Below are 144179 nucleotides of genomic sequence, written 5' to 3'. Positions count from 1 at the left end.
TTGATGCTAAGAACATCCTTGTTTATTAGCTATTGTGAGCCTATGAGGTTTTTGAATGTGATATATATGTCAATAAGGATTTGGTTTTGAATATCATGTGAATCTTGTTTATGGGTATTATATGGATTTGATATTAGTAAGGATTTGGTGGTATTATACACATTCTTGAATTGAATCTTTTTAAGAACTGTACAAAGAGTCTTTCTGAAGGATCAAGCAATCAACAAAAGAAACTCATAGATGCATGTATGCGAGAAGCTACTTTGGCAGTGCCAAAGAATTTCAAACATCAAGGACGGTGGCCTTTGGTCATGCCAAGTCAACATCATAACATGTTTACGGTTGAGGAGCACCAAAACTTCTTAATGTGGTGTTTATGCCGTGCCTTAAATATCATGACAAACATCAAGAAGGTGCTAATGGACCTTGGAATGCTGCATAGATATTTCTCATATCTTTTATAACTACACAAGGTCCCATGGATGGTCATAAGAGGAGTTGGAAGTAACGCAAAAGTCACTATTATCTTGGCAGATCTTATCAAAGGAGATTTATGGACCTAACTCCTCTCCTGTGTTTGTATTTTTTTTTTCACAAACTATGAAGATCAATGCTAGTAGCTCATTCATCTTTTATGTGGTCATATTTCAGGAAATGTTGAGATCCTCAATGCTGCCACAACTTTCATGAGAAAATTTTAGTCCTTATTTTGCATAATCCATTACCTCGTTGGCTCTGCAAAAGGTTATCACATTCTCTTCAACCTTGTACTTCAACCTCAGTAAAAGTAACCAGCTTGTTGGTTAACTTACCACATCTCCAAAAAGATTGAAGATATAGCTTCTCAGAAACAATCATCAACCTGAATTCTCTCTTTTGTGGATCCACCAGCACTCCCTTTGTATCCAAAATCTCTTTGCATGGACGAGGATCTAGAAGGTCATATCCTCGGAAAAGATCTAGAGGCAACAATCACACCTTTTTTGTGCCACTCTTGACACAAAAAACCAAGATCTTTATCGAATAGAATACCCTTGGGCCTCTGCAAATATGCATGCATTAGACAATAGAAGTCGTTCTGATGATTGCAAGCCATCTTCTTCCATCTTCATAGCTGGTCTCATTTTTGTAAATAAGACCATGCTATGATACTGAGCATGTCATTTTGTTTGCTTTGGTGTTGCTGGATATCGCAACATATCTGCTCACATTTCTCCTATTTTTGTAGCACCACATACCATGAAATTGGGAATGATACATTAGGTGACAATAGATGAGTGGGAGCTTAGTCAATGTTGAAGAGGCCAGTGGTACAATTTGCAACGGGATATGATTAAGACATGGGGACATCTAAATGTGGCAAGTATCTTCTCCCATTTTTATGTTGTCTCTATCAACCCTTGATGCTTGCAAATGTATGTTGACTTCCGCCTTTTTCTTCATAATATATTTCACTTGATGTAGTGCTCTTATGTGGGCACTCCTGCACAGGAAGATTTAGAAATTTTCTCATGTAGGAAAACGGAGTCTTTCTCATTCTTTTTCATACAATGCATAACATCATGAGCTTCTGCTTGAGAGGCACCGCATATCTAGCTAGGTACGATTGGGGGTAGGGGACCGCCGGCCCCCCCACCGGGCCGGCAATCCCCTACCCCCAATCGTACCTAGCTAGGTATGCGGCGCCTCTCACAGAAGCTCATGATGTTGACGTAAGTCACAATGTGGGAAATATCGTGAGAATTTGTCCAAAACTTCTTGTGCTGGTACCCATCAGTAGAGGCATGTAGAGATCAGCTTTGTAGTGTGCCATGACTTGAGGGCATGATCCTCAAGTCACCCTGAATATAAATTTGCATTGCTTGTTTGAATAAGATAATTTTAATGTTTGCGAGGAAAGGATAGTCCACATAGAGCTTACAATTCTCGTATGTGTGGTTGTGATTCCTTGGACAATTAACTTAGTAAACAATACGTCTCCAAGATCAGTCTTTAAACTTGGCAATGATCAGCTAATGATGGGAGGCCTTCGCTCTGATACAATGTCTGAGGTGCAACACAAGAGGAGACACACATGTGCATAGAGAGAGAGAGAGAGAGAGAAAAACATATGAATACAAACTTTCACAAGTGGGTGGCCAACTCGTATAAATAGATACAAAAAAACCCTTGGACCTAGTGAAAAATGCTAAAACCCTTCAAATAGCCCATGAGATAACCTATTGTTTCCGAATAGTAGAAAGGCGTTGTGGGAGTAACCTAGCATGTTGAGGACCCATACCTTCCCATAGTGCATACCTTTAGTATCAAGGGAAATTAAAAGAAAGAGCAAACTTGTTTGGGTGGGTGAAAAGGGAGATTGGTAAGTTGTTGCAACGCATAATTCTTACAGAGTCTCTCGACGTTATTTTTAATTTAGAGTTTTCATAGATATACAAAAAAGAAGTGACTTTATAGCTATACAAAATCAAGCAAATGAAACTTTTGAAATAAAAATAATGTTGGAAAATTTGACTTTGTTCTTTTGCAGATATGATCTTTTTTTTCATGCACTTTCCATTTTGAGGTATACTTACATCATCACAATCTTTTGCACAATGATCTTCATCCTCGCAACATTATGTTGCATTTTGCTGGCAAGGGTGTTTATTGCGACATTATAGATTGGGGCACTTCTAACTTATTCCTGACTACAATGACATTTTCAAAGCTAACAAATCTATATTTGGAATGTCAAAACAATCACATTCAAGACTACCCTTGGGCTGCCCCCAAGTGCATCTCCACCAACCCTCTTTCCTTTTCTAAAGCCATGTTACCATATACATGTGGTAGTGATGTGTGTGAACACACTAGGACTGTCAGGGCATTTTTCTCCTCTTTATGAGGTTTTTTCTCTCGTGCATTGTACGCCCATCACTCTAGGGCTATCTATCTTTCCATTGCACACTAAGTAATACACTCTTTGTTGTGTGCCTTGAGCTTCCTTCGTCTTCTCCAAGCTGTGTGTTTTTTTGAAACCCTAATTCCAACAATTGGTATCAGAGCAGGTTATATCCTCCCGGGTTTAGTCGCTAGCAGCTCCAGCACACACCTGCTCACTTTCTTTGATTTCTGTGAGATTTGGCGAGCGTTCGCGATCGACAAAAATTTCGGGGAAGCTCAAAGAGCGTAGTCTGCTCATATTTTTTATTTGGGCTCATTTCGATCTCCGTTTCCTCTACAACCAGGTCTGCACATGCAATTTTGTCATTTTGTGCAAAATTTTTGTCAGTGTCAATTACTGCATAACATGTCTCATACAGTCTATTGTGTGTTGTGCTATATAGCATGTGTTGGTCTCACTCAGTTTCTCCTCATTTCGGGCAGTTTTCACATCAGGTGCATGTATTTTCCATGGCTAACAACAACACAGATGTGTTCAAAATTTTTGTTGTTGAGGACAGATTTGTGGGGACAATTACCCTATGTGGGCTTACAATATGCAACATGTACTTGTGTCAAAGGGAGTTTGAAACATTGTGGAAGGCATTGATGTACGTCCATGTACTGTGGATGTAGGCAATGTTGAGGATGCTGAGTGCAGGGCAGTCTTCACAGCTACAGTTGGGTGTGTATGGCTCAGCCTTATGGCTGATTTGGGTGTTGGACAAGACATTGCCAACATCATCTACACTGACAGTCAGAGCGCATTGGCATTGTGAGGAACCCAGTTTTTCATGCTCGCACAAAGCACATTGAAGTGCATTACCACTATGTCATGGAGAGGCTCTCAGCTTGAGAGATCAACTTGGCTTATGTGCCAACACAAGACAACCTTGCAGACCTTTTCACAAATGTATTGTCTCGTGAGAAGCTCGAAGCTTTCCACAAAGCTTTGGGCTTGCTCCCCTTTGTGGAGTGATCATGTCCTCAAGGCATGGCACTTCCCTTTACTCTTCGTGCAAGCCCTCATTCCCCGCATCACTCCCAAGGGATATTTGTTACCATATACATGTGGTGGTGATGTGTGTGAACACACTAGGACCGCCGGGGCATTTTTTTCCCTCTTTAGGAGGTTTTTTTCCCCGTGCGTTGTATATACGCCCATCACTTTAGGGCTATCTATCTTTTCATTGCACACTAAGTAATACACTCTCTGTTGTGTGCCTTGAGCTTCCTTCGTCTTCTCCAAGTTGTGTGTTTTTTCCCGAAACCCTAATTACAACAAGCCACAGATGTATATTCTCTATGTTGGGTTCTGAAATGCATACTTAATTGCATGCATGAGCCAACTGACATGGAGCAGAGAGCCTCTATATAAAAAAAGTACATAGCACATTAGATTCAGGCAATGATAAAAATCCTCAAAATCGACCTTTTGCCTTTGATTTATCCCTATGTTTTTAGATAGAGCCCAAATAGTTGGCATAGATGTTGTATCCTCTTCTGGTCTACGATCAAAAAATGAATGAATACAAGTCTTCTTTTTTGGGTTAAAATTTTCATCATGTTGTTAATTTAAAGCTAATTTAAGTATCACATCATGGTTTAAGTGACAATTTAGGGTATTGTCTTGAAGATCAAGTTCTCATTATATTAATGAAGTTGGTTTAAGTGACCGCTCCATCATTGTCTTTATATTGATTTGACAATTTCAACTTGCTCAAACTTTACAATTGTTTTTACTTATGCTAAATTTTGGTGTATGGTTTGCAGATATGGCCTAAGACCTTGATTACAATGAGGCACAATGGATTGTTAGTGAGGAGTAAGTTTGATTTGGTGGAACAGACTTATCAATCATTGCCAACATCCAAGAAGATGAATCAATGCTAGAGGGTGAACCCTTGAGTCGCCAAAAGTGCAAATAATTGTGTTCGAACTATTTTGTTTAAAATACTCTCTTTATGACAAGTGGCCACGCAAAGTGAAATCCACCAAAGAAGCTATCCGATTTGCAACATGTTGGCTTGGCGAGAGTTCTTTAACAATCTATCTGCCAACAACGAGCTGTCCCCAATGATAACCAGATTGTTGTCTGCTTCATTTAACAATGATATCTACATTACATATTGGGTAAAAGAGTTAATTGGGATGATAAGCCTCCTAACATGGGCGTTGGACTTGGCCACATTGGTGACAAGATTTCAGCACAGAATGAGCAAAGGCCAACACCATCACAAAAGTGTCCAGTTGTTCTTTTGCCAGAAGAACATAATGTCATGGTGGAGATGGAAAGCCAAGGAGTTGACCTAGGAAAGCAATTCATTGAACCGAGCAAGGTGTGTAGAGGCTTGAGACAATAGGCCAATCGAGCATTTTAGCAGCACTAAAATTGAGGGGGAATTGCAAGACCATACAGAGTGTATGCAAAGCTTGTGAGCACACTCAGTGGAGCAACATGAAATTGACCATAGCAGGGAATCTGAAAAACAACTGAAAATCGAGAAGGCTTGGAGGGCGTTGCAATCCCACAACAAGCAGAATAGACTGGCTACAGTGTTCGACAATGAACAAACAATATAGGGAATTGAATTTATTTTTTCCTCTTCTTTCTCTTACAATGTGTGTAAGTGGACACACACACACACACACACACACACACACACACACACACACACACACACACACACACACACACACACACACACACACACACACACACACACACACACACACACTCTCTCTGTAGCATAGCTCGCCTCCCCAATGAGCGAGAGATAGAGAAAGAGGGAGAGAGAGCCAATGCTCCCAACTGTGTGTACACATGATAGAGAAAGGCAACAAGTCAAGCCGTGCTGGGTGTTTGGGATATCTTGGACATCAAAGCATCAACCAAATCAGCAGCAAGTAGAAGCTCCCAAAGCAAGCAATTGAAGCCCTTGTTTGGTGAGCTTGAAAAAGAGCAAGCCCTAGGGTCAAGCAGTAGAAACTGAGCTTGAGATGAGGCATTTGCTCGTCGATTGAGTGAAAGGGGGAAAGTATGCTGAAGGCCTTTAATGCTTGTGTACTAAAGAAACCAAAGCAAGCAAAAATCAAATGCTGGGGGGAATCAAGAGCATAGACAAAGCTTAACTGCTGCAAATTGAAGCTTAGATCAGAGAGCAGTGTGAGTCGAACTCGGGGGGAAATAGAATTCAGTGTTGTGTACACACACACACACACACACACACACACACACACACACACACACACACACACACACACACACACACACACACTTGCCTACCACTAGGGCCGATACGATTGCATGTAGATCGATTGAGCGAGCAAATGAGAGTAGGTCGAGAGAGTCAGTCATCTAGTTTCTTGTACATAATGGTAGTTTAGCTAGTAGGTCTCACTTATCGGCGCATCGCCTTTAATTGGGAGTTTGTTGGGGTAAAGGCACTGTGTCTTTGCCTGGGGATGAACGTCCGGTGTTTGGCCATCCGCCCACCGTGTGTGCGCACCCTTGTTATTTCATATACAAAGAATAAGGAGCTCCTTACATAAACACTTCCTGAGGTTGCTCCACCCACACTCTTGTGCTTCTCCCCTTCCCCGCATGCACCGCATTGCACCACGTATGCACGCATCTGCACACATGCACACTCACAGCCAAGGTGAAACTCCTGCAAGCTTGCAATTGAAAGTGTTAGAGCTTGAGACATAGATCAATACCGCCAAGCTCAAAGCAAGCTCACAAAGTAAAACAAAAAGTTTGGTCCTCTTCTAGAAGCAGACGTTGCAACAGCCACAACTAACCTCAACGCCTTTTTGACTGCATCTTCCAACTCTACATCCCTTGGCTATAATGAGTTTTGTTTGAATGAGATTTTGACAGATCTCACTCAACATGCTAAGTTGTAAAAGCATTTACTTCTATTGTTGTAATCATTCTATGTAATCAACTCAATTATTTGTCGCTTTGTGTCTTTTTCAACCATATACAAGATGTGTAACAAAAAAGTGATAGACAACACGACAAAGAGTGACATAGTAAAAAGAGAGAGATCATCATGAAAATTTCTACATCATAACTCTAGGCTAACAAAACAGAGTGGATTACAAGTATATTGTACCTAAACAAAGCGGATTGCAAGTACATTATACCAAAAAAACAATTTCGTCACAATCAAACACTAGAACCATGTCATCAACTTCTTCCATGTCTGAAAATTTTGAAGCCACCTCCCACTCTGACTCGTCTTCACTTTGCGCTTCAATAGCAACTGTCTCATGCATCTGCTTTATACAAATAAAGGTTTTGTCTCTCTCATCGCAATGTCATTTGGAGCATATAACAATCTCATATTACAGAACACTTATATCAGAGCCTCAGCTCGTTTTGGTTGCAACTCTTTTTAGTGTATAGGAAGTTAAATGAAAATCAATTTCTTTCGCAGCTACCACTTGAAGCAACAGCAAATAATACTTTGACAACTGCGTGTTACAATTCTATCTTCTCTCCACCATATTATCTCCACCACATAAGCATGCTGACTTTTTTGATTGCGTCAATGTGCCAAGGATCACCAAACATACCAACCCTATTTGCATAGTCAACATGCTGGCGAAATGCATATTTCCCACCTTCAAGCCCTAAGAGTTGCATGCACACAATTTTGAAACCACGCATCACTTGAGGATTGTTTATGAAGCTAAACTTTTGGATCCAAAGCAAATGCTGCACTATGTAACAGTGTGTGCATTTGTGCCCATCGCAATTCTGCACATGAAACCAAAAATGTTTTGTCTTTGCGAGTGTATCCTTGAATTTCCTTAAGCTTTTCAATGGCTTCTAACATATAATAATATACCTCCCAAAGACAAAATAATCTTTATCCACCAAGCGCAACAAGTCAACAAAGGGTTTAGTAACATTGAAACCCTTTTCCAATTTTTTCCAAAGCACTGGAGAATTGACGAGTTGTTGAACGCTTAATGATGTAGCTTGATAACTAGGATATTTTATAAGCCATGCATCCCACTGTCTGTTGGCAACTGTCTCCACCAATGCATGTCGAACTTCTTTCAACATTGACAACCCATAATATGCAGTAGTAAACCTAGTCACACAAGAGATTTGTAATGCCTTATTAGGTGAATTTGTTCTAAATAAGAATATGAAAATTGATTTTCTCTAATGAATTGTACTATTGTGTTTGCTTCCAGCAAAGTGGTCTTTATTTTCTCAACTTTGCCAATGTATATTAAAAGCAAATCGATAGTATGTGCACCACATGGTGCCCATGTTAATTCCGGGTACTTTGCTTGAATTACAAGACTTGCGTCTTTATAATTTATAGCATTATTGGTGATGATGGCTGTTACATTCCTTGGCCCTCCAGCTTTTGATATGGCACACTCATAGATATTTGAAAGAAAAAAATTTGTTTTTCCTTTCAAAGACGTGTCAATGGCTTCTAAGAATACTGAACCTCAGGGACAAATCAACATCACATTGATTAAAGGCTTATTTTGACAATTGGTCCATCCATCCAAGGCTATAGTACCCTCAAAGGTAGGAACATATTCCAACACTGCACGTTTGAGCATACTTTCTACCTCATCTTTGACTTTGTCAGCATACTCTGTAGACTGTGCACATTTTGTTATAGTCCAACATCACAAATCCTTTTTTGGTGGTGCACATCAATGCATCTTTGAAGGTAGGATTGCGCACTACATTGGATGGAACACCACATGTGCAAGAAATAATTATGTCCACTTGAAATGCAACATGTATAACCATTGTTTATCAAAAGCTTGATGGAGTGTCTTAGTAGATATCTCTCTTCCAATACCATCGGTACATTTTCTCTTCAAATTAGATGCTTGTTTAGGTGAATCTGCTTCAAAGGATGGTGCACCATGCACTTCACTCTGGGAACAAAGATTAGGAAAAACATGCTCTCTATTCTCAATGCACATCAGATCCCTCTCCTCATTTGCAATAGATCCTTCTTCATCCATTGGATTTGTTCTTCCCAAAGTGCGATCGCTTTTGCAAGACCCTTTATTTTTACTCTCAAGGATAGCCTTAACCTTTTGTGCATAATCAAGAAATATTTCATAGATGTCTCGTGGAGATAAACTACAAGGCCCCACATTGCCTGACACTTGGAACAAATTCTCTTTGATTCTATTAGGGTTACCACTAAATACATGGTGACAAGACTTGCACTTCAAGTGAGACGTAGTTCGGCTTGGAACTATTTCATGCACGTATGTCCACTCATGACCACAAACCATGTGAAATAGGCCTCAAGATTCCTAGATTCCTAGAAGAAAATAATGGCAACCCATGAGCCATGAAAGGAAACGGGGACTAAGAAGACCTAAGTCTCTCTCTCTCTCTCTCTCTCTCTCTCTCTCTCTCTCCCCCCCCCCCCCCCAAGAATTCTCTCTCTAGATAGAAATCTGACTTTTTTCTTTGAATGGGGGTTTTCCCTGCTCAATATGGATAGATTTATCTTGGATGGTGCATCTTCTAGGATCCGTAGTATCACGTGTGATCAAAGACTAAGTAAAAAAACCCCTCTACATAGTTTATAAATTGGAATAAAACTACCCCTATTTCTTATGAAACTTATATATTTTTTTGAAAGTTGGTAACAAAAACTCTCCTTGTAAGTGTAAATTTACAACTCTTAAGAAGTAGAAATACCCTTCTAGATCAAGTTTACGTAATACACCTACAATTTCAGAAGGTGCATCCCTTGGGATATTTGTGCTCTCTCTCTCTCTCTCTCTCTCTCTCTCTCTCTCTCTCTCTCTGCGCTCCATCTTTCCCTCCTGGTCTCACACCTGAGTTGCGTTATATGTTAAACCATAATGTATTATACGTGTTTAATGGTCGTATAATACGTTTGGCAAAATAAAATGATCGTGTTATACGAGGACACATCATTGAAATCAACCCTCTTCATTATTTCTTTGCACTTCAATTGAGGAAAATTTTGATCGAAATTTTCTTCGATAAAAAAAACCTTCGATACTATTAGTATATATGACACGACCGGTGCTCTCCTAGCACATTTGACACAAACAAAAATCAAATTGTTTTGAAAAAGTAATTCTCTTTCCTTACAGTTAGAAATTTGAAAATCTAAAAGAATACAAACAATAAAGACTTAGGCTTTATGAAATTCAACAGTTAATGATATAATTAAATTTTTCTTATTTTAATTTGTAATAGATTTTTTTTTGTTTTTAATTTTTAAATTGAATGTTTTTTAATATAAGTACTACGTTTGTGTTCGAGTTTTCTCACACTTAAAGAGGAGAAGACTAGGATTTTAAGCTGTCTATCATTGTATTGGAGTATATACTCACACTTGAAGATGGATGCATATAATAAATATTAATTATTTGCCTTTGTGCTAGAGTAAAAGTGTTTACTTGCACTGGAGATAATCATTTGTTTCACTTAGATTAAGATTTCACTCTCATCAAACAAAAGCAAAGCTAATGCTTTTAATGTAAAAACTACAGGCTTAGAGTTTTTGCTTGAGAGACTAGAAAATTTACTCAAGTATGCACCTGCACGGGATATAAATTAATATTTATAATCTTTATTTACTCAGATTTAGATTATAGTATTATCTTGTGTCTAAGCTTTTGTGTTGTATATTCCATACATTTATATAAGCTTGAATCATTCATTTTTGTTGTGTTCAAGTTTATCTCGCACTTCAAATTGAATGTAGAATTAGAAATTTCTCTGAGTCCTTGTGTTAAGAGTGATGTACTCACACACGTGAGAAGCTTGACCAAGATTTTTAATTGAAGTTTTTTTTCTGTACTTGATGTTTATATTGTACGGTAACACGATTAAAAGTGCTTCAATTACAATAATGTTATCACCTTGTTATGTTATAGTAGTTGCTCACACTTCCAGGAAGATTTTCAATTGAAGTTTCTTGGCCATACTTGATGTTTATCTTATACACCTAGAAGTGCTTGAATTACAATAATATTATCACCTTGTTGTGTTAGAGTATTTCTCACACTTCCAAGAAGATATGCAACGATCAATACAAATTGTTTTTACAAATGTGATTTGTAAAAAATCATGATAATGTAGCTACAATCTAAAATTGATCATTAGTAGCCATCACGTTGAACTAGAGTATTATGATGACAAACCATCTTGAAGTGTAGAGAAATAATAAAGAGGGTCGATTTCAAAGACTTGTCCCCGTATAATATGGTCATTTTATTTTTCCAAACATATTATACGACCATTGAACGTGTATAATATGTTATGGTTTAACGTATAACACAACTTAGGTGCGAGATTATGGAGGGAATGATGGAGGGCCGCGGGAGATGTCCCAAGGGATGCACCTTCTTGAATTGTAGGTGTATTACGTGAATTTGATAGTAGGGTATTTCTAGTTCTTAAGAGTTATAGATTAACACTTACAAGGAGTGTTTTTAAATCCAAATTTCAAAAAATTTGTAAGTTTAATAAGAAGTAGGGATAGTTTGATTCCATTATACAAACTATGTAGAGGGGTTTGGGTGTATATGGTGAGATTTGGGTATAAGGTTTTGAGTTCTCACCGACAAGACTATACATAGGTAAAGAGGGAGGTATGGGGGTTGGTCACAACATTGAAGTGTGATAAGGAGTACCCGAGAGGGGCATCAATGGTTGTGAAAATTGATTATCTCTTCTAGGAAAAATTACAAAATTTTCAACTCTCCGTATTGCTATGCTATGATGCATTGCCTACATTAAGTCCTTGAATTTGAGCTCAAGCATATTGCAGGGAAGGATGCTCCAATGGAAGATATGCTATCTAGGGTAAGGAATGAAGATGAAAAGGACATGATTTTTTCATAACACAACTTAGGTGCGAGATTATGGAGGGAATGATGGAGGGCCGCGGGAGATGTCCCAAGGGATGCACCTTCTTGAATTGTAGGTGTATTACGTGAATTTGATAGTAGGGTATTTCTAGTTCTTAAGAGTTATAGATTAACACTTACAAGGAGTGTTTTTAAATCCAAATTTCAAAAAATTTGTAAGTTTAATAAGAAGTAGGGATAGTTTGATTCCATTATACAAACTATGTAGAGGGGTTTGGGTGTATATGGTGAGATTTGGGTATAAGGTTTTGAGTTCTCACCGACAAGACTATACATAGGTAAAGAGGGAGGTATGGGGGTTGGTCACAACATTGAAGTGTGATAAGGAGTACCCGAGAGGGGCATCAATGGTTGTGAAAATTGATTATCTCTTCTAGGGAAAATTACAAAATTTTCAACTCTCCGTATTGCTATGCTATGATGCATTGCCTACATTAAGTCCTTGAATTTGAGCTCAAGCATATTGCAGGGAAGGATGCTCCAATGGAAGATATGCTATCTAGGGTAAGGAATGAAGATGAAAAGGACATGATTTTTTCAGGCAAATGGCATAGACACAAAATTTTACGCTATTGCTCATAAAAAAGGTGAATGTGTATGTTTTGTAGCTTTGCTTGAGTCCTATTTAGAGGAGTTATATGAGGGTGAATGGCTAATCCTAGGTCACCCCTTAAATACCTTGTAGAAGTAGGATGATTGGATTAAAAAAGAATTTAAAATGATTAGAAAGAAGGCATATGGGTACTTTTTAAAGAATGGATTTCTGTGGAATCATCTGAAACAAAGGGGTGGGATTCCACAATGGGAAGCATGTGATAAGAAAACTCAAATGAAGCTTATCAAGGAGTTTCATTAGAGTGTTTGCGCTAGTCATCAAGGTGTATCAAAAACCTTTGCCAAACTAAAAGAAAGGTATGGTTGGAAAGGAGTGTACAAAGATGCATCTCAACATGTGGAATCTTGTGAAATGTGTCATTCAAATGTTCGACATCTTGATGGAATTCACCCCACCTATCCTTTAGCCATGAATTACAAATGCATAGTAGATTTGGTAACTATGCCTTTGGGATTATGGCAGATGAGCTACATAGTGCTTGCAAGAGAAGATTTACCAAACCAAGTGCTTGTGTTGGAAAAATAATAGCAGATAGGAGTGAGTTGGATGTTGAGGAAGCCAAGGAGTTCTTTTGTAGGTTGGGTGTTAAACTTCCTCTCACTACTGCTTACAATCCTATAGGAAATGGTAATATAAGCATGGACATTCTCTTATCATCAATATTTGGCTAAGGCTTGCAAATTTAAACTTTGAGAGTGGCCAAGGTTATTGCCATAAGATTTATGGGCTGATTGTACAACTCATAGCTTAGTCACTAGCTATATACTTGTTTAGTTGATGTATGGTCAAAAACCTATAATGCCAATTGAGGATGTGGTCCTACATGGAAAGTATTTCCTTGGGAGGATAAAATGAGTAGGGAAAACCTTCTTGTATTGGGGCTGAGGCAATTAGAAAGAATGTGTGAAGACATTAAGCTTGCAAAAGATTGATTGAAGGATGCAAGGATAAAAAATAAAGATAGATTTGATAAGAGGCATAGACTCAGACAAAAATCTATCGAGGAAGGTGATTGGGTGATAGTAGTCTTGATAACCAACACTCTACAATATAGAAGCTTGAAAAGAGATGTTTTGTTCCTTATGTGTCATGTCCTTTAGCATGTGCATGGGAATGCAACTCATACTTTGTGTGAGTTAGAACTTATATAGAACAAAAATGAAGATTATAATTGCACAAAATTGTTTAATTGTTCAAAAGAAGAGGAAGTACTAAGCTATATGATGCACAAGAAAGTCAAAAAGGAAATGGATCCAAGCGTTTGCAAAGTGAGGATGAAAATGAAGATGGAATGTGTGACATTAAGTATTCATACTTTACAAAGTTAATGGTGGCCACATACCGGAGGATGTGCAGGTTTAGAGGGGGACTTTGTTGTGCTGTGACATGTACATAATATGAAATGAACAAGTATACCTCATTTTGTATGCTTTTTGATGAATGGAAGGAAATAGTACAATGTACATAGTGTGATATGAATGAAGGTGATTACTGGGTTGCTATCGCGTACATACCTCACTAGATAGTTGTGGTCCTAGACATGTAGCTATTATGTGTTTTCTCACTTAAGAACATGCCTAATTTGTTTTAAGAGCATGCACACATCAAAGCACATCATGGTGGCACACTAATCTCACCTACAAAGTTCAATGCAGGTAAAAATTGCCAAAAATAATAATTAGTATGTGAGATCATCACATGTGTTGAGAGATCATGACAAGTGATAAATGAATGTTTGATATGAAATTTGAACTCAAAGGATTTTTTTCACAAATTTAGTGGGTTTTCCCATGTACTTTGGCCTTTTATGCTAAAAAAGGAGTCCATTTGGGCAAAAATGGTAAAAAATTGCCTATTTTTAGCAAATATTCATAAAAATTGATGCATCATCAAAAGTACCATGCATGGAAGCAAGGAGGTTGCTTGGTTGGAAAACTTGAAAATCTTCCCCTACTTCATGGCTTCTCTGTGAAAGAATAGTGCAATTCCTCCTCTCTTCCTTCTTGTTTCTGAGTTTGTGAGAGCGCGAATTAGGATTTCCCCTCAAATTTGTATGTGGTTTTATTGAAGGAGGAACGTCGAGTTTTCCATTCAACAATTTGCATGGTTATAACTTCAACAAATTGAAAGTATAACCATGAAATTATAGGCAAGGCCGCAAGATTTCATGAATCCCGCGGGGGTTTTGAATGGGTTTTGTGCTTATCGTTGAGTAGAGCTTTCATGGATGACCTTACAGTGTTTTTCATTGTAGTTTCAAGTAAAGTTTTTATTATATTCTCATCACGAACTCGCTCACTATTACATGCAAATTCAAAAAGGGGGTTTGTGATCTTGTATCACAAATGCTCTTAAAATTTGAAGCATTTTTAAGAAGAAGGTTTGTGAAAAACTGTTCAAAACCACTCTTAGAATTTGGATGGGATTACTTAGAGAGTATTTGTGATTCATCACGATTTGTGACAGTCATCACGAACTCTCACAGATCGAGGTTTTGCACCTTCCCTGATAGATCACAATTTTTCCAACAATATACAGGCTATAGCCAAGCATCTTAAGGTGCTTGATGTGGGCATTAGGGTCGTCCTTCATGCCTCCTTTGAAAACTAGAAATGAAATTCTCATATTATTGGATTCTTTAGTGTGACTGGTTCTGGTATTGTGAGCTGGTTTCTTGAATTTGGATCTTCTTTTACTGTAATGGTATGTGTCCGCTTCCTAGTCATTGTCCTTTTCAATCTTAGTCCTTGTGTCCTCTTCCCTCTTCTTTGCTAAATTTTTTCCTGATCTATGACTTCTCTTACTACTCTAACTTTTGTCAGTATGTTTCTGGCTATGCTGAGATCCATGAGACCGGTTTCATCATTTAGCTCGCTCTGCTTTTCTGCACTTGGAATGAGTTGAGTGCTGAGAATCTTACAATTCTTCAGCTATTCCTGGCCCTAGGGGAACATTCGTCTCATTCCCAAGTTCCCTCTTAGTCTCAGAGCCTTGCTCTAATTCTTTCTGGGTTGGACTGACACGGTCTGAATCATCCATGAATCTAATAGCTGGCCTTCTACCCTGTGCAACTCTTCTGGGTAGCATGATAGATGTATGATGAATCCACCGATTGGGAGGTAGTTTTTCCATCAAGAGAAATTTAGCTCAAGCCACCATGATTGCCAAAATGGAATGAGTTGAAAAAATTTAGATAGACATTCTAGGTTGGTAGTTAGAGTTAGTTCAGATCAAAATGAGAATTCAGATCAGACAACACTAGAAATGAAATATAAGACTAGAAATGGAAATATATTGAACACTGAACTAGAGATAAGAATGAATAGTGGAACTGGGAATTGAAATATGAATGTAGTATTCAGATCAGTAGACAAGTACAATAGTGAATCAAGTATGCCCTGAGTTTGATTAGTATTACAAGAGTATACGAGCTTTGAGATACAAGATACAAGGGAACTAGGATACTAGGAATTAGTAGTGATCCCAAAATGAAGTAGTGAGCCCTATTCATAGCTTTTCAATTGTCTCCCTGATTGATCATACACTGTACCAATTACTGTGGTAACTACTCTTGGAAGTTACTAGTCTAGCTGCATGCTAAGTTACCAGTCGTTCCCACCATCTACAATAGTTATCAATACACCTATATTGATTCAATTCACCACTCCAACCTATAAATTTTTGTATAGAGTATCTTAAAGAGTTGGCTCTGCAATGGGAAGGATCCTTCGGTATTGCTAAAATACACATTGCTCATGCTTATTATTATATAGGCTAGTACTAAACTTTGTTTATTGTAGTCTATAACTTCTTTAAATTAACTTAGTTATATTGCCAAAATTTACTTATAATTAATACATTGAGGCTCATATTACTATAGAGATGGTTCTTCATATGTATGACTATTCTACTAAATTTAAGAGTGACCGTCAAAGCATGCATTGCCCATTTAGCATACGATGTGTGTTATTTCTAGAAAAACTTGAAAATTTTCTAGACAGTCCACATAGGAAATTATTGGCAAAAATATTAAGTTAGCAATTATGTACAAAAAGTTTGGTGTCCCATTCCACCAAAATAATTGGAGACAAATAATACCTTAACTCAATTATATCTACAACAAATCAATCTATACATATTTTGCATCCCATGCTGCCAAAATGCATAACCTATAGAGTGATTAGCATCATTCTATGGGGACTATACAATGAGCATGTTGCTGCTTGTACATCCATGTAGGTGAAGTGAGCCATATGAAACTTCCCACATGTTTTGGTTTTATTAAAAAAATTCAAACATATGGATTTTATATTAGAAATCCTAGACCACATTAGCCAAATATTAAGCTACAAGATGTCTTGACATGTGAAGCAATATCGCATATAGTTGTATGTACATATACAACTTCATAGATCATCAGCATATATGAAGCTCTATGCAATTGAGTGTCCACATCAAATCATAAGAAGGAGCACATCATATACACTTGTTCAAGAATATATAAAACTATCTCACTTAAGAGATATCTTGGATACCAACATAAAAGACTAAGACTACATGTATGAAATGTGGAATCATGCCATTCAAACAGTGGTACACAACATGCCACTTTTATAGGAGTGGAATATCTTACACCATTTCCAATGAGAGGGTGCTCCCTAATTAGCAAGAAAGAAGAAATGCAAGCTTTTTTGCAATGTAAATCATTCAACCCCTCATTAGAGGTGAGCCATCATATCACATTTCAAAGCATCGAGTTCCTCTTAAGAAGCTCAAATTACCTTTAATCAACTTGGAACAGGCTTGGACACTCCAAGCTAGAAATCAATAGCAACACACAAACAAAAACTTCAAAATCAATGAACTATAATAGAGAGATAGAGAGAGAGAGAGAGAGAGAGAGAGAGAGAGAGAGAGAGAGAGAGAGAGAGAGAGAGAGAGTTGACAAGGCATGCCGCAATTTCGTGCCCAAAAGCACTGGCCCCTTTTTGTGTCAACTATGTGGAGGAGAAGCAATCTCCACAAATCTTTGAATGAACCATCGATAATAAGAGAACAAACCCAAAAAGCTTCAAAATTCATGAACATTCTTCAAATCGGGCCAATCTTTGATGGTCTCAACCTTGGTTGGGTCCATTCTGACACCCTCCACAAAGACGATGTGTCCCAAGAAGTGGGTCTTGGGTAAGGAAAACTCGTTGTTCTTTCCATACACCACCAACTGATGTTGCCTCAGTGCCTATAAAATATGTAGTAGGCGGTGTCAATGTTCTGCTCATTATGGGAGAATACGATGATATCGTAAAAAAGGTGCCCATAAATGACCTATGCTCTCGAAAGATCCTAGCCATCATGCGGTTGAACATAGTAGGAGTGTTTGTGAGACCAAAAGGCATCACCAAATACTCATACAATCCAAAAGAGGTCATGAAAGCTATCTTGTACACATCCCTAAGAGCAATTCAGATCTAATGATAACCACTCTTCAGATCAATTCTGCTAAAGCAAGTAGAACCCTGGAATCTGTCTAGTATATCATTGATCCTCAATGTGCATTCTCCAAGATCCATCTTTCTTTAAGACCAACAACATTGATAAACATTTAGATGATGTAATGGGATGAATGAGACTCGTCTCTAGAATCCTTTGATGACCTTGCATCAACTTCCCTTAGTTCTTCCAAACCCTGAATGCGCTACCATCTAATTCTCGGACTACTCTGGAATCCTGTGATGATTTGTCATTTGGTTTCCCCTGATTCATTCTCTTCATTGAAAGACTCTTGCCCTGATGAGGTGGTTATTGGCTTGTTCATAGGATAAGTCAATGAGCCGGCTCACAAAACCTTGTTTAACATGTCCCATAAGTCTTTGAATAGAGTCAGACTTCCGTTCTAGACAATACTCTCAAATATCTTTTTGGCAAACCTTGGCCAAAGCCACTCAATTTGGTTTGTCAAGGTAATCTTTCAAAACAAAGACACTGGCAAGTAAGTATCCCAAAACCTCTGTTAATAGTCATCCAATGTATCTTTCTTAATCATTCTCAAGTGATTCTAAGTTGTGATGAGATATCTTTCATATTCGTCCGATATCCAAGTTGACATCAAAATTCTCTTGAATTTTACCCACGTCGCAGTTGTTTCTCTATGTAACAACATAGTAGATCACCACATCTGTGCAATGCCGTCCTTCCCACCTTGGAGTGTTCCGTGAACCAACCTCCTGAGAAAGTGACGTCAAATTGCTATACAAACTCAAGGGCTCGGTGGGTGTCCTGGTAGCCTGAAAACATCTCAAATCTGACGGCCCTGACCCCTTCCTTGAACTCCTTGGTCTTCTTGCTCATCTACTCATTGTTAGAAGAAGATGATCTCTCCTCTTTCGAACTGCTAGATGGCCTTCCATGCCTTCTAGACTTTTTCAAAAATTTGCTTTCCTTGCTTTTTCTCTGCTTCTTTTGCCTTTTCTCATCCTCTTTAGAACTAGGGGATGATGAACTGTCAAAAATCTCTGAAGATGAAGATTTTTTTTTTTGGGTCATCCTCGAAACAAACATGCTTCTTGGATCTGCCTACCACCTTGAAAGTTGACTTCTGGCCCAAATAACTAGGAAATCCACCGATTTCCTCTTCTTCAGAGAGTGCTTCAAGCCTTTCATTATCTAGTTCATCTTCTTTTCAAGAGCTTTGTTAATCTCTTTTTGCGAGTACAACTCCCTCTTTTTTGCACTTGTTTGTCCTTTCAACTTTCTTCTCGACTTGGAGAGGAGAATCAATGGCCTCACACCATCTAGAGCGAATCTAATTTTGCACGTGTTTCTCAAATCTCGGGTGTCCGGAGTACTTCATCAATCTTTTCACACACTTGTCAACCTGCAACTGACGTTTTTACTCCACTATGGAAAACTTTCCTGCGAAATTTTCTCCCAAATCTTCATTCTTTTCTTCAATTCTTGCGTCAGAATTCAACTTTTCTTTGCCTCCCCACTGAGAGTTGCTATCTCTGTCAGATTCTATGTGAAAACCCATGTATACTCTTGGGTTCTTTATGACTTATGCCCTTTAAGAGAGAACAATGAAGACGGGAGCATGCTCGATGTGCAATGGATGAAGGGTGGGAGTGGCTAATAAGTCCAGGGTTGGGACACAAATAATCTTGATCAAACAAATCTCTTGACTAATATGTCAGATTCTCCTTAGAATCAATGTGTGCTGCTCAAGGGATCAGATCCTCCATAGAAGAAGAATCTTTTTGAGCTCTGATACCATTGTAACATGCTTGAACACTCCAAGCGAGAAATCAATAGCAACACACAAATAGAAATTTCAAAAAAAAATAAAAAATAAATAAATAAATAAATAAATAAATAAATATATATATATATATATATATATATATATATATATATATATATATATATATATATATATATATAGATAGATAGATAGATAGATAGAGAGTCGACATGGCAAGGACGATTTTCGTGCCCAGAAGCACTAGCCCCAAAGACTGAGCAAAATAAAGCCTTTTTTTCTTATGGTTTTAGAAAGTGGTTCCCACACCACAATCGATAGTCTATGGCCTTTCAAGAAAAAAGAGAAAAAAATATTTTTGTCTTCAAAACCACATGCAAACACATTCAAAAGGGCACAAACACATTGAAAATGTCACACAGACATATACACACACTTAAACAATGGTAGTGAGCACAAAATTAAGGGCTTTATCAAGCATAAATACATGGGAGTTTAATCAACATGCTCTTTCTCAATGCTTGAGCTAGATAGAACATGGGAGTTAGTGTGTCAATAAGCTTATGAAGGAATCTACACACACACATACATTGCAATTCTTAATTAATGCTCTCAAGCAAGCTAATTTGGCTTAAAAAAAAGGGGGGGGGGGGGGGGGGGGGGGGGGGGGGGTGGGGGGGGGGAAGCATATATAGCAATGCACTCTTAACCAAGTAGGTGTTTTTTTTAAAATGCAAACAACCTGATTCTCAATCTAATTATCCCTAAACATTGGTTAGAATAGTGATCGTATAGACTTGCCTAAATCCAATGATATAGACTTGCCTAGTCGTAAAGAAGAGATGAATCGTTTTATTGCTTAGAGAGAGTGAGCACTAAATCTAGCATAGCGATCTAACTAATGGAATTAGGAGATACCAATTTTGTGTAATCTCTGATACCACATGTAATGCCTATGGTGGATAGACCAATGAGGCATTCATTATAATAAGATATGCGTAACAGTTAGGAATAAGTATTAAACAGAATGTATTCAATGCAATGAAAAAGAAACTTGGTTGACTGATTGGAATTTGAAAGTGGGTTTCACAAGCTTTAGATAGTGGATGGGAAAAGTGTAACTATGTACATAAATGATATATGCTTGGCTTAAGTGTTTGTTCTCATTGTGAGTGCGGGCTACAGACTTTCCTCAACAGTCCCTTGGTGTCAAGATAAAAATAAGAGGGTGGGACAAGGTCCTAGGCATGGCCACTAGCATGCTAAATATAGGGGTCCGTGTTGATTCTGTAGTCATGTGCTCATCGAAATTTTCTTGTAGATTTAGAATCCCTAATGATGGCTATCAATTTTATGGTTTATTAACAATTTATGGACTACAATAGTCTTAGTATATCTAAAGATGGAGATCGGATAAGCATGTTCCATATTTGGTGCAAGGAACACCAAATATGTTTTAGTCAAGTAGTATTTTGTAAATTTTACAAGTATTTTTATGAGACGAATACAAGGTTAAGAGCAAGTATGTTGTGTGCTTCTTGAGTTGAGTTGTTACCATCAATTGTTCTATTTTTGAGCCTATCAGTCTCTCCAGAAGTGGTATGGGGTAACTTATGAGTGTGATTCCTTGGTATACATTCAAATCATGATCCATTTTCACTCCATTAAGACACCCAAGTATGTGTCGAAATTTTTGAAAAATGTTTTTAAAGTGGAATCAATATAGACTTTGCTTCAAAAATGAATCTATCAACTACTTGCTCCATTGTGAGAGTGCTTGTTTGCATGGAAGGATCATGCTACTCTCTCTCTCTCTCTCTCTCTCTCTCTCTCTCTCTCTCTCTCTCTCTCATGCGTAAACTGTTATTGAAAAAATGTTTGGTGCAAAAGCCAATAATTCCAAAATCTATCTAAATATGCAAATATAAGGCAAATATATAGCATGAAAATGACCCTAGAGAATACCTAGCGAGTCTCATCAATCTACTAAAAAGTGTGTGCACTCAATTTAGGTACATCAATTCCAAGGTGGACAAGGATGACAAAGTTGCGGTCCTCTTGAAGGCATTACTTGATGATTACCGCCAAATTGTGATAGTCCTCAAAGAGAAGGACCCAATCCCTTCTATTGAAGAAGCGATCAAATCCTTGCAAGAAGAGGAGAGAAAGGTGAAGAAGGATAACAAAGACTCTACATCAACCGAAAAGGCAACATGGCACTAGTTACAACTCCAATAAGGAAAAAAATATGTCTTCATTGTGGCAAGGACAACCATCTTTCAAAAGATTGCTATTATGCAAAGTATTATGCTCATTGTGGTAGAAGTCACTCAATATTGCTTCCTCAAAGACAAACCCAAGGCACATGGTCTAAATCAAGGTCCAAGTTACAACAACCAAACTTCAAGCTACAAAAACAAAGGAAAATGTAAAGTCAACACTGCACAAGCATAAGAAGATAATCAACATAAGTTTTGCTATGATTTTAATATACTCTAAATGATTGCATCAATCGCTGGAACTCACTCTCTCTACCATTGTTTTGATGGAGACACTCTCTTTTGTGCACTCTATTTAAAGGGAGGCTCTCTTTTTGTAGTAGAACTTTAGTGACACATGAGGCTCCCTTCTACCTTGCATCACCACGGTCTCTTTCGTTGGCACCAACACCAAGACCTCTTTCATTGGCATTCTCACTAGGTCTCTTTCCTAGCATTAAACTTTCTCATCGATTTCATGAGCAAAGGCTCAAGGGGAGCATTATTGGTAACCATTTTCTCTATGTGTGATTGATCCCTTAAGCTCAATAATTCATAGTATGATGCACCATGTAATATAAAAGACCTCCATGTTGGCCTATATAAGAGATGACACTATTTGTACAAAATATAAGTTTTGTATTTCTATTGCAAATTTATATCTTCTATTTCTCTCTCATTTGTGTGTAGCACGCTCTTTCAAGCATGAATGGTTCCAACTTTTATCCACCTTAGCCCAAACACTCTTAGCTAAGAGTAGATAGTTCCACGCATGCGTACCAAATTTTGTATTGCAACCAAGTGAGCAAGTAGACTTGATGCCTATTTAGATTTGGAAAACGTTAGTGTTCTTAGGAAGAAACGTTTCATTGATTTTTTCAAGGACGAAAACTCTCCTTCAAAGGGAGAGTAATGTTAGGACAAGAGTAGGAGGGTGGGACAAGGTCCTAGGCAAGGTCACTAGCGTGCTAAGTATAGGGGATCCCTAAAGATAGCTCGAGGAGACTACACAAGGGGATGAGGCATACCGAGTCCCCTTCAATCTGTCCCTTGGATTCAAGATTTTGACACCAAGATCAAGCCTCATAGAGAGACTCCATCTATTTTGCACTTGGAGGACCCTTGATACATGTTGTGCATGCCCCATAGCCCCAAGCATAACCGGCTCAAACTGCGCACAAGGTTGCACAACTTTTGATCGGGGGGTGATTCAACCACCCCCTATACATTTCATAGCACCATTTGAAGGGGCTTGCGATGGTAAACTAAGCATGCAACAACAACATACTCAATGCACAAGCCTCACATCATGTTTAGGGAACAAAAAAGGCCCTTCAATGATGCAAACCCTTTGATGTCGAGGGAAAATTCTTCAAGAGGTGAGTTGGGGTTGTTGGCTGTGTGAAGAAAAGAAACAGAGAGATGAACGGCAATAAGAACCAAAATGAGCACCGAGTTATTGAAACTGAAACAAACTGCACAAGGTAGGAGTCGAATCAACCTCTTACAATCACAAAGATGATCAACAACTTTGTGTAAAGTCTAACATTAGCCCTAGTACTGACAGTCAATCAGAACGCTGCTTGTCTCCCAATCAATCATAAAGTTGGAGTCTTCTTGATCCATATACAAGCCCTCATGGCTACATACAATCGAGCCCCCCAATGAATGTAGATTGGGCTTCACGTCAAACATCGGCAACCACCCATCCGCTGTCGAGCTCACCCTTTCTTTAATTTGGTATACCCTTTTTCTAAGCACATGCTTTTAGAACGGCCAGTAAAGAGAAGCTTGTTGCTTTTGACTCTTTATGATGCTTTTCCTATCTATGCTTCATTTGAGGAAGAACCTCATTATTCTTTGCTTTTGCCTCTTGTGGACGTGGAGCATCATGTGTGTGTGTGTGTGAGAGAGAGAGAGAGAGAGAGAGCAAAATGATTTTGTCGAGTATAGATTGTATCTTTCTATGCTTTTTCTTTACCATGATGGCGAGGAAGGTAGTAGGGAGAACTTTATCGTGGGGGAGGTTGTTCCCACGTGTGGCCCCTTGGGGCGTTGTGTGTATATCAAGTCCAATTGTAAATACACTGATCTCTCTATGCTTTTGTAGAGACTTCGTGAATTTCATTTAATAGGGGTAAATGGATTGGTTTTCTCGTCCGAGAGGTTTCGAACTTCCCGAATTCAATAAAAGGTCCACATGCATACTATTCATAACATTACGTTATATAAAATGGCAGAGCTATGAAAGCGGACACTTGCCACTACCTACCAAAGGGTTGCTAAAGGTATTTATCATACCTGGATTTTGGTGAGCTGCAAGCAAGACGGGTCTGTGCTCTTCGCTGGCTATGGAGCTCGGCTGTACCTTTCTTGAAGTTGCCAAGCTCTGCAGAGCTCGAGAGTCAGCTCGCGTTTATCAATCACTTACTCAATCCCTGATTCAATCGGTGAGTTTTGAACTCAAATGCTCTGTCTGCCAATAATTGTCTGCTCCTTCTGTTTTTGGTTATGGTGGTGACCCCCATCTTCAACCAACAGGAGCATCATTGAGAACTCAGGGAAAGTAAACTGCGTTGTTTTGGGCTCTTCTAGAGCTTCTAGCGAGTAAAGTCTAGTTGACTCAATGGCCCAAGCTGTAGATGATGAAGTGCAGGCAATGCTCATGAGTGAGTCCCCCCATAGCCGTATGGTGGGTGGCACCGAGTATAGCTGGTGCAAGGCGGTCAGCGGCGGGACTGGCACCACCGCGCTTGCGGCAATGTTCAAATCTGATGCAGTAAGCCCCATTTTTCTGCAAACCGCACTCGACAAGCTACAAGTTACACACCCGCGCCTACGCTCGCGCCTTATTTGGATTCATGGGCGCCCAGCTCTCTCTGTCAGCCCAATCCCCATCTCCAAGCTCCAGGTGCTTCCAGCAGATGAGTTTATTTCTTCCTCTGCACAAGAATTGGGCATCCTTGATGAGGAGAATTCTCATGTAGAGTCTGACGAGGACAATGACAATGACAATCGTGGGGCCTGGTTGAAGCTTGTTGAGAGAGAGCTCAACATAAACTCCCAGTGGAAAGAACAGAGTCATAGCTTGGAGCCTCAACCAATGATTGCACTCACTTTGTATGTCGGCGTCTCATCCGCTGGGGATTGTGACAGCAGGCCGTTTTCTTGCTCATTGCTTGTTCTGAGGTTGCATACAGCTATTTGCGACCGTGCTTCTGCGGCCACCATTTTTACAGAGCTCATGCAGATATTGGGCAAGCTGAGAGCCAATGATGACTTCACAGTGAAGGGTGAATTCCAGGATGAAGTCCACACATTAGGGGAGAAGCAGGGGCACAGCGAGGAAGAACCTATCACTAGTCTTGTTGCTATCGAGGATGCAATCCCAAAAGGGCAAGCTGATAAACCTTTTTGGGCACATGGCCTTGACATTCTTGGGTACTCGCTAGGCTCCCGGCGACATGCGACGCTTCCTTTTCAAAATGTTGAGCAATCTGAAAGGCATTCAGAGATCATCTGCAAGAAGCTAGGCCCTGAGGATACACAAAAGCTGCTAAAGGTTTGTGGAGAAACATATTCAGAACTTGTTTGCATGACTCTGCTGAGGTTTTAATCTGGAAATTTGAACTTCCGCAGGAGTGCAAGGCACAGGGGACAAGTCGATTGGGTGCAGTGACGGCAGCAGTGCTGAAGGCAACAGCAATTCTGAAAGAGTTGGGAGCACGAAGCGAGCATCATGCAGTAGTGACACTGCTGGATTGCCGGCACCGTCTTGAGCCCGCCGTGTCCAAATCTGCAGTTGGTTAGTCTGTTTGTTATTAGTAGTGGTAGCACATCAGTCGGCTATGGGTAAAGCCTCTTTTCTCTTGTGGGTTTTTGTGCGTGCAGGCTTCTATCATTCTGCGTTGTTGAATACGCACCTAGTGCAAGGGGAAGAGGTTCAATTTTGGGAGCTGGCAAGGCGGTGTTCTGAGGCAGTCGAGAATGCTGTGAAAAGAAGGAAGCATTTTACAGACATGGGAGATGTTGGACTTCTGATGTGTCAAGCAATTCAAATGCCTCAATTGACACCTTGGGGGTCTCTACGCACATCCACCTTAGTAGTGTTTGAGGAGACCGTTGAGGACGACGATGGTGCCCGAGACATGAGGCAGAGTGTGGGCCTAATAGATTATGTCGGTTGCTCTTCTGTCCATGGAGTAGGGCCTAGTATTGCCGTCTTTGACACCATACGGCAGGGTGCTCTCCATTGCACCTGTGTTTATCCATCTCCATTACACTCTCGGTCTCAAATGAATCGACTCTTGGGCATCATGAAGAGCATACTAGTAAACATGACTTAACATCTTCCTTGTTGCGTGCTTGTATGAGATGAAGTCCTGTGCTGTCGTAGCCCTCCATAGCTTACTACCATCTACATTATGGCAAAGGCAATGCAACAGGTTATTCTGTTTCATTGTCGAGGGCGAGGGGTTGAATTGGTTTACCACCATGACAGTGTTGCCTCATCGATTTCATGCCCAATATTGTGTATTGTGCACTAATGTCTCAGCTTCATTCTGAATAATTTACAGTATGATTAGCAGCGCTTAATTTCTTAATTACGGCCCTATTTTCGTATCTTCCAATGCTTGGGTTCATTGCTACCATACTGATCTGAAATTCATGGGACAACATGAAGTGCAAAAGAGGCGAGCTCTCCTCTCCAATCTCCATTGGGATCTGTTCTAATTAATGCTTCACTTGGAATTGAGTTTTTGATGATTGATGAAGATAAAACTCTATTTGCATGAGTGTTGTGTGGTTCTTCCTGTGTCTTATAAAGCATCATAGCACCTGCAATGTTTGTAACAAGAGGTCTCTTCTAGGAAAATAATGAGGTAACTCTTGTTTAAACAATTCCATCCTTTGAACTAGTAATTGCATTGCTCTAGTAGAGAAATTCCATGTACAGTTCTAAGGACCTCTAGGAGATCCATATTTCATTGGATCTCCGTAGATTGATCCCCTAGGGAGATCCATGGTTCATTGTGCCTTAGATCATTTCAACAGAGGGTATGCCTAGGATGGGGAAAAATCTTGGCTATCAGTATTTAAAAGATCTCAGAAGAACATGATAATGGACCTTTTGTATCAAGGATAAGGAGGCGAGTTGGTTCGGATCGTTGTCAATGTACTTATGGTACTTGGATGATGTCATGGCTCAACACGAGCATGACAAGACATTGTAATTTTTTGGGTTGATTAATATAATTCACTCACAATTGTGAGTTTCGGGAAAAAAAACATTGAAATCCAAGGTTAAACAATTTGTGTGCCAGAATGAGATGATGATTAGCTACTTTAAATGTCAACATTTCTAACTAGATTAAGTCTGATAGTATAAACTCTTATCAGTTTTCAGGGTTTGAAGGACCTATAGCCACTTTGACCTTCATCCATGAAGACCAAAGCTTGCATTGAAATTAAGTACCTTTAGGTTTGAATGAGCTTTGAGAAAGTAAGTTATCCTTGAATTTGATGCCCTTCCAAGTTCTACGACTTGCACTGGAAACGCCATATAAACCAGTGTTTTTGTTAATACCAGTGTTTCTGTTACCATATACATGTGGTAGTGATGTGTGTGAACACACTAGGACCGTCGGGACGTTTTTTCCCTCTTTAGGAGGTTTTTCCCCCCGAGCATTGTATATACACCCATCACTCTAGGGCTATCTATCTTTCCATTGCACACTAAGAAACACACTCTCTATTGTGTGTCTTGAGCTTCCTTCGTCTTCTCCAGGTTGTATGCATTTCTTTGCAATCTTAATTCCAACAATTGGTATTAGAGCAGGTTACGTCCTCCCGGGCTTAGTCGCCAGTTGCTCCAGCATACACCTGCTCACTTTCTTCGATTACTGTGAGGTTTGGTAAGCGTTCATAGGCCGACAAATATTTCGGGTATTGTCGTAGAGCTTTGTCTGCTCAGATTTCTGATTTGGGCTCATTTCGGCCTCCGTTTCCACTACGGGCAGATTTGCACAGGCAATTTCGTCATTTTGTGCAGAATTTTGTCAGTGCCAATTTTTGCATAACAGGTTCCTTACAATCTTTTACCGTTTGTGTTATATAGCATATGTTGTTTTCGCTCCATTTCTCCTATTTTCGGGCAATTTTCACATCCGGTGCAATATTTACCATGGCTGACAACAACACAGATGTCTTCAAGATGTTTGTTGTTGACGACAGGTTGGATGGGGACAATTACTCTATGTGGGCTTATTTGATGCAATATGTTCTTGTGTCAAAGGGCGTTCGGAATATTGTGCAGGACATTGATGTACGTCCTGGTTCTGAGGATGTAGGCGATGTTGAGGATGTTGCAGGTCTTACTGCAAGGATTGTTGCTATTAGAGTTGTTTTGCCTATGGCAGACCAAGCTCGTTGGGATGTAAAGGATGCACAGGCTCATCCATTAATTGCGTTGTCTGTGAAGCGCACCATTGTTCCTCACATCCGTTTAGCAAAATCTGCAAAACAGGCTTGGGATATATTGGTTGGTCTTTATGCAAGTCGCAATGAGGCTAAAATTGCTTTGCTGCATAAAGAGCTGAAGTCGAAGATTATGCATGAGGAAGATGATATGGACACTTTCCTTGCTAGCGTCAAGGATATCAATGAGCAGCTTATTTCTGTAGGTGAAGTCATTTCAGACAGTTCCCTTGTGCAGATTGTTCTTGATGCCTTACCAGACTTTTGCTAGTACTTGGAGACATATGACCCAAGGAAATCCAGAAGTTCTTAAGTTTGATGCATTATGCACATTGTTGTTGCAAGAGTCACTTTCTAAAAAAAATAGGACTAGACAGCGTGCAATTGAACAGGCTTTTATTGCTTCTCAAAGAAAGGGTGGTAACAGCAATGCAGCCACTTCTTATGATTCTGCTACGAGTGGCAAAACTTTCTATTCCTAATGCTTCTGTTGGTAGCACTTTGTATGGCGATTCTGGTGATAAGGGCAAAAAGAAGATGCGTTGCCATTATTGTAAAGCTAATGATCACTTGATCAAGTCGTGTCCTAAGTTGAAGGCCAAAGAGGCTAAGAAGAAAGAGGGTGGTTCCACTGCAAATACTGGTTCCAGTACAAATGCAGCCATTGTTGAGTCTTCTGTGAAAGGAGACTGTGTTGCTGATGTTGATGCAGGATGGGGTTTTAGCGTAGAGTGCACTTACAATCCTGTTGTCCATGATACATGCTTGTCAGTTGCTGCAAATTCACATGTGTCGTATTTCGACAGTGGTGCTACAAAGCGCATTACCTCACATCGTGAATTGTTCATCTCTCTCGAGTATCTTCCTCATGGGAATTCAGTCACTTGTGCCAACAATGCCTCTTATCCGGTTCAGGGAGTTGGAAAGATTGTGCTTACTGCTGTAAATGGCAGTTCCTTCATACTTGTTGATGCACTTTATGTACTTGGGATCAAGAAGAATCTCTTGTCTATATCCGCACTTGCTAGACTTGGACTTGTCAAATTTGCGGATAACAGATGTATAGTTCATGATCTCAGTTTTGGTAATGAAATTGTAGCATTTGGCTTTTCATGCCGTGGGCTGTATAAGCTCACTTTGTATAACAAGTGTGGACAAAATTTTGCAAATGCTGTTGCAGATTCAAGGGCTATTTCAGATGCAAAACTTTGGCATGCATGTTTTGGTCATCTGCATTTTGTCAGTCTACTGCGTTTGCAGAAATTTGATATGGTTGCTTCTTTGCCGCCTCTTGAAGCACCTGTCAAACATGTTTGTGAAGGCTGTATTCTTGGTAAAATGCAGCGTTCTCAGTTTTCAAAGGATGGTTCAGTTAGGGCCACATGAAGGTTGCAGCTTGTGCATAGTGATGTATGTGGGCCAATGCAAACTTTGTCCTTGGGCAATTACCTGTACTTCATGACTTTCATTGATGATTACTCCAGGCATGCATGGGTATTTCCGCTTAAAAGCGAAGTCCGAAGTTTTTATGTGCTTCAAACAATTTCTGGCTATGGCTGAAAATGTATCGAAATGTACTATGGGCACCCTCCGTTCCGATCGAGGGGGGGAGTATATGTCTCATGAATTTAATGCATTCATGGCTAGTCGTGGGATAAAATACCAACGTACAGTGCCTTATACACCTCATCAAAAATGGTGTTGTTGAGAGAAAAAATAGGTCACTTACAAAAATGGCACGATGTATGGTCAAAAGTCAAGCTTTGCCACATTCTTTTTGGCTTGAGGCCATCATGTGTGCCACTTATGTGCTAAACAGGTGTCCTACGAAAGCTTTGTAGTCTATTACTCCATATGAAGCATGGCATGATATAAGCCTTCTATTGAGCACATGCGTGTTTTTGGCTGTTTGGCATATGCTTTGGTGCCACAAACACAACGTAGAAAATTGGATGATAAGACTGTCAAATACATTTTTGTTGGTTATAGTGCTAAAAGCAAAGGTTATAGGTTGTATCATCCGCAAACAAAACGTATTCTGGTTTCACGGAATGTCGTGTTTGTGCAAGATTCTGTTCAGTCCTTGCTATCATGTACTAGAGACAATAATGTAAGCTCACAGGACATTTATGACACTTTGTTGCCTCTTTTTAGTGGTGGAAATACGAATGTAAGTTCCAATGAGGCAAATGTACCGCCTATGGGGGTTTCTAAAAATGTTATAGATCAGCCTATTAGTACTGATGCAGATGTACATGATGTACTTGATGAGGACATGGCTAAAAATGAGCAGGCTAGAGGTATGCCAAAATGGCTGGTGCACACTTTGCGTGACAGTAAATTGGATGCACCTTTGTCTAGTCGTACTCGTTCAGGCTCTCACCATGCATCTTATGCATCAGATTGTTATGCTTTGGCTGTGTCTAGCTTACATGATATTGAGGAGCCTCTATCTTTTGATGAAGCAAAGAATTCAAAAAATTGGATGGCTGCCATGCAATCAGAATATGATGCACTTGTAGAAAATGACACATGGACTTTATGTGATTTGCCTCCTGGCAAAAAGGCCATTGGTACGAAGTGGGTTTACAAGTTGAAACTCAAGCCGGATGGTGAGATCAATCGCCATAAGGCTCGACTTGTTGCAAAGAGTTATGCACAGCAAAAAGGCATAGATTATGAAGAGACTTTTGCTCCCACTTGTCGTATGACTACTGTGTGTTTTCTATGTGCTTTCGCAGCTCATTTTGGTTGGGATGTACATCAATCAGACATTGTTACTGCTTTCTTGAATGGTGACATATTTGAGGAAGTTTATGTAACGCAGCCTCGCGGTTTTGTCATAAAAGGACAAGAGGACAAAGTGTGCAAATGTAACAAGGCTTTGTATGGGTTGAAGCAATCTCCTCGTGCTTGGTGAGAGAAAGTTGACACTCATTTGGTCAAACAAGGCTTCCGTAACAGTCCAACAGAAAGCACATTGTATGTAAAGCGTGAGGGTGATGTACTTCTCATTGTGGTTCTTTATGTCGATGATTTGCTGATCACTGCACCAAATGAGAGACATATTGCTGAATTTAAGGCTGATTTGAATGCTACTTTGAAGATAAAAGATTTGGGGCTGTTGCATCATTACTTAGGTATACAGTTTAAGCAGTGTGATGGTGGTATTGCCTTGTGTCAGAAAAGTTACATAGAGACATTGATATGTAACTTTGGACTTGAGGATTGCAAACCTATTGCCACTCCCATTTAGACAAGTTTGAAGTTGATTCTACATGATACTGTCAATCCTGCTAATGTCACTCTTTATCAAATTGTTGTTGGCTGCCTCATTTATGTATGCAACACGAGGTCGGATATTCAGTTTGTAGTCTCACAGATCAACAGATTTATGCATAGCCCAGGGTCCAAGCATTGCCAGGGTGTCAAGAGGATTTTCGGCTACCTTTGTGGCACTTTATATCTTGATTTGTTTTATCTCAAGGGGGGATCATTGCCGCCATACTTACATGCTTTTTCGGACTCAGATTGGGCTGGTTGTTTTGACACGCGAGTGTCCACAACTGGTTTTTGTTTCATGCTTGGCAATTCGTGTATATCATGGTTGAGCAAGAAGCAGCCTACTGTGGCCACTTCGAGTTGTGAGGCTGAGTATAGGGCAGTCTTCACAGTTACGGTTGAGTGTCTATGGCTCAGACGCCTTATGGCTGATTTGGGTGTTGGATAGGACAATGCCAACACTATCTACACTGACAGCCAGAGCGCATTGGCAGTTGCAAGGAACCTAGTTTTTCATGCTCGCACAAAGCACATTGAGGTGCATTACCACTATGTCAGGGAGAGGCTCTCAGCAGGAGAGATCAGCTTGGCTTATGTGCCAACACAGGACAACCTTGCAGATCTTTTCACAAAGGCATTGTCTCATGAGAAGCTTGAAGCTTTCCGCAAAGCTTTGGACTTACTCCCCTTTGTGGACTGATCATGTCCTCAGGGCATGGCACTTCCCTTTACTCATGTGCCAGCTCTCCTTCACCGCATCACTCCAGGGGGGATTTGTTACCTTATACATGTGGTAGTGATGTGTGTGAGCACACTAGGACTGCCGGGGTATTTTTTCCCTCTTTAGGAGGTTTTTTCCCCGGAGCATTGTATATACGCCCATCACTCTAGGGCTATCTATCTTTCCATTGCACACTAAGAAACACACTCTCTATTGTGTGCCTTGAGCTTCCTTCGTCTTCTCCAAGCTGTATGCGTTTCTCTGCAACCCTAATTCCAACAATTTATTTTGAAGAAAGGGACCCATTTTCCCAAAGCTTCTTGCCGAACTTGCATAATATAAGGAATCAAAATAGGAATTAAAAATTGTTGAGACAAAATGTAAAATTCATTGGGAAAATCATCTATTCTAGGCGACTTATTAATTTTTAAGTGCTATTGGTCGCTCTAATCCCCATTTAAGACAGGCAAACCTAGAAGTTGAGCCATATGTTTTGAAACAGTTTCTTTCTAACTTGGGTTATATGAGCTTTAGCAACTGTGATAATGTCTTCTCTGATGGAGGGATGAGACAAGATCCTAGAAAAATGATCGGGAATGCAATCAATATTCTCTAAAGAACTTGTGACCCTTCTTCATTAAAGGAATGTATATTTATTGTCTTTTTTTCAAGCAATTCAAATATATCTTTGTTGGACCAAAAGTCTCTAGTCTAAGCAAAGGCACCTTTGGCTTGGAGGACTCCTTCTTTTCTTAAATTTTCATTAAAATGAAAGAACTCAGGAGAGGGAGGATCTAAATAAGATGAAGATGCCTTATTTTCTCTCTTATCATCATCCTTCTACAAGCTCTTATCTCTTAAAACTCTTTAAAGCATCCTGAGTGTTTTTGATAGCCAAGTCCTAAGATTTAAAAGAGGAATGCTAGACAAACTCAAATGCATCCTTTAATCTAATTTGTCCTTCATTCTTGATAGACTTGAACTTTAAGAGTGATTGGTCAATGTGAGACCATCCTTCTCTATTGTGCATACATGCAGTGAAAAGTTAGACATTAGATAGGTCTCTAGTTATTTAGATCTTCCCTATAGCCTTTCTTGTATATGAGCTTGATAATGCCAATTTTTATTTTTGAATAAAGAACTCCTTTGACCAAGGCTTATGTCCAGAATTGCATGATTTGAGGACTCAAAAACATCTTGATACAAAATGTAAACCTCATTGGGGGTACCATCAATTCCAAGTGATATGCAAGTTTTTAAGTGCTTAATGGTCTCTCTAATCTCCCCATCAGATAGTGAAAAATCTAAATGTAATTCATGGATTGGCCACATTATCGCCCTGACGCAAGCATTTTTGTAAAGATTTCACATGAAATTCTAGATGCACAAGTGAATGAGATGGAAGCTCCAATTTGTAGGCCATTGTGTTGTACTTTGATGCTCAACATTTCAAAATATGTGGACAAAGCCTAAATAATGTTTTAAAAGCGAATTCAAAATTGAAAGTTGTGGAGATCTTTACATGCTGCAGTTCCATGTGAATTTTTCTTGCAGAGGCCAATAGAAGTAGATTTAGCAAGGCTCATAGTTTGATGGTGTACTTGGAGTTGTATTCTCTTGATAACTAGATAATGCCTGATTTCCCAACAAATCGGTCCTAGTTGCTTGATTATTTTGAGAACCACAATACCTGCGTGACAACTTGGGAGTTGGTTTAGTCTTTAGACTTCATGGATGTTTTGAAATATTGAGAAAAACCTCATCACATTCCCTGAAAGTCACATGTTATTGAAGCTTCTTGTCAGTATACTTCTCGCGTCTAACTTTTGCTTTTAGTGGGCTAACTTAAACATATCCATATGGTCTTGGATGATGTTCTTGATTTGATCAAGTTTCTCACTTGCCAATGCCACTATAATTGGTGACCCGAGCTAGTGACCTAGGTACAAAAACCATAAATTAGCATAAATGGACTAAACTTTTGTAAAAAAAAATCTAGAATCAGGAGAGAATCTTACCAATCTTTTTTCTTCTTGCTCAAGTATGCTCTTAGCATATCCTCAAGCACTTGATTAACCTGTTTGGTTTGACCAACCGACTGTTTTTGGATGACTGGATGTACACACATTGAGTTGCCTGACCAATATCTTCAAAGTGGCCATCCAAAAGTGATAGTTCAACTTTTGGATTGGAATCACTTCCTATTTTAATAGGCAAACCATAAAGCTAGTAAATATGGTCTACAAAGGGCCATTCTAATTCAGAAGTTTTAATTATTAACTTGGTCGGTATGAACGTACACATCTTTTTGAAAACTAGCAACCAAAAAATGTGAAATAAATTGTAGCTCAAAATCCTCATGGATGAAAATAGATAACTTTGAATGATGGAATTGAATAATGGTTCACATCCATGGGGAGGCCTATTGTAGACATTATAAAATTTCATATTGGTAGATAAACTCAAGGATGATGGGATTGGCACTATCCTTCCAACAAAAGTTTAGTGGAGTGCCTAGGTCATAATACTAGTTTAGTCTTTCCATCAAAAGATTGTCATGAACCTGCTAATTGGTCAAAAACTGAGTGTTGAGGAGAAAACATAGTAAAAGTGGGGATGTTAGTCCTCGACAACAACAATTGGCTAAACTTACAGGTTTGACTTGTTTTTAAGATGATTTCCTTATTTTAGGTGTTGACCTAAAATTGTTGAGAGGATTGCCTTTATTGTTACCATATACATGTGGTAGTGATGTGTCTGAACACACTAGGACCATCGGGGCATTTTTTCCCTCTTTAGGAGGTTTTCCCCCCCGTTCATTGTATATACGTCCATCACTAGGGCTATCTATCTTTTCATTGCACACTAAGTAATACACTCTCTGTTGTGTGCCTTGAGCTTCCTTCATCTTCTCCAAGCTGTGTGTGTTTTCCTGCAACCCTAATTCCAACAATTGGTATCAGAGCAGGTTGCGTCGTCTCGGGCTTAGTCGTCAGCAGGTCCAACATACACATGCTCATTCTCTCCAATTTTAGTGAGCTTTGGCGAGCGTTCGCAGGTCGACAAAATTTCGGATGTCTACTCAGATTTTTGATTCGGGCTCATTTCGACCTTCGTTTCCACTACAGCTAGGCCTGCACATGCAATTTTGTCATTTTGTGCAGAATTTTTACCAATGTCAAATACTGCATAATAGGTCCAATACAGCCTACTGCGGGTTGTGCTATATAGCACGTGCTGGTCTCACTTAGTTTCTCCTCATTTCGGGCAGTTGGTGTAGGCATTTTCCATGGCTGACAACAAGATAGATGTGTTCAAGATGTTTGCTGTTGAGGATAGATTGGATGGGGACAATTACCCTATGTGGGCTTACATGATGCAACATGTTCTCGTGTCAAAGGGCATCTGGAATATTGTGTAGGACACTGATGTACATCCTAGTTCTGAGGATGTAGGCGATGTTGAGGATGTGGCAGGTCTTGCTGCAAGGATTGTTGCTGTTAGAGTTGTTTTGCCTACAGTAGAACAAGCTCGGTGGGATGTAAAGGATACGCAGGCTCATGCATTGATTGAGTTGTCTGTAAAGCGCACCAATACTCCTCACATTCGTTCAGCAAAATCTGCAAAACAGGCTTGGGATATTCTGGCTGGTCTTTACGCAAGCCGCAATGAGGCAAAAATTGCATTGCTGCAAATACAGCCATTGTTGAGTCTTGTGTGAAAGGAGAGTGTGATGTTGATGTTGATGCAAAATGGGCTTTTAGTGCAGAGTGCACTTACAAGCATGTTGTTCATGATGCATGCATGTTAGTTGCTGTAGATTCACATTTGTGGTATTTCAACAGTGGTGCTACAAAGCACATTACCTCACATCGTGAATTGTTCACCTCTCTTGAGTATGTTCCTCATGGAAATTCAGTTGCTTGTGCCAACAATGCCTCTTATCCGATTCAGGGAGTTGGAAAGATTGTGCTTACTGCTGCAAATGGCAGTTCTTTCATACTTGTTGATGCACTTTATGTACCTGGGATCAAGAAGAATCTTTTTTCTATATAGCACTTACTAGACTTGGACTTGTAGTCAAATTTGTGGATGACAGATGTACAGTTCATGATCTCAGTTTTGGTGATGAAATGGTTGCATATGGCCTTTTGTGGCGTGGTTTGTATAATCTCACTTTGTATAACAAGTGTGGATAAAATTTTACAAATGCACTGGCAGATTCAAGGAATATTTCAGATGCAAAACTTTGGCATGCATGTTTTGGTCATCTAAATTTTGCCAGTTTGCTGCGTTTGCAAAAATCAAATATGGTTGCTTCTTTGTCGCCTCTTGAGGCACCTATCAAACATGTTTGTGAAGGCTATATTTTGGGTAAGATGCAGCGTTCGAAGCTTCCAAAGGATGGTTCAGTTTAGGGCCACATGCAGGTTGCAACTTGTGCATAGTGATGTTTGTGGGCCCATGCAAACTCCATCCTTGGGCAATTACCTTTCCTTTGTGACTTTCATTGATAACTACTCTAGGCATGCATAGGTATTTCCGCTCAAACCAAAGTCCGAAGTTTTGATGTGCTTCAAACAATTTTTGGCTAGTCGTGGGATTAAACACCAATGTACAGTGCCGTATACACCTTAGCAAAATGGTGTTGCTGAGAGAAAAAACAGGTCACTTACAGAAATGGCACGATGTATGGTCAAAATTCAAGCTTTTCCGCATTCTTTTTGGCTTGAGGCCATCATGTGTGCCACTCATGTACTTAACAGGTGTCCTACAAAATCTTTGCAGTCTATTACTCCATATAAAGCATGGAAAAGCCTTCTATTGAGCACATGCATGTTTTCGGTTGTTTGGCATATGCTTTGGTGCCACAAACACAATGAAGAAAATTGGATGATAAGGCTGTCAAATGTATTTTTGTTGGTTATAGTGCTGAAAGCAAAGGTTACAGGTCGTATAATCCGCAAACAAAGCGTATTCTGGTTTCACGGGATGTAGTGTTTGTGGAAAATTATGATCAGCCCTTGCTGTTATGTACTAGAGACAATAATGTAAGCTCACAGGGCATATATGACACTTTGTTGCCTCTTTTCAGTGGTGGAAGTTCGAACGTAAATTTCAATGAGGCAAATGTACAACCTATGGGGGTTTTCGAAAATGTTAAATATCAGCGTATTACTGATGTAGATGTACATGATGTACTTGATGAGGAAAGGGCTGAAAATGAGCAAACTAGAGGTATACCAAAATGGTTGGTGCATACATTGTGTGACAGTAAATTGGATGCACCTTTGTCTAGTCCTACTCGTTCAGGCTCTCGCCATGCATCTTATGCATCAAATTGTTATGATTTGGCTGTGTCTAGCTTACATGATGTTGAGGAACCTCTGTCTTTTGATGAAGCACAGAATTCAAAAAATTGGATGGCTGTCGCCATGCAATCAGAATATGATGCACTTATAGAAAATGACACATGGACTTTATGTGATTTGCCTCCTGGCAAAAAGGCCATTGGTATGAAGTGGGTTTACAAGTTGAAACACAAGCCGGATGCTGAGATCGATCGCCATAAGGCTCAACTTGTTGCAAAGAGTTATGCACAGCAAAAAGGCATAGATTATGAAGAGACTTTTGCTCCCACTTGTCGTATGACTACTGTGTGTTTTCTATGTGCTTTCGCAGCTAATTTTGGTTGGGATGTACATCAATCAGACATTGTTACTACTTTCTTGAAGGGTGGCATTTTTGAGGAAGTTTATGTAACGTAGCCTCGCGGTTTTGTGAAGAAAGCACAAGAGGACAAAGTGTGCCGATGTAAGAAGACTTTGTATGGGTTGAAGAAATCTCCTCGTGCTTGGTATGAGAAAGCTGACACTCATTTGGTCAAACGAGGCTTTCGTGACAATCCAACAGAAAGCACATTGTATGTAAAGCGTGAGGGTGATGTACTTCTCATTGTGGTTCTTTATGTCGATGATTTGCTGATCACTGGACCAATGAGAGACGTATTGCTGAATTTAAGGCTGATTTGAATGCTACTTTCAAGATGAAAGGTTTGGGGCTGTCACATCATTACTTGGGTATACAGTTTAAGCAGTGTGATGGTTGTATTGCCTTGTGTCCGAAAAGTTACATAGAGACATTGCTATGTAAGTTTGGACTTGAGGATTGCAAACCTATTGCCACTCCCATGGAAACATGTTTGAAATTGAGTCTTCATGATGCTGGTGATCCTGCCGATGTCACTCTTTACCAAACTGGTGTTGGATGCCTCATTTATGTATGCAACACGAGGTCGGATATTCAATTTACAGTCTCACACGTTAGCAGCTTTATGCATAGCCCAGGGTCTAAGCATTGGCAGGCTGTCAAGAGGATTTTTCGCTACCTTAGTGGCACTTTACATCTTGGCTTGTTTTATCCCAAGGAGGGATCATTGTTGCCAGATTTACATGCTTTTTCGGACTCAGATTGGGCTCGTTGTTTTGACACGCAAGTGTCTACAAGTGGTTTTTGTTTCATGCTTGGCAGTTCATGTATATCATGGTTGAGCAAGAAGCAACCTATTGTGGCCACTTCTAGTTGTGAGGATGAGTACATGACAGTCTTCACAGCTACGGTTGAGTGTGTATAGCTCAGACGCCTTATGGCTGATTTGGGTGTTGGATAGGACACTGCCAACACTATCTAACCTGACAGTCAGAGCGCATTGGCAGTTGCGAGGAACCCATTTTTTCATGCTCGCACAAAGAACATTGAGGTGCATCACCACTATGTCCGGGAGAGGCTCTCAGCAGGAGAAATCAGCTTGGCTTATGTGCCAACACAGGACAACCTTGTAGATATTTCACAAAGGCATTGTCTCGTGAGAAGCTCGAAGCTTTCCACAAACTTGAATTGGGCTTACTCCCCTTTGTGGACTGATCATGTCCTCAGGGCCTAGCACTTCCCTTTACTCATGTGCCAACTCTCGTTCACCGCATCACTCTAGGGGGGATTTGTTACCATATACATGTGGTAGTTATGTGTGTGAACACACTAGGACCGCCAGGGCATTTTTTCCCTCTTTAGGAGGTTTTTTCCCCCGTGCATTATATATATGGCCATCACTCTAGGGTTATCTATCTTTTCATTGCACACTAAGTAATACACTCTCTATTGTGTGCCTTGAGCTTCCTTCGTCTTCTCCAAGCTGTGTGTGTTTTCCAGCAACCCTAATTCCAACATTTATATGGCTTTAAAGCTGGGTAATTTGCTTGGGATCCGCCTATAGGATATCATCATTATCATGCATATGCACATTAAAAGGATATTAAAAAAAAATGTCTTTTAATATCATGAACGAGGAACTCTTCTCTTGTATCATGTAGGAAGAAATGTTTTTTGTTTAAGGGTTTTTTTAGAGAAGGAAAGTCATGACGAGTCATGGTTACCTAACAACTGGTCCCTACGGTTAACTTATGATGGTATTGATGAACACAAGTTATACATATTTTACTCAATGGGATCTCTACTTGTTATCTGGGATACATAATGGTGATTCTCAAAGGATTGATCATATTATGGTTCCTAAGATATATCATCACGGAATTTTAAGGACGTTATGTGTCATGAGTTCCTTGGATTTGTCTATCACAAAGAAATCCTCCCCTTAGGGTAGACACAACTCTGGGGGCTCACTCAAAACTATGTAGAATAGCATGTGCGATCAATAGAAGGGGTTAATTTCTCTTATGAATTTACTGAAAATATCCATACATAAGGGTGTTTTAAATGGAAAAAGTGAAAACTTTTATACATAAGGGGTCATTTTATCAAGAGAAGTGGTACATAAGGGGTCTTTATATACCTCAAAAAATATAAAATAGGAGGTTTTATAAATACCTCTTGAATGCACATAGTATACAAGATCTCTCTATAGTGAGAGCCCCCCCCCCCCCAAAGAGACATAACACACATTTGGCCCTCATGTGGTAGACTTATTAGCTATGAACATTCAACACTTTCACAGAAGGGACTACATCTGGTGAGATGCCCTCTATTGCACCCATTGGTGAGAATATAGTCCTTTGATACCAAGTGTTACAGGTGTGCCCGGGACACTCAAGGTGACATCTTCACCAAGAGGCCGAGAGTCCGCAACTTAGAGCACGCGGGCTAGGAGGATCGCGTCTAGCCGACTTGAGTCCCCTTTGGCGGTTCGTTGATGGGTTCGTTCAAAAAACAGTCCGAGATCACGCATAGCGCGATGCGCGTTTGAGCCCGCGTCTCAAGAAAATTATAAAACACTTTCTTTCGTATCAACGTAGCAGCTTTCAAGCTATTAGGTTTGTAGATGCTTGTTGTTCTTGAGAACAAGGCCGTCACTAACTTGACGACGGCGGCACTGCTTGATCAGAGAGAGAGAGAGAGAGAGAGAGAGAGAGAGAGAGAGAGAGAGAGAGAGAGAGAGAAAGAAAGAGAGAATTGCCTGAGACGAGAGCGACCGGGGAGAGTTTGCTGCTGTCGGCTTTTTTAAAGTGCATGCTATTTTTACTGCAACAAGCATGGCTCCAAAGAATAGCATCTTAAATTAAAATAGCTTCAAAAAGCCTAAAATTTGTGTACAACATTTCATAAGCACCACGCCTATATCACTGCAGGCAGTGCCAACAAAATTATAAAAACTCTCTTTCGCATCAACCTATCACATTATAAACCCACCAAACCAGTTACTTGGTAAGTCTAAGATTATTCTGGGCAAATCTGAAAGGAGAGCTACCACAGGAAGACCAATGACCACACTCCACGTGGAAAAGTTAGCTTTGGATACTAAGGGCAGCCCGCAAAAAAGGAATGACTCAACAGTCGAAACTGCCGGCCGGCACGCAGGTAATTTGAGGCAGTGGGCGCGCAAACCGCATACTTTTATGTGAGTCGCGCCGCGCAGTTTCTCAAGCAAATCGCTTCTCTCTCTCTCTCTCTCTCTCTCTCTCTCTGTGCGTGCGCAAGGTCGAGGAATGGACCGATTGAGCTCTACCATCTCTAGCCTGTCAAGAGCTCTGACGTCAAAGAAGAAGCAGGAATCGAGTTTAGCCATGATGAGGTCCATGATGAGCAGCTCCTCCTTCCCTGCGCTTTCTGATGCGCCCGTAACCACTGCCATGCAGCCATCACCCCCCGACGTAGCTTCTGATGCTGCCAACAATCGAGATTTTAATATAGTGGAGGTACTCATTTTGCAGCTGCTCATCCCGCTAGATTAGCATCGTCTGCCAGCAGGTTTTAATCAACTTATTCTTTTTCTATGTACAAGAGCACTGCAGTAAGCACCAAACATCTCTTGGAAACATGAGCAACAATTCGAATATCTGTATAGACGCCAATTACTAAGCTCGTTTAAGTACTTCTTCATTTTGTTGAGGAACTTGGAGTGAGTGTGACACAAGAAGTTTTGGACAAATTCTCAGAATAATTTCCACATTGTGACTTACCTCAACATCATGAGCTTTTGTGAGGGATGCACTGCATACCTAGCTAGGTACGATTGGGGGCAGGGGACCCCCGGCCCGGGGGGGCCGGGGGTCCCCTGCCCCCAATCGTACCTAGCTAGGTATGCAGTGCATCTCGAGCAGAAGCTCATGATGTTATTCATTGTATGAAAAACACTGGAAAAGACTCCGTTTTCCTACATGAGAAAATTTCTAAATCTTCTTGTGTGAGTCTATAGGCACGCACACAAGCATTTTATTGTTAAGTAAGAATTATGAAGGAATTTGTATCTCGATAGTCACTGCTACCAGATTTAGTGTGGGAAAGAGGTCGTTGATATCACATGCTTAATGCTTGCTCACAAGCAATGATCTCAATTTCATTAGACGATGCGATGTGCTTGTTCCATTTGGGTTCTAATTGAGTGTTATTTGGTGTTGAATATATGTTCTACAATTGATCTCAACAAAGTGAAATTGAGCTCTATTGATTTGTATTTTTATCCATTGTAGTGCAATTTGAGCGTAATCTTGCAAAACGGGTGGCCGATTGAATTGAAATTAAGTCTATTGATGTTAATGATGTCTAATGGCTTCATTTGACGACCACTTCCATTAGTGATAAATTGGTTCAATGGAGTATGTCCATTTGGATGCAATATAAGTGCAACTAAGTACAATCTATTTTGATTGAATCCCCCCCCCCCCCCCCCCCCAATCTCGTAGGATGAAGTGGGTGAATTTTTTATGGTTCCCGCTATAAATACATATCTTCATCTTTCTTTTCCCACCTTCAATATAACCTATGATGCTACTCATCTTTAAGGGAACTCTCTCTCTCTCTCTCTCTCTCTCTCTCTCTCTCTCTCTCTCTCTCAACTACATGTGCACCTGTGGAGCTATGTTATCCAAGATTACTTAAAGGAAAATGAAGAGAGTAGTTTTTTGGGTTTTTCCAAGGGTTGAAGGGACTTCTATTTTGCCAAAATAATACTCTTTATAGTGTTTTCAATTGAAGATATAGCTTGAATGATTACAGAGCCCGTGGTTTGAAATCCCATGTATAGACTGCTCCACATATTTGTCGGAGTAGAGCAAACATCTATTATTCAGCCTCGTAAGTTCAATTTCATCTTTCAATAGAGGATCTAGTTGTTGTTATGTACTCTTTACAAACAATAATTTCTTGAGAAGCATAGCAAGATTATTTATCTTCTTGAAATTACTTTTCATAAATGTCCATTTGGGCACTTTTTGGGGACCTCCTTGATGACAACAATTTAAGTGAGGGACTTCAAATAATCAATGCTCTCACTTGGAATCTTTCAAAACATGAGTCTTCTTCAAAAAATATTCTACATATTTTTCATACCATTATTAATAATAATTGTGTAACTACTATTAAGTTACTATTGGCAATGCAAGTACTTTTTATTAGTGATAAAACATTTCAAACCAATGTCTTTGTTCGAATAAATAGTCGTATTTCTATTAAAATCACTACCTTCGCTCTAAAACCACTCTCTTTGTTCTTTATGACAATACTAGCACTATTGGTACTCACTTGAATTTTTCTTTATATACTATGGCCCTTAGTACCATTAGTTCTTCTTACTCCATAGTTATCTTCTCCAAATTACTTTTATCAATAGTATTACGAGTTCTATTAACAATAATATCTCTATAATAATATTATTTAATTTAGTACTACTATTGCTACATTAGTCTATGCATATATATTTGTTAATCCTTGATAATCTTCTCCTAATTATTTGTATCAATATAATCATTAGTTCTTTTAAACCTCATATCTTGAGAGTGATATTAGTTTGTTGGTACTTGTTGGAGTTATGGTTGTACGAATGCACACACAACTTGTAGATGGAGAAGAAGCTCAAGGCACACTACGAAGAATGTATTACTTGGTATGTGAATACAAGACTAGATATCCTTAGAGTGATGGGCGGAGGATGGGCGTATATAAAAGCACAGGGTAAAAAGAGCTCCTAGTGGGGGGAAAAGTGCCCTGGTAGTTCTAAGTGTGTTTACACACATCATTACCATATACATGGAAACAAATCCCCCCTAGGATTGATGTAGTGAAAGGGAACTAGCATAAAGAGTATAGGGAAATGTTATGCTCTATGGACATGATCAGTTCACAAAGGGAATCAAGGACAACGCTTTGCAAAAAGCTTCAAACTTCTCATGAGGAAATGTCTTTGTGAATAGATCCGCAAGGTTGTTCTGTGTTGGCACATAAGCCAAGCTGATATCTCTATTTGAGAGTCTCTCCTTGACATAGTAATAATGCACAACTCAATGTGTTTCGTATGAGCATGAAAGATTGGTTTCCTCACAATTGTCAATGTGCCCTAACTCTCAAGGTAGATGAGAGTGCTAACTCTCAAATCATCCATAAGGTATCTGAGCCACACATAGTCAACTGTAATGGTGAAAGTTGCCTTGTATTCAACCTCACAACTAGAGGTGGCCATAGCAGGTTGCTTCTCACTCAACCAAGATATGCATGAGTTTCCAAGCATGAAACAAAAATCACTTGCGGAGACACTCGTGTGCCATAAAAATGAGTCCAATCCAAGTCAAAAAAGGCATGTAAATTTGACGATAATAATCTCCCCTAGGAATAAAACAACCCAAGATGTATAGTGCCACTCAAGTAGCAAAAGATCCTCTTAACTTCTTGCCAATGCTTAGACCCTAGGCTATACATAATTTCTTCACTTGAGAGACTAAAGATGAGTAAAAAAAAATCATGTAAATTTGATGACAATAATCTCCCCTAGGAATAAAACACCCAAGATGTATAGTGCCACTCAAGTAGCAAAAGATCCTCTTACCTTCTTACCAATGCTTAGACCCTAGGCTATACATAAATTTGCTCACTTGAGAGACTAAAGATGAGTATCTGGCCTTGTACAAGAAAGGAAACCAATTGCAACATCATCCATAGTCATAGAAACATGAAAATCATCTTCCATTTTTGGTGGACATATAGTAGGCAACTCGCATAGAATCTTTTTAACCCTATTAAAAGCTTCTTGTGCATTCTTAGTCCATTGAAAACCATGAACTTGTTGCCCCATTTTTTGAAGTGGATACACATATTGAGAAAGCATTCCGAAATATATTGACACATACTTTAATCTATGTACAAATGAAAACAAACCTTGAGCACTCACTTTTTGGGGGTTCCATCATTACAAGAGCGTTCACCTTCCTTGGATTAGCCTCTATACCATTATGTGATACCACATATCCAAGTAAGTGAGCTCAATCTTGCACCAACTTAACTAGACACCTTCTTCATCCAATCTTTGCAGATAGAGATTCAACTTTGATAGATGATCCACCTTGGAACTATAAAAGCCAATGCCATCCATGCATTTTTTGGGGTTTAGCTGCCACATTCTTCATCCAATCTTTGGAAATGAAGCTTCAACTTTGATAGATGCTCCACCTTGGAACTATAAAATCCAATGCCATCCATACATTTTTAGGGGTTTAACTCGCCACCTTCTACATTCAATCTTTGCAAATAGAGCTTCAACTTTGATAGATGCTCCCCCCTGAAACTATAAAAGGCAATGCCATCCATATGTGACCCTGATGAACTTACCCAATTAAGGACCATATACCATATTCATCCACTAGTTGAAAGTAGCATATCCGTTCACTGATGCAAAAGGCATTCTGTGGTATAAATAGAGCACCCCTAGGGAGTGCTAAATGTTGTCTCTACAAGGTCTTCCAAAGCTATGCCAATCTGAAACTTATCTCGAGAAGCCATCTAGACTAGAATACTTGTGATGACCTACAACCTAATTCAAAATCTCATCTTGAAATACAAAAGGGTGGGTAATCGAGTGGCTTGTAGTCAACACACACCCTCCACTTACCATTCTTCTTAGGAGTCATAAAAATAGGTGAAACCCACTCAGACTCATGTACTGGGTAAGTGAAACCTATTTTAAGTAACTTGTTTACCTCTTATCATAAAGCTTCTTTTTTAATTCATCCCAACTTGTGTAACTTTTGTACCCTCGATGACTTGCAACCTTCCTTGAGTAATATCCTATGCTCCACTCCCTTGGCTCCTTCAAAATTTGTGGACTCTGTTGCTAATAGATTTGGTTAAGATGTGCATAATTGCACATAGCCTTCCTTTTCTTGTTTAGTCAAATCCTCTCCCAACATACCCCAGAATTCTACAACATCTATACCATGAATCTAACTTGAGATTGCATACCTTTACCTATGTTGGATGTGTGTATGGAAACCCCAAATAGATTTGCACTAATCTTCAAAATATCATCATCATTCTCCTCTTCTTTTGTACCTATTAGCCTTTATCATAGAGAGTCTTTGTTTTGTACTCGTAGTAGCTTGCTGTTGAATCCTCATTATCTTCAACTACCATTGAATGAAATGGCTCTTCTTATTCTTCAGATGCCACACTATCTCTCACCCATTCTCTTTATGAGAGAGTCTTTGTTTGTTTCGTACTTTTAGTAGTTGATTGTTGAATCCTCATTATCATCAACTACCCTTGGATGAGAATGGCTCTTCTTCGGCTTCAAATCCAACACTACCTCTCACCCATGCTCTTTATTAGGAAATACAAATATGTCGCTTTTCAAATCTTTCTTGGATTTCCATGTAGCCATGGCCTCCCTAAAATGATACGCTATACATTGTTTCATGTTTTCATCACAAGAAATTTAATAAGGCACTCAATTTCCCTGACCTTTTACCTTCACGTCTTGAGCTATGCTCAAGCATCTAGCCTTTGCATGATTAGCCATTCTCATGTGCACATTTGACCTGCCAACCACTTTGACACCTGTGTCCCACATGGGAGATTCTTTTCCTACCACAAACTTGAGCCCCATCATCGATGTATGCCTACACATACATCTTATACTCTATGAGAGAATCAACAAGAGGAAGCACATCAATGTGATAACCCACCCTCAGTGCCATATTCTATAGTGACATTGGTTGACCACTACTTTCTCAACCTAGGATTCCAACAACTTACCAAAAGTAATGTTTTCCCTATGACTCTTGACTTCACTTCAAGATCATACTCAGGACGACCTCGCCCAAGTTGAAAATATGTTTGCTTGATTCTGCAAAATCTTCTTCTCTTGCTAGGCTTTGCTTTCTCTCTACCTTTGTCTACCTTCTCTTGAGCCTTGAACCTGAACATTTCTCGCTCTGTTTTCTTTCTCTCTACCTTTGTTTCCTTTATCCTTGAGCTATTTTGTTTGATAAAACATCAACATCCTCCTTATCAGCCCCCAATAATGTTAACATAAGGTACATATTCATTACTTGGAGGAGGTGGAGGTGCTTGATTCTTAGTTGAATGTTCTCTTGGAGGACCATTGGGTGGCCCCTACGCTTTTCTTTTTCCAAACAAAGGATACATAGCTCCTCTCTCCCATGGTGGATGCAGACAATCAGGAGCATGGTGCCCCTCTTCTACACAATTGTAACATTGACCTAGCAAAGGAATACCTTTACCTCTTCCCCCTCTTCATTGCGCTCTATCCCTAGCACTTAATTGGACTTCTTACATCTGATCAAACAAATCCTATATAGTGTGTACAAATTTTTGTGGAATGCCTACCATACCTCTATTAGCTTGATTCTTTGCTTGGACTTCGTCATGTAGATTTTGTGGTGGTGTAGAGGCCATCACCTCGAAGCCTCAATCTTCTTCTTTATCTTGTGACTCTTTGCTTGAGCAGTTACCACAACACCGTTGTAATTCTTTGAACTTTTGAAAATACTCCTTCTCTTGAACTTTGGGATGCAAATATGCAATAAACATGTCCAATTTAGAATACTCGCTATTGGCTAATTGCATATCCATTGCCAATTTTACCAAACACTCTTCAAATATATCAAGAAAGGTATTGAAATCTTCACTTACATCTTACTTAAGGGCCTTTAACCTTGCCTTCATGTCTACTAGAGAGACTTCTTTTCAAAAGTCTTGAAGAAATCATGATTGCAAAGCCTACCATGTCTATCCAGATTCTCCTTCCAAAGCATCAAACCAATTTTTTTTTACCTCTCATTACCAAAGGCATAGTTTGCATATTGCTTTTGTCATTTGGCATACATAGAGACAACATGTGGAGCTCAAAATCAGCTATCCACTCATCAAGATTCTCTTCACTATGAAGATGGGCCTTGGGGAGTCCACTTTGTAAAAATTGCATATAGCACGTGTGAACAAGAGGTATTTAAATAATCCCTTACCTGTATATTTTCAAGTATTATATGTACCCCTTATCTTTGCATTCTTGTAAAAAAACTAGCCCTTATGTATGAAAATTTTTACTTTCTCAATTAAAAATCCTTTATGTAAGTATGTTTTTATGTAAATGCACCTAATTATAAATCCCTCATTTTGTTCGCACGTGCTATCTTACATATTTTCTAGTGGATGCCTCGAGAGATGGGCCCGTAACTTCATGCTTCCATCTTTGCAAGTTTCAAACACTACTTCTGCTTTGAAGAAGGAGCAATCCGATAATGCTCCTCAATAGGGGCACATAGATATGGAAAGGAGAAGGGGAAACACCCAAAACACACACAAATACCTTTGTATAGCTTTGAATACACACTACAACCATTAGCAAACACACACACCAATTGGTGCAATTTCTCCCACTTGATGCACAATCACTCTCAGAATAAAACACCCCAACACCATCAAACCATTAAAATCCCACCTTACTTTCTCAAATTCTCTCCCTTGTGCACACACACGATCAACCTAGGGGTATAGATACACCCACATGCTAGGTGATTTGCAAAAATCCAAGAAAATTGGAGCAAAATATAGAGACGACACAAAAGAATGGTGGGACGAATGGTTATGATGAGTCCTTTAGCATTAATTGAATGTGTACAATGGGGAGCATTGTTTCCTACAAGAATCCAATCCTCGTGCTCCAAAAGACCCTCATTTTTCTCCTTGCAAGCTTCATGATGATGAGGAAAAAATCCCCATCTCCATCATCAAAGAAGAAGAGGAACTCGAGCTCATGTGAAGCCTCCCCTCTTCCTCTCTTTCTTGAGTTACCTCCCCTGACTCTTCTTCTTCTTGGTGGTGCATTGACTGGAGCTCTAAAATCAACCCTCTCTTTTTTAACCAACTTGTAAATAAATTCCAGTCTAGTTGCTCTCTGCGCTCAGTCTTCATTTTGATCTCATAGGGTGTCAGGGGCTCCCAAGTCTTTGTATCAACATCAAAAAAAGTGTTTTTGCCTTTGGTTAGCTGAGCCCTTGCTAGTTTGTGGCAAAAGGATGTTGTATGGAGCCATCATGCCGGTAGTGACTGATTGGCCTTGATTCTTGCTTCAACACAACCTCAGCTATTTGAAATGTGGTTCAAAGGCTACCTTGTTTTCTAGTTCCTTTTTAGGAAATTTGGAGGCTTCAACATTTAATTGGATCAGCTCATTAGTGATGTGAATCAATGCTCCAATCTGGCTCCTCCATCGACCCATCTTAAGTTTAAAAAAATTGAGATTTTCTTTCAGTTCATCTTGTATCAGCTTCTCCTTAGCTTTATTCAAAAGAGTCATGCCATGCAACCCACTTAACTTTTCTTATTACATATCATTATCTGAGCTGATTGACAATGTGAATATATATGTGATTTTTCAGCAACTTTTCTTATTACATACCATTGTCTGAGCGTTAACAATGCTGCATAGGCGGAATCTATCGGCCAGTGCCACTAATGGCAATGTAGAGAGGTTGTTGACGTGGCAGCCCACAAGGGGCTTGATCCCACGATCGTAAGAGGCCCAATTTTTTGAAGGTAAGCGGGGACCCCACTAGTGCTAGCGCTAGCACCCAAGGGGGCCGGGGCTTCCTGTGGTGCAAAGGCAATGAGAGAGGGGGAGAAAGTAATCGACACTACCAGTCAAGGGCTAGTTCTCATGCAAACTTTTTAATAGGAGCCATACAACTGTCCGATGCTCATCTACTTGTGCTAAAAATTGACCGAAGGCTTTATAAAACCAAGTTCTGTGTTCATTTTTGGGGCTTTTTTGCACAAGAGAAGTCTGCAAGAGCCAAGTTGAGCCTGAGGGGCTGTGTTTTGTGAAAGCTCACCATTTTGGTGTTGTTTTGGTTGATGAGGAGCATCTGATTGCTCATCAATTTTGATGAAAGAAGTGGTATTTTCACAAAGAAGAGATGGCAGCATGAGGCTAAGAGCCGGTTTTCACTAGAGAAGAAGACCCGAAGGAGTGGACGGCCGACTTTGAGCTGTATATGTTGTCATTACATATGCCAAATGAGGATAACAAGATGCAGGCGATTCTATTATTGATGCAAGGGAAGGCAAAGACGTGGATGTGGTTTTATGCTTTGGAAGGCGAACCAAGTTTCATGTGGCCGGCTTTCTATAGGAATCTGGTAAAGAGGCATCTCCTACTGATTTGGATATGAGGTTGAAGACTTTGAGGTAGGACATGAACGAGGAATTTGAAAATTTTCTCAATCGTTTTGAAGAATGCTGGAGGGATTTTACAGCCGCCATGCAGTTGACTAGCGGTGAATATTTTAAATTGGAAAAATGTATGGCGTGTTTGCATCCCAAAGTCTGAGAGAAGGTGGATTTCAAGAGCCCGGAGAATAACAATGGGGTGGTTGCTATTGCACAGGCAAAGAGCAAGAAAATCAAGAAGAAAATCAAGCAAAGCGTGCTAGGATACGAGTCCTGTTCCAAGTCCAAGAGAAGAAGTTCAAGTGGAGAACGAGGCAAATCGCAGTGTGGAAGTAATTCCTCAACGATGGGTACGTATTGTTCAAGATTTAATTGAGTTGCAAGAGTTTCATTTAAGTGTAATGGACATAGGGCAACATAGGGCTAGAAGAGGTAGTGCTAGGCAATTGCATGGCAGGTGTTATAATTGCAGAGAAGAGGGCCACTATGCTCCAAGTTGCCCTCATCCACCGAGGGAAAGGGGCAGCATGCCCCCACTGTTTGATTGAGGTAGAGGAAAAAAAAAATTTAATGGTCAAAGGGAGCAGCAAGCAGTTGAAAATCAAGCAGCACCTGCTCCACGAGGTAATGATGAAGTGCCTAGAGTTAATATTATTTGGGTTGATAAGTAGAAGATCGATGTTATGGCCAACAAAAGAGCAAGAGGAGAAAGGGAAATTGAGATGGAACGACAAACCAGGGCTAGGAAAGGCAAAGAGAAGGTGAGCAAAGGCAAAAAAGAGTAGCCAAAGTCAAGCAACAGAAGACAGTAGCGATAGATTAAGCAAACTAACTTCCAATTGGAGCATGGTCATCCTGAATACGACCAGGTGAGTGATGTTCAAAATCAAAAGGCTAATATCATTTTTGGGCAATTGCTTGCATTAAACCCCAAATTGAGGAGCCAATGGTCAACTAGTGTTAGCACAAGGCTTCCTCGTGCAAGAGGTGTTGTGCATGCTATACAAAACCTAGCCCAAAGGGTAGGGAGCCCGACTGATATACTTCCAGTGGTGGAGGTTTCGATTGAGAGGAAGAGCAAGTGCATGCATATATTGATGGTGGTGCCTAGGTTTGTGTGCTCACTAAGTCTGCTATGAGGATATTGGTATCAGGACCATAGTCAAGTCTAATGTGCGGATGAGGATGGCCAACCATGTCAAAGCTCAATGTTTGGGAGTGACCCAGGATGTGAAGGTAAAAGTCATGAGAACTGAGTGTCTCATTGATTCCTTTGTCATGAAAGCAGGTGAAAATTCTTACCTAGTCATATTGGGGAGGCATCAAGCATATATCTCTGTTGTCACTTGCCTGCCCAGGTTTTTTGTACCTACCTAAACCCTTTTCCATGCACGTGTATACACACACAACCATGATTGTGCCCTCTACCATGGTCAACACACTTTGGCTGCACTAGTGTGTTATTCTATGTTACACCTTATAGAGTATTTGATGATGCTTTATGTTAGTTTACATTCCTTAAACAAGCTAAAAGAGCATGGTTTACATAGGGATTTTGGATATGCTAATATAGTCATCTCGGTGCAATGGTATGATGGTGGTTGGTTCCAAAACTGTAATTACAAACATTGATACCCTACACCATGCTAACCAATGATCAAACTATGAGCTACAACCCAAACTATAGAGATGCCTTGGATTTCTTATGCTTCACTTGTTGATTCTTTGATATATTTCATGGTGGCTATACATCCAATACTGCCCATGCAATTAGTGTGGTAAATACATTTTTAATCTAGGCAAATGTCATTGGGATGCAGTCAGAGGTATTCTCAAATGCTTGAAAGGGATTTCAAAGCTATCCTTCCGATTTGGTGATTAGGATTTGTCTATGTACAAATATGCCAATGGACTATGCAAGGTCAATTCACACTTATAAGTGGACCGGTCTCTTGCATATCATGTTTATAGCCATGCATTGCTTTGAGCACTACTAAGGTTGAGGATATGGCTGACAAAGAGGCCTTATGGCTCTCACGGCTAGTGGGAGATCTTGGTAAGGATGCATATGCTTCTATATTACATTGTGATAGCTAGAGTGCCATAGCATTGGCATAAAATCTTGTCTTACATGCAAAGAAAAAGCATATTAAGGTGAGGCATCACTTCATTAGAGAGGTGCTAGACGATAAGTGCATCCAGCTTGCCAAGATACATACTAACGATAACCCTACTAACATATTCACCAGTTTGCACACTACAGATACTTGATGGATATGGTTTGAATTTTGATGTATTTTTTGGAATTAGGGTTGCAGAGAAACACACACAGCTTGGAGAAGACGAAGGAAGCTCAAGGCACACAATAGAGAGTGTATTACTTAGTGTGCAATGGAAAGACAGATAGCCCTAGAGTAATGGGCGTATATACAATACTCGGGGGAAAAAACCTCCTAAAGAGGAAAAAAAAGCCCCGGCGGTCCTAGTGTGTTCACACACATCACTACCACATGTATATGGTAACAAATCCCCCCTGGAGTGATGCGGTGAACAAGAGCTGGCACATGAGTAAAGGGGAGTGCCATGCCCTAAGGACATGATCAGTCCAAAAAGGAGAGTAAGCCCAAAGCTTTACGAAAAGCTTCAAGCTTCTCACAAGACAATGCCTTTGTGAAAATATCTGCAAGGTTGTCCTGTGTTGGCACATAAGCCAAGCTGTTCTTTCCTGCTGAGAGCCTCTCCCTGACATAGTGGTAATGCACCTCAATGTGCTTTGTGCAAGCATGAAAAACTGGGTTCCTTGTAACTTCCAATCAGCTCTGACTCTCAGTGTAGATAGTGTTGGCAGTGTCCTGTCCAACACCCAAAATCAGCCATAAGGCGTCTGAGCCATACACACTCAACCGTAGCTGTGAAGACTGCCATGTACTCAGCCTCACAACTCGAAGTGGCCATAGTAGGTTGCTTCTTGCTCAACCATGATATACATGAACTACCAAGCATGAAACAAAAACCACTTGTGGACACTCGCGTGTCAAAACAACCAGCCCAATCTGAGTTCGAAAAAGCATGTAAGTATGGCGGCAATGATCCCCCCTTGGGATAAAACAAGCGAAGATGTAAAGTGCCACTAAGGTAGCGAAAAATCCTCTTGAGAGCCTGCCAATGCTTAGACCCAGAGCTATGCATAAATCTGATGACCTGTGAGACTGCAAATTGAATATCCGGCCTCGTGTTGCATACATAAATTAGGCAGCCAACAACGGTTTGATAAAGAGTGACATCAGCAGGATCGCCAGCATCATGTAGACTCAACTTCAAACCTTTTTCCATGGGAGTGGCAATAGGTTTGCAATCCTCAAGTCCAAACTTACATAGCAATGTCTCTATGTAACTTTTCTGACACAAGGCAATACCATCATCACATTGCTTAAACTGTATACCCAAGTAATGATGCAACAACCCCAAATCTTTCATCTTGAAAGTAGCATTCAAATCAGCCTTAAATTCAGCAATTTGTCTCTCATTTGGTCTAGTGATCAGCAAATCATCAACATAAAGAACCACAATGAGAAGTACATCACCCTCACGCTTTACATACAATGTGCTTTCTGTTGGACTGTTACGAAAGCCTTGTTTGACCAAATGAGTGTCAGCTTTCTCATACCAAGCACGAGGAGATTGCTTCAACCCATACAAAGCCTTGTTACATTTGCACACTTTGTCCTCTTGTCCTTTTATGACAAAACCGTGAGGCTGCGTTACATAAACTTCCTCAAATATGTCACCATTCAAGAAAGCAGTAACAATGTCTGATTGATGTACATCCCAACCAAAATGAGCTGCCAATGCACATAGAAAACGCACAGTAGTCATACGACAAGTGGGAGAAAAAGTCTCTTCATAATCTATGCCTTTTTGCTGTGCATAACCCTTTGCAACAAGTCGAGCCTTATGGCGATCGATCTCACCATCCGGCTTGCGTTTCAACTTGTAAACCCACTTCGTACCAATGGCCTTTTTGCCAGGAGGCAAATCACATAAAGTCCATGTGTCATTTTCTATAAGTGCATCATATTCTGATTGCATGGCAGCCATCCAATTTTCTGAATTCTATGCTTCATCAAAAGACAGAGGCTCCTCAACATCATGTAAACTAGACACAGCCAAAGCATAACAAGATGATGCATAAGATGCATGGCGAGAGCCTGAACGAGTACGACTAGACAAAGGTGCATCCAATTTACTGTCACGCAAAGTGTGCACCAGCCATTTTGGCATACCTCTAGCCTGCTCATTTTCAGCCCTTTCCTAATCAAGTACATCATGTACATCTGCATCAGTAATAGGTTGATCTGTAACATTTTCAAAAACCACCATAGGCTGTACATTTGCCTCATTGGAATTTACATTCGAACTTCCACCACTGAAAAGAGGCAACAAAGTGTCATAAATGACCTGTGAGCTTACATTATTGTCTCTAGTACATGACAGCAAGGGTTGATCAAATTTTCCACAAACACTACATCCCGTGAAACCAGACTACGCGTTGTTTGCGGATTATACAACATGTAACCTTTGCTTTCAGCACTATAACAAACAAACATACATTTGACAGCCTTATCATTCAATTTTCTGCATTGTGTTTGTGGCACCAAAGCATATGCCAAACAACCAAACACATGCATGTGCTCAATAGAAGGATTTTTATCATGCCATGCTTTATATGGAGTAATAGACTGCAAGGCTTTTGTAGGACACCTGTTAAGTACATAAGTGGCACACATGATGGCGTCAAGCCAAAAAGAATGCGGAAAAGCTTGAATTTTGACCATACATCGTGCCATTTCCGTGAGTGACCTGTTTTTCCTCTCAGCAACACCATTTTGTTGAGGTGTATAAGGCACTGTACATTGGTGTTTTATCCCACGACTAGCCAAAAATGCATTAAATTCATGAGACATATACTCCTGTTAACCCTCACGGCTCACGGACACCCTATTACCTACGGCGGACATTGTATTATTTATTTGGTAGAGTCAGGTACCGGGCTTGTCGGTCCAATAGGAAAAGGGTAAGAGTGATCGCCGATGAGAGGATCACTCTAACTGGAACATTCAATGGATTAGTTGGCTAAGCATGGGTGCCCAAGTGTGAATGGGGCGAGCTCATATAAAAGTCAACTAAACCTAAAATTCACTCATTCTCTCATTTGTGCAATAGAAGAGTGCTCTTGCTCCATCTCCATCTCCATCTTCTTCTTCTTCACCTCCTTGTGTGTGTGTGTGTGTGTATGTGAGAGAGAGAGAGAGTGTGTGTGGGCGATCGAGCATTACGAAGGCACAGCGACGGTGAAGTGGTTGAGCGTGGCGAAGCGGCGGCTCCTTCTTTTTCGCGGCGAGGAATCCTCCACGAAGCAAGTGTAGAGCGGTGAGTGATACACCATCGCCTTCTTTGAGCTTACTAGTTTAGGCTTGTTGTGTGCTTGGAGCCATTTGTGGCTCGCACACGGTGTATCGGCAAGTTCCTTGCATTGACACATGCGACATACGTACACATTTTTGGCGCCGTTGCCGGGGAATGCCATACATGAAGCTCGAGTAGCACTCTGTGCTTCTCCGTGGTGCAATTTCTATTGTAGGAAAGGTAAGGAAGGAGTGTGTGTGTGTGTGTTGAGAAGAGAGATTTGGTGTTATACTATGTGTTTTTTTTGTTAATGGAGTTTTCAAAGGTTCTGTGTTTATTCTCTGTGTATTAAGGTAGTTAGTTTTCTTTGTTAATAGAGATTTCAAAGGTTCTGTGTTTATTCTCTGTGTATTAAGGTAGTTAGTTTTCTGTGTACAGTAAGTAGGAAGTAGATTAGTGAGAGTTAATAGAGTGTGTTAGTGTGTAAGAGTAGGTATATTAGTTAGAAGTAGGTAGATAGAGTGTGTGTGTGTGCTCTCGCGCAGGCCGCGGCGACCTTATCCTTTTTTTTAAAAAAAAACTATATATATATATATATATATATATATATATATATAATTTTAAAGGTAGTACCGGGATCGGGAATATCTCCCAGACCCAAACCCAAGCTCACACTCAGGCTTAGGCCTCAATCGCCTTTTAAAAAATGAATTTTAGCTTCACACGTAGCTAAAATTTGATTTTTTGAGGACCAACGGAACGTCAGATGCCCGAAAATTGTGCTGTAAAGCACACAGCGACCCTTTAAGTGATACGCTCGTTTCGAGCTATCACACACTTCAATCAAAAAAATCAAACATTAAAAAACATTCAAAAAACAAGAAAAAATCAAGTAGAAAACGGGGTGCAAAACACCCACAAAACAAAGCAAGTAACCTTTGAGGGTACTTGCCGACACTTGTAGGACACCCAAAGCACATGTATCTACGCTCTGGTCGTGTGCTAGAGTCCGAACAACTAGCTAGTGCTTCGATTTACGGGGGTACTGACTATCCTTCCACGCTAGGGTCTACGCCCTCGGCGGGGAACCAAGGTAGTGCAACCCAAGACCCAAATATAGAGGCTAGCGACTCTTCCTCTGACTACGATATTATGGAAGAGCATCTTACCCAAAGCCCCGGGGGAACAAATGAAACCGTGCCTAGCTGGGCCCAACAACCCGGAACTAGTGTTTTTAGCCGTTTGATGGAAACTTTTAGTAGAGCTACGCGCTCTGAACCTACGGCTAGTGAGGTAAACGAAGGAGGTGGGGAAGTAGAATCACCATTCACATCTCCTGTAGACCCCACACTCCCTCAGAGTGTCCACGTGGACATTCTACCTACCTCACTTAATGAGGGCCCTACCGAGCTACCACCTTCCAAAGTCGCCTCTAAGGTAGCGGTGACTAAAAGTCAAAACACGGGAAGCAACATTGCATCCACCTCACGGAAACCCTCTAGTACACCAAGTTTGGACGGGGTATTTCTCAATGAAAATTGGGAATATGACCTACACACGAAGACTTTGACCGACCTATACATGGGCTACACATACCATGTGGGTTGGTTAGAAGTTGTACAATCCACATCTAGTGCCACTAGTCTAAAGGAACAACAACACATGATCTGCAATGTCATCCATAGGATTATCCAATCCGAGAGGCAAAATTGAGGAATAAACATACCTTCGACGGGTCCTATACGATTTTTAGACACGGGCAAAGGGAAACAACCCACTCTATCACAAATGGAGACTCCCCCAGTGAGTCCCATCGATCCCCCATATGTTGTTTCGCCAGGGGTCTCAATGCAATCTGAGCTCACAAGTGATAGCTTTACTTTTCCAAGTCTAGCTCATCTTTCCCTTGATGACACCATGGCTACCCCAATGATGGGCATGCCAAGAAACACGCCATGGACCTCATTTGTTAGTAAAGCACCACTACATGGTAGCTCAATGCCTGCAACAGTACCTACAAATGTGTACCAATCGTATGCACCTATGGCTCACACTCATGTAGTCCCTACCCCTCCCATTGTTTCAACTATCTATGCTCCACAACCACAATACACAAGTTCTTATTCCCATGGGACTATACCGGCTAGCATTAGCACGTCACATCTGACGTCTGCTATGCCTAGGGCCACTCATATGAACTATGGACCACCACATGGCACAACATCGTACCCAACGTGGAACCCAAGGGCTTCCTATGCACCAAGCCCAATGCCAATACCTACTCCACATGTAGTCTCTGGAGCACCTTCACCCATGGTGCCTGCTCACTTAGGTGACTTGGCAACATTTGCTCAAGCTATTGGTCGATCTATTGCTGAGAATATGCGTAACACGCCTGATAGAGAGCCTAGAAGTAAGGCAGTACAAATAGCCAAGCTCACACAAAAATTTAGCGGAGACGGGGATGTGAGGAAGCATATCGAAGTGTTTGAACAAATATGCGATTCTCTAGGAGAACACAATGACCTACATAAGAGCAATGCTTTAAGCCTAACCTTAAGTGGAAAGGCTGGGGATTGGTATAGAACCCTAAGGGTGGAAGAAAAAACGATTTACCCTACTCTTAGGAGACTGTTCTTAAAAGAATACATACGAGAGGGAGTGCTTTGGGGTGTAGCCTCTCAGCTTCAGAAAGCCCAACGAGAGGAAGGAGAGTTGGTGAGAGACTTTATAAGTCGCTTGAAGCATTTGAATTCTCGTTGTAATCCAAATGAGCGCTTCAACAATAACCAATTGCTTGATAGATTCATTAGGGGATTACGACATGAGGATATCTACAATGGCCTAGTCATTAGACGTATCACCACTTGGGAAGCAGTCACCACCAATGCGATCCAATTGGAGGATAATTTAATGATTCAAGGAGAAAGAGTGTCTGTTGAGCCTAAATCTATTAGCTCACAAGCATTGGGGCATCAGCCAATGACCCTAAAGCCTATTGCTAAGGAGCCAAAGATATCTGAGATGACTTTAGCAGATCTCACCAAGGCTATTCAAGAGAGTCTTAGAGACAATCGTGCTCCGCAAAACAATCATATGTATCCAAGGGTGCTCAGTATGCTATGGACCGCATAGTACCAGTGAATGCCCTACTTTTAGAGTAAAATTCAATGGGAACTGCAATGCATGTGGAAGGTATGGTCATCAAGCTAAGGATTGCATAGTATTTAAGCGTGCGATGGCCAATAGACCAACCTTAGCATGGACAGACACACCTCGAGTGCCTACATTGATGCCGGCCCCACCTCTTGAACAAACATCACAACATATGGTCCCTAGGGCCCAAAATGTTGTTCAAACAACACCCTTACCACCTCCAGTGCTAGGACCGCAACCACCACATCCGAGAATCACTTTTGTGAATCAAGTGGGTTGTGAGTCATCTATTTCTTATTTGGAAGGCTATGAGGAAGATATATATCCTAATATCGCCTATGGGATGGATGTGCTTGAAGAAAGTCCACAATACTACATGGAGGACTATTGGGGACAAGTCAAACCTGTATATCAAGTAGCTGCTCTTGCGGCAAGAGGCCAAAATATCAACTACACAGCTAAGAGACCACCTCTTCAATACTATGAGTGTGGAGGTCCACATCGTGTAGCCGAGTGTCCTATTAGGTTACAAAAGAACGCCACACTAATGCAAACCAATCAAGCGAGCACGCCTACAATGCCGATACTCATGTGTAATCGATGTGGCATAGATCATTTGATTGCCCAATGTCCAAATAATCCAAATTCACCGAAGATCACGCCATTAAACTTGATTGAAGTTACCAAGGAGCCATCACCAAGTACACCCGTGGTACCAGTAAACGTACTCACACGATCGATGCTCCAAAAACAAAATTATATTCTTGAGGAAAGAGACACGGCATCAATTGCCCAATCTCAGAAAAAGAAGAAAACACGAAGAAAGAGATTGCAAAAAGCAGCGAAGTCAGACCCCAGTTCAAAGACCAACATAGGGACTGGTGATGACCCCGTATATATGAACGACGCTGAAGAAGATTTTGATTCAGGTGAAACCATGGAGACCAAAACGACCACTAACATAGAAACCAACAAGGGAGATGTTCATGAGCCACAATGGCCAAGATCCAAAAAGAAGATAGGAACTTACCCAAACCCTACAGAGGAGATTGAGCGAGTCAAGCAATTAAGGAGTTTGATAGAAGATACCTAAAGGGATCTAGAACCAGCACCTAGGAAGATCCAAATTACAGACACCGTGTTCCCTACGCAACAACAACCTCACCAAGTCCATAGACCCTTGGACATACCTAGTGTCATCCAAGAAGAAAGTGACTTAAAGTCATGGGAAAGTGGGCGTACTCACTTCTTGATGGAAAGAATGTTTACAGAGGGATAACATGATCCTATCGAAGAAATGGAGATCCCATCTTCCCTATGTCAAGGGACTCAAGGCCAAAAGGTGCCGTTAAACATTGCCAAATTGATAGATTTCATGTCTTCAGAAGTTAGAACCACCATCATGTCCAAACTATATAAAGACCCCGAGCTAGTCTCAGCTCTTTGAGCCTTCCTCAATGGAGAACTGAAGTTTGGGCTACCACAATTTTCACAGATGGATGGAGCTAGGGAGATGCCAATAGAGGAGAAACACTTAGATCCACAACCCAACCTAGATGAGAACCTTGTTAGAGAAATACCTGTTAACAAGTTGGGACAATACTTTGAGGGTGATGAATTTAATGCGACTATACCAATCACTACTAAGGGATTAACTGTGAAGGGAATCCTTGATGGTGGCGCTGGGGTTAGCATTGTGACTAAAAATTGCTGGGAAACTATGGGAAGACCTCACCTTGCGACCACAACCATAGTAGTGAAGATGGCCAATATTGTTAAACCTATTGGGATGCTAGATCAAGGTCTTTGGACATAAAATAAGGATTACCTTTATTGTTATGGATTTCTCCAAACACACTATGGCATCGGAGATGATCTTAGGACGTCCTTTCATGAGGGAAACAAAAATGGTGCATGACTGGTTTAAAAACCATGTCTACTTGCAGTTCCAACATTCTGTCATTCGAGTGGATCTTGTGACGGGTCGAGCACATCCTCTAGGAAATAGGTTTATAATTGATCATAGATCTGACACCACAGTTCACTCGGCCCCATTGTAGTATTGTTACACGTGTAAAGCGGACACTGATGTTGGGGAAAATTCTCCTTATATGGATGTACTACCTGGGATGACTGAGTTGGACAATGTGGATTGGGTCCACCTAGCAGCAACCATAGACACTTGGGGAAATAGGGGGACGACCTGGGTAACACCTGAGGGGGATGAAATACCACCACTTGTACCCTTAAACATGCTAGAAGCAATGCATATAGCTTCTGATGATCTACAAGATGAAAGTTTGACTGGCATTGAAACCAGTAGCGCCTCACAAGACTATAGCCCACACGATTTGGGGTCAGAATCATCAATTGACTTTGACTCTGAGGACAAAGAATCTGAGTTAAATCTTAGTGCAAATGTGGAGACAAACCATTCAAGGCCCAGTGGTAACCTAGATGATAATCTATCCAAGGGAGCAGAAGACACAAGTAGTGATTCATCTAGTGAGTCTTCACTAGAAATCGACCGTAATCGAGAATTAAACAAGAAGAGTAAGAGATATAAGAGGCGACGATATCGAGCAAATGTGCGTGCTAGAATAAATGAAAAGAAATCTACCGCAGAATGGCTTAATTATATAGGGGCATGTGATGCTCATCGAAAGTTGGTAAATAACTGGGGTGAATACCTTCAAAGAGTTATGTGGTGTAGTCCACAACCCATTGACATCGCACAACTAGAGGCTACAGATAAGCCAAAGTTGAGCCGTACCATAAGGAGACGACAAAATCGAGAGTTAGCTCAACAACAAAAGGAATCAGAAGTTAAATCACAGTCCACAAAACAATAGGACCCCACAGACTTACACCCTGTACCTGAACATTTCAAATCCTATACCACAGAGGAACGTAAGGTTGTGTATAAAAAGGCTCAAAGAAAACCTATCGATGGGAGCAATGGAGTCTATGATGGTCCAGCGATAGTTAAGGAAATAGAGTTAGCAGACCCAGGAGAAGAGTCTAAACCTGTCTTCATTGCCCAAGATCTGACAGCGACTGAGGAGTGTGTACTTAAAGAACTTCTCAAGGAATTCAGGGATATATTTGCTTGGACATATCATGATATGAAAGGTGTTCCACCTTCCGTGGTGTAGCACACAATCCCCATGAATAGCATGGTTAAACCAGTTCAGCAACGACCCTACCCAATGAATCCTAAATATGCAAAAATTGTTCAAGAAGAGATTGAAAAGCTTGTGGAATGCGGATTCATATACCCTATTGAGCACTCAGAATGGGTGTCACCAATAGTGATTGTGCCAAAAAAGAATGGGAAACTCAGAGTGTGCGTGGATCTCAAGAAGGTCAATGCCACCACTAGGAGGGACCATTACCCCTTGCCATATTCAGAACATGTGCTTGAAAGAGTTGCAGGGAAGGAAGCTTATAGCTTTTTAGATGGGTACTCTGGCTACAATCAAATCACAATTGCGCTAGAGGACCAAGCTAAAACAGCCTTTATAACCGAATTTGGAGTGTTCGCATTTCGTGTTATGGCTTTTGGCTTAACCAATGCCCTGGCTACCTTTCAAAGATTAATAAACACTGCTTTTAGAGAATATTTGAGGGAGTTTTGTGAAGCTTTCTTAGATGACCTTTGTGTTTATTCCTCTTGGAAAGAACATCTATCATGCTTACGAAAAGTGTTTGAGAAGTGTAGATTGTATCGTATCTCCTTAAACCCTTTCAAATGCCAATTTTGGGTTAAACATGGAGTCATTTTAGGGCATATAGTGTCCAAAAATGGGATTTCCACAGATGAGAGCAAAATTAAAGTGATTGTTGAATTGCCACCACCTACAAACTATAAAGGAGTTCAAAGGTTCATGGGCCATGTTGGTTATTACTGACGATTTATTTTAAACTTTGCCGAGATAGCTCGTCCTTTGTACAAGCTTCTTATTGAGTTCCAATGGACTGCGGAGTGTGACCATGCTTATGAGTCATTGAAAAAGACCTTGACTAGCGCTCCTATTCTACGAGTGCCCGATTGGAATGTAATTTTTCATGTGCATATTGATGCATCGAACTTTGTTATTGGGTGTGTTCTAGCTCAACCAGGAGAACATAAACCGGACTACCCCATTAGCTTTGCAAGTCATCTGTTGAATGATGCCGAAAGAAACTACACCACTACAGAGCGAGAAGGTTTAGGTATGATTTATGCAGTGAAGAAATTTCGCTACTACCTTCTGGCCAACAAGTTTGTGTTCTATGTTGATCATCAAGCCTTGTTGTATCTAGTAAATAAACCTTGTTCCACGGGAAGAATTACACGATGGTTGTTAATTCTCCTTGAGTTTGATTTTACCATTGTGGTGAGACCTGGTAAAAGACATGTCATGGTTGATCGTTTGTCTCGCATACCCAATGGTGAAGCCCCTACTGGAGTCGATGATGAATTGCCTGATACTTCTCTATTCCTAGTCGAAACCATACCTGAATGGAGTGAGAAGATTGTGAACTTTCTAGTTAATGGTTTTCCACCCAAAGAGCTTCGTAAAGACATAGCTCGAAAACTGTTAAAAGAATGTGAACCTTACTCTCTCATTGCGGGAACTCTCTACAGGCTAGGGAAGGATGATATTCTTAGATGTTGTGCCCGTGAGGATGAGTATTTATACATACTGCAAGAAGCCCACATGGGTATAGCCGGAGGACATTTCTCGGGGGAACTAACAGCTAGAAAGGTGTTGGAATCAGGCTATTGGTGGCCAACCTTATTTAAGGATGCATCACTTTTTGCAAAAGGATGTGATGAATGCCAACGTTACAAGATCACACAACAAAAGGATAGGGTGCCCTTACATCCTGTTAAAGTGACTCAACCATTTGAAAAATGGGGTTTGGACTTTGTAGGCCCAATTAGTCCGGCAGCTCGTAGCACTCAATCTCGATATATTATCGTTGCCACTGACTATGTGACAAAGTGGGTGGAAGCCAGGGCGACACATAAGGCCGATGCAAGGTCAACTGCCAAGTTTCTCTTTGAGAACATTATTACAAGATTTGGTTGTCCCTTTGAGATTGTGAGTGACAATGGTACTCATTTTATAAATGGAGTAATCAAAGAACTCACTACTACTAACTTCATGATAGCTCACCATAAGTCCACACCTTATTATCCACAAGCAAATGGCCAAGCTGAGAGCACCAATAAGACCTTAATCTCTATCTTAACCAAAACGGTGGAAGCTCATCGCACAGATTGGGATTTAAAGCTTACATCAGCTCTATGGGCTTATCATACTGCGTATAAAGTTGCCATTAATTGCACACCATTCAAGATGGTGTATGGCCAAGAAGCGGTTATGCCATGGAAGTTTGTCGTTCCTAGTCTTCGAGTAGCTTCTCAAGAAGGTTGGGGTGGTAACCCCTTAGTTGAGCGATTATATATCCTTGAAAGGCTAGATGAAGAGAGGCAATTAGCTATGCAAAATGCACTTGTGGAGAAAGATAGGAGGAAGAAATGGTTTGACCGTCATTTAAAGAACAAAGATATCAATGTTGGTGATAAAGTCCTTATGTATGGAGTGCGTAACGAAAAGAAAAAGTTGAAATATGCGAGAAAAGGACCATATAGAGTATGTGAGATCACCCCACAAGGAACCATTCGTGTGGAGACTCTTGATGGAGTTGAAACCATTGGATTCCTCAATGGGAGCAATTTTAAAAGATACTATGATCCTTTAAGCCAAGAGGAGTTGCGTGCCATCCATACAAAAAAGGCAGCCAAGGCACAAATAGAATTGAAGAAGATACAAGCTCAAGCTGAGGCTAAGGAGCGACAACAACATATAAGACGAAAACGAGAGGCTAACCTTGGAGTCACACATGCATTCCACGTTGAAATCGATGAGGATTGGTTGGACTCTGACACACCTCTACGATACCCTATTGAGTTAAATAGTGGCTATGGAAAAGTGCTATATAACGCCTTATTGGACACGGGTGCTAAATATAATCTGCTATCATATGGGGCGTGGTGTCTATTAGGGAAGCCACCTCTATCTGAGAGTATTATCCAAGTCAAGGGTGTCAACAAGAAAAAAACTACGGTTTTTGGAATCTGGCACACTTTTGTCAGTTATGACAATGGGGTTGTAGCTCAAGACTTTTTGGTCATGCCTACTGGAACTATGGAGGGTAATATAAACCTAGGACGCACGTGGATGATAGCCACCAAATGCACTATTGCTTGGGGGACTGGGGGTGTCACAACGCAAAAACCAACTCTTATCCCTACCACTCAAGCCATAGTCCCTGAGATATTGCCTAAGGAAATAAAACCCAAGACATTGCATGTCCAGGAGGTTGAACCATATGTCCCCATAGCCCAACTCTCTAGAGCTTCAACTGATGTAGTTGAAAGAAAACTTGAGACACACAAGAACCATCCTAATATAACAAAGAAAACATACAAGTGGGTCCCTAAAGCTTTTTTAGTGACCATGGCTGATGCTAAAAAACGGAAGCCTCGTAAGAAACGTCCCCCTCACTCCAAGAAATGTAAAGAACCATTGCGTTGGATTCCTAAATGACTATTGGAAGCCCAGGGATACTATGAAGGAAACGATCAAATCTAGGTACCCAAACGTAAATTGTACTCTTACCTATCACTTGGCCCATGTAAACCCAATTCTGTGGCTTCAAAACAAATTAAAAATCGTGGAAAGGAAAAAATCACGGAATGCGACACACCTGCTCCAGAGCTAGTTTGGGTACCAAAGAAAGAACGATTTGTTCCACCTAGCTCAGGAACAGGGAAAGCAAATGAAGCTTCTTGCTCTTCATGTAGTTCCTATACGGAAATAGAAGCTTCGACACAACTTCCACCTACCATTGTACATATCCATACAACCAAGAAAGAGTTTGCACCTCCTGTTGTAGGTTCACCACCTACAACAATGTTGCAAATAAAATCATGGGAGAGTACCTTACCACCCTTGCAACTAGATGAAACACATAGGGCGATCGAAAACTATTGGTTAAAGCCTTCACCCATAACAACTTGGAACAATTGGTTGCAAAAGGTGACGACATCATTCCAAAAGGTATGATCTACCCAAGGAAGGGGGGAGTGTTTGCTGACATCCATCATTCACTTGCTTCCCTCTCAACCTTCCTCCCTGACCTCTCAATCTCCAATCCTAGGGAATGTATATATAAAGCCTTATAGTAGTTCTAGCAAACAAACAAAAAAAGATTTTTTTTTAAAAAAAGAAAAAGGTAAAAGAGCAAGAGGACTAGCAACGAGAGAGCACCCTATCAGATCCTACACATAAGTCTAAATTCACCATGTCACATCAAGTAACACACAAAAACAACTCATGTTTTAAGACCTAACCAAATATATCTGTATTCTCAGACATGGCTAGTTCACCAGAGGCATGCGCTTCTATTTTTTATGAAAGGTACCCTTTTTCCTTTTCTCAAGTGTTTCACATCTGCTACCCTGTACTTTCTTGCGCATGGGATTTGGTAGAGAGACTTGCGCGTAAGCGAAATTTTGAGGAGTTAGAATGGTTGATACGTCTATGGATAACTAGTGATCCCTACCCAGTAGCGAATGTTTCTCCGGTGGCACATGCTTATTCTTTTGCACAGGATGAGTATCCACGCATCGCGAGGTTCTTGATTAACACGCTTGCGCAAGAGGATGATGAAGAAGAAATAATAGAGACCGAGGAAGACTATGGCCTCACGGAAAATGATTTTTTTTATCTAGATGATGAGGATAGAGGCCTAGCCTTAGGGTGGCCACCCGGTTTATATAATATCCTCTTTCCTTGATTCTAAAAGGGATGACAGATAGGTAGGTTAGGGGTCTGGATTGTGTTTTGAGTTTGTTTTCTAGGAGTTTTAATTTTTTCACACTGACATGCCTCCTAGAGGTATAGTGCTTGTTTTTTGGATGTGTTAGGTAGGACTTATATGGATCTCCATCCACATGCTGAGGACATCTGCTTCGACGAAATGAACAACTCCATACCTCCAGGTGTACTACTTTCCATGATTCATGTTGGTGGATATGTATAATTTCTAATAATGATTTTTCATGGTTTTTTTGAGTGCAGTAGTTATGTTTGTTATCTGCCATTATTGATGTATAAATTTGTCTTTGCTTAAGTTGATGGAACTAGAGTTTAATCTTATGGATGAGCCTTGAGATTAGGAGACCGTGACTTTAGGTAAACTCATTTACTTGACCACTAGGCCTAGCTGATAAAATAATATGAGTATTTGAGACCTTAGGAATGTTTAAGGCATAGAGAAGCTTGCTCACTTAAACAACAAAAACACTAGTGAGAATACAAAGGAAATGGAAGAAAAAAACATAAGTGCCACAAACGAAAAATCTAATGCTGGAAGAGAAATCCTAGCTTGATTTGGTACTTCACTCACATGTATTGTCTATGGTACTAGAGCCCTAGAGGTTCCCAGTGTGGGCGCTTTTCTTTGAGAAGCAAAAAGCCCCGGACATACAAAATAAGCACACACGTCAAATGATTGTGAACCAAAGTAAAAAAGAGAAAAAGAAAAAAATGAATGACATTTAAAAGACTTCCATCGAGCTTACAGTTAACATTTCAAGCTTTTGTTTGCAGTTGTGAGAGGTAGTTGGCTAATCGAAGCTAAAAAGCACAATTAGGGAATCTTGCATTTAGATAATCTTCTTAGCTTAGCTAGTACTAGAGTAGTTGTTTTAACCTTAGTCATAGCTAACTAATTGATAGACTCACCCATAAGCCCAAAACTCTTGATTAATTAATTTACTCAAAGTGAGATTTATTTGTCCTTAATGCCAGTCTAACATTTCATAAATATTGCATTTACTCATTTCCACATGTACTTTACATTCCCCTCATGATTTATGGCCATATAATTCCGATTGCTGAAACAGTGACTTTGCCTTGCAGATTCAAATCCAGATTCTCTACAACATGGACATAACAAGCTTCAACTCAATAGCTTCCGAGGACAGAATCTACATCAGGAAGGGGGGCATGTTAACCCTCACGGCTCACGGACACCCTATTACCTACGGCGGACATTGTATTATTTATTTGGTAGAGTCAGGTACCGGGCTTGTCGGTCCAATAGGAAAAGGGTAAGAGTGATCACCGATGAGAGGCGCACTCTAACTGGAACATTCAAGGGATTAGTTGGCTAAGCATGGGCACCCAAGTGTGAATGGGGCGAGCTCATATAAAAGTCAACTAAACCTAAAATTCACTCATTCTCTTATTTGTGCAATAGAAGAGTGCTCTTGCTCCATCTCCATCTCCATCTTCTTCTTCTTCACCTCCTTGTGTGTGTGTGTGTATGAGAGAGAGAGAGAGAGAGAGAGTGTGGGCGATCGAGCATTACGAAGGCACAGCGGCGGCGAAGTGGCGAAGTGGTGGCTCCTTCTTCTTCGTGGCGAGGAATCCTCCACGAAGCAAGCGTAGAGCGGTGAGTGACACACCATCGCCTTCTTTGAGCTTACTAGTTTAGGCTTGTTGTGTGCTTGGAGCCATTTGTGTCTCGCACACAGTGTATCGGCAAGTTCCTTGCATTGACACGTGAGACATACGCGCACAACTCCCCCCCTCGATTGGAACGGAGGGTGCCCATAGTACATTTCGAGACATTTTCAGCCATAGCCAGAAATTGTTTGAAGCACATAAAAACTTCGGACTTCGCTTTAAGCGGAAATACCCATGCATGCCTGAAGTAATCATCAATGAAAGTCATGAAGTACATGTAATTGCCCAAGGACGGAGTTTGCATGGGCCCACAAACATCACTATGCACAAGCTGCAACCTGCATGTGGCCCGAACTGAACCATCCTTTGGAAACTTAGAACGCTGCATCTTACCCAAAATACAGCCTTCACAAACATGTTTGACAGGTGCTTCAAGAGGCGGCAAAGAAGCAACCATATCAGATTTCTGCAAATGCAGCAAACTGACAAAATTCATATGACCAAAACGTGCATGCCAAAGTTTTGCATCTGAAATAGCCCTTGAATCTGCAACAGCATTTGCAAAATTTTGTCCACACTTGTAATACAAAGTGAGCTTGTACAACCCACAACACAAAAGGCCAGATGCAACAATTTCATCACCAAAACTGAGATCATGAACTGTACTTCTGTCATCCACAAATTTGACTACAAGTCCAAGTCTAGCAAGTGCGGATACAAACAAGAGTGATCCCAGGTACATAAAGTGCATCAACAAGTGTGAAAGAACTGCCATTAGCAACAGTAAGCACAATCTTTCCAACTCCCTAAACTGGATAAGAGGCATTGTTGGCACAAGTGACTGAATTCCCATGAGGGACAGACTCGAGAGAGGTAAACAATTCACGATGTGAGGTAATGTGCTTTGTAGCACCACTGTCGAAATACCACACATGTGAATCTGCAGCAACTGACAAGCATGCATCATGGACAACAGGATTCTAAGTGCACTCTACGCTAAAAGCCTATTCTGCATCAACATCAGCATCACAGTCTCCTTTCACAGAAGACTCAACAATGGCTGCATTTGTAGTGGAACCACCCTCTTTCTTCTTAGCCTCTTTGGCCTTCAACTTAGGACACGACTTGATCAAGTGATCATTAGCTTTACAGTAATGGCAACGCATCTTCTTTTTGCCCTTATCACTAGAATTTCCAGATGAATTGCTGCCAGCAAAAGCATTAGGAACAGAATTTTTGCCACTCGCAGCAGAACCATAAGAAGTGGCTGCATTACTGTTACCACCCTTTCTTTGAGAAGCAATAAAAGCCTATTCAACTGCACGTTGCCTAGTCCTGTTTTTTCTAGAAAGTGACTCTTGCAACAACAATGTGCATAATGCATCAAACTTGACAACTTCAGGATTTCCTTGGGTCATCAGTCTCCAAGTACTAGCAAAATTCTGGTAGGAATCTGGTAAGGCATCAAGAACAGTCTGCACAAGGGAACTGTCTGAAATGACTTCACTTGCAGAAATAAGTTGCTCATTGATATCCTTGACACTAGCAAGGAAAGTGTCCATATCATCTTCCTCATGCATAATCTTCGACTCCCGCTCTTTACGCAGCAAAGCAATTTTAGCCTCATTGCGACTTGCATAAAGACCAGCCAAAATATCCCAAGCCTGTTTTGCAGATTTTGCTGAACGGATGTGAGGAACAATGGTGTGCTTCACAGACAACGCAATCAATGCATGAGCCTGCGCATCCTTAACATCTCAACGAGCTTGTTGTGCCGTAGGCAAAACAACTCTAACAGCAGCAATCCTTGCAGCAAGACCTGCAACATCCTCAACATCGCCTACATCCTAAGAACCAGGATGTACATCAATGCCCTGCACAATATTCCAGACGCCTTTTGACACAAGAACGTGTTGCATCATATAAGCCCACATAGGGTAATTGTCCCCATCCAACCTGCCCTTAGCAACAAACATCTTGAACACATTTGTGTTGTTGTTGTCAGCCATGGTGAATGCTGCACCTGATGTGAAAACTGCCGGAACATAGGAGAAACGGAGCGAGAACAACACGTGCTATATAGCACAAACCGTAGAAGACTATAAGGCACCTGTTATGCAGAAAATGGCACTGACAGAAATTCTGCACAAAATGACGAAATTGCCTATGCAGACCTGCCTGTAGTGGAAACGGAGGCCGAAATGAGCCCAAATCAAAAATCTGAGTAGCCCAAGCGAACGCTCGCCAAAGCTCATTGAAATCGAAGAAAGTGAATAGGCATGTACTGGAGCAACTGGCGACTAAGCCCGGGAGGACGCAACCTGCTATGATACCAATTGTTGGAATTAGGGTTGCAGAGAAACACACACAGCTTGGAGAAGACGAAGCAAGCTCAAGGCACACAATAGAGAGTGTATTACTTAGGGTGCAATGGAAAGGTAGATAGCCCTAGAGTGATGGGCGTATATACAATGCTCGGGGGAAAAAAACCTCCTAAAGAGGAAAAAAATGCCCTGGCGGTCCTAGTGTGTTCACACACATCACTACCACATGTATATGGTAACAGTATTTTGGCCACTTTAAAGGCACACTGCCCTTTAAGTGAGAGATTGTTGGATTAAAGGCTAGTGTGACCAGCCACCCATGTGTATAGCCAATCCATATGAATAATTATACTCATGCACTAGTGCATTGATTGTGTATTAGTACCATCCCACGTGATCTATGTGTCCTCTCTTTCCTTGTGCTCTTTGTGTGTGCCTATCTACTTGCCATTGCTTCCATTGTTTCCTTTCACTTTTTGGTACGGTTACTTACTTGTTGAAGCCAAGGATTAGGTTACATCAAGTTTTTCTTTTGTAAATTTTTGTAGCACACTTATCATGCATAAAGAGGTGCATACTAACTGCCACACGATCTTGTCGTGTAGTTATTGTGCCCTTCTTTTTGTTTTCTAGTGGGCTCATGACCATGGTGGTGGGCTAAGTTCAACTAGAACCGTCAATACATGATCAAAGCCTAGGTAGTTGGCTTACATGAATTGATGTGCAAGCTTCCTTTTTGCTAGTGTGTGAGCTCACAACGCGTTCGTGTCTGTCTTAGTAAAGGTGCATTTGCATGCCAAGGGTGCAAGCCCAACATACACGGGGTTGATAATTTCAACATAATCAACTAGTTCTCACTATTAATTGGTGGGTATGAGCACCAAGCATGGGGTTTGTGTGTTGTGAGAGCATTAGCACCGCCTTTGAGGACTTAAAGGCTTGGCCAAAAACCTTGTAGGACAATCAATGGTTGCAATATTTTGGTTAATGGTGTTGCTTTCGCTTCATAAAATTTTAACTCTCTTAAACGATATAGTACTATCTTTGAAGAGTACTCGGGGGGTGCACCTTTAAGAAACTATTCATATAATGTGCGTTCAAAGGGTATTTTAAAAAAATCACACATGCAAAGAACTCCATAGCCAAGACATAGAATAAGAGAGGAGACAAGCTCTCACACAATCTTACCAAAATCACACATGCAAAGAACTCCATAGCCAAGACACAGAGACTTGATAGAACATTGGCCTCAATCTAGCCCCCCCACGATGCCAACACACTTTGTATCTTGGGATAGTTAGAACTTCATTCCAAAGGTGAGTTGCCAATTTATACCGAGAATCGACAAAAGGTTAGGCCTCAATCTCGGCCCCCCAAGATGCAGTCACACTTTGTATCTTGGGACAATTAATACTTTATTCCAAAGGTGAGTTGTGCCAATTTGAGGCCCCTCACTTTTACAACAATTTTTTTCATGCGTTTGCACAACTAGACACTACAAGAGGTGGTTCACACTTTTATCCTTCTAAGCTTAACCTAATTTCCAAAAACTAAGGGATTCACAAATAAATTATTACATGGCTGCTAAGACAAAAATAAATTAAGTAGAGCGATATTGCAAGCCCCCATCATGTCTCCATGCATCAATCCACAAATATTGCAAGCTTCCATCATGTGTCCAACGTCAATTCACAAATACAATCCACAAATATGACACAGAGTTAGTTAAATTTTAATCTCAAACAATAATCAAGTAGGATTATACAAGTCTAGCTATTCCCTAATTGCTTACAAGCAATACCACATGTTGACCATTACCCAGACGGTGACCATCAAACATTGGCAAGATCGTGGAAGATGGATGGCCAATTTCTTAACAACCGGGCCGCCCTTGGCCACAAGTGACATGAGAGAGAGAGAGAGAGAGAGAGAGAGAGAGAGAGAGAGAGAGAGAGAGAGAGAGAGAGAGAGAGATCCGGTCTTCATGGAGACATCTTTGGGTTATGGACAAGGAAATCTTGATATGCTTCCACCCACTAAGCAACAATTTTATCTACATCTGTGGTATACAACTTTTACCGTGTGTTTTGCATTAAAATGTGGATTATGTGGAAGGCTTGTCGAGCACACATCTTGGGCTCACAACCTTCCCGAACATCTATCACCTTGACAACTATTTGTTTAGAGTTGTTGCTGACTCATCATAGCTAGTAAGATATATTAACAAGCTCCTCCAGGGCGGCACAATAGTATATATACTCTTTTCTTTGGTTATGGGTGCAAACTTTAGTATAATTCAATCTGGATTAGGGGCACATCATATGCTATTGTGCATCTTCTTGGTGGTTCATATTGCACTCTTCCATTATAACCATGATGCATGGTTAGCACACATCCCGTACTCCTCGAATTCGTACTTTTTCTGGGGAAAAGACCCATTGAGCATCCCTAGAGGTCTCGTGTACAATATATAGCTCCCATTTTGAGAGAGAGAGAGAGAGAGGAGAATGATCATAAAAACATACCTTGGGAATATCCTCCGACTTGATACTTACGAGGGAACTCGGATGGTGAATCTACCGGATAGAAAATAATTTTCCTCTGCATATAGGCACTTCCTTTCTACCGAAATAAACAGCAGTGTGGCAAATGGAGGATACTGTTCAGAAGCACGGTCAGGATGCGACAATTTGTTGTCATGCCGGGGCATTGGCCACCCACTGCAGCAATAGAGGCGGTGGCTATTCCGGCAAGAAGGCCATTTGGCAAGCCTCTGTCTATGATTTTGAAAGCCTGGAAGATTTTGAGGACGCTTCCTTTGTCTACAGAAGATATGGATGTCCTAATGCAGAAGAGCTTGGTGCTGCGGTTGCTTCTTTGGAAGGAGCAGAAGCAGGTATGAAATTGCGTGATTAAGATGAGCACTATGATGCTTTAGGGTGGGATATTTTACCAGTACTTTTACAAGTTGTAAACAGGTAAGGTGAGTGATGGAGAGCTTTAGGTACGATTCTCATCACATGAACTTGATGATTGCTTGTCATTACTACCACTTAGACCATGCTTCCTAGGTTTACTCATATGACCACTAAAACCCAGAGGTCATTTATAAGACCATACACGAATATGGCTGAAAATTGGCACAGTTCTCCTCAAAAATACAATGATTATAACCAGAGCTCATTTATAAGACCATACACGAATATGGCTGAAAATTGGCACAGTTCTCCTCAAACATACAATGATTATAAACGCGGCCTTTCTTTATCTCCGATAGACATCTCTATTGGTGAAGGTGGCCAATCGCTAAATCCAATTAAGTAATCAAATATCACGATAAGAGAAATAGTAATGGAGTTCTTCACAGAAATGTGCTCTCTACCTACATGTAGAGATGAACCTGGTCAATGTTGAAGATTTATCGACAATTTGTGTACTCATGTACATAGAAATTACTTTTGATGATGAAAGTTGTGAGCCGTGCATGCTACAGAAAGGCATTGATCTCAAATTGAAGATTGCAAATGTTGTTGCTTACACAACAACTTCACCAGCAACAAAGGATTTCCACTCATCCCCAAGTTCAGAATGGCCAATGCAGGATAACCTTTGTAACATTTTCAGTAGTTGGGAAGACGGTAGACTTGCACAACAAGAAAGCAAAGATAAGCTCTTAGAAAACATTGAAGGTTTCTCCTCTCCAAAAGAAGACCTAATACAAAGTGTTATTTTAGCAATTCACAGATGCATGTAGAACAAGAGCGATTTGACATCCCACGATCTACTATATTGCTATTATATCACTTATTAATAATTAGAAGAGCTCTTAATAAGAGGTGCTTCGTATGCGGTGAACTACCTAGTCTGGGTACTGATGATTTGTATGGGAACACTCCCCAATGCCTACACCTAACAGACACTGGCTGTGCTCATAGGGGGTATTCAACTACTCTAAAGTGTCTGGGCATGCAGGTCTAGCGTACAGGCTCAGAAGGGTGCCAGAACACTTCTTAGGCTAGAACACTTCTTAGGCTGTCCTAAACCCTAGAAATAGGAGTTGCAGTTTGTCCGCATGCACATAGGGTTAGATATGTACGTGACAATGCTTTTGGCTACTGGCCTTTAAATATGTGCCTTGGGGGAGGCTTCTCACAGACTTGCATATGCAGATTCGAGAGCGCTCTCCTCGCAGCAGTTGTACCTTGTGAAGATCAATATAAAAGAAATACCGAAAGGGACGCCCGGTTTTTGGGGCCAATGCATCTAGGAGTGGAACTCTATCACTCCGTGTCTACTGTGTACATTTTCTCTCTCTATTTCAGTTGTGTTTGAAGTGCTAAAGTTTGTTGTAGTTTTGAACCTTTTTAGTTGGCACGTGGTGCTCTCTGTCACAAAGTGATGACATGGCATGTCCAACTAGAAAGAGAGAGAACTGGCCGAGAGGACGAGAGAAATTCAACCCAGAAGAAGGGCCAAGGGCCCTAAGGGGTTAGAAATCAAAATCCTAAACCCTACCAACTTATGGAGCACCGGCAGAGGAACCTAAAAACGTTAAATATCAGAAGCTTGATCGCTGTAGCTGATTTCCGTAAAACTCACTAACTGTTGACGTGGCATGATTCTACAAAATTTCGTGATGCGTGTTGACTGTTGACGTGGCACTGCTATACGGATTTCCATAAATTATTTTGGTAGCTATTGGCAGTTTTACGAGAGCTTTTTGTGGCTGAAGCGTTTGGACGCAAGTGCTTTTAGAATAGGAGCTTTTGGGCTTCCCTTTCACTGATTATAAGGACCCTTCGAGCCACTCTTCTAGAGAGCATCCAGTCGCACAGTCTGGGAGAAGAGCCTCAGGAGATGTACTTGGCAAAGCATAATAAGAAAGAAATACCGAAAGGGGCTCCAGTCTTCGGGGCGAGTGTGTCTTGGCTCGGGACTCCGTCGTGCCGTGTTGACTCTCCTTCTCTCTCTCTATTCAAGTTCAATTCAATTATTTGCAGTTTCTATTCATGTGTTGCTATTGATTTCTCGCTTGGAGTGTCCAAGCCTGTAAGAGTGGTATTAGAGCTCAGATTGATATTTCTTCTACGGAGGAGCTGATCCCTTTTGCAACACACACAGGTTCTCGCGGAGAATCCAATAGAGACGACACCCCTTCGACTGTTGGTCGTCTGGGAGATGAAGGAAAGTTGAATCTCACCATGAGAACAGAGAAACCAACGCAGACTTTGGAAAATTTTCCGAGCAGGTGGGAGCATAGTTGACACGTACGGTCACGTACGACGGGTACACGTACGAAGACGTGCGGTACTAATCGAACTAAAAAAAATTAGACGTACGGTGACGTAACGTATGATGCAAAAAAAAATCATGCGTCTTACACATGATAGATCATATGAGTCATGACATCGACCTTAGTACTTAGTACCAGGGCTAGAAACAAACATTTTTCCTAACCGATCAAAATAAGGGAAAACTTGAGTTTTCAGGTCAAAATTTGAAGCTTTTGCCGGTAATTACACTAAAACTCGTGTAAATTTGCCGGTTTTCTTAGAGGCAAGCTCAAAATCTAACCGGGATTTTATAATTTCAACCGGTTAAAATACACTAGACCCCGGCTTTTTTCTAACACTGCTTAGTACTAAATACTTGTAACTTAAGTCTTACAAGTTAGAACATGAAAGATCTGTCCATGGACATTGGAAACGGCAATGTCCGAAGAAAGAAGAATCATGATCTCCAAAGTGGTGGCGGCCATAGTAGATCCGCTACCCAAGCCTCGTCGCACATAGGTCATGGTGGTTTGAGCCAATGCAGCCATTGGGCTCTTGTTCAAATGCAGTCGAGATGCAAAACATTCCCACACCAAAAATCGCCCCGCAAAAAAAAAAGAAAAAAAAAAAAAGAAAAAAAAAGTACGAGTCGTATGGTACGGTACGAAACGTACGGGACGTCCCGTACGTCGAACGTGGACAACCCTGGGTGGGAGATTTTGGCAAATTTCCGGTGGGGAATCTCGAATAAGCGGAGTACAAATGTCATGTATGGAAAGATTTATAAAATACTCAAGGATCCGAAGTATGTGCACCACCCGAAGAATTACCTGCTTGATGAGATTCACTCTAGATGGCGAGAGGTCATTGATGCTTCCCTTAGGATGGTAATAATCAACAACGGACGTCCCCGGTTATTTGTGCCGGAAGTCGACTTTTGAGGTGGTAAGCAGATCCAAGAAGCGTGTTCGTTTCAAGGATGATTCAGATTTTTCTTCGTCTTCATAGAGTTCCGACAGTTAGTTGTCCTCTAGGTCGAGAGAGGATGAGAAAAGGCGGAAGATGTCACAAATTGGTGACGTGTTACACTGGCAGGCCCTCGAACACACACACACACATCCTGTTGACATGGCAGTCCCGTGAAATGCGCCGACAGACTGACGTGGCAAGCTGTACGGACTCTTGCAAATTGCGTTGACTGCTGATGTGGCAGATTTCCACAAAGCGCGCTTGTTTGCTGATGTGGCAGTACATACGGATTTCTGGAAATCACGCTGGCTGTTTTAGCAGCTTTTGGTTACAGTTGCTTTTGAGTTTGAGAAGCTTTTGAGCTTCACTGTTGGGGCTCTGCTTTTGGGCATCCCTTGTAAGAATAAATAAGTCCGTTGGGACTCACTCCTTAGAGCAACGATGTAGAGTCTGAGAGTGAGTACTCGCGGACTCTCTTGTACTTCGCGCACAGATTAATATAAAAACAAATACCGAAAGGGGCTCCAGTCTTTGGGGCCAATACCTCTTGGCACGGAACTATGCCGGGCCGTGTCGACTTTTGTGAACTGTTTTGAAGTGAATCTCTTCTGTGTTGCGGTAGAATTTAGACTTGGGGTGTCCAAGTTTGTTACAATGGTATCAGAGCATGGCCGATCTCTCTTCTACCAAAAAATCTGATCCTTTTCTTGCGACACTTATGGATTCCAAAAAGAACCAGTTGACTTCTTCTGCATCTGCTGATGCGGGAGGAGATTACGAAGAAGATTCAACCAAATTAACAGAGGAAGAGAACGGGCCACCTCGGCCTACTCAGTACGAACTTGAAGAGATGGAACGTCGATAGCAGGTTGACGAGTGCACAAAGCAGATGATTAAATTTGCGAAGGACCCTCAGTTTGCAAAATTTGTCTCAGCAATCCGTCGCTGAAGTGCACACTCAGTGGCAGAAAGCCATCGAACCACCCATCAAACCGGCAATCAAGAAACCTCCTTCTCTTCGGATGTTTACAGAACAAGAACTTCAAGAGGTGGTTCAGACTTAGATCAATCGGTTTTTGGACACGAACAATCATTCCAAAAAATAAGTGAAAAAGCGCAAGGAGGGGACTGATTACCCTGGTTATTTGGGCGTTCAATCTTCTTTTGCATCTGCAAGAAAGCAGAAGAAGCGTGTACGCTTTGAAGGACTACCCAATTCTACTTCTTTCTCTTCTTCTGACAGTCCTGCTAGCTCTTCAGACTCGAGAGAGGAGGACAGAAAAGGTAAAAAGTGAAGCGAAAAGCAAAGCTTCGGAAAGGGCAAAAAAACCCATATTCCGCCCGGTTTTTGATAGCTCTACAGAGGAGTCATCCCCTTACAGTCCGGACTCAAATGACCATATGTTTTATGCAAAGAAAAGAAGAAGCACTTCTACAAAGCCAACCAAAATGACTTCCTCGAAGATAAAAGCAAGAAAGCAAAAGAGTTTAAAGAAGTTAGACAATCGATAAAATTTGAATCCTTTTTTGGATTCCGAGATGCTCCGAGGGCTTTGGCCTTCATCCAGTAGTTTGACATAGCTTTCTCTGGAGGGCACTACTCAGAGCACTCCAAGATTAGGAGGGCTGCCTCTTTGCTAAAAGGCAATGCTCGAACATGGTGATCCACTCTTCTTCTAAGGAAGGAAGCTCTAGTCAAGTGGTTGAAATTCAAAAGGCTCTTTATTTCTTCTTGGCTGACCTGCGAGTACGAACAGGATATACAAACGGCTTGGAACCATCTTCGGATGACCAAGGGAGATTCTATAGACACTTATTGCGAGAGATTTTGGGACTCTTTTCTACAATCTCTTCAGTTAAGAAGGTCTCTTTTAAGGAATAGATTGAGCGGTTTTGCTACGGACTCCCTACAGAGATCCGAGACTACTGCTTGGAACAAAAGTTAAATTCTATTCAAGAATTAATGGGTCAGGGTTTGAGAAATTTGACTCACCCCACTGATGAGATCTTGACTCAGAGAACCCGACAGGCCTCCAATAATGAAAGTAGAAAGAGAAAGAGTTCCCAAGAAAAGAAGGATAAGGATACACGACCCCGGTTCACTCTTCGAGAGAGAGCCAATTACATCAGAGAGGGAAAGTGTTTTGGTTGCGGGGAACATGGGCACATCTCCGCAAAGTGCCCCAAAAAGGCACAACAAGAACAGACTGAAGATAGGTCAGAGAGTTCGAGAGCAGCAGAGGAACATGGCAGAAAAGGCAAGATGAAATCAGGACTGATACCAGACTGCATGGGTACTGCCTAAAGCCTAATTGATGAAAGTACAGAACTTTGCTGAGCTTGGGGCAAAGTGAGAGATCAAGAAGCCCTGATTTTCTTCGATGGAGGAGCCAAGGCCAACTTCATTTCACTTGAATTGGTGGCGTGGCTTGAGATTACACCCGAGAAGATGGGACCACCAGCAGAGGCAGTTATAGCGGCACCCGGACGGGAGATTGCCATTACACTTGTCATTGGCAAACTTCGGTTGCATTGTCAGGGGTATTTAGGGCATGAGGACTTCTACATAATGCCCTTGGAAGGTTGTGACGTCCTCCTAGGGGTCCCTTGGTACCATAAGAACAATACCGTGGTCAATTATCGGGCAAAGAAAGCAACTTTGACGAATGAAAAGGGCCAAAAAATTGTACTTGATGTAAATTGAAGGGCGAGTCCGTCCCTATTGTATTGGCTTCGGCCATTTTCAAATTAATGAAATCCAGTCTATTTGTTTACTCGATCTACTTGAAAGAGTTAAATGAAGAACACAGAACGAACATGTTTGAACTTGATAAACAACGTTAAGATTTTCTCCACACACATGCTGATTGTTTTTCTGAGGGCTTGCCAGGCAAGTTGCCCCCATCTCATCTCGAGGATCACACCATTGATCTGATTCTTGGAAGCACACCACCGAACCGGCCACCTTACCGTGTTAGCCGAGCCCAGAATGAAGAGATCATGAACCAAGTGTGAGACCTTCTGGAAAATGGTCTTATCCAGCCGTGTACTTCACCCTACTGCTCTCCGGTGTTGTTGGTATTAAAGAAAGACGGATCTTGGAGAATGTGCATTGATTACAAAGCTCTCAATAAAATCACCATCAAGAACAGATCTCCGATTCCAAGGATCGATGATATTCTCGATAGACTTCAAGGATGCTCTTGTTTCAGTAGGATTGATTTGAAAAGCGGATATCATCAGATCCGAATCGCGCCGAGAGAAGTCTACATGACAACCTTTTGGATGGGCTTCGGTTTGTATGAATTTTCAATGATGCCTTTTGGCCTCACCAATGCTCCAATGACTTTTAACTGAATGATGGATAGGATTTTCTGAGAGTATAGATCATTTGTCGGCACTTTCTTTGATGACATTATAGTCTTCTCCAAGGATGAAGCAGAGCATAGACACTATCTGCTACAGGTCTTTCAGGCATTGCGAGATAGTTATCAATGTCAAAAAGAGTGAATTTTTCTTGCTGACTTTTTGGGACACATCGTCTCAGCAGCAGGAGTACAGATGGACCCGCCGGCCAAGATTGAGACTATACGTGATTGGCTTGGTTTGAAGAATGTTCATGAAATTAGAAGCTTCTTGGGCTTGTGTTCTTACTACCAGTGGTTCATTCGAAAGTTTGTAGAGATAGCTTCCCCTTTGCACGTATTGACACAGAAAGGAGTCCCTTTCTCGTGGAGACCCGCAGAGGTGACTGCCTTTCAGATACTAAAAGAAAAACTGACTACGGGACCAGTGTTAACTTCACCGGATTTGCAAAAGTCATTTGAAGTATATTGTGATGTTGACACAGAAAGGAGTCCCTTTCTCGTGGGGACCCACAGAGGTGACTGTCTTTCAGACACTGAAAGAAAAATTGACTACGGGACCAGTGTTAACTTTGCCGTATTTGCAAAAGTCATTTGAAGTATATTGTGATGCTTGTGGTCGTAGTCTGGGAGCGGTCTTAATGCAAGAAGGCCATGTGATTGCTTATGAAAGCCGATTGTTTTCAAGGCCAGAATTGACAGCACAGATTTATGAGAAAGAGCTTTTGGTAGTGATCCATGCTCTTACTCAGTGGTGATATTACCTACTTGGAGCCGATTTCACGGTCTTCACTGATCATCAGAGTTTACGCTACTTCTTGTCCCAGAAGCAGCTTTCGGAAAAGCGGATGCGGTGGGCTAACATCTTGTCACAGTTTCACTTCCAGATTGTCCATGTTCAGGGACAGAAAAACTTGGTGGCAGATGCATTGTCTCGGAAGCCCCTAGTCTTGGCTATTTCTGCGATTCATCATAGAAGCTTGGAGGACATGGTTGATCAATACGCCACAGATCCGGATTTTTCCGATGTATTCACTCGAATACAAAATGGGGAGGTAGTAGCGGGATATTCCATATGGGATGGCTACATGATGAAGAAAACGATGTTGTGCGTTACACAGCCGTTGAGGGAAAAGGTTTTGATTGAGTGCCACTGTCCACCTTTTACGGGTCATCGCAGCATCGACACCACCTTGAAAGGTGTGGAGCGATACTTCTTTTGGCCAAGACTCAAGAAGGATGTGGACGACTTTGTACGCAGTTTCTTAGTATGCCAAAGGTCAAGTTTGACAAGTATAATGCACAGGGATTGTTACAGCCTTTACCCATTCCCACCCGCCCCTTGGAATGTATTGCAATGGATTTTATTTTTGATCTAGCGAAGACACAGAGTGGGCATGATGGCATTTGGACTGTCATCAACAGATTTACAAGCAAGCTCACTTCATTCCAGTGAAGAAAACAGTCAAGCCGGATCATTTAGCAAGACTGTTTATTGCACAGATTTTTAAACTACATGGCATGCTTGAGACAATAGTCTCCGACAGCGATCCCCGATTCACGAGCTTGTTTTGGAGGGCTATTTGGGAGAACATTGGCACACTGTTGCAGTTCTCATCATCATTTCACCCACAGACAGATGGGCAATCTGAGATTGCAAATTCAGCTGTACTGGATTTATTGAAGTCTTTCATTTCTGATCAGAAGACTCAATGGGAAAATAATTTGCCCTTGGTGGAATTTGCTTACAATAACACGATCCACTCTTCGACGGGGAAGGCACAATTTGAGATCATTGAAAGTGCTCCGAAGGTTCCATCCTTCCTTAGCACTAAAGATAAGATTTCTGAAGCCGACCAGTACACGAGGGACTTGGACACTACATTTGTCAAGGTCCGGGAGGCTTTAGCGAAATCTGACGAACGACACAAGAAGGCAGCAGATCGACACCGTCACGATTTGAAACTAAAGAAAGACGATTGGGTGCTCTTACGTTTTGAGAAGGCACGCCTAAGAAAGAAAAAGAGAAAGGAGCGGCTTTTTCCAAAGCTTAGCGTGAGGTATTATGGCCCTTTCCAGACAAAAGAAAAGATAAATGATGTCTACTTTAGATTGAAGCTGCCCAATACTTGGAAGATTCACAATGCCTTTCATGTGAGTCTATTGAAGCCTTTTAAAGGCGATGTGCCCGATGATGGGGAGCCAGATGAGCAACCCGAAGTAGAGGAAAGCGAGGGGATACTCGTTTCAGAACAGATTTTGGCACAGGATAGAAAGATAAAAGGTAAAGCGATTAGGCGGTTCTTGGTTAAATTCAAGAATTCGGTTTAGCATAGTCTACTCCGATAGAACCCCGACTTCAGCGAGGGTGAATCTAGTGCAGCGGGTTTGCACAAGAGGGGAGTCTCTCCGCTCCTTTGTCAACGGATTACCCCTATTTTGAATAGTCACTGATGTCCCCTTTGGGTTTCAAGGATACTAAAGGACTGAGTAGTATTCTGCTATATGACTTAATAACACGAATTTCCGAAAATAAAAATGATTGATTTGTACTTGACTTGTTTGAGTGCACGAATTGAAAGACGAAATGACTGCAACATTTCGGTCTCATAAATCTCTATAGACATGATTGCAATAAGGATTACTTAATCGGGCATTCATGAGGTCCTGAATGGATCTAGGTGCGATTAGTAAATACGTTGCCGATTGGTCATGGTATGAGATTTGGAATGAATTTGTCTGTGATTTGTCATGTGATGTCCGATGATGTGACTGTCGTTTTGTACAAGTGCTAGATGTGTTGTGTTTAGTGTGTCGGTACTAATAGTCAGTGTCACAAGGCGGGCACCACGTGCCAATAGAAAAGAACAGACTGAACAAACTTTTAGCACTTCAATAACAACTGAACTGAAAGAGAGAGAGACGACACGCGACACGGAGTGGCGGAATTCCACCCCAGAGAGTATTGGCCCCAAACCTTGGCGCCCCTTTCGGTATTTCTTTATATTGCATCATCAAAGTACAAGCCGGTACTCCAGACTCTGCACCTTCTCCAGGAAGCATGCCAGAGAATGAGCCCTAGCCTCATATTTAAAGGCCCTTGGCCTAAAAAGCAGTTATAGTAAAAAGCTTTTAAAACTCAAAAGCTTTTGGTCCAAAAGCAAAGCCAAAAGCTGCCAGCATAAATCACGGAAATCCGTACAGCCTGCCACGTCATCAGCCAGCGCAAAACGCGGAAATCTGCCCTTAGGGTTAGTGTTAGGGTTTCTGCAGTTTTAGGGTTTCTGGCAGCAGAATTAGGGTTTACAGGTTTTAGGGTTAGGGTTTCCAGAATTAGGGTTTCAGCAGTTAGGGTTTCTGGCAGAAATTAGGGTTTGCAGGTTTTAGGGTTAGGGTTTCCAGAATTAGGGTTTCAGCAGTTAGGGTTTTGGGCAGAAATTAGGGTTAGGGTTTTTGCTCGACACTTCTTGTGTTACTTGTTCTTCTTAGGGTTTAGGCCCCTCGGCCGGTAGCTCCGTTCTTCAGTAGTCGACACGTCAGCAGTTTGTTACATCTCCCCTTCTTGATAGAGAGTAATCGTCCTCGATTACAGCATATCTGCAAAACAACTCAAGTTAGCTCAAAAATTTCCGAGGGACAATCAGTTTGCTTTTTTATTAAGGAGTTAGCTTCTCCTTTCTGCTCTTTTGATCAAGGAGTTAGCTTCTCCTTTCGGCTGTTTTGATAAAGGAGTTAGCTTCTCCTTTCGTCCAGATCGGAACTCTTGATATTCCGGCGTAGTAAAATTAACCATCACACCCAGACCGCACTGATCTTCCATGGGTGTCTTGATGCACTAAAGTTACATACCCAAGCAATCTCATCCAATTAGGAATATTCAGTAGTTGGCATATCACAATGCAACACAAATGCTCACATATGCATGTTACAAGACATAGAAACATTAAGCCGCCGATGAACACTCCCCTCGCAAATAACCATCCAAGTCCGGGCCATGAGCTGTTCAACGACTCCCTCATCACTCCTCCCGCAAATAACCTAAAAAGGTCCGACCAATGAGATATAGAGGCCTTTTACAACCAAACGCCCCCAAGACCGCAGCCTACGTCGTTTGGAGGTGCTGAGAGTAAGACTTCTTAATACTCCTCCCGCATAACCATCCAGGTCCGGGCCATGAGTAACAACAACAATACTCTCCCCGTAAATAACCACAAGGGTCCGGGCCATGAGTAAAAACAACACTTTTCAATCATTCAATACTCCCCCCGCAAATAACCACAAGGGTCCGGGCCATGAGTAAAAACAACACTTTTCAATCATTCAATACTCCCCCCGCAAATAACCACAAGGGTCCGGGCCATGAGTATGAACAAGCATTCTCAGACATCATTTCTCACTTCTCCACCCGGGAGTTAAATTACCAATCATCGAAACCAGTATCAAACCAGAGTCAAACAATTCAAATCGGCACCAAAACAGGTTCAAAACAGATAGCATCCATTTCAAACAAATTCCAAACAGGATCACCAAACAAGTTCTCAAACAGATTTGTAACTTAAAAAAAAGCTATCTCCACATCAGACGAGCTCGAAAAGTCGACCGACTTTCCATCTTGGAACCTGCACAAAAAATTAGGGTTAGGTTCATTCCGTAAGGTCGTATCCGAGCACAGCATGGTCCATCAGCTCTTGGACAGACAGTGTTTTCGTTGGCGGCGATGGTAGTCCCAAGATAGCAATCGCACTGGATCTCGAAGGTCATCTGCTTTTGAAGAGACATCTACTGTAAGATGTCGAGAAATTTCGAGTTATAATTTGCTAGGGTTTCCATGGCAAGCATTTCAGGATACCCCACTCTGCCACAAGTTGCACTCCGAAGGAAGATGTCAGAATCCATATAACTTCAGGCAAAAATTTTCTTGAAAGCTTGCCAAGTACTTGGAGTATGCTGCTTGGTTGCTGTAGACATCAACATCTGCATGACACTGCTTCTGAGAAAAAAAACATTGACTTGAAACAAATCTGGATCCTTCTCTTGCAAGTGATCTTAATTGTCTTATGCCCTGTAAGACAATGCGGTGAAGACGGGAGCGCGCCCGATGCGCGATGAAGTAAGGGTGGGAGTGGCTAATAAGTTCGTGTTGGAGGGCGAAGATCCCTCAAATAAAATCTGTTTTCTCTTTTGTAGGACTGGTATGCTTTTAGAAAATCACACGACTGATGCTTTGATACCTCTGTCACAAGGCGAGCACCACGTGCCAATAGAAAAGAACAGACTGAACAAACTTTTAGCACTTCAATAACAACTGAACTGAAAGAGAGAGAGACGACACGCGACACGGAGTGGCGGAATTCCACCCGAGAGAGTATTGGCCCCAAACCTTGGCGCCCCTTTCGGTATTTCTTTATATTGCATCATCAAAGTACAAGCCGGTACTCTAGACTCTACACCTTCTCCAGGAAGCATCCCAGAGAATGAGCCCTAGCCTCATATTTAAAGGCCCTTGGCCTAAAAAGCAGTTATAGTAAAAAGCTTTTAAAACTCAAAAGCTTTTGGTCCAAAAACAAAGCCAAAAGCTGCCAGCGTAAATCATAGAAATCCGTACAGCCTGCCACGTCATCAGCCAACGCAAAACGCGGAAATCTGCCCTTAGGGTTAGGGTTAGGGTTTCTGCAGTTTTAGGGTTTCTGGCTGAAGAATTAGGGTTTGCAGGTTTTAGGGTTAGGGTTTCCAGAATTAGGGTTTCAACAGTTAGGGTTTAGAAATTAGGGTTTGTAGGTTTTAGGGTTAGGGTTTCCAAAATTAGGGTTTCAGCAGTTAGGGTTTTGGGCAGAAATTAGGGTTAGGGTTTCTGCTCGACACTTCTTCTGTTACTTGTTCTTCTTAGGGTTTAGGCCCCTCGGCCAGTAGCTCCGTTCTTCAGTAGGTCGACACGTCAACAGTTTGTTACAGTCAGTGTCTACTAAGATAGTTTATGGCCTCTGTTTGTTTTTGTCACGTGACACATCCAACCGTATGTGTCTGTGGACAAGCTACAGCATGACCAGGGTTCAGTTCAGTCAAGTTAGTCTAGAATAGGAAGTGATCTGGCACTTTTGTGAGTCTGTTTGCAGACCGTGCATGTCTAGACACTTAGATTAGATGCATATTCTCTGGTTGCACATAGCGTGACCATCAGATTCCACTCAGATCCCATCAGTAGCATTTTTACAGTGCATAGACCTATTTTCCCTATTTTTGACATTTTTCACCTATTATTTTTAAGTGACTTTTGTTGGAAAGTAGGTAGGGCAATTTTGCTAAGATAATATATAAGTAAACCAAAGCTAGCACTTTCTGGCAGAATAGGCAGCAGGAGCACCTTGCTCAATAGGCAACTTCTCAGCAGAACCCCACAGAGGCCTAGCGTTTTGTAAGAGACTGCAACACCTAGCGTTTTTGTTTATGCATCATCCTGGCGACAGAACCCCATCAGATCAGCCTAGCGTTTTGCATTGCAAACCACCGCCAGCAGCTGAAGACAGATCAGCCCTAGCGTTTTTGCATCTGCATCACACTTCAACGTTTTGCAGATTCATTGCAACGGAACCACATTAAGCACTAGCATTTTCAGTTTTCAGCAGTGAGACTCCGCAGTAGAACCCCCGAACCTCGTAGATCTCACCTTCCCGCAGCAGATCCTCGCCGCACGGTCAGTTTCCGCGAAGTTTGCAGTTTCAGCCCGGAAAATGCAGATTTCAGCATCTGCATTTTCAGCGCGTTGTCGTTGCATCGTCGTCATCGACATCGTCACCGACATAGAATCAGAATTCAGGAGATAAAGATTTGCAGATTTCAGCCATTAGCATTTCCAGATTTTAGCACGTCTCGTCCTCGTCCTCATCGTCGTCGACATCGTCGGCAAGTCCAAGCATTGTAGAGATTTGCGCAATCATAAGTAGACCGCTCTTGCCATAGAGAGTGGGGCCTTCGGAGGAGGGTTTTACGTCTCTGGTATCGTATTCTCTTCTCTCTCTGTCACAAGGCGGGCACCACGTGCCAATAGAAAAGAGCAGACTGAACAGACTTTTAGCACTTCAATAACAATTGAACTGAAAGAGAGAGACGACACGCGACACGGAGTGGCGGAATTCCACCCCAGAGAGTATTGGCCCCAAACCTTGGCGCCCCTTTCGGTATTTCTTTATATTGCATCATCAAAGTACAAGTCGGTACTCTAAACTATGCACCTTCTCCCGGAAGCATGCCAGAGAATGAGCCCTAGCCTCATATTTAAAGGCCCTTGGCCTAAAAAGCAGTTTACATGAAAAGCTTTCAAACTCAAAAGCTTTTGGTCCAAAAAGCAGTTTACATGAAAAGCTTTCAAACTCAAAAGCTTCTGGCCAAAAAGCAATGCCAAAAGCTGCCAGCGTAAATCAGGGAAATCCGTACAGCCTGCCACGTCATCGTGCCAATGCAATTTTCGAAAATCAGCCGTTGCAGTTTTAGGGTTAGGGTTTCCAGAATTAGGGTTTGCAGGTTTTAGGTTTAGGGTTTTCAGAATTAGGGTTTGCAGGTTTTAGGGTTAGGGTTTTCAGAATTATGGTTTCTGGCAAAAATTAGGGTTAGGGTTTTCTGCTCTTGGGCAACCACATCATCACTTTGTGACACTTCTTCTGTTACTTGTTCTTCTTAGGTTTAGGCCCCTCGGCCGGCATCTGTAAGTTGGCTCCATTCTTTAGGCTTTGACACGTCAGCAGTTTGTTATATCTCCCCTTCTTGAAAGAGAGTAATCGTCCGCGATTACAGCATATCTGCAAAACAACTCAAGTTAGCCAAAAATTTCCGAGGGACATTCCGAGGGACAATCAGTTTGCTCTTTTTATTAAGGAGTTAGCTTCTCCTTTCTGCTCTTTTGATCAAGGAGTTAGCTTCTCCTTTCGGCTGTTTTGATCAAGGAGTTAGCTTCTCCTTTCTGCTCTTTTGATCAAGGAGTTAGCTTCTCCTTTCGTCCAGATCAGAACTCTTGATATTCCTGTGTAGTAAAATTAGCCATCACACCCAGACCGTATTGATCTTCCACGGGTGTCTTGATGCACTAAAATTACATACCCAGGCAATCTCATCCAATTAGGAATATTCAGTAATTGACACATCACAATGCAACACAAATGCTCACATATGCATGTTACAAGACACAACAAACAGTGCCGTTGAGAACTCCCCCGAGACAAACGGTTTGCGGTATGAAGCTACTCAACGACTACCTCGTCACTCCTCCTGCAAATAACCTAAAAAGGTCCGGGCCATGAGCTTAGAGGACTGTACAACCAAATGCTCCCCAGACCGCAGTCTGCGTCGCTTGGAGGTTCAAGCATACAACCAAACGCTCCCCAGGCATCGGCCTGCGTCGTTCGGAGGTTTTCTAGCATACAACGAAACGCTCGCCAGGCATTGGCCTGCGTCGTTCCGAGGTTCAAACAATACCAAAACAATATTTCTCACTTCTCCATCCGGGAGTAAAAATCACCACTCAATGAAACCAGTATTGAAACCAGAGTCAAACATTTCAAATCGGCACCAAAACAGGTTCAAAACAGATACCATCCATTTGAAACAGATTCCAAACAGGATCACCAAACAAGATCAAACAGAACTCAAACTTAAAAAGCAATCTCGACATCAGTCGAGCTCGAAAAGTCGACTGACTTTCCATCTTGAAACCTGCACCAAAAATTAGGGTTAGGTTCCTTCCATGAGGTCGTAGTTGAGCACAGCATGGTTCATCATCTCTTGGACAAACAGTGTTTCTTTAGCGGCGATGGTAGTCCCAAGAGATAGCAATCACACCGAACCTCCAAGGTCATCTGATCGTGAAGAGACGTCTATTGGGAGATGTCAAGAAACTTCAAGTTATAATCTGCTAGGGTTTCCATGGCAAGCATTTCAGGATACCCCACTCTGCCAGAAGTTGCACTCCGAAGGAAGATGTCAGAAACCATATAACTTCGGGCAAAAATTTTGTTGAAAGCTTGCCAAGTACTTGGAGTATGCCTGCTTGGTAGCTGTAGACATCAACATCTGCATGGCACTGCTTATGAGGAAAAAAAAACAGTGACTTGAAACAAATCTGGATCCTTCTCTTGCAAGTGATCTTAATTGGCTTATGTCCTGTAAGACACTGCGGTGAAGACGGGAGCGCGCCCGATGCGCGATGAAGTAAGGGTGGGAGTGGCTAATAAATCTGGGTTGGAGGCCGAAGATACCTCAAATAAAATTCCAAAAGCTCTGTCTGCTCTTTTGTAGGACCGATATGCTTTCAGAAAAGCACACGCCTGAAGCTCCGATACCACTGTCAGAAGGCGGGCACCACGTGCCAATAGAAAAGAGTAGACTGAACAGACTTTTAGCACTTCAATAACAACTGAACTGAAAGAGAGAGACGACACGCGACACGGAGTGGTGGAGTTCCACCCCAGAGAGTATTGGGCCCAAACCTTGGCGCCCCTTTCGGTATTTCTTTATATTGCATCATCAAAGTACAAGCCGGTACTCTAGACTCTGCACCTTCTCCCGGAAGCGTGCCAGAGAATGATCCCTAGCCTCATATTTAAAGGCCCTTGGCCTAAAAAGCAGTTTACATGAAAAGCTTTCCAACTCAAAAGCTTCTGGCCAAAAAGGTGTTCTGTATCACTCACCACAAGAACTACAGAATTATATTTTGCTTGTTGCGGTCGCACGTAACCCAAGGTCTCTTGGGCGTGTCGATTCCTAATCGTGTTTTTGAAGAGTGACAGGAAACCCAAGAAAGAAGGGCTTGTCCAGCCTCCCCTTGTGCCTCTTTTCACTCATTGAGAGCGGATCGTGCACTTAGCGGCCGGCCACTCTACGTGAGGTGGGAAAAAGCAACCTTGGTGTGAGCGCAAGGCCGCCAAGGGGTGCGCCCGCGGAAAAGAGCAGAACTCGGATGAAGAGAAGATCCTTCTCTAACACAGATTGCAAACTGAAGAAGGACCTCAAGACCCGCAAGAACCTCAAGAACCCAAGAACCAAGACCCCCAAGAACCCAAGTTCCTCGTGAACTTAAGAACCCAAGACCACAAGAACCCACAAGAACCCAAGACTTCAGTGGATGGTCATCACTCAAAGCGGAATGGATACTTCGCTTGGAGTTGATGAGCATGAGAGAGGCGAAGAAGAATTTTCCCCACCAGGAGGTTTTTCCAACCCTCCCCCTTCCCCATCTACGCCAAGGATTGCACTAACTCCTATGAAGGAGTTGACGCAGTTGTTTCTGGACAGGAAGTTAGAACACGAAGAAAGAAGGGTAGCCATAGATCGTGACTACGAAGAAAGAGTGGCAGCCATAGAGCGTAAGTATGACTTGGAAGCCAAAGTAAGAAAAACAGAAAGAGAAGCAGAAAGAAAGGCAGACTTGGAGCATGAGCGTGAGCAAGCGCGCTTGGCGGCCGAACAGAGTGCCCAACACATGGAAGAGATGTTGCAACTTTTTTCTATTGTGCAGGCGCAGTTTGCACAGAATCAGGAAAAGGAGACTCTCTTAGTCTCTTCTTCTCCAAAGCATGACACAGGATTTGCATGATGATAAGCATGATGAGTTGAATGATAATGATAAGCATGATGATTTGAATGACAATGACAAGCATGATGATTTGCATGATCAAGATGTGATTTCTCACAAGCATGATGATTTGCATGATGATCAAGATGTGATTTCTCACAAGCATGATGATTTGCAGGAAGATGATGTGGTTGTTCACAAGGATGATGGTTTAGTTAATGCTTTTTCTAGCGAAGCTAACCTCATTGCAGATTCGATCAATCACAAAGAACCGATCTGGCTCTCGAGTCGAGGTCCAAAGATCCCCCTCAGAAAGAACCCCCTCAAGAAGAACCGATCTTGGCCCTCGAGCCTAGGTCCAAAGCCCCCCCCCCGAGGAAGTACTGTGTGTTCGCATGATTAGTCAGCACGCATTGTTCGAGTGTTTCATTCGTGATCGTTTCCTGTATTTTAATTAGCGTCTTTATGTGATCCCTTTCCACATGCATGTCATATTGTACGTGAACACGATTCACTCATGACCACGGATGTATGCAGATTTCTCATGAAATGATGAAATGTTTGCATTCAAGGAATTCACATTCCATGTCTCTTCCTTGGCACGACACAATCGTAGAAAGAGCAAAAGAAAGATTGGGCATCAAGCATAGGCATTTCCATTGTGTTTTGCCACAGCCGATTGATTTAAATCGGAAAGTCAAGATTCGATCCATTGTTTGCGTGTAACAGACTTGGACACTCCAAGTCAAGAATCAACCGCGACAGCACCAATAACCACTTCAAAACAATTTACAGATCACAATAGATTTGCATTGGCCTAGCGGAGTTCCGTGCCTAGAGATATTGGCCTCAAAGACTGACGCCCCTTTTGGTATTTCTTTTTATATTAATCAGATCAAAGTACAAGAGAGTGGCTAGGGTTTCACTCTCAGACTCTGCGTCCAGATGCTCTGAGAAGTGAAGCCCTCACCACTTATTTAAAGATACAAGGGATGCCCAAAAGCAGAGCCCCAAAAGCTTTTAAAATAAAAAGCATCAGTTCTCTCTCTCTCTTAGAGTCTTTTCTCTTTTTTCATAAAAAAAAAGCAAAATTCGCGTCGCTCATCATTTTCAAAATTTTTTTTTCTTTTCAGCCTCCGCGATTTCCGAAAATTAGGATTTCTGGCAGAAATTAGGGTTTGCAAGAATTTTAGGGTTTTTGGCAGAAATTAGGGTTTTTGTTGTCCGCCACGTCATCACTTTGTGACATACCCCCCTCTTGAAAGCATCGTAATCGACCGCGATTACGCCTGCAAAACCGACAAAAGCCATAAACCGTCTTAGCAGACACTGACTGTTAGTACCTACGTACTAGGAACACACATCTAGCACATGTACAAAATCGACAGTCACATCACCCAACATCACAGGACATCACCAGACATCACATGACATTCAACATTCATTCGGATCTTAGACCATGATTTATCGGCAATGTAGCTAGCAATCACATCTAGGTCCAATCGGGACCTCATCGATGTCCGATTGACTAACCCCTATTGCAACCATGTCTATTCGAGATCAATCAGACCAAAATGCTGCAGTCATTTCGTCTATCAGTTCCTGCACTCACAAGAAGTCAAGAACAAATCAGTATCATTATCAGGAATTCCATTTCATAAAGTCATCCAACAGAATACTGTCAGCTCTCAGTATCCCTGAATCTCAAAGAGACATCAGTGACTTTAGTATCAAAATCGAGGCATCTGTTGACAAAGGAGTGGAGTAACTCCCCTCTTGTGCATCCCACTGCACCAGATCTCCGGCCAAGCTGAATTCTGGGTTCCGTTTGGAGTAGACTATGCTAAACCAAAGCATCAAGGTAAAGTTTCACAATCCGAGGAGTATCTGCTAGGTCCTCCTCCTCCATCCACTTCGCATCAAATGCAGGAAAGTTCTTGAATTTAACCAAGAACCGCCTTCGGACTTTACCTTTCTTCGTATCCGTATGTGCCAAAATCTGTTCAAGAACAAGGGTCTCCTCGTTTTCTTCCACTGCGGGTTGCTCATCAGGCTCCCCATCATCAGGCACATCACCCTTAACAGGGTTCAAGAGACTCACATGCAATGCATTGTGAATCCTCCAAGTATCTGGCAGTTTCAATCGGAAGGAGACATCATTTATCTTTTCAGTGATCTGGAAAGGTCCGTAGTATCGCATACTAAGCTTTGGAAAAAGCCTCTCCTTTCCCTTTTTCTTTCGTAGGCGTGGCTTCTCAAAACGTAAGAGCACCCAATCATCCTCCTTCAATTTCAAGTCGCGACGATGGCGATCCGCTGCCTTTTTCTGTCGTTCTTGAGACTCCTGCAAAGTCTCGCGAACCTTGGCAAAAGCCGTATCCAAATCTCGCGAATATTCATCCGCTTCAAATATCTAATCTTTCGTGCTCAAGAAGGATGGAACCTTCGCACCACTTTCAACAATCTCACATGGCGTCTTCCCCGTCGAAGAGTGTATCGTGTTACTGTAGGCAAATTTCACCAAAGATAGGTTCTTTTCCCATTGAGTCTTCTGATTCGAGATACAAGACTTCAATAAATCTAAAATCACTGAATTGGCAATCTCAGATTGCCCATCAGTCTGCAAGTGGAATGCTGACGAGAACTGCAACCGTGTGCCAATGTTCTCCCAAATTGCCTTCCAAAACAAACTCATAAATATGGGGTCTTTGTCGGAGACAATCGTCTCAGACGTACCATGTAATCGGAAAATCATCGTGATCATTTTGTGTTCTTGGGAGATCAAAAATGAAATCCATTTCAATACTTTCCCAGGGATGGGTGGGTATGGGTAAAGGCTGTAACAATCCCTGTGCCTTATGCCTGTCAAACTTGACCTTCTGGCATACCAAGCAACTGCACACAAACTCTTCCATATCCTTTTTGAGTCTCGGCCCAAAGAAGTATCTCTCTACCCCCTTCATGGTGGTAGCAATGACGCGGTGACCCGTAAAAGGTGGACAGTGGCATTCAGTCATAACCTTATCCCTCAACGGCTGTGTAACGCACAACATAGTCTTTCTCATCAAGTAGCCTTCCCGAAGGAAGTATCGAGCTACTGTCTCCCCATCTCGTATCCGTGTGAAAAATATCTGCAAAATCTGTATCTGTGGCATACCGATCGACCATATCCTCGAAGCTCCTATGATGTATCGCGGAAATAGCTAGAACCAACGGTTTCTGAGGCAAAGCATCTGTCACCACATTCTTCTGTCCCTGCACATGGACAATCTGGAAGTGAAACTGTGACAAGATGTTCACCCACCGCATCTGCTTTTCCGAAAGTTGCTTCTGTGACAAGTAGCGCAAACTGTGATGGTCTGTAAAGACAGTAAAATCCGCTCCGAGTAGGTAGTGCCGCCACTGAGTAAGAGCATGGATCACTGCCGAAAGATCTTTCTCATATATCTGTGCTGTCATCTCCGGCCTAGAGAACAATCGGCTCTCGTAAGCAATACATGGCCTTCTTGCATCAAGACCGCACCCAGACTACGACCACAAGCATCACAAAATACTTCAAATGACTTCTGCAAGTCCGGCAAAGTCAAATCTGGTCCTGTAGTCAATTTCTCTTTCAATGTCCGAAAGGCAGTCACCTCTGTGGGTCCCCACGAAAAAGGTACTCCTTTCTATGTCAAGGTATGCAAAGGGGAAGCAACCTCTGCAAACTTTCGTATGAACCGCCTGTAGTACGAACACAGTCCCAAGCAGCTTCTAACTTCATGGACATTACTCAAATCGGGCCAATCACGGATAGTCTCTATCTTGGCCGGGTCCATTTGCACTCTTGCTGTTGCTGACACAATGTGTCCCAAAAAGTGTATCTCTGGTAGGAAAAATTCACTTTTCTTTGCATTAATCACTAATGTGTGATCGTGTAATGCCTGAAAGACATGAAGCAGATGATCTCTGTGTTCTGCCTCATTCTTGGAGAAAACAATGATGTCGTCAAAGAAAGTGCCAACAAATAGCCTATATTCTCGAAAAATCCTATCCATTATCCGGTTAAATGTCGCTGGAGCATTGGTTAAGCCAAAAGGCATCACCAAAAACTCAAATAACCCAAAAGTCGTCCGAAAAGCTGTCTTGTAGACATCTCCTGGTGCTATCCTGATCTGATGATATCCACTCTTCAAGTCAATCATGCTAAAGCACGAGGATCCCTGTAACTTGTCGAGTATATGATCGATCCTAGGAATCGGAAATCTGTTCTTGATGGTGATTTCATTGAGAGTGCTATAATCGATGCACATTCTCCAAGATCCGTCTTTCTTCAAAACCAACAACACTGGAGAGCAATACGGTGAAGTACTAGGTTGGACAAAACCCTTTTTCCAAGAGGTCTTTCACTGGGTTCATAATCTTTTCATTCTGTACTCGGCTCACACGGTAAGGTGGCCAATTCGGTGGCATGCTTCTAGGTATCAGATCAATGGTATGATCTTCAGGCCCTCTGAAAAGCAATCGGCATGAGTGTGGAGAAAAATCTTGGCGTTCTTTTGATCAGGTCAAAACATATTCAACCTTTATCCATCGTTCAGTTCTCTCCCAAAAGAATGAGTAAGAAACTGAAGTTCATCAAGTACAATCTCAAAGCCCTTCATTTATCAAAGTCGCTTTCTCGGCCCGGTAGTCAACCACGGCGTAGTTCTTGTGGTACCAAGGGATCCTGAGTAGAACGTCACTCGCGTGCCCTGAACACCCCTGTCATTGCAAACAAAGTTTGCCAATGCTCGGTGTAATGGCAACATCCTATCCGGGTGCCAGTCGAACTACCTCCGCCTGTGGCATCAGTCTGTCGGGCGTAATTCCAAATCGAGCCGCCAATTCCAAGTGAAAAGAAATTGGCCTTGGCTCCTTCAAAAAAGCTTCCTGATCCTTCACTTTGCCCCAAAAGCGGCAAAGTTTGTACTTTCATTCATTAGATTCGGTGCAGGTCCCACGCCATGTGGTACCAGTTCTGCTTTTCTATCTGCCTTTTCTGCCACATTCCTCAGCTGCTCTCGAACTCTCAAGCCTGTCGTCGTCTTTATCATTCTGTTCTTTCTGTGCCTTTTTAGGGCACTTCGCGGAGATATGTCCATGTTCTCCGCATCCAAAGCACTTCCCCTCTCTGATGAAGTGAGCTCTCTCCTCAGGAGTAAGCTTGGGTCATGCATCCTTTTTCTCTGGGTTGCTCTTTTTCTTTCTACTTTCATTCCCAGAAGTCTGTTCGGCTCGTTGTGTCATGGCCTTATCTCTGGGGTAGGTCAAACTGCCAGAGTGAATGGCAAAGCCCCGCTTCGCATGACTCATCAACTCCTGAATAGAAGCTGACTTCTGTTCCAAGCAGTGATCTCGGATCTCTGTAGGTAGACCCAAGGTAAACCGCTTAATCTGTTCTCTGAACGAGATCTTCTTGAATGAAGAGGCGGGTAGAAAAGAGCTCCAGAATCTTTCACAGTAAGAATTCACTGTATCGCTCTTGGTCATCCGGAGATGGTTCCAAGCAGCTCGTATATCTCGCTCAAACTCTTGAGTCAACCAAGAAGAAATAAAAAGCCTCTTGAATTTCAGCCATGTAACTGGCACAGTCTTGCTTAATAGAAGCGTGGACCACCAAGTGTGAGCATTCCCCTTAAAATAAGAGGCAGCTCTCCGAATCTTTGAGTGCTCTGAATAGCGTCCTCCCGCGAAAGCGATGTCAAACTGTTGTATAAAAGACAAAGCCTTCGAAGTATCTGAGTATCCAGAAAAAGTATCAAACTTGATCGAGTGGCCACCTTCCTTAAACTCTTGGACTTTCTTGCTTTTATCTTCGAGAAAGTCATACTGGTTGGCTTTGTAAAAATTCTTCTTGTTCGCATAAAAGTTTCCGTTGTCAGAGTCTGAACTGTCCGTAGACGAGTCCTCTGTAGAAGTGTCACTCACTGGGCGAGACTTAGACTTCCTTGCCTTTTTCTTGCCCTTTCCGAAGCGTTGTTTCTTGCTTCGCTTTTTTTTTTTTTCCTGTCTTCTTCGCTCAAGTCTGAAGAGCTAAAAGAACTGTCAGAAGAAGAAGAAGAAGAAGAACTGGGTAGGCCTTCAAACTTGACGCGCTTCTTCAGTTTCTTTGCCTTGTCGAATGTCGACCGACAACCCAAATATCCCGGGAAGTCAGTGCCTTTCTTCTGCTTTTTGCCGTGCTTTTTGCCTTTCTTTTGCACGTCAAAAAGCTGAGCAATCCGTGCATCAACCACGTTCTCCAGTTCCTTCTCCGTATATTTCATGGAGGCAGAAGGTTTCTTGAGAGCGGGTTTCGGGAGTGGTGTTGTGGTTCTTTGCCACTCCATCTGTACCTCTTCCAAAGAGGTCTGGTTCATATATTTTGCCATCTTCCGGTCCTTGGCAAAATTGAGCATCATCTTTGTTGCATCGCCAATCAATTGACGATGCTCCATCTCTCTTTGCTCCGCCTGAGTAGGCCGAGGCGGGCCATACTCTCTGTCTGAATCTTCGTTGTGATCCCAGCCCGCATCTCTAGATGCAGAGGGAGTCGACTGATCATTGCCTGAAGCCATAGGTGCCGCGGAAAAAAAAATTCGGGGATCGGATTTTCCGTAGAAGAGAAATTGGCCGTGCTCTGATACCACTGTAACAGACTTGGACACTCCAAGTCAAGAATAAACCGCGACAGCACCAAATAACCACTTCAAAACAATTTACAGATCACAATAGATTTGCACTGGCCCGGCGGAGTTCCGTGCCTAGAGATATTGGCCTCAAAGATTGACGCCCCTTTCGGTATTTCTTTTTATATTAATCAGATCAAAGTACAAGAGAGTGGCTAGGGTTTCACTCTTAGACTCTGCGTCCAGATGCTCTGAGAAGTGAAGCCCTCACCACTTATTTAAAGATACAAGGGATGCCCAAAAGCAAAGCCCCAAAAGCTTTTAAAATAAAAAGCATCAGTTCTCTCTCTCTCTTAGAGAGTCTTTTCTCTTTTTTAATAAAAAAAAAGCAAAATTCTTATCGCTCATCATTTTCAAATTTTTTTTTTCAGCCTCTGCGATTTTCGGAAATTAGGGTTTTTGGCAAAAATTAGGGTTTGCAGGAATTTTAGGGTTTCTGGCAGAAATTAGGGTTTCTGCTGTCCGCCACGTCATCACTTTGTGACATTGCGTGTGTTTGATGAATGGTTTGGCACTTCGTCACTTCGTTCATCTCCATTGCATGCACAGTTTTTTCGAAGGAATAGTATTTTTCGAGTCACTTTACATGGAATGGGTATGTTCATGTTTTTGTGTTGGAAGTGGTTTTAGGAATTTTCAGCCTCGAAGATTCTTGAAGAAGGTAGACGCATGACTATAGACGAAGTTGAAGCATTGAAGGAGTTACAAATGACTTTGTGTCGCTTTCGACGCGGCCCAAAGAACCAAGTGTTGCAGACCTTTATGAAGTTCAAGTATCACACGACCCACACATCAAAGTGGGCCGGTGAAGAGTCCCTTCCAGAATTCTGGATGCTATTGGCGATCTCCCTTGACGCCATACAGCTCGGTATCAGTACCTCCCTTTTGAAAAGGAGGGGATGTCATGTGACACATCCAACCCTAATGTGTCCGTGGACAAGCTACAGCATGACCAGGGTTCAGTTCAGTCAAGTCAGTCTAGAATAGAAAGTGATCTGGCACTTTTTTGAGTCTGTTCGCAGACCGTGCATATCCAGACACTTAGATTAGATGTATATCCTCTGGTTGTACACAGCATGACCATCAGATTCCAGTCAGAACGCATCAGTTGCATTTTTACAGTGCATAGATCTATTTTCTCTATTTTTGACATTTTTCACTTATTATTTTTAAGTGACTTTTGTTGGAAAGTAGGTAGGGCAAATTTTGCTAAGATAATATATAAGTAAACCAAAGCTAGCATTTTCTGGCAGAATAGGTAGCAGGCGCACCTTGCTGAACAGGCAACTTCTCAGCAGAACCCCAAAGAGGCCTAGCGTTTTGCAAGAGATTGTAAGTTGCAACACCTAGCGTTTTTGGACCAGAGCAGTTAGCGTTTTGCTTATGCATCATCCTGGCGACAGAACCCCATCAGGTTAGCCTAGCGTTTTGCATTGCAAACCACCGGCAACAGCAGAAGACAAAGATCAGCTCTAGCATTTTTGCATCTGCATCACACTTCAGCGTTTTGCAGATTATCGCGACGGAACCACATTAAGCACCAGTTTTTTCAGTTTTCAGCAGTCAGACTCCGCAGTAGAACCCCGGAACGTCGCAGATCTCACCTTCCCGTAGCAGATCCTTGCTGCACGATCAGTTTTCGCGAAGTTTGCAGTTTCAGCCCGGAAACCCAGATTTCAGCATCTGCATTTTCAGCACGTCGTCGTCGCATCGTCGTCATCGACATCGTCACCGACATAGAGTCAGAATTCAGCTGATAAAGATTTGTAGATTTCAGCCATTAGCATTTCCAAATTTCAGCCCGTCTCATCGTCGTCGACATCGTCGGCAAGTCTAAGCATTGTAGAGATTTGCGCAATCATAAGTAGACCGCTCTCGCCATAGAGAGTGGGGTCTTCGGAGGAGGGTTTTACAACGTCTCTGGTGTTGTATTCTCTTCTCTCTCTATCTCTCAGTCTCATGCACGTCATTCACAGTGTTCACCACTTTGTTTGTGTCCATTGCACTCTCTCACTAAAGGAACGGAAGGCTCTCCCTTCCGTAGGTAAAAGGAATCCTTGAGCACAGTTCGGAGCACTCATCTTGAGCAAAGTTCAACATTCATTCTGCTGCACCTTACAGTTTTGCAGGCGTAATCGAAAGCGATAACAATTTTTTCAAGAGGGAGGTATGTCACAAACTGGTAACGTGGCAGGTCCCAGGACACAGACACACCTTGCTGACATGCAGTTCCTTGAAATGCGCCGATAGGCTGACGTGGCAAGTTGTACGGACAATACAGACTTCCGCAAATTGCATTGATTGTTGACGTGACAGATTTTCGCAGAACGTGTTGGTCGAAAGACCAGAGTCAATGGATGGAGGCTCAAAAGGTACTTCTTAAGATTTGATCTCGACTTCATGCTAGATATTCTAGAAGAGGGAGAACCCTCCAACTCCGCTGCTATAGAAATAGAAGCAAAGCTAGAAGCATGAATGCCTCTTGCCAGAAGGGAGGGCTAATGACAGCTAGTTTTTGAAACTGCCGCCACAAGAACCAACTCCAATTTAGGAGGAAGCATAATTCAAGGAAAACGATTAGAAAAACATTTTTAACATGCGCCACCACCCTTCCATGCTCGCATGCAGTGGGCCGCCTCTCAGCTTGGCCAAACTCGTGCATTATCACAGAGGACAAGCTCTCTCTCCCTTGATTTAGCTTTCACCCATTATTAGTCGTCTATTCTACCTGTACTTTCAAGACACAACAAAGGGGAAAGGGATACAGGCTGCTAGATTTCACCTGTATGAGAAGACCGACACCAGATTGGCCCCTAACTTAGGCGCCCCTTTCGGTATTTCTTTATTGCTTAAAAGAGGGAATAAACGCTGTGGTTCCCTACAAGCTGCCCCGCACAAGCTTGGCTGAATTTCAACTGTTCCGGCCCGATTTCGGCAGCATAACTGTACTAGGACCCTTCACAGTCAGTATTCCCACGCATTGAATGACTTTCACGACGCATACAGGCACTTTGCAAAACGTGGCGAGAATCTGCAGCACGCTGAATTCTCTGTTTTCAGCCCCAAAAATGCACCAGATCACTTGTACAGCGGTCCCCTCGCGTCCCCGAACCTCCTGGGGGTATTAGGGACCGTTTAGGGCCAAAACCCTAAACCTGCAAAAATACACAGCAGGCTGTAATTTACTGTTTCGGGCTCCGTTTCGCGTGCTGGTCACATCCGTAGCAAGTCCTCGAGCTCCCGCTCCTGTAGGAATACTTGCCCTTTGAATCGGACGAGATTTCTGGCGTGAAACCTCTCCGAATTCACCTGTACTTGCGGGGGATTAGCCGCTAGATAATCCAGTACCTTTGCAAGAGGCTCTTGCCTCGGCAATCGTGCATGAACCCACACAACTGTACATTGGTCAATTGAAAAGCCCACTAGTGGGGCATAACATACTGCCATAGGGGAGAGAGAGGGTAGTGTGTAGCATGCAGGGCATCACTCCTGGCACCGCACTGTACATAGGAGGGAAAGCAAGCACTCCATAGCTCTTAACCTGTGACAAAAATCTGCAAACGAGCCCTTCTCCTCTCTAAAATCAGTACCCCCTTCTCTTGCATGAGGAAAGTGCACCAGAAGGTGCCACTTGGCACATTTATAAGCATTTTCCCGTTTCGGGGTTGCCGCCTAAAAATCTCCCAACCGGTTGCCCAGTTGACTTTACGGCAGAGTAAGAAAATGTTCCCCTTGTCATTCCGGAGGTAATGACGCAAGCACATTTTCAGGTCCCAAAATAGCAGTTCCCTAAATTTTAGGAGATGCTGCCATTGTATCTCTCTAGGTCATCTGACCCCCTTTGTACACTGCAGCCACACCCAAAACTAAAATGTAGCCTCTGTAGCAAAGGATTCCACTTTGGCTAGTTAATGACCCCACTTTGGCTAACCATAGTCTTTGTCCAACCTTAGTGCTCTCTTGCCCTCAGGCCTGGACTCCCTCTGGACAGTTCCACACTAGCTATGCAATGCAGGGCAGTTAGATTTCCCGAGGGGTGTTTCCAAAAAGTGAAAGTAAATAGAAAATAAGAAAGAAATCAACAAAAAGGATAGATAGTAGTCACACGCTGGTGACATACCCCCTCTTGAAATCTCAAACGTCCTCGTTTGCATCAATGTCGTACATGCTCACAGTCAACACTGATGTATTCAACACCTGTCGACACATGTACGACACATACATGCTCATTGTCAACCCTCGTGTATTCAACACCTCGTCGACACATGTATTGCCTGCGTGTGAACCCTGTCCCAATGACAGTGGTAGCTTCGCACTCTGCCATTGCTTTGAGTCACTAACTTTCCAATGACAAAATGGTAGCCACACATTTTGCCACTGTCTTATAGTACACGTTGGGCCCAGTAACACTTTCGAGCATACCCAAACCGACAGTTTAAGAATGCAGTTTACACATGTACCCTTTAATAGAAGCAATTATTGTATCCTTGACAAACTGACAAGAAATACTCACTTCTATAGCACTAAGCACACTTTTGGACATTCCATAAGAGCAATTGCCAAACTGACAATCTGTACAGCTCTAACATTCATGTAACAGGTATTTCATTTGAGCTCACTTTAAATACCATGTACATCATTTGTTTCAGAAGTCATTGTCACACTGACAATCCATGTAGCTTTGAAACTCAAGGGGTCAAGGTAGGTTGCAGATCGAAGGCTTCAAGGTAAAGTGCTAACACAGTTGGTGACTCTGCAAGTTCACCTTCTTCCATCCACTTAGCATCCATTGGTGGATAGTTTCTGAACTTTACCAAATAATGCCTAGCAACCTTGCCTTTCACTTTTCTTTCTTTATGTGCCAAAATCTGTTCGGGGACCAAGATCTCGTTGAGTTCCTCGACTTCCGGCTGATCTTCAGCTGGCATATCTTTTGGCACATCACCCACATAGGGTCTGAGAAGACTCACATGAAACGCATTGTGAATCTTCCAACTGTCAGGCAATTTCAGCCTATATGCAACATCACTGATTATGTCGCACACTTGAAAAGGCCCATAGTAACGCATGCTAAGCTTTGGAAACAGTCTTTCCTTGCCCTTCATCTTCTTTAACCTTGCCTTTTCAAAGCGTAAAAGCACCCAATCACCAAGTGAATATACCACTTCACGACGGTGACGATCAGCTGCTTTCTTTTGCTTTGCCTGAGTCTTTTCTAAGGCCACTTTGACTTTCTTGTACATTTTATCCATGTCCTGAACATACTTATCTGCTTCAAATATCTTGTTCTTTGTATGCAGTATGGGAGGAACTTTCTTGCCACCTTCAACTATCTCAAAAGGTGCCTTGCCAGTTGATGAATGCACTGTATTATTGTATGCATACTCCACCAATGGCAAATATTGCTCCCACTTTCCTTTATGCTCTGACACATAGCACTTCAACAGATCTAGGACAGTAGAATTTGCCTCTTCTGACTGCCCATCTGTTTGAGGATGAAATGACGAAGAGAATTTGAGCGTTGTGCCCATATTCTCAAACAAGCCTCTCCAGAACAAACTTGTCATGCGTGGATCACGGTCGCTAACAATCGACTGTGGCATGCCATGATACTTGAAAATATTGCTCATAAAGAAGCGTGCCATCTGATCTGGCTTTATCTTCTTCCTGACAGGAATAAAATGAGCCTGCTTGCTGAATCTGCAAATGATGGTGCAAATACCATCATTTCCTGTCTGCGTTCTCGGAAGATCAAAGATAAAATCCATAGCAATACTTTCCCATGGTTTATCTGGAATAGGTAGTGGTTGCAATAACCTTGATGCCTTTTGCCTGTCAAACTTGACCTTCTGGCAAATTAGGCATTCTCGCACAAAGGCATCCACATCTCTTCTCAATGTAGGCCAATAGAAGAATGTCTCAACCGCTTTAACTGTAGCATCGATACCACGATGCCCTGCATACGGTGGGACATGACTCTCTTCCATAACTTTGCGTCGCAATGGCTTTGTGACACACAATCTGCCATGCATCATCATGAACCCATCTTTGAGAAGATAGTGTTCATGACGTTGTCCATCCATTGGTTGCTCGAAGACCCTTGCAAAATCTTCATCATTTGCATACTGTTCTCTCATATCATCAAGTTCATGATGGTAAGGAATTGACACAGCTGAAATTTGTGGCTTCCTTGACAAGGCATCAGCCACAACGTTCTTCTTGCCTTCCACATGCACAATCTGAAAATGGAACATGGACAAGATATTTGCCCATCGCATATGCTTCTCAGATAACTTTGTCTATGTCAAGAAGTATCGCAAGGTCTGATGGTCCGTTTGGACAACGAAATCTGCACCTAGCAAGTAGTGTTTCCAACTTAAGAGCGCATGAATCACAGCCAGTAACTCTTTCTCATAGACTTGCATGGTCATCTCTGGCTCTTGCAAAATTCTGCTCTCATAGGCTACTACCTTGCCATCTTGCATTAGCACTGCACCAATGCTACTACCACAGGCATCACACTGGACCACAAATGACTTCCTAAGATCTGGCAACACAATGATTGGATCTGAAGTCATCTTTTCCTTTAAGAGATTAAAAGCTGAAATCTCTTTTTGTGTCCATCTAAAGGTGACTGCCTTCTTTTGAAGAGCATGTAAAGGTGAAGCAATCTCAGCGAAATTTCGGATAAACCTTCTGTAATAGGAGCATAGTCCCAAGAAACTTCGGACATCGTGCACCGTCTTCAAATCTGGCCATGACTTGATCGCTTCAACTTTAGCAGGATCCATTCTGACACCATCCTTTGAGACAATGTGTCCGAGAAAATGAATCTCTTCCAGAAAAAATTCACTTTCCTTTGCATTGATGAGCAACCTATGACTGCGTAGCTCTTCGAACACAATGTCCAAGTGATGCCTATGCTCCTCTTCATTCTTTGAGTAGACTATCATGTCATCAAAGAATGTACCAACAAACTGCTGGTGTGGACGGAAAATTCTGTCCATCATCCTATTGAATGTAGCAGGAGCATTTGTGAGACCAAAGGGCATCACTAAAAATTCATAAAGGCCAAACGTTGTTCTAAAAGCAGTCTTGTGCACATCCTCTGATCTAATGCGGATCTGATGGTACCCACTCTTTAGATCTATCCTGCTAAACATAGCTGCTCCTTCTAATTTGTCTAGAATATCATCAATTCTAGGTATAGGGAACCTATTCTTGATGGTATTCTTGTTCAGTGCATGGTAGTCGATGCACATACGCCATGAGCCATCCTTTTTCTGCACCAACAACACTGGAGAACAGAATGGAGATGAACTGGGCTGAATCAGCCCCTTTTCTAACAGCTTCTGTACTTGGCCCATTATCTCTTTCTGCTGAGCCGCACTAACCCTGTACGGAGGCTTATTTGGTGGGCTAATGCCTGGCACCAAATCTATCGCATGGTCCTCGGGTCTCTTTGGCGGTAATTGAGACGGTAATGAATCGGAAAAACAGTCACTAATACTGTTGTAAAAACATTGACCTTTCTTTATCTAGCATAGATAAATTTGATTCATCACAATCTGACACTTCACGTGCAAAAACCAAGTACGCAGAAAGATGCTTTTTCATTACAGAAGTAATAGCAGAAGCTGATACAGTGGGAATAGACTCCCCTTTAAGCTTTACATCCAGAATGTGAGTCTTTCCCCTGCTCTTTACAGTGATCTTTTTGTTGTAGGCATCCATGATTCCCTGTACACGAAATAACCAAGGAATACCTAACAACACATCACATCCGTCCAGTGGCATGATGTAAAATTCTTCAATATCTACATAGGACTGGATATGTAGACGCAACTTTCCAATGATGGGTGTCACAGCTTCTGTATGGCCAGGACATGCCAAACCTGCCTCTGCTGTATACCCCATCTCTTCAGGTCTGATTCCCAACTTTGAAGCCAATTCTGGGGAAATGAAGTTGGCTTTGGCACCTGGATCAAAGAAGATAAGCACTGTTTGATCCCTGACCTTTCCCCATGCTCTGCAAAGCTCACTTGCATCTGAATTTGGCTTGTCGCCCACCATATCTGGCAGTAGACCAGCCATGGGCTTCTTTCCTTTCCTGTCCTCCTTGTCTTCAGAATCAGCTGGCCTTTTCTTTGTAGGACAGTTGTAAGCAATGTGGCCAGGCTGCTCACAGATAAAGCATTTGTTCTCTGACCTCAGGACCTTCTTTTGCTCTTCCGACTTGCGAGGAAAACGTCTTTTCCATTTCTTCGCTGGTCCCTTTTCTGATTCAGCCGTAGCTTTGTCTTTCCCTGCGTTGGCCGGCTCCTGAGTCACTTTAGGAACCTCCTTGGAAACATACTTCTTCGCTGAATTTTTCTTGGCTGATCCTTCCTTGACGCTAGTATTAAATTCACAATCTTCTCCCTTGAGCAAACCATTGCCAGTGTTTGCTACCTCGATGAGCTGCGTCAAAGTAGTGACTTTGGTCTTCGTACAGTACTTTCTCAATCCTTTGGGTAGGCCACAACAGTATTTTTCAATCTGTTCTGTCAATGGCACAAACTTATAGGAAGTTACTAGAAGTAGAGCTTTCCAAAACTTCCGATTATAGTCATCCAGATTTCTGCAAGTGACAGCATTAAGCTGGTGCCATTCTGTCATGACATCCGCTTCAAAGTCATTAGATAACCATGCTGCTGCAAAAATCTGCTTGAAGTAAATCCATGTGGACGGAGCTTGCCCTCGAAGCAATAAAGTTGTTCACCATTGTCCCGCATTCCCTGTCAAGAAAGTGGCTGCCTTGCGGACCTTTGAAGCCTCTGTAAAGTTTCCCCCTGCATAGGCCTTGTCAAACTGCTGGAGGAATGAGAGAGCCTTCTTCCTGTCATCAAACCCTATAAAGGTCGTGAATGTCACACCTTTACCACCTTCTTTGTACGGAGTTGGCCTCTCCAGCGGCGTTAAGTTGTCATATGGAAGTGACTGAAACATGGGAACACTGTTAGGGTTCATTTGTGTTTCCTGACCGCAATTAAGTTGACCTGGAAATGCCATATTTGGCTGCTGATTTGTAATTCCAGCCATACCAAAATTTGCCGGTGGCATCCCAAATTGGCCCTGAGTGCTTTGAAACCCTGGTAGCATGCCCGTGACACCATACATGGGGTTAGGCATCATTGTTTGAGCACCCCCAAACACTGTTCCTGGCGTGTAAAACTGATTTCCAGGTGCATGACCAGCCATGCTTTGGAATACCGATCCACCTCCAAAATAGCCAAGGTGTATTGAAGGTGGTGGGAAGACCTGTTGCATAGCCTGTAGGTTGCTTCCCTGCCCATTAGAACCAGCTATAGGCTGCTGAAAAGTGGCTGGCTGAACTGGTACAGCTTGAAAGACTGGCATCTCAGCCACCTGTTCTTGCCCCTTAGGCATAGGTTGTGGAGACTGCATGTTCTCCGTCAAGTGTACAGGTGTTTCCATTGACTGTGCAGTATGAATCACCTGTGCTCGAGCCTTAACAGGCTTTTGAATATGATCCAGTGACCCAACTTGCTGAGACGGAAGAGGAGGTTGCAGAAAGGCCAAAAACCTCGGATTCTGCATTACTTGTGTGAACATAGCCACAGCAGTAGCCAACTGGGTCCTGAATATATCATCATCCGTCTGTGGTGGTCTTGAAGACTCACCCACTTCATGTGTCTGTTGACCCTGTGAAGAGGAAACCTCTTCAGTCACATTATCTCGTCTGTCAGCCATAATTGCAATTCCCTGTGTCTAGTCTATGATCCCCTGTGTCTTCAAAGCCAAACTGACCAAGGCTCACTTCTATAGGAAAAAGTGATTTAATCCCGTCGATGGAACCATGAAACCGGCCCGTTCAATCCAAAAAGGGCGGTAGACTTTACTTCAAACCTTGATTTAGCTTTCACCCATTATTAGTCGTCTATTCTACCTGTACTTTCAAGACACAACAAAGGGGAAAGGGATACAGGTTGCTAGATTGCACCTGTATGAGAAGACCGACACCAGATTGGCCTCTAACTTAGGCGCCCCTTTCGGTATTTCTTTATTGCTTAAAAGAGGGAATAAACGCTGTGGCTCCCTACAAGCTGCCCCGCACAAGCTTGGCTGAATTTCAACTGTTCCGACCCGATTTCGGCAGCATAACTGTACTAGGACCCTTCACAGTCAGTATTCCCACGCATTGAATGACTTTCACGACGCATACGGGCACTTTGCAAAACCTGGCGAGAATCTGCAGCACGCTGAATTCTCTGTTTTCAGCCCCGAAAATGCGCCAAATCACCTGTACAGCGGTCCCCTTGCGTCCCCGAACCTCCTGGGGGTATTAGGGACCGTTTAGGGCCAAAACCCTAAACCTGCAAAAATACACAGCAGGCTGTAATTTACTGTTTCGGGCTCCGTTTCGTGTGCCGGTCGCATCCGTAGCAAGTGCTGGAGCTCCCGCTCCTGTAGGACTACTTGCCCTTTGAATCGGACGAGATTTCTGGCGTGAAACCTCTCCGAATTCACCTGTACCTGCGGGGGATTAGCCGCTAGCTAATCCAGTACCTGTGCAAGAGGCTCTTGCCTCGGCAATCGCGCATGAACCCACACAACTGTACATTGGTCAATTGAAAAGCCCACTAGTGGGGCATAACATACTGCCATAGGGGAGAGAGAGGGCAGTGCATAGCGTGCAGGGCATCACTCCTGGCACCGCACTGTACATAGGAGGGAAAGCAAGCACTCCATAGCTCTTAACCTGTGACAAAAATCTGCAAATGAGCCCTTCTCCTCTCTAAAATCAGCGCCCCCTTCTCTTGCATGAGGAAAGTGCACCAGAAACCACTTCCAACACAAAAACATGAACATACCTATTCCATGTAAAGTGACTGGAAAAAATCTTGTCTTCCTCAAAGACTGTGCATGCAATGTAGATGAACACATAGACGGAGTGCCAAACCGTTTCACCACACACACGCAAACAATGAGATCGAATCTTTCTCTTCTGATCTAAATCAATCAACTTTGGCAATTCACAACGGGAATGCCTATTCTTGTTGCTCATACTTTCATGTGCTCGTTCTACGAATGTGTCATGCCAAGGAAGAGACATGGAATGTGACTTCCTTACATATATACAGCTTTTCATAACAATTCACATACATTCGTACTCATTCATGAGTGAAATGTGCTCAATGTACAATATGTCATGCCTAGGAAAAGGGATCACATAAAGACGCTGACGAAAATACAGGAAACGATCACAAAACACTCGTACAATGCGTGCTGACTAATCATGCGAACACATAATACTTCCTGTGAGGGTTCTTTGGACCAAGGCTCGAGAGCCAAGATCGGTTCTTCCTGAAGGCGTTCTTTGGACTTAGGCTCGAGAGCCAAGATCGATCCTTCGTGATTGATCGAATCTGCAACGAGGTTAGCTTCGCTAGAAAAAGCATCAACTAACTCATCATTCTTGTGAACAATCACGTCATCTTCATGCAAATCATCATGCTTGTGAGAAATCACATCTTGATCATGCAAATCATCATGCTCATCATTATCATTCAAATCATCATGTGTATCATCATGCAAATTCTGTGTGTCATGCTTTGGAGAAGAAGAGAATGAGAGAGTCTCCTTTTCCTGAATCTGTTCAATCTTCGCCTGCACATTTGCAATGAGAGAGGGAGAATGAACAACTTCCTCTCCATGAATGACAATGGGAGAGTCACTTTTGGCATTGAAAGTGAACGTATTTTCCGCCCAATCAATGAGAGGGTTATGCTCACGAAACCATCGAATGCCCAAAATCATATCACATCCTGAGAGAGAAGAGAATAAAAATTTTCTTTGGAAAGCAGCTTGTTGAACTGTAAACAACACATCAAGGCACTCTTTCGTGATGAGAGAGTCCATACCGGGAGCAAAGCCAGAGACCTCGAGAGGAGATTTCTGACTAACCTCTAAGCAGGCTCTCTCAACAAGAAAGGGACTGATCACATCATGCATACTACCTGGGTCAAACAATATGACAAAACACTGCTCCGTCATATGACCATAACATTCAATGAGAGACTCATCAATGGGAGGGTTAGGAGAAACTTGGGGCACACTCATGTTGTCATTGATTGCATTGACAGAGGAAGTAGGTGCTGTGGATTCTTTAGATTCATTAGTGTCAAGCTTATGACATGTTCTTTTTATGTGACCCTTAATGTGACAATGAAAACAACGACCTTCCTTAGAATAAGTGCTTTGCTCTTCCGACGTGATGTATCCTCCCAAAATTCCTTGTGCTACCTTTTCATCTGGAGTGAGCTTAGGTTTAGCAATTGTGTTAGCCTTACCCTTAGGTTCATTGGGAGAATTCTTTTCTGAGAGACTATTGGAAGATTGGTTAGAAGAGTTATCGTTCTTACCATTCTTACCGTTCTGAGGGTTCTGAGAAGTCTGCGAGGTACTTGTGGAAGTCTTGTTCTCCTTAGGCTTTTCCTCGTTGTGCTTCATCTCCTGTGCGAGAGCAATCGCTACCGCCTTGTTAAGATCGATTGGATCGAAGACTTCTACATCAAACTTTATATATTCGTCTAATCCAAAAAGGAATGCCTCTTTGCGCTCATCATCTGACTTGCGTAATTGGATACCTAGCTGCAAAACACGATTAGAGAAAGACAAAACCGGCATACCATTTTGCTTGACAGCGCGCCAATCATCCTTCAATCGTGCGAGGTACCGAGGTGGCATAAACCGCGCCTTGAGCTTGTCTTGGAAATCAGCCCAATTGAAGGAAAGGGGCGTGAATTCGTCGGCTTCCTCTAGGTGCGCGGCTAACTGTGCCTCTTGCCATGCGTGATGAGCGCGCGGCGGTGTGTGCAAGTGAAAGAGCACGCGAGGAAGTGCAGTGTGTGTGCAGAGAGGGGAGGCGAAGAGCAACAGGAGAGGAAGCGCTAGCAGAAGAAGAGGGAGAGAGAGAGAGCTCACGTTTTTGGGGAAAACTCAATAAGTGAGTTTTGGGTTTTCCCACTTTTATTATAAGTGACCTTTAAAAAATGTGTCCAGGTTGAACCTGGACAAAGAATAAAAATGTACAAAAAGGGGTTATTTAGGCCTTTAACCCAACAACGTCCCACTTAAAGGCATAAATGGCGCCTTTAAGCTACGTGACTCTCACCATCTCTATGCATAGATGATGTTGTGCTTTGGGTAAGCACTTAGTGAGAGCATCGGCTGGATTTTGTGATGTATGGATCTTAACCAATGTAATAAGGCCATCCTCAAGCACTTCTCGTATGAAGTGATACCGCACATCAACATGCTTTGTGCGTGCATGAAACATGGCGTTCTTTGCCAAACATATGGCACTCTGGCTATCACAACCAAGCATAGGTGCCTTGGCAGGCAAACCAAACTCACTGCATAGGCGTGCTAACCAAATAGCTTCTTTGGAAGCCTCAGTGGCTGAAATATATTCAGCCTCTATGGTAGACAATGCAACAATCTTTTGCAATCTAGAACACCATGAAACACCTCCTCCTGCAAGAGTAAATACATAGCCACTTGTGGATTTCCGTGTATCCACATCACCAGCCATGTTAGAGTCACAAAATCCCTTCAACTCCATTGGTCCTTTACCATAGCAGAGGCATTTGTTTTTAGTCCCTTTCAAGTACCTCATAATGGACTTCACTGCATCCCAATGCAACCTGCTTGGATTAGCCATAAACCGGCTCACAACTCCCACTGCATGGGCTATGTCAGGCCTAGTAGCGACCATAGCATACATAAGTGAACCACAAGCTGAAGCATAAGACATACTTTGCATGTCATTGGCTTCTTCCTTTGACTTGGGACAATCATCCTTTGAGATTTTAACATATGGCTGTAATGGCACACCAAGAGGCTTTGCTTCAGCCATGTTAAATCTGTCCAGCACCTTTTCAATGTACTTTTTCTTGCGACAAATACAATAGGCGCTTGTCTCTTTGCCGTGTAACACGCACTCCAAGTATATGTTCAGCTGTCCCAAGGTCTTTCATTGAAAACACAGATTTCAGCTGCCCTTTAAGAGCATCTACAGTGCTTCTTTTCTTTGCAGCTATCAACATATCGTCTACGTAGAGCACAAGAATGATCGGGCTGCCATCCTCATCACGTTTGGTATACAAACAATGGTCTGCATGGCTTCTTTTGTAATCATGTTTAAGCATGAAGCGATCAAACTTCTTGTACCACTGTCTACATGATTGTTTCAGCCCATACAAGCTTCTATTGAGCATACATACCAAATGTTCCTTGCCAGGGATGACAAAACCCTCGGGTTGCTTCATGTAAAGCTCTTCTTCCACATCACCATGCAAGAAAGCGGTATGTACATCCATTTGGTCCATTTCCAAATCAAGAGCAGCCACAATGGCAAACAATACATGCAAAGTGGTCATCTTCACAACATGAGAGAACACTTCCTGAAAGTCTATGCCCTTGGTTTGAACATATCCCTTTGCCACAAGCCTTGCCTTATACTTGGGTTTTGCATCAATAGTTTTGATTTTATACACCCATTTGTTAGGAATAGCCTTCCTTCCTTCGGGCAATTCAACCAAATCCCAAGTATGATTAGCATGCAAAGCTTTAATCTCTTCCTGCATAGCAAGCTCCCACTTGTCGCTGTGCTCACATGTCTTTGCCTCTTTATACGTAAGAGGCTCTCCCTCATCTGTCAACATAATGCAATGCAAAGAGGGGTCATATCGACTCACAGGCCGTCTTTGACGAGTAGAGCGTCTCACCCAATGATCCACATTATCCGACAATGGGTTTACATCAGGTGGCACTACAAAATCATCAACAATGGGCTGTTGTACATCATTTTCAGCACCATTTTCAGCATCGTTTCTTGGTTGCAAATGCCCTTCAGCAGCCTCAATTTGCTGTCCAACATCATCTGGCTCAAACACCACTGGATCATCTACATTTTCAGCCATTTGTGGTGCATCCTGAGGGTCAAAAATAGGCCTAATAGGTGGCTGGTCATGCTGAAATTTCACCCTTTTATGGTCATGCTTTGAGGCACAATTGTTTTGAAGCAGCCTTGCCTCATTAAAAACAACATTTCGGCTGCGTACAACCCTTTTGAGCTGAGGTAACCAAATCCGGTAGCCCATTTCGTCTTCTTCATCATATCCCATGAAGAGGCCTTTAATGGACTTCGCATCTAGTTTACTCCTCAACTCAGGTCTAACATGCACAAAAGCTTCGCAACCAAAAATGCGTAAGTGATCATATGAAGCAGGCTTGCCAGACCAAACCTCTTCAGGGATGTCACCTTTCAAAGACATGTGAGGGGATCGATTGTATATATGCACTGCAGTTTTCAAAGCTTCTCCCCAAAATCCATAAGAGAGATTAGCTGTGGACAGCATGCATCTCACCCTCTCACAAAGTGTCCTATTGAATCTTTCAGCCACACCATTAGAAGAGGGGCTGTATGGCACAGTAAGCTCCCTCTTAATGCCCAAATTCTCACAAAACTTGTTAAATTCAGCACTTGTGTACTCCCCCCCATTGTCTGTACGCAAGCATTTTAGCTTTCTACCTATTTGGGTGGTCACAAATGCATGAAATCTCTTAAACGTAGCAAAGGCTTCATCCTTAGACTTAAGCAAATAAACCCAAATTTTCCTAGAATGATCATCAACAAAAGAGACAAAATAACATGCACCACCCATAGACTTAGTAGGCATGCTACATACATCAGAATGTACAAGATCAAGCACACAAGATTTACGAGAGACACCAGAGTAATAAGAACGCTTTACTTGCTTGCCATATTGACATTCATTACAAAAATCAAGCTTTGTGTCTTTAGCATCAAGCTTGTTCAAAGTACAAAGCTTAGAAAGGCCCTTTTGGCTCATATGGCCAAGCCTCTTGTGCCACAACTCCATGTGAGTTAATTTCAGCCAATGCAATAAACTTGCCCAACACGGCCTTTCCATGCATGCAGTAAAGTGTCCCTTTCTTTGTGCCCTTTACAATCAGCCTTGAGCCTTTAGTTATTTTCCATGACCCTCTCTCAAACAAGATGTTATAACCATGCATATCCATCTGACCAACAGAAAGCAGACTCTTCTTGATTCCCGGCACATATCGAACATCATGCAAGACAAGCTCATTTGTGCCATCTATGGAGAGATGCACAGTGCCAATACCCTCAATGGAACATGCATGATCGTTTCCAAGGTATACATGGCCACGCTTGCCTGCATCAAAAGTAGAGAAACACTCTTTGATAGGAGTCACATGAAATGAAGCACCGGAATCAACAATCCAAGTCTGGGACAATGCATCATTGACAGTCAACAAAGCATCAATAAGATCACTCTTGGTGATCTGCATGTCCTGTGAATGAACATTTAGAGAGGCATCAAAGTCATAAGCATCATCATCTGACAAAGTGGCACACAAGATGTCCTCTACATCTGACAGCTCCTCAATCACGACACTAGAAGACACATTGGCCTTCTCTTTGTCCTTTGAGCTATCCTGTGCATCTGCCTTGACTTCCTTCTTCTCTTTCTTTTTGTCTCCGCCATTCTTTTTTCTTTCTAACTCAACTTTATAGTACTTGCAATCGGGTTTCTTGTGACCTTTCCTGCCACATTGATAGCAAGTCACATCACCCTTGCCTTTGCTTGCATTTCCCCTTTCTTTACTCTTACTCTTACTCCTTTGTGCATAAGCATTCTTCTTTTCTGTCCTCTGCCTCTAACCATGTTGGCAGAGCTGCCTCCCTCTCCACTTGCTTTCCTCCTAATTTCTTCATTCAAGATAGAACCCCTAACACCATCAAAGGTCAAATTGGGGTTATTGGACAACGAAACCACCAAAGTTTCCCATGACTCAGGTAAGGTCATAAGCAAGAAGATAGTTTTCAGCTTATCATCAAAAGGGGACAAGCCAGAATCCTGTAAACTGCGACAAAGTACCTGCGAATAATGACAAGTGCTCTGCTGCGCTCTTGGACTTATCTAGTTGCATGCCAACAAGTTTTCGCATCAAGTGCACCTGGTTGACAGGGGTTGTATTTTCATACATTCCCTTCAACTTCTCCCACACATCAAAAGCAATCGTGAGACCTTTCACATCAATGACGGTCTCATCGGTCATGGCCATTTTAATGTATGTAACGGCCTTCCTGTTCATGCTAACCCATGCTTCATCCGTCATATTCTGTGGCTTCACCTGTTCAAGTGTCCCTTCACAATCCTTAAGAAATAGGATTCCCTGAATCCTGTCTTTTCAAAGATCAAAACCTGTACCATTAAACCTCCTAATCTCGAAGAGGTTCTTCACATCCGAAGAAGATGAGGCCATAGTTGCACGAAATAAGAGGGATAATACGTTGAATTTTTGGGCAAAATGCGCAAAAATCGGAGTATAGCCTCACAGAGATGTGCACTACAGCTCCAAATGGTCACAAGAGCAATTTGGGGCAAAATAGGTCGATTTGGGCACAAAATTCAATTTCTGAAATTTATACGCAGGAAATTTCAGCGAGCGAATTTGTGCTCGAAAACAACAAATTTAGTTGTTTTTAGCCTCAGAAGACATACATAAGGCTAATACACAGCCTTTAGAAGCATGTAAGCGCAAAAGCCCCAATTTGTAGCATCAAAATTGCATGAAATTGAGCCACAAATGGTCATACATCGACAAAATTTGTCAAATGTGCGTAGATTGCATCAATTTGCACTTTCCCCAATGTAATCGCACCATTAAAAACACTCGCAAAAACGTGCATAAATCTGAAATTTGCTTAAAACACCTGTTTTAGGGCTTGTTTTTCGGCAATTTCAGGGTTTTCGGGTAGCGGGGACTTAGCAAAAAGTATTCCCACACCTTAATACATCATTTGCAAAACCTGTATTTTTGCTGTCATAACCTGTAATTTCCTGTTTTTGACCTAATTTCAGTCTGTTTTAGGTCAATTTGGGTTGCCGGGAGCTCTCTAGTGTCCGGGACAAGTCCTTTGGCGACGAAATTGCAAAATCTCGCGAGAAAGTTGACCTTCTTGGCTGAAATTCAGCGTTTGCAGGTTTTGGGGCAAACCCTAATCGGGCTCTGATACCAGTTGATGAGCGCGCGGCGGTGTGTGCAAGTGAAAGAGCACGCGAGGAAGTGCAGTGTGTGTGCAGAGAGGGGAGGCGAAGAGCAACAGGAGAGGAAGCGCTAGCAGAAGAAGAGGGAGAGAGAGAGAGCTCACGTTTTTGGGGAAAACTCAATAAGTGAGTTTTGGGTTTTCCCACTTTTATTATAAGTGACCTTTCAAAAATGTGTCCAGGTTCATATTGAACCTGAACAAAGTATAAAAATGTACAAAAAGGAGTTATTTAGGCCTTTAACCCAACAATGCGTGGTACCAATTGATAGCATTACCGGCAAGGTACATAGCTGCCGTCAAAACCTTGCTATTCCCTGTCTTCTTAGTTGTCGCAAAATAAGCATTAAATTGATGCAACCAAGAATGAATAATCGTAGCATCCATCTTACCATCATACTTAATGAAAGTCAACTTCTCTGTGACTGGGTTGTTGGAGTCCGCATCCCGGCTTGCGTTACTTGAGGAACTACCAAGATCTTTGGCTGGTTCAGACTTTGAGGCAAGAACTTGTCGAACCAATTCTTGAGTGCATAGGTCTCTTTGAACCTCACGATCGGCCTCCAAGGCCACTCGTCTGGCTTCGCCTTCCTCCTTTCTTTGTGCTTTTCTTTCTTTTCGTTCATCGTGCTCGTGTTCCAAGGCAATGCGAGTCGCTTCTTGTTGTATTGCTTTTCTTTCTTTTCGTTTATCGTGCTCGTGTTCCCTGTCCATGCGAGTCGCTTCTTGTCGTGCCATCATGTCCAACATCGACTTGACCATCGCCTCCATAGGATTTGGTACAACTCGTGGCGTAGATGGAGAAGGGGGAGGGTCGGAAAAACCTCCTGGTGGGAAAAATTCTTCGTCGCCTCTCTCATGCGCATCACCTGTATGCGAAGTATCCATTCCGCTTCGGGTGACGACCGTGCACTATGATCTTTGGTTCTTCAGTTCTCGAGGAACTTGGGTTCTTGAGGATCTTGGGTTCTTGGGTTCTTGAGGGTCTTGAGGTCTTGAGGTTCTTGAGGGTCTTCTTTTGCTTGCAATCTGTGTTCGAGAAGGATCTTCTCTTCACCCGAGTTCTGCTCTTTTCCGCGGGCGCACCCCTTGGCGGCCTTGCGCTCACACCAAGGTTGCTTTTTCCCACCTCACATCGATTGGCGGTCGGCCGCTAAGTGCACGGTCCGCTCTCAATGAGTGAAAAGAGGCACAAGGGGAGGTTGGACAAGCCCTTCTTTCCTGGGATTCTTGTCACTCTTCAAAAACACGATTAGGAATCGACACGCCCAAGTGAACTTGGGTTCGTGCGACCGCTACAAGCAAAAAAATTCTTGTGGTTCTTTCCTTGAGTGATACAGAACACTGCCAAAGCTATGATACCAATGTAAGGTGCAGCGGAATGAATGTTGTTCTTTCTCAAGTTGAGTGCTCCGAACTGTGCTCAAGGTTCCTTTTGTTCTTACGGCAGGGAGAGCCTTCTGTTCTTAATGAGAGAGTGCAACGATAACAAACAAAGTGAATGGACACTGTGCGTGCAAGTGTATGAGATTGAGAGTTAGAGAGAGAAGAGAATACGACACCAGAGATTGTAAAACCCTCCTCCGAAGGCCCCACTCTCGTTGGCGAGAGTGGTCTACTATTGATTGCACAAACTGGTACAAAGTGGATGTATGTGACTGATGCAAATCTAGGCTAGGTCTATGTTGACGACGGGGATGACGAGACTGACGTTGTGGCTGAAATCTGATGCTCTTTAGCTGCTGTCCAAAAACGCTACTGGCTGAATTCTGCTATTGCTGAAAACGCTATGAAAAAACTCTGGTTTGCTGGTCTTTATCGCTGAAATTCTACTGGTTCTTAGGCTTGTCAAAGGCTGAAATCTGCTGATGCTTATCTGCTGAAAAACGCCATGGGAATGGGGGTGATTTGGCGCTCTGGAAAAACGCCAGGGGCTGAGGTGGTATGGCGAGGGATGCTTGATGAAAAACGCCAAGGCTGGGAGGTCTATGGCGATAGATCTTGGTGAAAAACGCTAGGGACTGAGGTTCTTGCTTGGAGGAGAAAAACGCCACCAAGAGGGTTCTTGTTGAGAAGTTGCCTGTTGAGCTTGTGCTCCTGCTGCCTCTTTTGCCAATTAGTGCTAGCCTAGGTTTGCTTATATACAAACTTACTCAATTTGCCCTACCTACTTTCCAACAAAAGTCACTTAAAAATAACAAGTGAAAAATGTCAAAAATAGGGAAAATAGGTTAAATTTACTGGTAAATTCCCTTGATGGATTCTGATGGGAATGCTTATGATCATGCTGTGTGCAACCAGAGGATATGCATCTACACTAAGTGTTTGGGCATGCACATTCTGCGAACAGGCTCAAAGTGCCAGAACAGTTCTAAATCTAGACTGACTGGACTGATTGAACCCTTGTCGTGCTGTAGCTTGTCCATGGACACATAGGGTTGGATGTGTCACGTGACATGGCACACTGTATGGAATCCCGAAAATTGCGGCGGATTTTTAGGGTGGGGGGTGTGGGGGGGATGTGTCAATAAGCGTGTAAAGCAACAGACCTGAAGAGGACTAGTTTTGGCTGTGATGACATGGCACACTATATGGAATCCCGAAAATTGCGGCGGATTTTTAGGTACTTGAAAATCTTGGTGGATGTTTAGTGATATTGACATGGCAGATTTTGCGCCCTATTTTTTTTAGTGGTCTTTAAATATGTGCCTTGGGGGAGGCTTCTCAAAGACTTGCAGTTGCGGATTCGAGGGGCCAATGCATCCAGGAGTGGAACTTCTCCAATCCGTGTCTATTGTGTGGATTTTATCTCTCTCTGTTTCAGTTGTGTTTGAAGTGCTAAAGTCTGTTCCAATTTTGTTCTTTTCAATTGGCATGTGGTGCCCTCTACGGTTACAAAAATCTTTGCTCGGTTGCAATGTTAGCATCTTGCAAATGGGGCGTTATTCGTAGCGGAATAGACACCGACTCTATGCAGATAAGCAATTTGACTACTCAAACTATACACTAGCGCAGAAAACATCAATCATTGAACAACCACAATCACATTCACATCACTATCCCCGTTGAGATCTTAGACACGAATCGTGGTCATTATGACTTATTTAGCCATCACATCTAGATCGTGCTGATCCCACTCGGCAATCACTCCAGTAGAGAGTTGATGCTCCTTATTCACTATTGATGTAGGGACTTGCAGGTCTTGTGAAAAGTGTCACAATGGTGCCAGCACATTATCCCCTAGGCTTATCTAGTCTACGGATTGGCTTTGGGTCGTAGTAGCATGTCTGCATGGCACATCCAGCCCATGTGCACGTAACATTCCTTGAAGACGAGGAGTCGATTTAGAGACTACGAGAGCGGGCAATCGGTGGTCCTGTGGGAATGGAGTGGGGGTCGTTGAGAGGGTTGGTTGGGACCTTCTTGTGTTGTCATAACTGATCTTGTGTCACGCAGAGTAGGCATTGCGCATTACAGGGCCCCCTCGTCCTCCCTTCCCGCTCTTCTCCTACCTCCAGGCTCCCTCCTCCCTTGTTCACACCCGGCCAGTTTTCTCTCTGCTTGCTTGGCCGTTCCAGTTCCTGTTCTCCTATTCAATTGCATGTAACTATGAGACTTATGTCACTGACCTCAAGCTGATTGGGTCAATAAGGTGGTATGGTTTTCATGGCATCTAGATAATCCTTTATTTCACACTGTCATATGATGTTTGAGAATTTGAGGCGTGTCTTTCCAAAACGGCAAGGATAGTATGCACTAAAGTTTCTCTAGTACTACCTTTGAGGCGGATAATATATTGTATTTTTAGTGAATTAAAAAGTGTATTTATTTTTTCCAGTCGCAAAGATTGCGACTACTTTTTTAGAGGAAAATTTGTCATATATACACTGGCACTAGTGCTCGTATATCTTGGCAAGTGGGTCAATATTTTAAGTGCCTTTTAGGTCAATTTAGTTGAAATTTTGCAGGTCTGGCAACATCCACAGGCATGGGAGCAATAATTGCTGCAGTCATGTCAATTTGTAAACAAGGAGATCTTATTATAGTTAATCCAGATGTCTATGGGGTGACATATGAATTTTTCAAGACCGACATGGAGCGTTTTGGCATTGAAGTATTGTTTGAAAGCATCTTCGAAGCACACATACTAGAGAACATTCTACAGAAAAATTTGGGAGAGCCGTCAATGGGTATGATCAAGCGAAGTGTGGTAGTGTTTTTAGAGTCGATCACGAATCCTTTGGTTAAGGTTGCAGACATATCTGCAATAGCCAAACTTTGCAAAAACTATGCAGCTATGCTTGTTGTGGATAATACCATGGCAACTCCAATGCGGATGAAGCCACTTCTGGAGGTATTTTATGATGCAATCCATTTTTGGCTTTCAGCCTGTTTATAATGCAATTCATTTTTCTGATTGAATGTGGGTTCATCAGTGGTCCATTTTCCCACCCTCAAGAGTATGAATGGCTGGTCAATGGTTTGAGATATCGCCTAAATCACTGTTTCAGTATATTGGCAGGAAAAGAGTCTGCATATAACCGTTTGAGCTGATGTGGCCATTCCAATAACAGGGCGCAAACTTGGTAGTTCATTCAGCTACCAAGTATCTGGGAGGGCACGATGACCTTATGGCCGGAGTAGTGGTGGGGTCCTCCACTTTGGTGAAGCAGGCGGCCCTGTTAGCAAAGCGATGGGGCTTAACTTCAGCTCCATTTGATGCATGGCTTGCCATCCGCGGAATCCACACATTGCAGGCAATCTTTTCATCTTTCTTCACAATCTTTACCTGAACTACTTGCCTTGTTGTCTTTTTCATTTCTTTAGTAAATATTGCATGTATTCTGTAACTTATTTTGCCCATTCCTTTTCTAAAAGCATTTTCAAGTGAATAATGGTTTATTTTTATCTATTTTTGTATGGAAACAAATAATTTTTTGATTTAGTTTTGTCTATATCCGTTTTCTTGTGGTCCCTTGCCTTTTGGTGTTTTCGTGAGTGTTGTAGCCTGTGAGTACAAACTTTTCTAACCTTGTGAAGGCATTTATTTAGATTCGAATGCAGCGATCTTGGCATTCAGCAGAAACTCTTTCAAGACAATGTTTAGCAAGTGGTTTGGCTTTGCGTGTGCTATCTACCTCCATGTGTGCGATTCTGTGCATTGAAGTGCAGGGAGGGTTGGAGGGTGTCAAAAGAGCAATCAAAGCCTTCAGTTTAATCCAGTTATCTCCAAGTTTTGGTGGCACATCGACAACGGTGTCCCACTCTGCAACATCCTCGCACAAATCCTTGGGTGTGGACCTTCGTAGAAAGCTTGGCATCTCAGATGGTATTCTTAGAATATCTGTTGGCCTTGAAGATGTTGAGGAGATCTGGGCTGACCTTCATGCAGGCCTTCTGGCAGCTTTCAACTAGGAGTGCAAATGTTGTATTGCTGTTTCGCAGCATTGGGTCTCTGCTCTTCAATCAAATAAGAAGTGTGGTGGAATAAGGGATACGAGAGAGGACAAAATTTTTGATAAAGAAAGGAGCAACTTCTGCTGCAAACAAATTAGTCATTGAACCAAAAAAGTAAAGAAAAAAACTTGTGAAGGAAACACAACTTAAAGTTGTGCAAGGATTTCATGTGGTTTCAACATCAAGTGGACTTCACTTTCAAGAAATGCTTCTTATTTGTATGTAGACGCTTCTTGCTGAATTTCTTCAATGTCTTTAGAAGGCATTGTACAAATAATAACGTTGCTTCGTCTAAGTTTTGTTTCATATGCAAGCCATCTTGCACATCATCCACTTCATTAAGATGAAGAAGAAGAGAGGAGTTAATGCCATAGGAAAAGTGCCTCATAGATCTCTCCGATGAGGCTTGAAAAATTAGCAAGCAAGAATGAGAAGTTGCTTGAGAGCATCCTCTTTTCAAAGGTTTGTAGCATAATATCAGCAATGTGGAGAAGAGGTTTGGAAAAGCACATTGAAGCTCCACCCAAGTCATCAAGAAAGAATGTAATGTGCTCAAATCACATCCTCCTCTCAAAAGTAGTATATATAAACATTGATAATCATGCTATAAAGTACTTATGGAAAAGCACTCTTAGGCTTGACAAGTAATCAAGAAATTGCTTAATCACATCCACTCGCAAATAAACATCCATAATTATGTTGAGAAGACATCCGAGGAAAGTGCACTTGTAGTAGAGGCTAGCCTTGCTCCCTATATGTAAAACCCCTTGCCATACATACGATAGTCTCGCTCCTTGTATAAAAAGACCCCTTGCCGCTTGTACATCTCCTAGAATAGGGCTACTCCTAATTCCTATTCCCACACGCTCTTAGCTTCTAGGCTCTTAGTTGTAGCATTTGTATCTTGACATGCAACATGTCTAAGTTCACAAGTAAACTTACTTGCCACATGCATAGTAAGCCCATAAAAAATGCTCTTGTTTTCTTAAGAAGAAAAACCATGTGTGGTGTAACTGTGGAACATAACCTTGATTGTAGAGGGATCCCAAAAAAAATTGAGCTCCGGATATATCACTTTTTCTTGAGTCAATTTTCATTTCAGTGAAACTAACAAAAGAAAATTCTTAACATACTTGAAATAATATTTCCTTAATAGAATTGCTATTATCCTAAGTGGTAACTTGGAAGGATCTGTGCCCATTTGGCCTCACCATTGATGATAATTCAGCAGGCAACAATGTGATCCTACACATGCTCAAAGCTAACTTGAACTACATACTTCCATCACTCATTGATAGTGGAGCTCAGTATCAATCTAGATTCTCATCTCACGTAATACCATCTTATAGAGGACGTGATAAGATTGTTCATGGATTTGACATGGAAAATATGATATTAAATAAAATGTATTATGATAACAAGCTTAAAAATTGAAACATCAATTGCATTGCCCTTAGAGCATACCATGCATGCTTTATAAAACCACATGTTAGGAAACACAATTTGCATCCCATACAACAAAAAATGCTTCAAAAAAAAACTCGACGTACTTTCTCACATCCAACTAGCTCATACCGCCAAAAATGTAAAAGTAGTTGACGATAATGAAGACTTGTAACCATCATTATAGTCAATCTATCTTGTAGGACAGATCCACCTTAGCATGTTGAAAACCCACTATGATATGTCTTGTGAAACACCACCCATTGGTTGCCCATATATGTTTTAGTAAGGCCCTTATATACATCATCACATGATGTTGTAGTGGAATTAGAGACAGATACATTCATGATGCAAGACTTGAAGGACAACAAGCATATAGAGCATGCTACATCCATACCTTACCTTATGGTAGCTTGGCAATACTAGTGTCTGACATAACTAAGGGCTAGTTTGGAAAAGAGGAAAACAAGGTATACAATGAAAACATATCATTTGATATGTACAAGTAGTCAAGATTCTCATGCATGCATCACACATCTTGAGCATATAGAGGTAAAGAGCAATGTGTTTTACAACTTGACTATTCACTTTTTCTTGTTTACTACGTACAAAAGAAGTGTTCATAAGGTGAAAGAAAAAGCTTCAACCTTCCTAGTCAAAGTCCTTTCTTTACATTTTCTCTATAGTTGTGCACTATGCCTCTATTTAAGCAAAACCCCTTTCCCACCTCCTTCAAGACTACACCACGTATGCTTCAAATAACTCTTTGGTTAATATTAACCCAAGTCCTCCAAGAGAAGTACCGCGAATGCAGCTTTTATAGCATTCGCTGAATATCTTGTGGAGTATTGAAGGAGCGACAAAATAGACATATGGCTTTCGAGACTGCTATCAGTAAGCATTTTGGTTTGAAGAAAAATGATGGAGATCAAAGAATTGCAAAGATTTATGCACATGAGCATCAACAAATAATTTTAAACTCAAGTCAAGTCTTTTTAACCTTCATAGTTTCATGTTTATGCTCAATGTGCTTGGAACAAATTCTCTTAGGAAATGCTAGTAAAATTTGTTAAATTTACAAATACTTGAAGAAGTTTCCGACAACATGCTTCAACAAAAATAGAAAGATAGACTTCAAGAAAGTGTCTAGGTTTAGTTTAATATCCTTAATACTTTATCTTTATATGACACAATTTCTTTTGCTCACGACATTGGAAAGAAGACTCAATCTCTCGCAAAAAAGCTCCAAGCCTACATAAAGCTCCCCCTTGCCCGTTTCCTTTTGCGCACAATAAAGTTATAGAATCTCAAGTGAATAGCCCAATGCGATCTCAATATTTATTTTGGCTTTAGGTACTTGTTTGTCAAAGATTTGGGTATGGCAATTTTATTAGGAGGTAAGGCCCCCAAGGCTATTATATAAGCACCCGAAGCCCCCATTGTATTTCATCAATTCATTGCCAAGGTTGGTTGGTTGTCTCTCTCTCTCTCTCTCTCTCTCTCTCTCACTCACACACACACACACACACACACACACACACACACACACACACACACACACACACACACACACACACACACACACACACACACACACACACACACACACACACACGCTTCTCCTTGGTTCATCACTTCCACATTGTCAATTCTAACATGGTATCAGAGCTTGGAGAAGAAGACTAGCACCATTGAGAAGCAAAGAAGGAGAAGCTATCGGTGATAACGTTCCAAAATGTTGGCAAATCAACAACCTCTCTTCTCCCTAGGAGCGTTCTGAAATGCAAGAAAATTGGCAACCTTTCCTCTCCCTAGGAGCGTTTTGAAACGCTAGATGGGCACAAAGGGGCTCCTCTTTTGCAACAACTCCAAGCGCTACAAAATTTTGAAACTGTGGTTCATACAAAAAGGCTTTTCGATATTGTCAATAACAGGTACAAGATGAGGAGTGTTGGAACTAGGGTTGCAAGGAAACATACATAGCATGGAGAAGACGAAGGAAGCTCAAGGAACACAACAATGCAGAGTAGTCATGCGACAAGTCGGAGCAAAAGTCTCTCCATAATCTATGCCTTTTTGCTGTGCATAGCCTTTTGCAACAAGTCGAGCCTTATAGCAATCAATCTCACAATCTGGATTTCATTTCAACTTGTAAACCCACTTTGTACCTATGGCCTTTTTTCCAAGAGGCAAATTACATAAAGTCAGTGTGTCATTTTCTATAAGTGCATCATATTCTCATTGCATGGAAACCGCCCAATTTTTTGAATTTTATGATTTATCAAAAGACATAGGTTTCTTAATATCACATATGCTAGAAATAGCCAAGGCATAACAACCTGATCCATAAGATGCATGATGAGAACTTGAATGAGTATGACTAGACAAAGGTGCATCCAACTTACTATCACGCAAAGTATGCACTAGCCATTTTGGTATACCTCTAGCTTGCTTAATCTCAGTCCTTTCCACATCAAGTACATCATGTAAATCTGTATCAGTAATGGGCTGATCCATAGCATTTTCTAAGTCCCCCATAGGCTATACATTTGCCTCATTTGAATTTACATTTGAACTTCCACCACTAAAAAGAGGCAACAGACTGTCATAAATGTCATGTGAGTTTACATTACTGTCTTTCGTACATGACAACAAAGGCTGAACAAAATCTTCCACAAACACAACATCATGTGAACCTGTAGCCTTTGCCTTCAGTACTATAACCAACAAAACTGCATTTGACAGCCTTATCATCCAGTTTTCTACACTGCATTTGTGGAACAAAAGCATAAGCCAAACAACCAAAAATGTGCATGTGATCAATAGATGGCTTTCTATCATGTCATGTTTCATATGGAGTCATAGAATGCAAAGATTTTGTAGGACACCTATTAAGTACATGAGTAGCACACATGATAGCCTCAAGCCAGAATGCATGTGGTAAACCTTGACTCTTGACCATACATCGTGCCATCTCCGTAAGTGACCTGTTTTTCCTTTCAGCAATACCATTTTGTTGAGGTGTATACGATAGTGTACATTGGTTTTTTATCCCACGACTAGCCAGAAATGCATTAAATTCATGAGACATATACTCCCCCCCTTGATCTAAACGGAGGGTGCCCATAGTACATTTAAAAACATTTCAGCCATAGCTAGAAATTTCTTGAAGCAAATAAACACTTTGGACTTAACTTTAAGTGGATATACCCATGCATGCCTGGAGTACACAAAGAGATTCACAAAGAATAGGTAATTGCCTAAGGATGGAGTTTGCATACGTCCACAAACATCACTATGCACAAGCTGCAACCTTCATGTAGCCCTAATTGAACGATCCTTTGGAAACTTCGAACGTTGCATCTTAACCAAATTACAAACTTCACAAACATGCTTCACAAGTGCTTCAAGAGGCGGGAAAGAAGAAACCATATTAGGTTTCTTCAAACACAACAAATTGACGAAATTCAGATGCCCAAAACATGCATGCCAAAGTTTTGCATCTGAAACAACCTTTGAATCCACAAGTGCATTTGAAAACTTCTACCCACAACTGTCATACAAAGTGAGCTTATACAGCCCATGAGATGCAACAATTTCATCACCAAAATTGAGATCATGAACTATACATCTGTCATCCACAAATTTGACAATAAGACCAAGTCTAGCAAGTGCAAATACATAAAAAAGGTTTTTTTTAATCCCAGGTACATAAAGTGCATCAACAAGTGTGAAAGAATTGCAATTTGTAGTAGTTAGCGCAATCTTTGCAACTCTCTAGACCGGATAAGAGGCATTGTTGGCACAAGTGACTGAATTCCCATGAGGAACATCCTCAAGAGAGGAAAACAAGTCATGATGAGAGGTAATGTACTTTGTAGCACCACTTTCAAAGTACCATACATGAGCATCTATAGAAACCGACATACACGCATCATGGACAAAAGGATCATAAGTGCACTCTACACTAAAAGCCCCATTTTGTATCTACATCAACATCACAATCTACTTTCACATAAGACTCTACAATTGATGCACTTGTAGTGGAGCCAACCTCTTTCTTCTTAGCTTCTTTTGCCTTCAATTTTGGACATTGCTTGATCAAGTGATCAATTAGCTTTACAATAATGGCAACACATCTTCTTCTTTTTTATTTCACTAGAATTCCCAGATGAGGTGTTGCCAATAGAAGCATCTGAACCAAGAGAAGTGGCTACATTGCTGTTACCACTTTTCCTCTGAGCATCAATAATAATAAAAGCCTGTTCAACTGCACGCGGTTTAATCGTGTTTGTTCTTGAAAGTGACTCTTGCAACAACAATGTGCATAATGCATAAAACTTGACAACTTTTGGATTTCCTTGGGTCATAAGTCTCCAAGTACTAGCAAAAATCTGGTAAGAATTAGCAAAGCATCAAGAACAATATGCACAAGGGAACTGACAGAAATGACTTTGTTTGCAGAAATAAGTTGCTCACTAATATCCTTGATACCAGCAAGGAAAGTTTCCATTTCATCTTCCTCATGCATAGTCACTCACTCTAGCTCTTTACGCAGTAATGCAATTTTAGCCTCATTGCAACTTGCATAAAGAACAACCAATAAAGAATAGCAAAAATATCCCAAGCTTGTTTTGCATATTTAGCTGCACAAATGTGAGGAGTAATAGTGCGCTTCACGCTAATGCAATCAATGCATGAGCCTGCACATCTCTAACATCCCAACAAGCTTGCTCAGCCGTAGGAAAAACAGCTCTGGCAGCAAGAACCATGCCACCAAAGCGTGCAACATCCTCAACATCGTCTGCATCCTCAAAATCGGGATGTACATCAATGCCCTGCACAACAGTCCAAACGCCCTTTGACACAAGAACACGTTGCATCATGTAATCCCACATTGGGTAATTGTCTCTATCCAATTTATCCTTAATAGCAAACATCTTGAGCACATCTGTGTTGTTGTCAGCAATGGAGAATGCCTACACCTGATGTGAAAGCTGCTCGAAAAGAGGAGGAACAAAACGAGACCAACACGTGTTATATAACACAACCCATAGAAGTATGTAAGAGACTTGTCATGCAAAAAATGGCACTAATTTTTTTTTTTTGCATGTGCAGTAGTGTCTGTAGTGGAAACGGAGGCCAAAATGAGCCCGAATGGAAAATTTGAGTAGATCGGGCTCTACGACTGCACCCAAAGTATTTGTCAACCTATTGACGCACACCAAAGCTCACTAAAATTGAAGAAAGTGAGTAGGGGTATGCTGGCGACTAAGGCCGGAGGACGCAACCTACTCTCATACCAATTGTTGGAGATAGGGTTGCATGGAAACATACACAACTTGGAGAAGATGAAGGTAGATCAAGGCACAAAACACAAAGTAGTATTACTTAGTTTGCAATGAAAGATGAGATAGGGCAAAAATGGCCCGACGGTCCTAAGTGTGTTCACACACATCACTACCACATTTACAAGGAGCACCTAAAATCATGTGTTGATTGGGATGTGAGAAATGTGAAGGCAATGTTGGCCATTCTGAAATAATTTACTAAGGCAATTTCTCTAGCCATACAGACTTTGAAGACTACCAATTCTATGTGGTCCAAGATTTTTGGAATGTTTGATCAAAATTCTACGATGCGAGCGATCACCTTGCTTTGGAAATTATTACCATCAAGTTTCCAGCCGGAAGCTCCATGCAATCTTTTCTTATGAATACTAAGGTTATTCATGATCAACTATCCGCTATGAAAAGTGCATTGACTAGTACTGAGTTAACTACTTTGGTACTCACAAAATTACCTGAAGAGTACGAGACATTGTCTAGGATGCTACACTTACAATTCACAAAGGAAAAGTTGGAATTTGATGATCTCAACTTTTCTCTCATTGAGGAGGAAGCCATGTTTATCACTCAAGGCAAGATTCAAGTTTCTAACAATGGTGGTGAATCACTTGCTGCTTTGGATTCATGAGAGAAGTCCATTAGCCGTTGTTACAATTGTGGGAAGTGTGGTTATTTGTCTAGAGATTGCAGATCCAAAGGCAAAGAAAAAAGCTCTACAAAGGACAAAGGAAAACCAAGCATGATGAGGAAAGCAATGATAATGACTCAAGGAAGGATACCAAAGAGTCTACCCGTGTGGTGGTGCGTACACTAGCATGGACTCCAACTTCTAGTCAAGTGAATGCCATTATTGCCACTAGCTGCAACGACGAGAGGCTTGTGAGTGACATAGAGGGGCAAACAATGCTCCTTACAAATAATTTGGACCCTTGTGCTAGATTTCAAGTTATTGGTGTTTGAACTTGTGGGCTGGAGTTCAAGGCACATGCATCTCCAATGCGACGTATACAAAACACTATGGATGCACTGTACATAATCCATTGTTGTTGGCAAGAATTTGAATAGGATGTGTTTCAAAGTTTATTATCTAGGAAAGTTTGGACGTGATGTGTTCACAATTCATGAAATGGGATTCTTGGATGTAATTTGGTCTATAGTTCAATTTTCTATGAGGCAACTGGTGCTCAAGATGGCATTCTTCTCAATTGAAACATTTATAATAGCAAATCCAAGGTGTATCTAGCACGACAATTGTTGTTGGAGTGTCCATGGTAGCTTCTTCATCGACTTCCAAATATTTATTTTGTCCTTACATATTTATTTTACTTATTTGTTGAAGTCTTGGGTAGGGAAATTTGCTTAAGGGGTTATTTAAGGCCCCCAAGGCTACTATATAAGAACTCCATGCCCCCATTGTATTTCATCAATTCATTGCCAAGTTTGGTAGGTTTAAAAGCCTCTCTCTCTCTCTCTCTCTCTCTCTCTCTCTCTCTCTCTCTCTCTCTCTCTCTATTCTCTCCTTGGTTCATTGCCTAAGTTGCATTATACGTTAAACGTTAAACATATTATATGCGTTTAAGACCCGTATTATATGTAGGGGGTGTAAAATGGCCGTATTATAGGGTGATACTTGCATAGTCCATCTCAAGAGCTTCCCAACCTACATGCTCAAATCTCCCTTCATTTGCACAATCTAGAGCTTGATTAATTTTTTGGCCTTTTGCACACTTTTGCTCTCTGAAATTTCTGCAGCTTAGGATCTTGTGTGTGTGTGTGTGTACCTACAAGGCATTTAATGCCCACCAAGTTTTTTTAGAAAACAACCCCAAAAACCTTTAAAGGCCGACCCCGCCATGGTGGCAACCCTTGGATTTTAGGAGGAAATTCAACCCTCCTTTTAAGCGTTCACAAAGAAGGTGGATCTCACCTTGCTCCCTGCTTGCCCTGCTTGCGCCTGCTTGAAAATCTACCTGCACTACCCGAATTGACCCCGCCTGCCCGGATTTTGCTTGGACTGCCTATCTTGACTTCACCTGCCTGTTCCTGCTTCCATCGACCGGCTCGCAATCGCTCCCACCTTCTCCGACCGTCCGATCACCCGGCAATCAACTGAAGTTGAACCAATTTCTGGGTCCGCCCATAGGGCTCCCCTTTCCATGGCAGTGTTGCCTGCTCAAACTGCATGTGCTTGGCCAATTCTCATGCCATTTGCCCATTCTCTCAAGGCATTTAAGGGACATTCCCATAGCCGATGCTCAGCTCCTTATAAGGCCTTGATCCCGTGAAACTTATGCAAAGCTTGAGAGGGTTATTTCAAAAGGCCCTCAAAGTGTTTTGAATTTCAAATAGAAGATTTTTCAAGAAAATCTTCAAAGGAATCACCAAGCAATCTAAGGGAATTACGAAGCTTCATCAAGGCCACTCAAAACCTTCTAAACCTTCATTGAGCACTCCAAAGGCTACATAGATTTCTCCAAAGCAAAGTTCAAAGTCGTGAAGAGGTGCTTCACTTTGACAAGGAAATATCTCTCTCTCTCTCTCTCTCTCTCTCTCTCTCTCTCTCTCTCTCTCTCTCTCAACTTGCAAATGAAATGAATCCATCCAAGCACAATAAATTGCAAATAATTCATCTCCTAAGAAGTATTTTTGCCTGCGTAAAGAGGAAGACACTGGCTAGGAGAGTCTCATAAGCTAAGACCCCTCTATTAGCGAAATGGAAGAGAAAGGGATTAGGAAATTTAATGGGGAGGGCTTTCACACTTGGAAGACTAAGTTGAAAGGTTACTCAATAAAAAAGGGGCTATGGGGAATCTTCAAGCCAACCATCATTGATCCGTCATCCATTGATGAAGCATAAATACAGAGCAAGCTATGAGCGCATAGAATCAAGCTAAGGATGGGCATGCATTAGGAATCGTAATCACTGCACTACATGACAATTATGTACACTTGATTGATGATTGTGAAACCTCGTCAGTTGCATGAGAAGCACTAGAAAAGAACTTTGGAGCTAGGAAAAAAAGAGCAAAGTAAGCTTAAAGAAGGATCTATACAAGCTAAAAATGGAACATAGAGAAGATATTGCAAGCTTGATTAATCGCCTTAAAAGCATGACCACACAACTAGCTTATGTAAACAAAATTGCAGTTCTTCTAGCAGCCTTACCACCTAGGTTTGACCAGATCATGACCATCATTGAGGAAAAGGATCCAATACCAGATTTCCAAGATGTAATCAACTCTTTAATATCCGAGGAGAACAAGCAAGAAAGCAATGCTACTTCAGGGGGAGGAGATTTTACAGTTAGCTCTAGTAACAACAATTGTTTCAAGTGTGGTAAAGAAGGGCACATAGCAAAGGACTATCTAACATCAAAAACTTGTAGCATTTGCGAAAACAAAGGCCGTCTTCCTTCCAAGTGTTTCAAACGGTAGTAGCCTTCTAGTCTACAACGACGTTCTCTGTCTTTTTTTTTTCCTTTTCCCTTTTAGTTGTATTTATTTGGAGATAGCTTGGACTAGCTTGGTCTTAGTTTTATACATCTGTTTGAGGGGATGCCACTAGGTGGTCTTGCAAAGAAGCTAGCATCGATGTCAAATAAAGTATGGATTGTACTTTTTGTTTCATTGTCTTTGATTCTTTCTTTTTGGGTTTCTTCTTCTTCCTCTTGCACTCCATGTGTCCTCTTCATCATCCTCAAAATCTGTCCCCTGATTAGAATCTGAATCTGATTCTTCATCATCATCTGAATTTGAATCTTCTTCCTCTGAGTTGGATTCCTGCTTGGATTTCTTCTTCTTACTTTTATTTTGTTCACTGATGCCATATCTTCTCTCAGCTCTCATGGCTGCATCCAGTATATTTCCAAAATCTTGAGGTTGGGTAAGACGAGCATGACTTGTTATTGCACTTTTCAACTGCTTCTTCAAACCTCTACAAAAGTAGTCACCCAATTTCTCCCAAGAGGGTCTTTAATTGACCTGCAACCTGCTCATCAAGTTTCTAAATTGCTGGGCATAATCCTCTACCAACAAATCTTTTTGCTTAATTTTTTTGATTTTCTTAAAAACATCTTTAGGGGTTTTCTTTACCCTAAACCTGGCCAAAAATCTGATTTTTAAATTATCATAATCAGGGAATGCAACAATACCATCTTTTTCCTGCAATGTTGATGCAAAATGCTCCTTCTTGATAGCATCATTATAAAGTACATCATACCCACTAGCAGACCATCTTGTCCCAAACTATCCCACATGACTGTCAGCATCTTGGGATTCTTTCCCATTGAATTTTGCTGCCCCTACTTTAGGGTTGAGTGGTTGTTGTGCCATAATGGGTACTTGTTGAATTTGTTGGCCTCCCAAAGGATTAAAATTCAACAATGGTAAAGGTGGTGGTGTAGGAAACTGCAGTTGCCTCTTCGCCCTCAAAAACTGATGGACTGTCTGAATACCCATGGATGACCCTTTCAGGAGTTGGGTTTCTTCCCTACCCTATTGGCCTAGGTGAAGAAGTTTCCCTTGCTTCCTATTGTTGATCTCCACTTGTGTTGATGGGCTCTCTAGATCTTGTCCCTTCAGGAATTGGTGGCAAACCTGTAACTGTTCCTACTTCAAGAATCTCTTCCCCTCTATGACCACTTATTCTTTGTTAAATTTGAGATTCCAACCATGAATCCCATCTTCTTCTCTAAAACCTGGTGCCATAGGAGATTTTTGGTGGTTGATCCTTTGAATCACTCATACATGTCTCCTTCCACTTGTGATTTTCAAGAAAATTTTGAGTTGCCTGCTACTTGAACAGTTAGTCAAACTGATTGGACCATTCGATAAACCAAATGGAGGTAGTAGTGCCGTGTAATACTGAAACACCTTTGAAGCAATTTGGAGTTTTAAATCACCGGTTAATTTCGGAAAATGATCTTGAAGGAAAATAAGGTGGTATTCTTCATGTTCCTCTTCCTCTGACTTCCAGTTGGAAAAAGCTTTCAGGAAATCTTCAGTTTCAACCCCCATATGCCCCAACTAAATCCCATTGCCCATGTTGGCTTGAGCAAAGTTCTCTCCACAATCAACAGGATCTCCAAGTGTTATTGAGGCATTAGGGGTTGAGCAATTGCACTAAATTACCAAACAAAGCATCACAGTACTTCAAAACAGAATCGACACATGATTTAATAGCTTTTCAGTATGCAGTAAGGAATCGGGGAACAAAATGGGAACTGAATACAGAAAAGAGACAGAAACAAAACTCTCCGTAGCCAAAGCTCTTCCTCCTTCTCATTACTTCTCTTTCATCCCGTTACAAGGGGTGCGAGATAACTTACATTCAGAATTGAAGAGGTATAAGCCATTTTACTTACAAAAGGCTGAAACTAAAGGCTAAGGTTTTACCAACACTTAACTGAAAATATATCTAAGGTTAACAAGTCACTGCCATAAAACATTCAACGCATGTAAAATTGTTAGATGAAATAGTGACGCCAAAAAAATTCCAGCTAAGAGTAGCCAACAAAGGGACAATGGTCAACCTAGGACAATCCAATGTATCAAATTAGCATTGATGGTAATGAATGTCCACATCAATTTCATGTAATGGCAGACATAGATCTTAATGAAGCAATAATCTTGGGAGTCCCATGGATGAGGACTTATAAAGAAGTTCCAGTTTGGTAGGACAAAATTCTAAAGTACAACCTTAAGGGAATCGTGTATATTACTCCCTTTGCATAGACACACCACATTTGGAATGTAAACCCGTTTAAAATTATGAGTCTTACCTCTAAATTTTAAACTTGGGGGTGCAAAAACCTATAGAATTTAGAGAAATTTAGTGTAAAACCTTAAAAGTAAGTACTCCTAGTTTGTTTTGGCTTGCTAAAAAATAGGCCTTAGAGGAGAAGGATCAAAGGCATACTTCTAATGTGGTCATCCACGTGATCAAAGGCATACTTCTAATGTGTTCATCCACTTGATCAAAGGCATACTTCTAGCATAGTTATCCATGTGGATGACCAACCTAGCAACGGGTCCCCTTGAACTACGCAGAGTTCAGAGTGCTTAGCCCAAAAATCATTTTGTATATCTAAATGAAAAGAAGCACCGTTGAAGAAGATCTAAAGAAGCACCGTTGAAGAAGATGAGAAAACTTCAATTGCTACTTCTACTTGCTTGGCATGCTGACTCATACCCCATCACCCTCACAAATGTACGACCTACCTAGCCTTTCCATGAGGTGAACATTCCATTCAGTTAGAGCCAATCAAGTCACTCTTGTAGGCTCAGATGCTTTGTCTCTATGGTGTCTATGCAAATGTGGCAATGAACAATTCATTATAGCACTCAATTTGTGAGAGGAAAACTGCACCAAATGCCTTATAAAAGATGAGTTGAGTCTGAAAGCGCATGTACATGTAAAAGAAATAAGCCACTACGGCATTTATATATAGATGTGGCATGAATCTTCTCATGGCCATGGCTAATTCACATGCGTAGGAAATAGAACATATCCCTGGCACCACACAACAATATATCAACTTTTCTTGTAAGAGTTGTGGATTCCATGTAGCAGCACATCATGTGCGATACCTATTTCCCTTGTTCAACAAGTCATCATGTGGGGGAAACAGATCTACCATAGAAAGAGATGTATCTATTGCCACAAGAAATGGATCCTCTCTTTTCTAAGTTCCTTCTTCCTCTAATCGCTTCTGCATCCAACAATAGGATTTGATGCCCTTTTGCCCTTCAAGCAGCCACCAACCGTGCATAAGAAGGATTGATTCATGTGAAGAACCTTGTGCTTGCCGAGTCGAGCCTACAAAGTTTCCCCTCAAGATAGAAGGATGCAATTTTGTCCATTCTACCAATAGAAGGATTGACCTTCCAAATGCCCTTTTAAAATTAAATTTCAAGTTTAGGTAGGTTTGGGTCCTAAGAAACCCAGTCCCTAGATCCATTATCCTTGAGATCTCCTATTTAGCTACCCATTGGTCTTTGGGCTTGTCCATGGTGGTGTGAACACCCTAGAAACTCTTGGGAATTTGAGTCTCTATTGAGTGCATCACTATCATCATTATGAGGAGTCGCTATTTGTAAGGCAAGTGTAAGTGCCAAGATCCTTGCAAGGACTGCTACCTGCAGCTTCCACATCCATCTTCCTTGTCTCTTTGCATAGAAATTACCAACAACTCACAACAATGATTTTAGAATAGCTCAAGCTTATTATAAATCCTTGTGAATTTGTGAATGAGGTAGCAGACGATTCTCTGATAGTATTTCTAGGATAGTGATTTGACTAGCGCCTTGTGATCCAATGAGTGAGGCAACACACATTAGGTGAAATTTGGACTCACAAAGGGGCCCTTTAAGGAGTTTGAATTTACCTCTCTCTACCAAAACGAGTGCATGGATAAATTTTTGCAAACAAACTCCAAAGTTGGCGGAGGTTTGACAGTTAGAATGTCCTCTTCAAGCTCTCTTTTCACCTATGATGTGACAACTCTGTCAGAATCTAAGTGAATAAAAAAAAAGAATCTTCTAAAATATGAGGTATCTCATGGCGTGCTATATATCAGTAGATAGAGCTTGAAGAGGACATTCTAATCGTCAAACCTCCACCAAATTTAGAGTTTGTTTGCAAAAAATTATCCATGCATCCATTTTGGTAGAGAGAGGTAAAGTCAAACTCCTTAAAGGGCCCATTTGTGAGTCCAAATCTCACATAATGCGTTTCCAAGATGGCTCAAGATTTGTGACTCCGTGAGTGAGAAAGTAGACAATCTCAATGAGGCAGCATGAGATGTTAGCTAGCTATATCCTTGCGGATCCCAAAGACGTGAGTGACGCAATACATTTTTTTGACGTAGCTCAACCATTGGGGCTCCTTGGCGGATGTCCTTGAGGATCATCTTTGAGTCTACTCAATTATCTGTTGAATCTTTGAGGTGCTAAAAAATAAGGTATTGCTGCATTTGACTTTTAATTTCTGTTGTGTATACTTGCATTGCTATAGAAATTTTTCTTCTAAGTTCAACTTAGTCGTGCTTATAATTTACACTTTTTGTTACTGTTCATGCTACCTTGAAGAGCAGAGTAAGGTTTACACCCTTCAAAAATACCTTAAATGCATCCAACAAAACATTATTCATTAAACAAAAGTCCAAAATTTGCAATCAAAATCACATTTGACATGTCTCTTTCATGTGTATTCTATTGTGTTGTTTGTCAAAGTCATAAAAAAGCACGTTTACAATATTTTATGCATAGAAAAGCATGAGATAAGTGAACATGAGCAAGCTAACAAGAATTTTGCTGAATTTTTATTTGAGCCAACATCTAATCAAGAATGTATGCTAGCCAATCTTTGGCTTTGAGTTGTTTTTTTCTAAGAGAGTAGGGTGAGAGTGTTGCTGGATTCTTATTTTGAGCCAACATCTAATAAGGAATGTGTGCTTGCTCATCTTTGGCTTTGCATTGGTTTAGAAGATTGTGGGGTTTGATTTTGGCTTTTGAAATTGTGAGGACTCTAGGAGGGTGTACATGCTAATGATCTAGTTTGAGTTGGGGATTGAAAAATTGTTGGACTTGTGCACTTCTCTTATTGTTGTTGATGGTTATTTTCCCTAATCCTTGCAATATTTAGGGAAATGCACACGGGACTGGAGTATTGTCGATTAGTGCACTACTGACATTCAATAACAACTCACTGAAGTTTGGTGGGCATTACTGCTTTAAAAGTTATCAAAGAAAAAAATTATCTAAAAAGTAAGAAACTTGCACTTTTGAGTAGCATTTGGAGGCTTGCTCTAGATAATACCATTGATAACCATGGCTTGCAGAGCTACAAATTTGAATGAAGAGCTTAGAGGGCTTCTGTGTGAGATCCAAAAGGCACATCCGGGTTTGATTAATAAGGTTCCAAGACAAGGCTTATTGATTGATATTGAGACCAATCCCCATGGCCTTGGGGACACTACAATGTATGATGTGTGTCTTAGCTTGAAGGAGAGAGGAATTTTAGTGAAACTGACGCATGACATATTCCCTCCATTGACAATGAGGTATAATGATTCATGCCCTCAATTACAGTTTTAGAACTTGTATTGCAAGCCTCTTTTCATTAGGTACCTGATGTTTTTCCAGATTGGAGCATATACATGCAACAAACAAAGCTTTGTCAAGTGTCTTGGAATCTCCCTAGAACCATCACTCTTTCCCTCTCTCTTATTGTTGCTCACCATCGTAATGCATGAGTGTTTCAATGATATAATCATGTGAATTTTCTATATTCACCAATGCCACTTTTGGTATCATACACCGGGTTTGGGAATTTTTGTTCTTGATTGTTTCATCCAAAATTTTTTTGTTAAAAAAATGTTGTTGGGAATGTTTATTTTCTTGTTGAGTCAGCTCCTTTGGAGACTAGATAAAACAAGTTGTAGCCTCTTTTCACAATTAGAGTCCTATTCATAGCTACCTATAAAGTCATTTGCAAGCCACTATAGATATTCCCAATAGAGGCATCTTGTTTCCACTCCTATAGTCAAACAATTTAGCCAATGTATGACTTTGTCTTAGGAGCATAGTCTAAGTAGAGTTGATCTTTGCATTGACTATGATCGTTAATAGTTAAAACCATAAGGTGCTTCAACCTTCTATAGCTGCAATTCAATGGCCTGATGGAAGGGGGAATGAGTAGTAGGGCACATGGGGTTCAAGTTGAAGATTTGATTGCCTAATGTGCAACTTGCCCATGCACATGATGATTAGTAGTCAAGGATGATGGGTCTTGCCACAACACTCTTCCACAACAACATCAATTCTATTGGTTTGGGACAATATTTTGTTTAGCACAGCTAAAAGGAGACATCATGAGATAGCTGTGTGCTAGTTTTTGTGCATGCCTTAGATGGGCTCTGTCTCAAGAAGTGGCATGAAGACGGCCATTAGAGTAGGAAAGATCATTGTATATGAGTGTTGAAATGGTAAGTGGAGGTGTCAATTCAAATTCTTCCCCTGGTGGAAAGTTCTCTTCATATATGTTTCTTTGATAATCAAAAACAACTTCTCCGCTTTCCAAGACTGTGTCAATAGTGAGTTGTACCTCTTTAGTTAGCTGCTCTCACACAATAAAAATCATATGATACTTTCATTTTCTTGTTCTTGATAGACTTATTTTGGCATGTGGAAATGACTGATGTGCATAGGCATGATCTTATTAGAGTGAGATCTACCTACTATAGCCTTAATATTGAAGAACTCTTATGACTGATGTGCATAGGCATGATCTTATCAGAGTGAGATCTACCTACTATAGCCTTAATATTGAAGAACTCTTATGCCCTTGACAAATCCATGGTCCGTCCACCTTGATATGAGCCAATGTTTGTTTCTTTATGTAATGTTGAGACATGGAAGTTGAATGAATGAAGTTTTGGGTGCATTGTTGTGACAATATTATTATAGCCACCTCCTCATTTAGAGAGGTTCTTGTGGACATGTTTCATAGTGATTAGCAAGACCCTTTTACCATAATCCATCACTCCTTTTACCATAAATACTTGATGTTTCTTGTAAATATGTTTTGGCGACCATGTAAATTTACATAGTGTTGCACTTTGGATTACATTTTGAAAATATTTCATTTCTCCTCATTAGCTCCATAACTAGTTTCATCTTTTGGATGACCCTTTTGCCATAATCCTTTACTTCCTTTACCATATATATACCCTATCAAACACAAAATAACACACTCAGTATAATCTTGTTGACACAAAAGTCTCAATTGTCATGTAAATCTCTTAACAAGCCTACATGAACTTTCACCTTGTTTATCATGTTGATTATATCCTTCATTTTAGACTCTCATATGACTAGACATCTTCTTTCTATTTTGTACAATATTCACTTTGTTTAAGAGGCTCATATGAATTTTCTTTTGTTCTTTTGTTTTAAAACGCCATGCAACATGATCTTTCACCTTGTTTATATGGCGGCAGTGAATGATTCAAAGTTTTTATTGTATTTCAATTTGAAAACTGACCCTTTCATTGAAGAGAAATTTTATTGTTTTAGAATGCCATTGTGACCCTTTACCTTGTTTTCAACACCTTCAACATTGACGTAGATGTGAATCATTTGAACAAGACACTACTTACTAGAACCACACATCACTCTTCTACATTTTAAGTTTTCTTGTTGGTTTTGGAAGCCTTAAATCCCCTATGGAATTCTACTGAGTAGGAGGCATATTTATTTGATGATATTTTGAAATTATTGTCAACACATAGAGGAAACTCTGTCAAAATTTCTAAAAAATGACAATATTTACAATCTATATATATATTTTGAAAGTAGTCAAGTCCATTATACAAGCACAATAGAAAAGGGGGTATATAATTCTTTAGCATTTGTAGATAGGGGGTTGGGTAAGTGCTACGAATTCCATAGATAGGGGTTTTTTCCCACATGGTTGCACGCAGGTGACATCCCCCCATAAGTATAATTGAATCGCCTTGGGGGTGTGACTGGAAAATGGTCTCAAGAAAATAGTGTTAATGCTATTGTCGTTCCTTTCTTCTTTCAATTATAAGTCTTGAAATGCTCTTAGAGTTATAAGAAATGTTCAACAAGTATGGAAACTAGGTGGGTAGTGTTTCAAGACATATAGTCCAAGGAGATCTTTAAAAATAAAATAAGATGTGCATGCAACTTGACAATTTTCGGTGCAATGGGCCATTGGTAAATAAAAAAAAATCTTGTATGAGATATTAAGAAGTGGTTTTGGAGCTCATAGTTTGGAGGTGGACATGCATGCCAAGTTTGGTGTGGACAAGCATCATTTGAACTTAAGGAGGTGTTATGTATCGAGTCTACACAGAGTTTAAGGTAATGAACTACTCCCATGCATTATAGATCTTTAAAAACATTGACCTTCCAACATTAGAGGAGAAGAATATCATGACACTTCAATACTAGAGGTGAAAACACATATAAAGGGGAAGGGTACGTTCCCCATAGTTAATAAAAATTGGGCGAGAAGGGTGTTGACTACCATATTCATCAAGGCACAAAGCTAAAGATTGTGCTTTATTAGTTGACTATGGGTGTCCATGGTGATATTTATAAAACTCAAAGTATGGTTTTTTGGATATTATTTTTAGTAGGTGCATCATCTTGGTTGTTATATTATCATTTTTGTGCAAACGGAATGGCTAAAAATGGTCATACATACTCCCATGCCAAGTAGCTCTTCCTCCATGTTCATGAGAACATCATGGAGGTTGTGCATAGGAGAGTAGGAGCTACATATATAGATGATGATGACAATGGTGCTAGATTTGGCAATGATAGTTGTAATGATGCGGCCTAGTGGATACCATGTTTACTTTCATGTATTTAATTCTACATGAATGATCCTCTTTGTCTCTTTGAATCCTTGCAAACTTGATGAAGTAATCTACTATGCACATCTTTCAAATTTGTAAATTGTTCGTGAATCAGCAGCCCCTTTTTATCTTTCTCTTGTAATGCATGTAGTTTTGTTATTCTAACTAACTAACTATGGAGACAAATTTCAACTACAAAATGGGGATGCAATTATTGATGTTAGCTATTTTATTAGTGCTGTTTATGTCATCTGTTTGGATATAGTAATTATTAGCCTTTTGATATGTTGAAACTACCTATGCTGTGATTGTTGGTCACCCACAACATTACCTTGAATTTAGCTTCAAAACTTTATTTCCTATGGCTATCACAAGATCATGATAGTTTTGTTTTGAGGTTGGGTCTTGTGTCAGTGTCCTTTATGTAATTGTTTTGGATATTGTATTGGTTGTTAATTTTCCCTACACTATGGTGTTATGCAATTTTCCCATTATCCACTTCATTATCTTCACTTGTATACCATCCACATGGTTTACCATCCATGTTTTTGCAAGTTTTAGTTGCTATGGCCCAAGCCATATATCAATGTGTAGCTTTGATGAAGATATAGTAGTGGTAAAAAGCTCACAAATAAAATGCACTTGTGGCTCATTAAGTAAGATGAATAGCTCTTACATGTCTATCACATATACATATGAAGTGTTAAACTTTAAGACATACTATTATTGGGTACTTGATTATTTTGTGGCATGTACAATGAATAGGTGGTTGATTGTTACATTCATATAGCGGCACAATTGCAATATTGAAATGTGTAGAGTGCCGCTAGAGGAGGCTTGCCATTGCATGTGTATATAGATTGAGAACGTCCTCCATGTAAAGTGGTTCTCCATCATTTCTTGTGGAAAATTTCCATGCATACATAAAACTTGGTTCAAGAGAATATTGTACGGACATTGAAATTTGAATTCCCCTCTTGTTCTATGTATGCTTTGAGGTTCATACATTGCCAAATGTTGAAGTTCAAAGTGGGGACTTTGTGAAATTTATGTTTTTTTTTTGGTGTCTATCATATGTAAAATGTTTTCTTTGTCGGTTTTGATATTTTGTTCCTTTGAAAAAATCTCTACATTAAATGTCAAAAAGCTTGCAAAAATTGTTTTGATTGCAAAAGCTCCAAATCAGAAGCTCGCTAAAAAAACACGCTCAAAGACTGTTGGACTTTGAAAGTATACCAAAATTCTAAATTATTTCATGCTCTAGCCTTTAGAATGGAACTTTTATAATTTTGGGATTTGTGCTCTTTTAATAATTTTGGATATCATGCAAGGCTACTATGATGGCTCCCCATTTCTTGTTGTTCTCATTCATTGGTGGTGGGGGGGGGGAAGGTGGTTGCCGTTTCCATGCAAGGACATCATTCTTGTACTTTTTTCTTCACTCTTCTTGAGTTGTCTCTTCCTCTATGGATTAAATCACACTTTTCTTCCTCTTTTAACCTTTCTTTTGCTAGTTTACCAAGGGTTCTGTCTTGTATACCCTCTCTGCCAAAAGTCTACTTATCTAGAAAACTGGGTCAATTGAAAAGAGATACACAAGAATGTGCTTCATTGGGGACTTGTTGGGTCCATCCAAGTACGGGGGTGTTTTTGCACCATGATCAAGTTGCATGCGACATTTTTGGGACCGTAAAGATAATTTCTCCATAGGAGACCATGTTTTTGATGCAAATTATGGCCAAATCAGGTAGCATTTGCACCAAAGGATTTTTAGTTTTTTTGGCAAGATTTTAGTTTTTTGGGACGAGTGATTTTTCTCATGTATAATGGCTTCTCCTCATAAACAAGGGTTTGATAAATGTGTTTTTTTACAATAATAATTACAAGGGTAAATCAAGCTTTATACTTAATAATTTTTTATGTCCATCTTTAAGGGGACAAATTGTCAAATTGTAGGAATTTTTACTAAATGCTAAATGTAAGTCATATATTTCTTAGGTTGACACAATTCTTTTTTTTATTTTCACTTTTAGGTATGTACTCATTTAAGCTCAATACAATAAATTGCAACTTACTGCATTAGCTTCTATTGTTAGAAAAATTTCTTCTTTCGGGTCCTTCAAAATCAAATACAAGTTTTATCATTTTTTTCATTAAAACTATAATTTCATACAAAGGTTATGGTCAAATATTAAAATCTACCATAAGCTATGTGGCCTAATCCACTAACTTGATGGACAAGGAAGTTTTTGTGCATATGTCATATGGTCCACTACAAACTTGGCCCAAAGAACTTTTATACATACATCTTAAGACTATTGTTAACACCACCCAACATTCTAGCCTTTGTTCAAAGACTAATTAAGTTTTAAGTACTTCTTGAATCTATCAAATAAAGAGGCCCTCCTTTGCCCCATTCTCTTTGTAATTTCTAGACAGGTTGATTATACTGTTAGCAGCTACATGTTTCATATCCACATTTTAGATTTAGATGTCCTTTATCTAAAACTATGAAAAATGAGCCTTTGTTTTATGGTGCCTTGTGGCCATCTTTCACTAGACACTATTAATATTTAGTTATGTACACGAACATGTCAACTACGAAAGTTATTGGGTGTCTTGAGTCTCTAACACAAATTTTTGTGGGGTTCAGAAAATTAGAGAAACTTTAGTATTCAAGCCAAGTGCACACAATGAAACACTAATTGAAAGACAACATAAAGTAATTCAAAATAATGAGAACAATCATTGCAAGTAAAAGGATGACATTGTAAGATGGTAAAGATTGTGTTGCATTGATCTAGTACATGAGCCCATTGGCTTAGCATATGAGTATCTACATAAGTGTTCTATACATGGAAAACATAGCTACTCTCTCAAGTATCCCTCCCGCCACCGTGATAAGGGGGAACTCCCTTCTTATTTTATCACTCCACTTTTTTGGCTCCTCCATCTTCTCTTTCATTTGTGACACCTTTTTGTTTTGTAACTTCAAGAAACACATTCAATTAGTTATTGGTTGTTGAGGTTTGGTTCCACACTTGAATGTCCATCTTGGCTTGGTTGCTTCTTGGTCTGAAATTGAGCCATTCAGTGATTGATGATATCTCCCTAAGGCTTGAGTATTCAAATATTACAAACATGAAATTCCACATCATTAACTTTTGTGATACATCTTCTGCAAATTAAACATGAACACAAAGATGTACAATTAAAAAATATAAATAAAATGTGAACCAACAGAAGAGATGATTAATAAAGAATCCTTCTAAATTAAAAAAAAAAAGCTCCAATAAGTCATTCATAGAAAAATACACTAACCACACATGCTTTGTAGCAAATATTGGCACTTACCTAAGGAATCTTTGTGCATGCCAACATTCAAAATGTTTGACCCTTGATAAGACTTGCATCCCTTGAATTCCACTACATTGCCACCATGTACAATAGATTTTTAATCCATTCTAATCCTTTGGTAGCTATGACCAATCACATTCTTGCTAGAATTACTTGCATAGTGCATAGTTTTGAGAGAGAGAGAGAGAGAGAGAGAGAGAGAGAGAGGAAAGAGGTATTGCCAGCAATTATGGAAATAGACACTAAACATCAAGAAAGAGGTAATGGAACTTGAAAGTGAGATGCAAGCTTGGGAAGAGAGTGAAAGTGAGCTAGGGAACCTTGATC

The 144179-nt window shown here is 41.4% G+C and overlaps 2 protein-coding genes across 3 annotated transcripts; both read left to right on the top strand.

Moving 5' to 3' along the window:
• Positions 1–24223: 24223 nt before the first annotated feature.
• Positions 24224–26577, top strand: LOC147424981 (GATA zinc finger protein). The gene is made up of 4 exons (XM_086500407.1): positions 24224–24423; positions 24515–25535; positions 25613–25778; positions 25865–26577. The coding sequence occupies exons 2-4, from the start codon at positions 24600–24602 to the stop codon at positions 26317–26319; spliced, it is 1557 nt and encodes a 518-aa protein (XP_086356533.1). The 5' UTR covers positions 24224–24423; positions 24515–24599; the 3' UTR covers positions 26320–26577.
• A 46836-nt stretch (positions 26578–73413) lies between these two features.
• Positions 73414–121611, top strand: LOC147424980 (uncharacterized). Of its 2 annotated transcripts, none has more exons than XM_086500562.1 (4): positions 73414–73735; positions 119828–120213; positions 120434–120616; positions 121032–121611. In XM_086500562.1, exons 1-4 carry the CDS (start codon positions 73489–73491, stop codon positions 121272–121274), a joined length of 1059 nt encoding a protein of 352 aa, XP_086356688.1. In that variant the 5' UTR covers positions 73414–73488; the 3' UTR covers positions 121275–121611. The 2 variants fall into 2 exon arrangements, with proteins under 2 accessions (XP_086356688.1, XP_086356687.1); XM_086500561.1 differs by having other exon boundaries at positions 73418–73735; positions 120912–121611.
• The last annotated feature ends 22568 nt before the right edge of the window (positions 121612–144179 follow it).

This window comes from Adiantum capillus-veneris, chromosome 25 (assembly GCF_014529385.1).
Source record: "Adiantum capillus-veneris isolate H3 chromosome 25, ASM1452938v2, whole genome shotgun sequence".
Classification (NCBI taxonomy): Eukaryota; Viridiplantae; Streptophyta; class Polypodiopsida; order Polypodiales; family Pteridaceae; genus Adiantum; species Adiantum capillus-veneris.
This window is presented reverse-complemented; position numbering and strand designations above follow the sequence as displayed.

Excerpts from the sequence above, each read along its gene's own strand:
- LOC147424980 (XM_086500561.1), top strand. The coding sequence starts at position 73,489 with ATGGAGGATACTGTTCAGAAGCACGGTCAGGATGCGACAATTTGTTGT. Across the intron at positions 73,736-119,827 it reads TTTGGAAGGAGCAGAAGCAG|GTCTGGCAACATCCACAGGC; the intron begins GTATGAAATTGC and ends GAAATTTTGCAG. Across the intron at positions 120,214-120,433 it reads GGATGAAGCCACTTCTGGAG|GGCGCAAACTTGGTAGTTCA; the intron begins GTATTTTATGAT and ends TTCCAATAACAG.
- LOC147424981 (XM_086500407.1), top strand. The coding sequence starts at position 24,600 with ATGGCCCAAGCTGTAGATGATGAAGTGCAGGCAATGCTCATGAGTGAG. Across the intron at positions 25,536-25,612 it reads ATACACAAAAGCTGCTAAAG|GAGTGCAAGGCACAGGGGAC; the intron begins GTTTGTGGAGAA and ends GAACTTCCGCAG. Across the intron at positions 25,779-25,864 it reads CGTGTCCAAATCTGCAGTTG|GCTTCTATCATTCTGCGTTG; the intron begins GTTAGTCTGTTT and ends TTGTGCGTGCAG.